This window comes from Neodiprion virginianus, chromosome 6 (genome assembly GCF_021901495.1).
Source record: "Neodiprion virginianus isolate iyNeoVirg1 chromosome 6, iyNeoVirg1.1, whole genome shotgun sequence".
NCBI lineage: Eukaryota > Metazoa > Arthropoda > Insecta > Hymenoptera > Diprionidae > Neodiprion > Neodiprion virginianus.
The window spans coordinates 18,202,448-18,346,626 of record NC_060882.1 but is presented as its reverse complement, the minus strand read 5'-3'; the positions used below and the strand labels follow the sequence as shown (position 1 = coordinate 18,346,626).

Here is a 144,179-nt window from a genome sequence, read left to right as displayed (position 1 = left end):
TAAACCAACGGGAAACTTTCACCGCGTTATGAAAATTCCCTCCCAACGGAACATCCGGGTAAAATATCTGAATTACTGCATCGAATCCTGCAGCTCTGAGTAAAGGATGTCGTTAGTCGAGCGATGCTGAAGAGTATCGCATGTCAGCTTTGTAGTTGAAATACAGCTGAAAGGCTTTGATCACTTTCAAGGAGTTAGACACGCGTAACTTTGCATGAAATTGCGAAGTAGTTCGCGGTATTACGTTTCACAATGCGTTAAGACGGTGGCGCGATGAAAGCTCTAGAAATATAGAACACATAGTGTACACATGTCGGATGGATGTTAAGACAACGAGTATGAACTACGGTCTGGTAGTAAAGAGGCGGGGTGAAACAACGCGATTGTTCAACCTTGTACGAAAATTGCATTGCCAGACTGCGCATTCCAAGTTTCAAACTGCAATGAGTTATTCCCCACTTCGTTCACGACGAGTGCGCTTCACTGCAGAAGTCATTGCGCACTGCAGTCGTGTGCTACGTACTACAGGTGTACCCGGAGCGATAAAGACTGATGCGAACGAATGGAAAGGGGGAAAATTTCCCAGTGGCTAAATCGAGAATACAACGTTCATTCGCTGGCGCCTTCGCGCCGTTTGGAATAAAATCTCAGCTGGCGGTGTTAACCTTTGTAAAAAATGTGGACCGTTAACTCTGCGCCGGAAGTTTAACTCGCGTTGTCAACCGTCTGGCCAGCTTATGAGTAACTGAAACTATGCCAAACACTGGTTTTGGCACTCGACGATACAGGAAACGCGTGAACAGTCACCGACTCGGGGTGGCAATTTTGCATTCTCTGGTATTAGGGTTGATATCCAAAGTGCACTTTGCATAACAGACGTAATCAGTGCAATAATGATTTTCCCGGCGCCTGTGAACAAAGCTTTTGCGCATACCGATGCAGAATTCTTCATTTCCCCGTTCATCCACTTTTTCAGTCACGAATTCCGCAGAGACTATTCAACCGAACAGATTTTACCTGAAGATAACGGAATGTAGAACATTATAGTCCAATGGGAAGCAGTTTGCAACGCGTTACATCGGCGATGGAGTTTCCATTTCTCAATGAGGTGGAAGATTATCATTTTTATTGGGTTTTCCGAGGATCAGCGTTTCGTTTGTAAAAAGTCTCTGCGTAGATCAGCGCCCCGAAGAATTGTGTAACGACGATCGAACCTGTCGAGACTCTTCACCCAGCTGCTGTGAGGTGCAACGGACGGTCGAAAAATTCAACGGGACGAAAAATAAAAGACGTCGGTACCGGAGGGATGGTTTTCTTTAACCAAAGTAAAGATTGCCGCTTTTGAAACGCAGGGCACTTATGACCGAGAATGTTACGTTCGGGATTTCTGTTCCATTGAAAAGACGCATCGGACGTGTAGCTGTAAACATGCGGCATCGAAGGACTGACATTTGGAGCTTTTTATCGGGGATAGAGAGGGGGAAGAAAAAAAAGAGATTGAAAAGCCCGTCGACGTCTGGCGGACAGCGATATCGAAACCCGCCCACATCGCCTCGAAGTTGTAGGTATCTGTCAATTTAACACTGACACGCGATCGGCGCCCGACCCCTTCAAACTTTTCAACGAACGAAGGATCCAACGAGTAAGCTACAAGGCTAAATAACGCCGAAATGAAAGGAGAATAAAAAACAAACGAGAGAAAAATTGTAGAAAAGTGTGAAGGTGAAAGAAAAGCTCGCGATGCTCGCCGAATTTTCAAACTCATATCAAGCGAACGCACGCTTGCAGGATTTACTTTTTTACGCTGCAGTCGAACTCGGGCCGTAGTTTTGTCCGTGAAACAGCAGTGAGAAATACGTGTATACAGAGAGAGTGAGAGGGAAACGAGGTGTAATCGATCGGATGTAACCGCAGCGACATCCAATGAACGGAAATCTCATCCGCCGAAGAGGTAGCCGATTTTTGCGTCGACTATTCTCTCGGAAATTCGCTTACAATCAGATCGCTGTGATGATATTACGGAAGCACTCAAGTCCGTTCAGCCGTTATCTGATAAAGAAGAACTGTGTCTCTTTGTCTTTGTCCCGCTTAATCAGCGAATCAAGATCTCGACTGATTTGTCATTAATTACGACGTGATACTCAAAGCGAGTTTCGCGAACTTTTTCGTTCGGTGCTTTCCAGCGAGAGCAAACCCTCAGCGACTCGTACCAGCACCAATTGTAATTCAACCACTCAGAACCAGTCGACGGATGCCTCTGAAGTTTGAAGTAACGTGATGTCGTTAAGCTGATCTCATTACGAAAAGAAATTACAAAAGCTCTATTCCTGTCGAATATAGAATACCCAATTAATCCGTAACAACGTGCAAGCACAGTATTGTGCAGCTGTACCTGACCGTAAACAAAATCCTAAAAGTTAGCGTAATTACAGTCCATTTGTAGAAGCAAACTTCGGATGAGTTATTTTTTTAAATGAAATACGAACAATTTGCGAGTACAATACGAAGCAAAGAAGAAACGAGTCTATACGTTGAGTGAACAAAACTTTTCCGGGCAGTTATAACGAATAATATTTAGGCACTTTTGCCATGTGAACCTTACGAGAATTAGCGGTATCTACATTTTTTGAAGACATGTGTTTTACCAGAGAGAACTTCCGGGCATTCGAGCAAAGCAAAAATTGTTTATAATAAAAAATGGCGCTTAGGCACTTTTGACGATTTACCCAATTCACGTATTTTTCACACGCGATAAAATTTAAAACGGTTTATAGGTTGCATCGCAGAAATCAAATGGGGGGGAGGACGAATCTGCAGAGTGACGGGGGAGGGTGACTTGTGTCCAGGGTTTCCTTTTTTGTTTTCCAAAGCTTCCGTTGTTCATCAGGAAATGCTGAGTTGGCCAATTTCGCTTGGCTGCCTCGCAGAGACACACGGAGAAAGATCGCGGCAGTTCCGGTCTTTGTGTTCGTTTCATCCCGGGTCTTCAGACGCGTTACCTTGCCCCGGGATTCTCGGGCTGAGCTTTTCCCCTATTGCTTGTCTCCCGTCAGTCCTCCCTTGCGCTCTCTTCACTCGTTTGTCGGTTGATCATTGATTTCCCCCCTCATTTCCTCTGTTTTCCCTATCGCCGAAGCGTCGCCCGCCAAAACGAAGCGATTGCCTCGATATAATCAAATTACGTTTCGAAATAAAGTGCCCGTTCCAGAGGCACCCCTCCACGTAGCACGAAAATTTCCTTCCAGATATTCCTGCAGGACCGGAACTCCGGGAACATTCGAGCGTGAAGATATCGATAAATTCGACAGGAGTGCGTCTGAGGATTTCCTTCGCGTTTTCACGCCGGCTCGGAAATGCAGTGGGAAAAAATCCCTTCACATGTGTGATAAAATCTCATGAATCTTAACTCATTTTTACCACAGCCACGATGCCGTGAGATTTATACGCGTCGTCCTCGACTTTCTCGAACAGGAAGAGAGGATCATCGCGGGATGTGAGAAAATAGAAAAGTATAACACGTATAGGGCCTACCCGTCCAGGGTATCTATCCCAGCGGGGCAATTCTGCCAGATTTATTTTGTCACTCGGGTTTATCGGGCACGCTTGTATCGGCGCCGGGAATAATCTTCTACATTATTATTATTGTTATTATTATTATGTTTTCGTTCTTCTCGGCCTTGCTTGGAAATAAAGGATTTACGCACTGCGAGTAAATTCACGTACAGTATTCCCAACCTGTGATAATTGCTTGTACATTGTGGGTCATTACCGTTAATCTCTGCTTCTACGATAAAAATGTCGTGATATTTTATTAGTATTGAGTCAGTAAAATCGTGTGTAAATATTTAGCTGACGGGTATATGGTGAAAATCGTCGTTTGACCAAGTTTGAATCTGTCAAAGAAATTGTTTACGTTTCTTTTCGTCTCCATTAGCGAGAAATTGATTCTAAATAAATAAATTAAATTGTAAACTAAACTACAAGAAAAACAAAAAAACAAAACTTCATCACTCAGGATTGTTTTTAACCTCCACTAACCGCTTCACTCGCCTCGCCCCCCCGCCCCGGTCGTTTCGTCTACTTTTTTGGTTTTTATTTTTCGTTTTTTCTTCCATTTCCTTTGATACAGTAATTGATTGTCCCCGGATCTGAAAGTCAACATCTGTTGTATCGTATTTCTCGAAAACCTTCTCCGCGACAAATCGCCAGGCATGAGATACGATTTCCATTATAAAGACTTCCCACTTCTTCTCAGCGAGACACCGAAGTGTTGAAAATCTTGCCTTTGTAAGTTATGTTACCTCTTTGTTGTCTACCCTCATTTTTATTGTCTCTCGCCTTGCGCTCCTTCGCCGTTTTCTTTTCTCACCTCTTTTACCTGATCTCCGACTATCGAGGGATAAGGCTGGGACAAATTACCACCACTTTCGGCAATAACCAGCTGTCCATTTTCTCGCCAATTTTTTCTTTGCCTTTTTCTTCTCTTCTTTCCCTTCTTTCGCCTCCTCACGATGACTGCATCCTCACGCACGCTGACTTCGATATCAATTCAAAAGCTCAAGGGACGTTTTTAACAGTTTTTATGTCAACATTTTAGTGCTGCATAAGTTTTTCGAGTGTCAAACGATTTTTCGTTTTCACATTTCACACACATGCATGTAGATACATTTGCTGTTTGCGTTACGCTTCGTAAGAGCGAGAAATACTTGCGTGAAAATTTGGCGTGTTCTTATCATCTTACCATCAGACATAAGTAAATTTGTACGTTTTGGAAATTCGCACATAAAGTAAGTCGAGTGTGAAAATCACTTGACAAGTTATCAACTCGAATCGTTTGCGATATGCGTAAAATATTTCAGAATATTAAATTTCATTTTTAATGCATCTTTATACACCCGTTCCGCGATTCTTCTGATCGAGCGGTGAAAAAATGTGAAAACGTGTTCAGTTCATTATTTTCATGTAGGATGGTTGAATTAGTGAATTAATAATATATCGCTTAATACAGGCGCTTGAGCAAACTTATCCGACTTAGTTTACTCTGCGAAGTCACAAGTTGTGGTATGACCTTGTTATCAGCGTCGTACGGTGAAACGGGAGGCAAAAATTTATACACCTGATATACAGCGATGCAGAAAAAATTGCTTCGAAGAATTAATCGCTGAAACTTAACGCAACCGCTTTTGAACCGTTACTAAACAAGAGAAAATTAAAAAGTTAAGCCGCATCAAAGTCGACCGATTGGGGTGTCGCCGCAAAAGCGTACCGAGAAGATCCCATGTAGACATTGAATTTAAAGTCATGAAAAACTCCCGCGGGCGGAGCGACGCCACGACGGAACTTGATTGAGCGGATCTAATGGATTTTGATAATTAAAAACAGAGAAAAAGGGAGAGAAAAAGTAGGCACTGAATCTAGAGAGAAATAAGGGCGGGGGAGGTCGAAGATACGATTGCGCGAAATAAAAATTAGGGGAAAGAAGAACTCGCGAAATGGGCTGACTTGTTTTGCGTGAGGATCGAGGCGCGGGTGTTGCCTGAAATTTATCGGCCTGCAGGACGTCCGTTCCAACCACTTGGCGGAAATTGGTTGCCCAATTATACCGCGCTTTGTCAAGACTCGTGCATCATTTTGTCATTCTAGCAGCAGCCGCCGTTAAGCGAATCAACTGTTTCCTGCGGCTTCAGCTTCTCGAGTACAGCATCTAGATTTTATGTTGAATAACCTGGAGCTGGATGCCAACGGGAAATAAACAAACCCTCGTTAAAGGGGTCCACGGAGAAAAATTTTGTTCGTTGGGATCACCAGGAAATTACAGTACATTGAGCATTATTGCAACAATGGTTTGGATATTATTGGAATCACAAGAACATGTACGAGTAACTGTTCAGTGTCATGTTATACTTGTCAGGAATAAACATAGCGGATAATATATACCAGTGAGTGACGATGCAATGCAAATTTCGACCACTTATAAATCTGGAAGAATTTATATCGCAAAAAATTTTAAAAATCTCTGAAGCTCATTTAGTTATATTAAAAAATGTCGGACTTGGTAGTTTCATCGGACGCTTCCCTTAGGTAAGTCGATCTTGAAATAGTTAACGATTATACGACTAGTACTGATATTTTTTATTCTAAGCATTAAAACTTGAAAAATTGATCTCTAATTCTCTAATAAAATTATTCAAGTACAAATTGATGTAACTTAAACGAATATGAGCCATTTTTCAAATTTGAAGACTTCAAATAAAGGTGAAACTAGTATCTTTCAGCTGTATAATCGTTGATTATTTGCGAAGCTCCTCGTATCAATGACAATTGTTAAAAATTAACTTAAAAATGAAACGCGGGACGGTGACCATCAGCTTTAAAACTGAAACCCACAACCACGCAACGTCGAATAAGCGGAAATCCCGCCCAGCAAAGTGACGCGATTTTTGTTCACCTCCGTTAGATTTACAAGTTACAAAAAATGAGTATAACATTCAGCCATCGTTAACGTCTGTTCATGACAGCAACATTTTCTGAGACAATTATTCCATTCACAAAATTTGACTTTTCAGGGCCAATAATTGTAGCGTGTGCGTAATATCGGATGCTGGCTCTCAAGATCCGAGGTACAATAATCACGTGACTCAACTGCCGAAGAAAATGATGATTATTTTTCAAATTGAAACCATCGACCGCACCCGGCCCTGTTACGTAATTTAATTAAGAGCTTTTCAACTCATAGTACGTATGAAATATGTATGCACAAGGAAAAATGTAAAAAAACTCAAGCATAAAACATGAAAAAAAAATTGAACGTTGACCATTGTCGATTTCAGTTTACCAAATTTGGTGAAAGAAATGTTTTCTTGAGTCAAAGAAGTTTCATTTGATGCGACAACAAAAAACTTTGAGTGATTGAGTAAAACCAAATTCAATTTGATCAACAACATTTGTCCTTTGTCATATTTGATAGATTCAACTGAAGAACTTGGGCATAAGTATAACTCATAAGTTTCGGTGTGGCCCAGCTTTCGAATCTTGAGGGGCAGAACAAAGATTTACGCAATTGCAGGATCACCGAGAAATTGTTGGTATTTTCCAACAATCTTACGCCGTATCATGACATTTGAAGTGGCTCGCAAAATGATTTCACTCGAATTACCAAATTTCGTGTTGTTTGACATTTTTTTACAAATTTCCAACAGACCACATTGTAATGTATATGGTATAACTCGAGTGTTCCATTGGAATGTCGAATATTCTAAGAGGGCAGATAGGCGGAAGCTGGTTCTATACATCGAAACGTTACAGCTCATCGCGCGTCCGATCCGATGACAATTATTATTGCAATGAAAGCAACCGCGTGCCTCGACACTTGACAACGAGACTCGAGGGTCCTCAACTCGGAAGGCCTTGAGGTTCGGTGGGTATCGAATATGGCGGGTGTTCCGGTATGTCAGTCGATATCAGAGGCGCATCGATGTGATTTCGCGAGGCGTCGCGACGCCGGTCGGGGTCAAGGACTGTGTTCGTCGACTGATCCGAAAGGGGATCCTAAGCGAGACGTTGACGAGCCGAGATTCCGCGAAACGAACCGATTTCGTTGGGAAGAGAGAGGAGGGAAAGCAAAAAAAGCAAAACATCGCGACGATCGAGACGGTGATTTTCTCTCCTCGGGCTATTTTGGAAAAAATAGTTCCTCCCGTTGTTTCCGAGATAAATCGAGCAGAAGGAACCTCGGCGCAACTGAAAAAGAGACTAGGAAAAAATTAGGACCGGGAAAATCTAGTTTACGGGGTGCCGTTACGAAGTTACGCTCACCCTGGTCATCCCTTTCTGTTCTGTTAACAGCGAGATATTTCCCGTGGCTCGCTGCTGCCTTTCCCTTAAATTCATAGCTTAAGAAACTTTTTCACCCTTATCCAACCGCCGCGCCATCTTTACACGCCCTTAGCTCTTAGCGCCCGAAACCTTTTTATCCCCGCAGTTTAGCCTACCGTCTGGCAGGGAGAAATTTTCCACCCGTGACCTCATCAGGGATTATCGATGGCCACTGACCCGTGGAAGTGTCGCGTCGATCTGCAAGGGGTGAGAAATGCGGTATTGTATCGACGGTATAAAGCTACGGAATGATTACGCTGTTGCGAGTTGTGTGCGACGGCGAAATATTTACTAGCCATAATGCTCGCGGGATTTTTTCACCCTCAAGGGAAATCGAATTGATTATTCGACGAAAGTGCGGAGTTGAAATAATTATACCGTTTTCAAGGATAAAATACTGTATTTTTATTCTGGAGATTTTGTGACATTGTAAGTGATTCGGACGAAACTTATAATGAGTTCGAGAAAATTGGAGATAAAAAATGGACGAGTGTTATATTGTTTAAAAAAATCCCGAACATTCGTAATTTCAGACTGAACTCACACACGTCTTGAATATTATTTAAATTGACAAATTTTGAAGCACCAAGATAACGTGAACGATGCTTAGCAATTTCGTTACTTATCTTCAAAAATTCGTTTGAAAATTATTCAATTGCATCAAAACTTGCAGTTATTTCAATTCTCGTAAAAATTCTGCATGATTCACGCAACATATCCCAAGCCTGTTTGAGATTATAAGTTTTTAAGAATTAGAATAGAACCTTTTATTTGCATTATTTCGTTCAAACTTTTGCATATGGAAAAGTATAACGGAGACCTTTAATATCAACAATTTCATTGAGATGCCTGCACCACAACACAACGAGATTTATACATTTCTCGTTGAAAATGATGAATAAATGAATAAATCTACGAGAGACACGTGTGTAAAAAAAAAACAAAAAAAAAAAAAAAAAAAAACCAGAACCAGGTGCAAAGATATAAATATACAAACGATATCCGATTTTTGTTTATTCTTTCGTAGCGATAAAAGCGTGAAAAATGTCGAAAGAGGTCAGTACATATTACATATTTAATGGTCGGTTTCGGGTGGAAAATGGCCTGCCGCCACACATGTCAGGGGTAGCAACGAGGGAATATCTGCAGCAGGGTAACAGATGTCGGCGAAGAGTTGAACCGGGATGAAAATACTTCGCGACACGCGAGCTGCTCTGGGGGGACTTTCTGCAAGAGATTAAGGATGCGGGGACGGATACGACCTTTTTCTGCAGTTGTTGTTCAACATGTAAATTTGTTGGTGAGTTCAGCCAACCGCGAACGGCACGACGTCGCGCCGCCCGGCACCTACGGCAGCTATGCAAATTCCCTTGAAGATAGAAAATCCCGCGAAAATGTCGGACGGCTACGGAAAGACCCTCTTGTATCCCCATTAAAGAACGATTGGAAATACATCCGGAACTTTTTCTTTGATATACGTATACCCCAAGGCGTGTAGATGTACCTGCCGCATCTATTCGCAAGACGGCGAAGCTTCTAGTGTTTCCTTCCTTCCTTCCTTCCTTCCTTCCTTCCTTTCTTTTACCCTCTTTTCTCTTTCATTTCCAATTTCACCCCTCCAGCCCAGACAAAGAGACAATTAACTAAATGGTCTCAGGATTACATTCAGCGGTTAGCCAAGAGGGACAGCATTGCCCTTTCTGCTTCTTTTTCGCCGAGCTGTATCTTCGGTTCATCAATTTTTTTCACCGTTCATTACACTGTAGAGTAATCACTATTATTGATTTCTAGAATTTTCAGAGTTGTGAAAATCTATTTCATAATATAGCATGGTCAAATTATGTGGAAAGGTCAACGTATCGAAATCACTTCAGCAAGTGTGATATATTTATATTAATTACTAGCATCGTAAACTTACATAGGATGAATATTTACTTAATTCATCGTATTGAAGTAAGTATACACAGCCAGTTCTAGTTACAGATTCTTATATCAACTGAAAACTACCGTCACTCAGCCAAGACACAAACCCTTTTCTAGAACGTACGAGAGTTGGGAATATCCCCACTTTGATTAACTCTATTGATCATTGGATCATTTACTTCCTGACGTTATCGATCATCCAATAAATTGGATAAAAGTGGGAATATCAATGCTAAAACGGTTCAATCGTTGTTGGGAGATTGACAAGGAGGTATTATATGCCAGCTGACGATTCGTCCGAGCAAATGATCGTCAAACGACTTTCGCAGAACGTTGTTATATCCCATAGAACCAGTGATGACGGCTACAAACAGACCGCATATATTGAAATTTTACTCCTTAATGAACACGGCAGTCAATTAAAGCTCGTCGCGATCGAGGCTGCACAGGTTCACCAAATCCAGGTGTAGAGCTGGAGCTTTAGTTGCCGGGGGAGAACGCGTTGTACGTAGCAACGTGGTTCGCACCCAACGCTCTCCGAACTTTGCATCGAACTCGGAGCTTTCGGTCGCATATGTATACTAGACTGTAATTCAACGTCCTGTTAACATTCGCTCATGGAACGGTTTGTACGCGTCGTTGATTTTACTCTCGAATACGTATGTGTCTCGCAGCCCGTTCATTAATGTTAACCCGTTGCATATACCGCTCGGATATAGGCGGTACCGAGTGTCGTACAAATTATAATATTGTTGAATATTATTTAAATGCAGCTTGCAGCGTAATTAATCGGGAAAATTTGTAAGCAAAAATATAGGGACGAATTTTAATATTCAAGGAAATAATACGACGATCTTTTTCAAATTCGTTCTAGTTTCTAGTTTCTAGCCAAAAATGCAGCTTTATTCGACAACCTTAGCTTCACATTCTGCTCAAATGCAGACGCATTTTAAGCAGTTGGTTATACAATAAATGGTATTTTTTATTAATTTTATTTCGAGATAATTGCACATCGGGTATTTGGGGAGTTATTATATTTGTAAACTACGAATCAGGTCTCTCTGAAAGTATAAAAAATATGAAATACTGAAATTAGAAAGCTTCAAATCGCTTCGGAACGATAAAAAATTTCGCGAATTCATCTCTTTTCACTTTTGATTTCATTCTATGATGGCACATTTTATTCGGAAGAATATTTTCTGCGAATTCACCAAAACACAGTTTTTTCATGATAAATTCGTTAACTACCCACTTAACTTCATAACATTACAAAAAGAAATCTATTCCACTGACTTTGTAGAAAATTGTATTCTGTGTAAAATGAGCCGAATCATAGAGTAAAATCAAAAGAATTTGCTATATTTTCAATTGTTTGGAAGCAATTTGAAAGGAAGCATGTCTCGATTGTTTATAATACGAATACAGTAATTTGACAGATATTCAATGTACGATTGTACAATGAAATTAATACAACGCATCGAATTCTGCCTAACAAATCCCCTGAAATAACTTTCATTTCATACAAATCTTAAGATAACGTAATCAAAAATTGTTCTCACTGAAAAAAGAAGCGCCTGTTCAATATTAAAATTATCTGCATGCAAAGGATTGAACATTTTTCATACTGTCATAATGATGTATGTAATTTTGATAACGAAAATTTGGCCTCGAGGGTGTAAGGGAAAAAGGTTATTCCAAAATGTAAGAAGTGAGATGAAAGTGATGAAACTGAAACTGAAATAGAAGACAAAACCGTATGTTGGTGGGAGAGCACGAGACGCCTCGCTGTCGGAACAAGGCTGAGGAAACTCTTTTCACGAAGACATATCGCTTGGTTCTGACAGTAAATTAGGGCGTACAGCAACCCACCCGCCTGAGAAGTTTGCGCGGAACATAGTAGAGGGGGGGGGGGGGGGGGAGAAAACCTGGGAGATTTGGAATTTCGTATGGGCGTAGCGCCGAGGCTGATATCGCAGATAACGAAGGTACGATCCAGGCGTAGAACTCGCCGACTGGTGTACAGACAATTAGATAATCAATGATAGTAATTGTGTGGGAGATAATTGACGGAATTTCAGGTGCCGTGTAGCCGCGTATTGCGATCCGCCCTGCATACGAGTCTGAGTATAATGTACCTATATTATACACAACGGGATACATTCAACTGGGGAATAACTTCGCGACCGAGATAGACGCGGGGCTGTCTGTTAATATGACGACAGCAATGTTCTCCGTAAATTAATTACTACCTACCCACCCTAAATATAGCTTCAATTTCACTTCGGATACTCCGAGTACAAGTATAAGACGTTACACTAAATACGAGATTCGTTTAACGTTGAAAAATATTTACAGTCCTGAATATGAACGCTCGGCTCTTTTTCATTGCGACGATAAAATGTAAGGCGTATCTGTCGATATGGATAAAATTTACCTGCGGGATGTGAAACGGAACGAGCTTGTCGGTACGTTGGCAATTTCACATCCGTATTACGAATCAAGTGACGGAAATCTTGACCCGTGTTTACTGAATAATAGTAATACTCAATGTTGTTAAGAGACAACTACCGATAATAATAATGCGACGCGAATTTTCTGACAGTTCGAAATTCGTCGGGTTACTCGCAATCATTGAAAACTTGTGCATGATGTTTTGCATTTTATTTTTTCAAATTACAATGAAATACCAACAAAGTTTAAAGAATTTCAAAAAAGGCACTTTTTCGATCATCCGTCAAACAGTTGATGACGTATTAAAATTTTTCGAATTTCTAGTTACCACAGGGATCTGAAAAATCCTGGCACGTACTTCAAAAGTGGCATACCAACACCAATAAACCATAAATATGTTTAAAAAATATCTTCAATTTTGTTCTCGAAGCGAGAAAAAAGAAAAAAGAATCGTAATCTTTTGACCCCCGTTGAATATGGAATTGATAAATACATATACTGGAAAGAATAACTTTGTCATAAAGTAAGCTGTGATTTTAGGATTATCGTAAAGACGGAATAAGACAGAGTTAGAAAATGTGAAAAAAATTTCACCAACCGATCTTCGTTAATAAACGTAAAAAACTTTTCATTTTAAGCGGACAAATCAAACGCTCCGGGCTTCGACGATGTGGAAAATAGAAGAGTATCCGACGATGATATCTGGTGTGAAATCTTCTGCGACTTGATGTGAAATGATTTCACATTAATATTGATGCGCCTCTCCATTGGGACGAAAATATAACTCTCGAAAATATTCCTGCTCCGAAACACCCGATGAGAAATAACCTCGGAGGGTGAAACTTGCGTGATTGAAAACAGCACAACTGATTTTGCTTTGAAAAATATCGCGAGTGCAGGGCAGGCACACAACCGGCGGCGAACTGTTGAACGGAGGAGAAAACGCGATAAACGTCGTTCAAACTACCGACAGCTGATTCATGCGAGGTGGGTGGTAAACGATCAAATTTATGACGACACATTTTCAAAGTTCAACACTACCTTCACTCTGTCAGCCACTAGGCACGTCCGGCCACTAACTAAAGCAATGACTCGTTGGATCACGTCTTGCTGTAACTTTTGGCGAAGAAAGAAAGAAGGAAAGTAAGCAACAACTGAAACTTAAATCACAACGACGAAAATTATACTAATCCTAAAACCCAAAGTAAACAATCGAATTCCGTGCAATTCTGCGGTTAAAATAAGGTTCAAACTCTCTTCAGGTTGAATTGATTCTGACCTACGTCTATGTTTTCTTTCATAACTCCAGTACGGTTATTCAAATATTCTAATGCCTGGGCTGCACGGGAGTCTGAATCGAATGGTAATAAAACGTGTTCAGTGGTTACATGAATGAAAATTGATTGCTTACCAATGATTTGAAATCCACTGTCTCGCCGGGGAGATTATTACCCTTTTAGTGACGTAGGGTAAAGGTTTTACCGACGAGACCAGCAAGAGGGTGAGTAAGAGGGGTAAGAAATAAGGGATGAGAAAGAAAGAGTGAAAGGAAAAGAGGAGATAGCGGCGGTTCAGCGACTCCGTAAAGGAACCAATATAATTCGCTAAGCTTCTCTTTTTTCTTCTTTTCTTCTTCCATTTGTAAGCCGTTGCGGTGTTTTTTTCAAACGCCTTTCCCCGGCCCCTGATTCACGTATAACGTCGAGCGATTGCTCCTGGAATTCCCCATTTTCGAACACTGCTATATCGTTGTGTGCCGTCTGTTTCGAGACACGCCGCGACGTAATCTATGGGGCGTGGCGAAATAGTTTTCGATTTCTTGGCTTTCGAAGCAGCGGCTAGGTATAAGCTTCCTAGGCGAGCGGGCGAGCGAAAATTTACGAGCCCGGTCGTTAACTTCAACTTTTCTCTTCCTACCCCTTTTCCTGTCCGGCGGCTCCGCGGCGACCTGAGAGAGCCGAGAAAGACTTGGCAAACTTGCCACCCGGAACTTGGTTCTCCGATTCTTCGCTACTTCCGCCCGAAACTTGTCCCCTTATTTTTTTCATCCCTCCTCCCAAGCCCCGAGGCCTCTTCGTATTCTGTAGCGTTTTCCGCACTTCGCTGATTGCCAAATTCACATGTATTATAACCGACGATTATATTTTCCCGTACGCAAAATTTTTGAAAGAATGTTGTCATTCGGATTTTACCGGAGGATATATCTAATGGAAAAACATAATTGAAATGTTTCTCAAAAACGTAACATCGAAAAACAAGGCTCACGTAATTGTGGGTATCGCTAGGATTTTAAACTTTATTGGCAAAACGTTTTGAAATCGAATGGTATAAAACAGTATTGAATTTTGAAGCTAAAAACTGGGATTTTTATATGTTTCGTGATTTGTAAAAAATTTCCATAACAATTGCAAGATACAGTTTTACGACTAATGTTTTCGGATACGTAACTAAATAAATAAGCAATGCTTACCTTTTTTTGACGGTCAAAAATGCATTCACTTGAATAATACGTGGGTCCGGATTTGGCTCCCACAAAATTAGCCCATAACATATTTTCCTTTCTGCGTGGCTCAAACCCCAACAAGTCCTTGCCTGAGAAGTGAGAAAATGAAACGGGGCAAAGCTACTCGAAGCCGTCGCTACCTGCAGGGCACAACTTGAATAGAAAAAGCAAAATACGAAAAGAACCAACAGTTAAAGTCGCAGCTCGCTAACTCGGGTCACCCTCCAGGATTTGCGAGATTTCCTATCGTAGTTCAGAGCGAGGGCCTGTCGTTCTGATCTGATTGTGCCCGAGAAAAAGGGGTCTTAAATTACCTGGAATCGGCCGCCCGTACGCTACGGGAAAAAGTTTCCTTCTCCTGTACGAATAGGGGTAAAAAATAAAAATAAACAGACAAATAAATAAAGGGAAAGAGAAGAAGGAAGTATAAATTAGAAATAGTTAAAGAAACCTTTCACCCCGGATACAGGCGGGAGGAAGAATATTTCTTCGTCGCAACTGCTTACAATTTATTTCACTGATCCGCGCAGTCCATATCTCTTTCAAAAATGAATAAAGAAAATGAAAGAAATGAAAATGAATCACAAGAGTAGAGGAACACGATTAAATCTATGCCTGCGATCTACAGCCAAAGTTCCGTAATTCACAACACTCGTCAAGATTTTCTTTAATAAATTATATAACGTTGTAGGCACTTAGACAAAGCTCGAGAGAAAAAGGAATCGCAGATATTAATATTTCTCCAAGAATAAGAGGACTGCCGGAAAGCGGGAGGCATTTTTATTTATGACGATCTCGATTTCGGGATGATGGTGATACTAACGAATCTCATTTCTCAGTTTCGTATCTTCTGTATATCTCGGGAAAAAAGAGGCAGGATTAGACCGACCCTAAATTACGCGGAGCGATGAATTTTTTCGAAATCAATCTCCACCGTTTCCTTCGATGCAAGGATTGAACGTCACGTGTATAAATAGGCGTCTAATATGTGTCGATTTTTAAAACACGTGACGTATGCAGAAAAATTATTTCAGTATTGATCATCCCACCAGCGAATTACGTTCGGATATGTATGATATTTTTTTATAAAAATTATTCGCCTTTAATATTTTTTATCCGAAACGTTTCCTCGGCGGATTTGTTTCATCTTCGTGCGTCACATGACGACGAAAACAAAGGCTTGCAGGCTATCAACGTTATCTTGATTCGATAAGAATATTATTGGTCATTTGACGAGCATATAACTTAACGGATTAATGCATGCAATAAAACTTGATCTTCGACGTCACTTTTATCATTCATAAAGAAAAATAACTTGAATCTATTGTCATATATCTATTCCATTCCTGGCGCCTAAGATCGTTAGTGTATTGAAATTATTTCTCCTACGATCGATCAGTGTCTAATCCTCATAGCGATATTTGACAGATGTTATTAATTTTAAATTCATACAAAGCGAATGTCATTGGGTGAACAAATCAACATTATGTTCGTACAATGTTTCAAACACTCAAAATCATAGTTGAATTATAATATCACTGTAGAGTGCAGGAATATTCTAGAATCGCTCAACCACATATCTCTGTCAACCTCGATTAATCTGTCGGCTGTCGCACGCTGACGAGTTAAGAATTTTACAACCTTATATATATATCCAGATACACGTACATGTTTTACTTTCAGGCAAAGTTCAGGGTTTTGTTTATCAGGATGGAATATTTTTAATCGCAAGTTAAACCGTAAATTTACGATTATTAGGTAATTTCACGTGCGTATTAAAAAATCTTTTCCTACAGACAAGCGGCGTCTATAGATTTTAAAAGTGATTATCCGACGTTCAAAATATGCGATATAAACATATATACAGAATTTTCTCTGCAACTCCAGCATGTTTATTATTTTGCTTGTCCAAACTTCCGCAAAAATCAACCAAATTTAAATAATACGCCACGATCTGCTCGGCTTAAATTGCTTGGCGATAAAAAAATGATCTCTCACGAACCTGTGAGAAAACGTTTCGAATCGGTTGACAATTATAGCTTAAACTTGTCAGAACACACAAGCCGCGTTCTTTGGAATTCGCGTAGATGCGATTACGCTGCAATTCCTCACTCAACGGAAAGCCCACAGCATCCGTAATGGCAAGTTCAAGATCAAGAAACAACAGAGCTTGCGGTACGGAGAAATTCTTGTTTGTCTTCTGCCACGGCTCGGGATTGAGATCACGCCGGTATCCAGCGAGTGGAGTAACCCGGGGATTTAGGTCTTAGTCCAACGCGATGTTGATACGGTCAGGATTCCGGGATTGCCTACCCTCACCCTCGGGATCTGCCCGCACGGTTAGTCCGGCGAAACTGAGTCTGATAACTTTTCTCATACGCGGCGGTCAAAAGTGAGCGGAAACACACCGTCAAAGCTTATATTATCGCGTCACTTTCGAGGCTCATTTTCAGTAGTAACTGCACGGTTAAATATATTTACTCGGCGTTTACCGGATAACAATAAGGGCGACATTTTCGCTGCTCTTGAATCTTCGCACCTAACTTTTGCTGCAATTTATTGCAATAACTGTGATTAATTGTTTATTCATTTCATGGCGAAGTAGTCGTACATTGGACATTTGTCTAATTATTAGATTCGGAGGTTGTAAGATGATCCTTTTTAAGATTACAAGAATAGAGAATACTGTTATTATAGAAAAAAATTCAAGCTTGGATATCGATGCCGATTTTCATATCGCTTTAGAATTGTTGAAGATCTAGTTTATCTGTAGTGGCTCAGCTTATTCGGAAAAGCATTTTGTGCAAGTTCACTTACCGTATTTGTTTCGATTACCTACATCATAATAGATATTAGTGCAGTATTACAAATTTAAATATTCAACGATACTAACACGCTAAAAACAAGCGTCTCGGTGACTTGCAGAGTCAACAGTTTTCTAAATAACACGAGCTGTCGTAGAATGAAATCGAGCGAATCCATGAAGTTTTTAAAAATTTTCGAGCGATTTGAAACAAAGTATCGATATGTAAGCTTTCGTTTAAATTTATCAGTACGTTCTACGGTCGTATTTTCAAAGGCTTTTTCGTAGCTTGCAAAAATAATACTTTGACAAATACTCAATCCGGGACTATCCCGAAATAAACTTGTAAAAACGTGTCATTTTTTCGTACAACCAGCCTCCTTCAAGCGGCTCTAACAAACGGTTCTCTGATAATTGAATAAAAGTGCAAGAGACGAGAGAATCGCATTAGCAGCAGCAGCCGTTGCAGAAATATGTGAAATTAATCTGCAGGGGTTGAAGCCAGTGGATGGAAAAATAGGTTCATTAGGTTTTCAGGAATTCCCGGAAGCCACGCATGAACGAAATACGCCAACTGAGGCCGGCATTGCATGCGACGTGAAAACGTAACGGCAGAGGAACCGCGAAAAGAATACTTGCCTCGTGTTTCGTTCGGGTGAGAGCCAATGGCATAAATGCCTGTTGGTAAATGGCGAACGTTAAAATGTCTCAAACTGAAAAGGGTCGCGATGAGGGTGTGTGAGCCGTGCGAGGGTCGGTAGAGGGAGAGAGAGAGAGAGAAAGAGAGAGAGAAACAGAGAGAGGGAGAGATAACGTTAGGCTGGCGGGCAGCCAGTGTTTGTTGACTGGAAATTTACCGAGCGCCGATTGTTTTGGCTACGTGCCATTATCTCGCCGATTCAACTGCGGAGGGCAAACCGTACCAGGGATATTCGCCTTCCGTTTATACGGGGTAGGGGAGAGGAGAGAGGATAGTATGGATAAAATTACGTTACCGTCAGCCGACTCATTATTCATCTGCAGAATTATTTTTCATCCCCGGAACGTTATACGCGTACCTTATATACATATACATAGGCATACCTATACGTGTGTGTGTGTATATATATATATATATATATATATATACATATATGTATGTACATCATATACGCATATGTATATATACGCCAATCCATACCCTCCGCTTTTCTTCGTTACACTTTCCATTGTTCAATTTTTTGGCGCGAAAGCGCACCGAGGAGGGATTAGAGATATAACGCGCCTGCACCTTGCAGATTTTCCCGGTCTGGTGAAAATTGGTGAGTTGTAAATAGAAAGGTAGAAAAAAGAAGAAACAAGCTACAGCGCAGGGGATTCTTTCATTATGCAAAAGCTCATAGCGAGCACTTTATTTTTATAAAGCACTTGCGTTAATAAAAAGCTGTATATATTTCAAAGGAATATAATATGATCCGCATCGCGTGTGATGAGGTGAGTTCTGTCCTACAGACTTCTTCGAGGTCGGATTTGTTTTAAAATGAAAAACAAAAAACGCATCAATATTTTATTCAAAACTCAAATATACTGTAACCTTTTAAGACGTTGCAAAATAAATATGGACTCGCGAGCTTTTTTAGTGAGTTAAATTAAAAGGCGCAAATAAAATGTTATGGAAAAGCTTTAACAGCAGAGAACGTGTTTCTAGTTTAAAGTCTCGAACAAGACTGTTTTTACAATAATGCTGGTTGACGCAGCGACCTTATTCTTTTTAAAGACATAAGCGGTTTGTAAACTTCTTTTATCCACGATGACTACTAGATCATTAAAAAGGGGGTAAGACAGCTGATTTCACCCTGTGTAACAATGTCAATTCAGATGCGTATGTTTGAAGGCAAAGCCTTGGCACTTCTTCGGCTGTGTAGGATTCGTCAAAAAATCGCTTGATGTGTAAGCGATTAGTGATTGACAATGAAGATAGCGTCAAAAATATCAAACTTCAAGCTTCGACAAGGGGATAATTGCCCGTTATCACGCATGTTTAAATTCCATTGATACCATGTGGTGTCAGAATAATAGATATGTCGCATTTCATCTATTAGATTAGAGCTACTGCACTGGTGACAGAGTAGCATTTTCTGAATAAGAATTTAAAGCGGGGTAAATGATTGAAAATTTTACCTACAACTGCAGTTTAACATGTGGAAAGATGATCGGTGGGGGAGTGATGGAGAACGAATGATCGGCAGCTGAACCGCTGAACGTGCCGTGATTATATCTCATTGTTTTAAATCTGGCCCTAATTGAAAGTGCGGTTTTGTATCCATAGAAATTTGTCAAACAATGGAAGGTAATTTACAACATCGCCAGATGTTAGTCATTCATTTGCATCATTGTTTTTCTCAGCTCTGTTCTCGCGTCTCTCTTATACCTAATTATTTAAGATTATCATGGTCGGATTTTCTTCGTGACAATCGAGTCGCCTCGACTCTATAATTGGATTCAACAGCGCAGTCTGTAAAACAAATTTTAAATAATTTATACGTAATTTCGAGCAGCTTGTACTATTCAATTTGTAACCATTATCCGGTATTGATTGTTTAAGATTCGTAGACAGGCTGCTTCACATCTTGCGAATCTTGTTCGAACTTCCGCAATTTCTTGAAAAACGAAGCACAATGTGTATTGCTATTGGAAATGCTGTTTTCTATCTAACCATTCATGAGTATTATATTCGATAGCAACTTTTGAGCAAATATTTCATAATAAAGATGTCGAACAATTGTATTTCCGAAAATCTTCGGTATCGTGCACGAAATAATGATGCCGCAAATTTCGTAACAAAGAAACAATTATCTCGGGTAATAGGGACGAATTGTAAAGTAGTTTGAGAAGCGCGAACGTATACTAGTCGCTTTTTACTCTATCTGCAATCTCATTATTTTGGGTATTTGGTTTTGAATTACTTACGTTCAATTAGCGTTACGATTGTTATTCTATTCCGTAATTTTACGGGTCCAATTTGTAAAAATACGCATATAACAGCTGCTGGCTCAACTACGGTGCAAGTATAGTTTTGGATTAACAATATGCTTCCTTACTTTAGATTCATAGTAAAAAAAAAAAAAAAATACTCTTCCTATCTAGTCTTTCGACTAAATGGTATATTCGATAGTTCTCTATCACGTTTCTCCCATTAATTGACCAAGTTACATTGCAGACATGCCGCGAATGAACGCGCTATCGTGGAAAATTCGGGGAAAAAGACGGAACGATGTGTTATTTACCTTGACACAGCTTATAGAAGGAAATGGGGACCGAGGGTGAAGTTTGCAGGTTCGAAGACTGCTGCAGCAACATTAGCAGCAAACAGAGGATCTTGGTTCGTGACAAGTTCACGTGAGTTAATCTTGAGCCCCAAGTGCAAAGAATCATTTGTAGGGGAAAGAAGAGAAAGGAGAAAATAAAAGTAGAGAAGAGAGAAATTGCGAGGGAGGAAAAAGAAGGTGTATCGGCGTCAAGGATTCAAAGTCAAGAAACGAGAAGCTTGCAGTATAAGTGGGTATGCGGATTGCCCACGGAGCGAAGAATGCGGAAGGCGGTTGCACCGCGTCTCGAAGGGGATGTAAAATCGTGTAATAACCGTTGGGAATGGGCGCAACGCGTTACTTCAGCTTTGTACACGCACGCAGACTCGAATCGCCGGGCGAATGTTGGTGCAGCAGCGATAAACTGCGGATAGTAGGTATAACATAAGTGTACGAGAATTACGAAGGCCGCCAACCAGGGATGGAAATATGTACCACGAATGCAAATTACGCCATATGCAGTATAAATGCATATGTGTGCGCGGAGCGAAACTGCAGCTTGCAGCTTGCGGCACGTGAATACATACGTAAGGAGGCCGTGTGGCACGTCACAACTTCTAGTTACCTCGTGCTCGCGGGGGTGCCTGAGTTGTACTCAGAGTGGAGCACGGAAGGCGAACTCGAGTGTCGGTTAAAATTTCCAGGATGATTGTAATTATCGCTTAAGTTTCTGGACCAAGTCTTCCTGTGACAAATGTCTCGGGCTAAGTTTTCATAATTGTCGACAAGAATCACTCGTGATGTCGAAACTTGTGTTGACGGTTTGAATCGTTCGAACTTAAGCATTTGCAACTAGATCGTTCACGAATCCAAGGAATAATGTGGGTATAAAAACCTCACGTTTGGCGACATGTTCAATTATAAACTCCAACTTTCCCGATCACTTTATTACACTCCGTACGTGAGTTTCCAGTTTTTCTTGGAATGAAAATATGGCAAATAACGAAAAATATCTACCTACATCTTCTCCGAATCCAAAACTTACAACAAACTGGTCACTGAATCTAAACCCCCCATCATCCCTCCTACATTTTCCTGAACAATCCAACTTATTAAACAGTTCTTCCACTTTTTATCCTCAACCAATCCGAATGTATGAACGAACTCCTACCCTTAGAAAAAATTCCATTTCGCTCCTTTTATCGCTAACAATCAAAATATGCGAAACCCAGTCTTTGGTCTATCAGGATCTTCTCGGTGGTATACTTTAGCATCGTCGTCCTGAACTTAAACTAAAGATCTTTGGCTCCGAGACTGTCTAACGCTGTTTAAACTTATATTCTCGTTGATATGTATCTATCTAAACATCATGCAACTTAACAAAACTAATTTGAAACCGATTTGTAAACCAAAACTATAACTCTATAACCGCACCGACTAATTTCATATTATATTTTTGTAAATACTATTCCTGTAAGTCAATCAATTATCTAACCCGTAAAGCACTTATAATACTTTAATTAGAATTATAGGAGTTCACGTTGTACAAGATTGGATTTTAATAACTGTGACGCGGAGCGTAAACATAATTATTGGTAACAGTTACGTGACTGTAAATTGCATTACGTAATACGCACGAAGGTCTCAATACACATTGGGGTGTCATTTTTAGCGCAAATAATGAACGTGTTTTTCATGGAAGCGATGTATGAAATGATGAAGAATCGATGAGTTATGTTGAATGAAGGGGGCGCCTTTCCTGCGCAAGATATGTCGTTATCTAAAACATCAGGTGTTTCCGAAAGAAACTGTTATAAATGAGGGTGATTTGCCACTAGGAGAATTAGGGACTATAAATGGGGTGATAAACTTTTGTTAAATTTGGACTAATAATGATGCGCTAATGTATCAATTAGAAGTCTGATTCTCATCCCGCTAAGAACAAGTGGCAATGATAATGGTAATAACCGTAATAACAATAACCATAATAATCATTTTCTCAATGCCGAGGCGTTTTAAAAGGAATAACGCTCGACTATACGTTACGCAGAAATCGATTTTCAAATATCTTGACGTTTCTGTAACATAATGAATGTGAATGTGTTTTAAGTAGCTTTCGCGGTATCGACTTGGCAGAAAGCAGTTTAGATAAATAGATACCTGTGAATTTTCTGGTATAAAACAGAAATCACTCAATAATTGGGAGGTTTAATCATTTAATTTTTCTGTAATATGATGAATGTGAATGTAATTTAAGTAGCTTTCGCGGTATCGAATTGGCAGAAAGCAGTTTACATAAATTAAATACATACTTGTGAATTTCTTGTTACAAAACAGAAATCACTCAATAATTGAGAGGGTTAATCGTGACGGCATTGCGCGAGGACGTACCTGACGCATTATATACGGTTCGAGGGTTCCTCCATCCGCGGGTATAATACAAAGTAAAACAAGGCTTGGGCGAGAATTCAGGACGTACATAGAGAGAAGGGTGTCATGCCTTATATATGCGGACGCAATAAGGCGGCAATTACGTAGATCCTTTATGCCAGAGCACGCAAGGCTTTGGTTTAATCCGACGTGTGTGCTGCGGAATACATCATGGCTAGACCAGCCGATGTACGTATAGCATACCTCCATCGACTGGCAACCCTCGAGTCCTTCACGTACAGGGTACGCACACAAGGTCCTTGAAGCCGCGCGATGTCGGCCGGACAGGATGGGACAGGATGGAACAGGATTCCCCCATCCTGCCGACTCCGCCGTCACGGCGCTGCGGTCGCTCCAACGAATCCATCCGGCTTACGAAGAAAAATTAATCCTGCCTTCTGCTCGCCGGGTTGAACCTCTGGTAGGGTTGCGGTGGTAAGACGATGGAACCGGAAACCGGCCTGCTAAGCGTCTGACCTCAAAATCAAAGAGATTCGAACCGCCGAATTCGACCACAGTGAGTCTTCGCATTCTTTCACCCCCTCGTCACTCGCGATGTCCAATCTTTTTTTACTTTTCGTCACCTGTGGTGAACCATGAGAGAAGACTTGGTTTCTGCTGACGATAATATTTTCTAGTTTTAACCAATTTTTGAGTTTTTGAAACTCTTGAATCCAAAAATATCTTATATCTTAGCTCGCGCTATTAGAATTTTCTCATAATCGTGTCTATCACCATAGTAGGAATATTGTTTCATTCATGTTTCCATTATATGATTTTTTCAAACTGTTTTTTATTTCAGACGGTACGGCTCATTGATCCTTAATACAGCGTAATTGAATGTAGAAACTTTCTGTAGTATAAAAAAAAACGAAGAGAGATCCCGGCTCGTATTCTATCCGCTTAATTTGTAGGTGAGTACTCCTAAGGATTGGGGAGTGGATGAAGCCTGAGCTGCGGTTGGCTGTCTAAGATCCCGACAAGCAGCGGATAAGTCGCTTTGATAATGAATCTGGACTCGGAGGCCATCGTAGTGAACCGAGGCCAATGGTCTGGGCTGCGGATCGCATGTCCACGGAGAAGTTATCGGCGAAGATAGTGAGCGGGGAGAGGTTGTCTCCCAAATTGCTATAACTCAGAGCCGGAGTTTGGGGTTTCGAAATGAAAAGATTGCGTTAGCGAGATTACATAATGTACCGTCTATACCCGAATGCCCGTATTCTCGAGGAATCAAATATATATTCGAACGGCCTAAGGAAGCCGAGTTGAATGCCGCGAAGTTATCGCCACATCAGCATCCTGGTTAGACAATTTTATTCAAACTCTTAAATTTATTTTTTCCATCGATTTTATATTACTTAAGTTAATTTATTGCTTATCTCGAAGCAAGATTCACTTTTGCCGATAAAAGCCGAACAATTTCACCGATAGAAAAGGTATCGGCTTGCTGTATTGAGGCTTATTTTAGCTGAGAGAAAGGATCTTAAAAAATTTTACACCGTGGATTGATGGAAAAGCTGCAATGACGAGGGTTTTACCTTTGTACGACAGAATGGGATTTCACCAGATGCCCGGGTGTCAGGTTATTCGGAACATGATCTTGAATAAACGTAGTCGTTCAGCATCCATTTATAATCCACCAATGTCCTGAATACTTGATAAAAATTTCAAGCTTATTCGAATACCCTGTTCTTGGATTATTTATATCGATATCTACCGAATGTCGCACTGAACTCGAGATATATACCAATATTATGCTTTCTTGAATAAAACTTGATTCGTGTGAGGTATTTTTATGAATAGATTGTCAAAAATGAATATAGGAATGCAGTTCTGAACTCTTTCGAACCGAAAATTCGATACAACATTCACGGTCTTAGATTCTTCGATCTCTCGTCTTCGATCTTCAGATTCATCCCCGAATTTCAATGTTTATAAGAAGTAAACTTATTTTGAAATATTGTTGCTAAAATTTGCATATCATAATATAATAATCTCTCTTCTGAGAAGCATCATTTTATCACAATTTGTCAAATTTTTCAAAAGCATTAGCAAACCTCCAAAAAGCACCTCTGGTGCAAAAGCCTTTCGTCAACCCCTAAAAATCTATAAACGTACAAAACTCGTCGAATATCAAATTTCATCGTAACAAGGGAGAAATATGTGATAATATTTTCTCCAGGTAGGCCAAATGCTTCTATTTGCGGTTAGAGATGGTGCGCAGGCATCGCACGCGTTCATGTTGTTTTTAATAAACTTGGCAGGATCAGCGACCACCGATCTTGATTTCTGCCATCGAGAATGATAATTTGTACAGTTCCATGGATAAATATTGTATATCCTGTCACACGGAGGCAATGCTCTTCATTAATTCAATATGATATTTCCCGACTCGCCTCCAGGCAAATACCGACGTATTTGCACATGCCGTGAGGTACGAACCTTTTAAATAACTCCATTTAAATAATAACAGAAAACTTTCCCTGACAGTGAGCGGAGGCTGTTCAGGATCGAAACCCACGCCGCTGGGCTTGAACACAGTAAATTATAACAACTATTTTACATTTACCTTCTAGTTGATGCATTTAGAAGACAGATTAGGGCACTTTAAAAGAGTTCTGACGTGTAGTTACAACTACGCCACTATTTGAAGCCCAAGATAATTGCTTTGGAAACTGCTTTGTGGAAAGAAATGAGGAATTTCGGTCAAAACTGGATCTGAAATTATCGTTTTTGGATGACTATTGCTTTCAGCTAAAGTCATCGCAGTTTAATCATCGACGAAAAGAAAATGAAGATCGCGTGATAATTATTCTTAGCGGTAATTGTTTTGCGCAATTCTGAATAGGTGACGTGTGCTGGATTAAAAAAAATATATATATTATATATAAACATCATAGAAAATATAATGCAGATGTTGCACCTTCCACTACGTTGTTCCATTCGCAGAATAATAGACCGCCTCGTTATATAAATTGCATGGACAGACATTCAAATTAGTCACAACGGTTCACTGGCACTAGACAGTAGACACTGTCTACTTTTATTTTATTTTTTTTTTTTTGTCAACAGAGTTCACTATGCGAGGTGATTTCATTGTTCACGAAAGTGTACCGTTCATTCTAGACGACAGAATCGATCGGAGAAGTTGGAAGGAAATGACGACGACAGTAGATGGAAGACAGGAGAGTTCTCTCTTGCACTGGGAATTGCTCCGGAAGATGATAACAAGGATATCAATTCTATCTCTCTGCGACAGCATCAAAATTCTCAACATATCAGGTACCAGCTCATTGTACCAGCAGAATACGATTTCGAATGAATACATCTTCTGCCTGAAATGTCATCATCAAATGATATTTGCCAATACCACGCTTGTTATATGTATCGGAGAAGGTAATTTGCCCAAAGTATTTACAAAAAATTTTACAAGAGATTATAAACAATAATCTTCGGATTGGAATTTTACATTTTTGCCAAGTTCGAAATGTTGAATAATCTATAATTTCAAACAATTTTCATGATCTAATCTTCGACCTTCATATATATTCATCCCCGGATTTTGGTGTTTATAAAACATAAACTTATCTCGTTGTCGATAATATTTACAGACCGTAATATATTAATCTCAAACTTCCTTCCATGTGGCTCTGGACTAATCTTTTAATCGTCGGTTTTCATTTATGATTTCGAGACAACGTATTTGATAATGGCATTTAATAACTTTTGATAAAAATCTGCAACACTGATAAATATTCTTACGTCATTTATTGAGCTTATTTAAAAAGATAGCAAAATTTTTTTCATCAAGAAGCGAAAAATAGTAACAGTGCAGAAGTGATGTGCAATCGATGGGATAAATATGTCCTGCCGGTACAGAAAAGTTCCAATCTCAACTAAAATCGAAAAAGGATTATTCAGCGCCAAATTTTGCCGGTGAGAAAGCTGATAGTTCTAATTTTTTACAAATCGGGACGCAGCATTGCACATTTATGTTATATCAACTGTTTTGGGAAATAACCGCGTCTACATGTATTTTTAAAAACATTCATTCTGCAACTGCAAACTTCTATACCGACGTTGCACGTATTTTCTCACTTCAATTTCAATTCAACGAAAAATGAGGTAAATTATGTATAATAGCAGACCGAAAATGTAGTTAAAACATGAAAGACCATCAAACCGTCATTTAAATTCCAAAAGTAAATAGCTTGCACTGCGAATGAACACTGAAGCGTATTTTACTGATCTCTTGATCATCTAAAAATTAATATTTAAATACATGTCAATAAATGTAGTTTCATTTAATACGTGAATTACCGATTTAGACAACTTTGGATCGTGCTAAAATGATAAATCGTAAAGCGAAAAATTGTCTTCGTATTTCACGTCGACGAGGTATTCTTTGTATAACCAAACAATCCCGTATCTCCGGCATCTGCTAGATGATACCGTGAGAATTTGATCGAGTATGTCTAGTCGAGACACCAAGATAACTGTGTTCGAACATAATAAGCCAAAGTGATTGGTTGAAACCCCCACGAATTACAGTGAACCAATGAGAAGACTTGACGGATCACCATCCCTTAACTCATTCCATAAAAACTACTGTAAAGGTAGATGATCGTAGTTGGTTGCAGTTTTTTTAAACAGTCAACACCTCCTCTGATATTACTCGATCATAGCAAACTTTGAAACTTTGTCGAATATTCTGTCAGTATTCGAATATACAGAAGTGCGATTTCAACGACTGAGTTAATAATCAGAATCAAACGTAAGAAACTTTTAAACGACAGCGATGATATTTCACCTGATAATTTCACTTACCATTTATAACTATTTTCAATATTTTCGCAAGCCTCGTTGTTCGCAATCACTTATTCACGGATTGATCAATCGTTATCATTACTTTTAATTGCACATTTTGAATTATCCACTTGCCAATCTAAATGCACTCATAGTTACTTACGATTGGGTACGTATTCAGCAGTCGGATTTTCTTATCTTTCGAACTCTGAACGGTAATAAACCGAAATAATTGAAATTATAAGACCAATTACGTAGTTTATTCTCCATACCTCGCCAAAACCGAACAATGGTATCGATCAACCGTCTGACGTGCCAGATATTGTTGTATGTATATAGTGTAATTTTGTGGGTCAGTGTAATTTTAGATTACATTAAAAACCACAATGAATTTATAAATCGCAGCAGGCAACAGTGTGTGTGTGTGTGTGTGTGTGTAATCAACGTTTCATCTAACATTTCGAGAGTAAATGAACGAAATTTCATGGCCTTGGCCTTAATCAACGGGATTTTGCCTATCTTAAAACCGATTAGATTTGAGAAATATCGTTCGCAAGAGTTATTCGCAAACATGAAAATTCATTATTGAACTTAAAAAAAAATTCATTCTGTGAAGCACCCGTGATTGCAATTTGTTGATAAGCCTTTACAGTAGCTTATAATTCGTTCTTGATTAAACTCTTTTGATCTATGTATTATATATTAACATATATTCAACAATTCATAAAAAAAAATCTGAGATAGTATATACCTAGATAACTTCTCCGTTTTTCCCGAACGTTTCTCATGCGATCTTAGACGTCCAAATAATCTGAAGCGGCTGTCTGTGCACAGTTGAAACTTTGTTTTCAAGGAAAAAATTCATTTATCCAGACACCGAAGATTTTATCAGTTCCGCGATAGCAGCTTGAGTGCGAATTGTCCGACAGATTTGTCAGAGCATTGCGAAATAAAATGGAGAAAAATAAATGCTATTCGAGACAAGTGAAATAATTATTTGTCTGTCGATAAATAAATGATACATGCAAGTTCAAAATCATTTAAGAAAATTGTGTGAGAAATGTTGATTGAATAAATTCAGAAGAAAGATGTAATTGATACTTGAATCAAGTAGTCAATTATTTCAATTGACAAACGAATGCCACCGACCAAAGCAATATATCTTTGCATTCGTAGAGATCACGTTTTCGCTTGAGTAAATGTTTTGGTTTGATTTAGCCAAGAAATCACAGCGATAGATTAAATTAAAACCGTATGTGCCAAAAAATTTGAATATTGGAATTGGAAAAACTGATTCAAGTAAACAAATTATTTGACTCAAGTAAACTAAATTTCTTGGACCGAATACATTTTTTCAGCTGGGTAGGTACGTGGAATCGTAATCAAATACAAGCCTGATTTTTTTTTAAACTTACAACCTACTTAACCGAAGAAAAATGTCTGCCAATTTTCTTGCAACCATGTTCAAAATTTGTCTAAACGTTGTTTATCGTTGTATTCATATTCATTATACTATAGAATAGTTCGGACAGCACGAGAAAATATGCGACACGGTATCGAAGTTTGGTAAAGACAATAATTCTTACATTAATAATGTACCTTACGTTAGCAACAGAGTGGCATTATCAGAATTGCTAATGATGTACAAATACGAAATCTCATTCATCAAGAATAAATTTCTTGCATCAATGGGAATGATCTGGCCTTAGCGGCGGACTTGACTGGTTGTAGTGTCTTAAATATTAACGAGATAATTACTTATCAGTACAATGTCATAATGCGTGTTTTAAATTTCCACTGCACCGAAGTAACGCATCAAATACTGTTTAATTCGTAATCTGAGGCATCTTCCATCCAATCAGGATGTTTTGAGATCTCATGGAAATCCAATACCTACTTTTGTAATATCTTAGGCGTTAAACATCATTACTTTATCCCATTCAAAAAAAGTTTTGCACGTTCGGAATATTTGGAATATATAGGTCCTAAACATTCCGTATTTCTCAGAAGTAAAGTAATTCAGTGATCCTTAAGTTCCGAATAATCGTGATGTAAGTAATTGTTTGAGAAGTAGGATGTTTGCTCTCACTGGAGTATGTCTGATCAGTTTGTTAGCGCAGCATGAAAATCGTCATTTTGGGAGCCGGAGCATATTTGTATCGGTTGATATACTTTTTTTAGAATTATGGTTCCAACCTATAGGACTAAGCGATGTTATTTTTTCGAAAAAATGGAACTTCGTAGAGATGAAAAGAAATTAATTCAACTTCGCGATTGCCAATCGCAAAGTTACCAATTGATGATTTTTTCCCAGGCCTGACAGCAACACGAATGTAAATCTTGGTTTCATTCAGGTAGAGGTTGCTAGTTTGATTGTTGATATCGATCCACTTGTTACTAAAGTTTCCCCGAATAATTTTACCCACGGTTTTGTTCCAGCAATTTTTAACCGCCGTTCAGCGCAGAGAACTGAAATTGTACCTGTGACCCACGCCTTCAAGTTATAACAATGGCCGTGCCCAAGTGGCTGGACTCGGATTACGTGCAAACGATCCTCCGGAAGGCAGAGAAGGATGATTCTATCAGGGTGTCCAGTTTGAGTGTAAAGCCAGCTATAGCCAAGGGTGAAAATTACGCGAGTGACTTGTATCGCTTGAACGTAGATTACTCGCGGATTCTCGAAGGGCGCCATGTAACGGAGTCGAAGTCTGTCATAACAAAAGTCGCCACTGATGGCGGTTGTCGGGATGAAATGGTAATGACGTAACAAATTGACCCTAAATTCAAAGAGGTCGAAATGACCTGCACGAATACGATTATACACTATTTCCTCTTTGAAATAGGCAAGAGAATCTCGATTTTTCGAGATAGAAATGTCTATGATGTCGGAAACTTTGCCGAGGATGCAAGAGATTCTGACGAGTCACGGTATGTCTGCTTCTTTATCAGCACAATGTCTACACATCCAGGAAGCAGACCCAAAGCATTTGTTCCTCGAGGATCTACTAGTCGCAGGATTTCGTCTCGCCGATCGCCGAAAGGGATTAGATCTGGATCATTGTCTAGTTGCAATGAGAAATCTTGCCAAGTTTCACGCGGCTTCTGTAGCGCTTGGGGAGAAGGTACGGATATGGCAATGTGCTAAAGTCTTGTTTGCAGTGCCATGAAATAGCATTTCTTACATTGAACGAATTCTTGGAATATTCATCTCGCCGCTCAGTCGACCGGTTTAAGAATTACAGCATTAAAATTTGTGCGTTATTTCTGAATTCAAGGACCTGCAAGCCGTGAAAAAGTACAACAAAGGAATGTTTGACAAGAATCAGTGTAACGCAGTCATTGAATTTTATCCAGGCAGAGCGAAAATGTTAGCGGAGGAAGTTGCTAATTGGCCCGAGTTGAGCCCACGGTAATTACAAAAAGCTGAGTTCTAAATTCCGCTCAGAAGACAATTCGGTATCTCCAAGAAAATGTTATTAGTAAATAAGGATGCATCACTGAAACAAATAACAGCTTCAAATCAACTAAAACTGGTTTACCTAAGTTCTTTCGTTATACATATAGTAGTTTCTTTAAACCAAACGTTCAATGAACTCCGTCAAATCATCGCATTCAATCAGTTAAATTATCTGTAAAAATATAAATATGTCACGTCAAGCAGCTTCTTTAAATTCGAGATTGAATGAATATTTGGTTAAACTCGACTTTCCTTTGATACACCAAATGAAAATTTTTTTACTTAGGATTCGTCAAAAACTCGCAAAGCTTCCTGAAGGTCTCTATGAGAGAGGATGTGAAGCTGCTCTTTTACGAGAAGACGATTTCAACGTTCTCACACACGGAGATGTCTGGACAAATAACATGATGTTCCGTTATGACGAAAATCACAAGCCCATCGATCATAGATTCGTAAGTATGAAATTGTGTACATACATGGTGCTCGGGGTGGTACCAAAAGTACCATTTAAGTAGAACTGCAATAACAGTTCTGAACACAGATTCTTTTACCGACACCTAGCCAAGACACAAACCTTTTTCTAGAATGTTTGAGAGTAGGGATATACCCCACTCTATGGTGGTTTGTGCCTCGGCCAAGTGTCGGTAACTATGTCGGTATAAGAGTCTGCGCCTGCAACTCTTATTGCTATTTTATTCATTTGCTCAATGGAAAAAGAATCTCATTCAAAATAATGAATCGCTTCTCCGTCTACGAATTGCAGTTAGACTTTCAAATCAGTAACTACGCTTCACCAGTGCTCGACCTTCTCTACTTTTTTGCAACAAGCCCAAACGACGATGTCCGTAAGCAACACCGTGAGTTAATTGTGCGCGAGTATCACGCCGCTTTGACAACTGCCATGGCCCAGCTGAAGTGCAGCACCGCAGGACCAAGTCTCGAATATATAATGGATTCGTTGAGAAAGCGTGCTCTGTTCGAAGTGATTCTAACGTTCTCGATATTACCGTTGGCTTTATTCGATCTAAAGAGTGTGATCAGTCCGGAGGAAGCGGAGGAGTACAACGTGGAACATGAAAGACTCTCGTACAAGGGTGAATTGTTCCGAAAGGTTATGACGAGGATTCTCCCATTGTACGACAGCATGGGATTGTTGGATACGCAAAACGGTCTCCGGTAGATTTCAACCCAGCATTCAGAAATCCATTATAACTGGCCTGAATACGTACAAGCGAGATTTATTTTGTCTACGGTTCTCAAGAATAACTGAAGCTATTTCAAAACTTCAAAGTCATCACCGTCGCACGTTAGGTAATCATTCCCATCATATCACTCATCTATATATATACTATAATACCAACGTCGTATATACTTTTTCAAGAGACCATCAAATCATCATCCAAGCTTAAACTGTTAATCGAAGTCCAGCTCTAACTTGCAATGCAAACGAACACGGGAGGCGCGTTCTTCCGATCTCCCGATCATTTCACTATCATGAGTGATACTAGCAACATGTTCAAAACTCTATGTAAATATTCATAAATAAATTTTATTTTGACGCATGATTTATTGATACTATCCACGCTGCAAGGGTAGCTGAAAAATTATTCTATTCGCAACTCTGTAAGGTATTCACTTATCGTACATATTAATTTCGTATTTTCGACGTCTACTCAATGTTACATAAGGATTCGCAAGTCCAGTACGTCACTTCGAGCCACTTAAAATATTCACGTGATATTTGAAGGCCAGAACATGGTGGCTGATAAATTTCTAAGATACGCAAGACACTTACGATAAGTATTCATATAATTAATCCGTCTAGTGATCATTTATCACTATCACTACCAGCTATTCACTATTTTAGTATCGTTGTCTATCGTTCTTGAAAATTAGAGTCCATCCATTCTGTTTCCTCCAGTTGGTAATCAGTCGAGTTGAGTTTAAGGTTCGTCCGAATGACGTTAGTCGAGTCAGTGTACTGGATGTCGCTTTATTAAGGTGAGCCTTTGATCGTTTACATCAAGTGTAAGTCACGAATTCACTTGTTCTCTGGAATCACCATGATTTATTTTGTCAGTCCAGTCGTCGACTTTAGATTCTTACGATTCTTGAGAAATCTTACGTAATTCAATATCTACCGGTGCATAGCGACACTCGGCACGAGGCGGGGGCGGCCAAGTGGTGAGCGTTCAATATCCATGGTCGCTGGATCGCTGGATTGAGTCCCGCTCATGTATTTTTTTTTTTTTTCTCCCATAACACTCGTTATATTCTTTTACATATATATATATATTACAATTCATAGGTAGTGTAATGAAAAAATACGTGTATTTGCACGAATCTTTATCGAATTTCCAATGTTATATTGCTATATTTATAATTATCGAAAAGTAAACGACCAAACGAATAAAGTTTTCCTCAAAGTGTATGCCTGGCGAGATTTGCGAAACAGTTTCGGGTACGTTACCCGCTTTCAGGTATAAGGGATGTACACGCAATTCACTTTATCAAGTAGTCTCGTGTCTATTTTTTTATAGTTCGTGAGTCCTATTATGAAGTTAATCGTGATTTGAGATCAACAGAGCAGCCCTTCCAAACGTAGAAGAACCGCTTTCACTCGCTGTCGGCGTCGGTCCACAACATATATCATTGCGCCGTACGATGCGTCACATATACGCCTATTTATTACCTCATTATGTAATTTCGCATCAACATCAAGCCTATTTATATGATTGAGTTTTATTGATTAGATTATATGAAGAATTCTGGGCCAGACTAGCCTAACCCACATCGTCGACAAGACTCATTTTAAATAGCTTTGGACAGTCTGTTAAAGTGAACTTTATCGACAAGGTGTGTTAACCTACTCTGGCACTGAACTCTTGATATACTCTTTTATCGGTTTCATACCACTCTGTGATTTTTATTCCAGTCAGTCAAACTCGTGCATAAGGGGCAACCCATATCATTTCGACCTGGGTTTGAGCCTCGACCTCTCGGATTGAGCCCGTGATTAATTATATGATTGTTCTCACTGTGAAAGGTATTCTGTTTTTCTTTTTTTTCTAATTTTGTGAACTCCGTTTGGATTTTCTACAATTTTTTTAAACGGTTTTATTTATCGACACAATTTAAAAATATGAAAAAATTTTGAAAATTCGCCTATCATATTCAACATTTTTAAGCTTAACGCCGGAATGGGGATATGTTAAAAATCTGAGAAATTTTCAAAAATCCGGTGTGACATTAGGGTGGTTCACCCAAAGAAACAATATTTTTTTTTCAGTGCTGCTCCCTCATAAAACAGTTGTTTATGATCAGTTATAGTTTTTAGATTAAAATAACATGTGAAAAAATGCTAAACTCAACTCACCGTCGATTTCACGTGAAAATATAGACGAAAATGACAAATATCAAGATACCTTTTTTTGTAGGCAACAATTTTTAGTTCGAAAGAGGTCTCCAAATACTTCATCTAACTTTTCATATTTTGAGAATTATTGACTCGAAACTGAAAAACTTTGAGAATCGAAAATAATTAAATTCAGAGAAAATTTGAGTCTTGCTTATTTTCAATTTTCCTCTGTATTTTCACGCGAAATCGACGGTGAGTTAAGTCAAGCATTTTTTACGTGTTATTTCAATGTAAATACAAAAACTCGAAATTGTATCCGATCGAGCTTAAATTTGTAGAGGATTCATTTTTCATTATAAATAACAGTTTTATAAGGGAGCAGCACTGATGAAAAATTTTTTTTCGAGTGAATCACCCAATGTGACATACGATAATTTTTCAGCAATCATGCAAGTCACCTAAAACATTCAAATTTGACTTTCTACAAATTTATTCTCGCGAATAATTGATATATCGTATCTATATATCATTTCCTGGACGCCCGAGCACCTTCTTAGGTCCAGTAGTGTACCGCAGCTTCACTCTACCTACAAATACATAACATCTCGGCGTGTAATAGCTGTACTCCATCTGCCTCCAGACAGTATGGTCTCCATTGTGCTATAGCGACTAAAGCATCCGTCATTAAATATCATGTATATCAATAATTAAAATCGGAGTCAGGTCACCAAGGACTTTTCACGTCAGCGATCCAATGAGTTCATAGTATAGAGAACCGTGGCTACATTCACAAACAGTTTGTAAACTTGTTCAAATACTTTTTTATTCTGTAGTTCATAATTCTTCACAGCCTGGCGTACATAATGGACACACATGTCAAACATAATCGTCATGATACACGGCAATGAATCGAAATGCCTTAATTCTTGATCAAGGAGTCAGAGATCGAAATATAGCGCATGTACACAGTGTGCCCCGAGACAGAGTTCCAACACGGTCGCATTATCATTTTTAAGTCCATCCCCCTATCAATCGGGCTTCAGGAGCTCCAGCACACACTCCTCAAGTTTAAGTCACGGAAACCGTCGATCCTTTCTTTCAACGATGCTAACAATCCGGAACAATGATCGATTCGATGTATTCAAATTCTCATAGTCGACACCGGGATCTCTACGCAGTCACATGAACACCTCAATGTCCATGCCGCGGAGAACCAGGCGCCTCTAACATGTATCTGCGCCTACTCGTATTCAACTTGAAATTAACGGATTCCTGCCCATGCCGCTTTTGCTCCGAAACTGATATCAACTTAACTGTCTCGAGCACTTCTCGTCTCTACCATGTCTGGAGCTCTACCGTCCTCGAAACCGGCACGCTAGCCCCGCTCGCGTCATTTCAGCCCAATTGTAGGGCTCGACTCCAATGGCCAATCTAGGAAACTTTTGACCGACAATAAGAGATCAGTTTCTCTTACATACCTTCGACGTAGTTCAACTCAAATCTCTATTCATAGGCGCAACAAGAAAAATATCTTTCTTTTTTTATCTTAACTGAACATTTCCTTTCCCTACTTCAACAATGCCCACTTTAATTAGTTGGCGACAATTATTGCTCTTCAACTTTTGAGTAACTGGTCCAATTGTTTTGGTCTGTTGAATTACGAGATTGCAGTTATTAAGGTTGACGTAACGAAAACTGAACAGAAGTCATTATTTTGCAGCTCCAGCGAAATGAGTTCGACGAAGCTGAGGTAGTCACACATCAGTATATTTTTTCTTCATTACTATGTCAGGGTTTTTCTTGCAGAGTTTTCTTGTGGCACCTCAACACCGCGGGTAACTGAATCTGTATCTGACACCCACGTTTCCGAGTTATCAAAATGGCCGTACCGATGTGGTTGAACTCGGATTACATAAAAGCCGTCTTACGGAAAGTCGAGAAAAATGATTCCATTGAAGTGTCAGATATGACCGTAAAGCCAGCCACGGCCAACGGTGACAATTACATGAGTGATATGCATCGCATCGGCGTCAAATTCTTGCGGGTTCTTGACGGACGGCAAGTGACGGAGACAAGGTCTTTCATAGCGAAGATCGCCATTGCAGAAGGTATTCAAGCAAAAATGGTAATGTCAAAAATTGATCTCCAGTTATGTAATAACTGTCAGAATCAACCTGTTTATTATCGTGGTTTTCTTTCATTCCCTGTTCCCTGTTCCATGCAATACAGACGGCGGATGGTAGATTTTTTGAAATAGAATCTTCAATGATGTCGGAAACTTTGCCGAGGATGCAAGAGATTTTGTCTAGACATGGTATGCCTGCCTCTTTATCGGCAAGATGTCTGCCGACTCAGGAAGAAGGACCGATTCATCTGTTGCTCGAGGATCTGGTAGCCGAAGGCTTTCGCCTCGCTGATCGTCAGGCTGGTTTGGATCTGGATCATTGTTTGGTAGCGATTCGCAATCTTGCTAATTTTCATGCGAGTTCAGTAGCTCTTGCAGAAAAGGTACGAGTATGGCAATTTGTAAAATAATATCGTATCCCGCGAAAAGGTAACGTATTTAACGGGTAATATTTTTCGCTTCATGGACCTCAACCTCAACATGACAACATATCAAAATTGCAACCAAATAAAAGTTTTTGAACGTTACAGTTTATCTATGAATTGGCTGATTCACCCTTACATTACAAGTCAGTACTTGACATTGATAATACCGCGACAATTCGTGCATTATTTCTGAATTTCAGGACCTTGCAGCTGTAACAAAGTACAACAAAGGAAATTTCCACAAGGATCACGTATTGATTGCCTTTTTCGAATCAACCATGAAATATTTTGCAGAAGAGGTTGCTAAATGGCCCGAATTGAATCCGCGGTAATAAAAACCATAAACGATGGTTCACCGAGAACGATTACAACTAAAAATTCATTTGAAGTGAAAACTTATTGCTGATTATTCAATTTATTTACGAACAATAACGTCACACCTGTTACGCAGGATTTATAACAAGATATTGAAGTTATCGGAAGTTGTCTGCGAAAAACTATGCGAGGCTGCTCTTTTTCGGGAAAACGATTTCAATGTCCTCAATCACGGAGATTTCTGGATAAATAATACAATGTTCCGTTACGATGACCAACAGAACCCTGTCGATTCTAGATTCGTAAGTGCAAAATTTTATATATAGTCGTCTTATAATACGTCCTCTCGTCAAACATGCCCCGGTTCAATTCGATCAGACACAAAAACCCAAGTAGATACGAGGAAACGAAGAGCTTCCATGCGCGCAGCCAATTGAAGTTTTGCGTCGCTAGAAACATACTTTCCTTCTGATTATAACGATTTACTCGTTAATCAAAATTGCAGGTGGACTTTCAATTGAGCAATTACGCTTCACCAGCAATAGACATTCTCTTCTTTTTTGGTACAAGCCTATCTGACGAAGTCCGTGAACAGCATCGTGAGCTAATTGTGCGCGAGTATCACGCCTCGCTGACAGCCACCATGGCTAAGCTTAAATGCAGCACGGTGGTACCGAGCCTCGATCAGCTACTGGATACATTGAAAAAGCGTGCTCTATGCGAGGTGGTTACATCGTTTACCCTATTCCCGATGATTCTAGTCGACAAAAGCAACTTCGTAAGCTTGGATGACGTGATGAAAGGTGGAGGAGGTGCGAACTCTATCTTCCAAGGTGAATTGTTCAGGAAGGTTATGAAAAGGATTCTACCATTGTACGACAGCATGGGACTACTGGATACGACAAGTACCGGCTAAAATGCAAAACGTGATGAATAGGTATCCATACACTATTGACACATCAATTATGCATCTATCAAATGTTTAAAAGGAGTGACATTTTCTTATACGAAATTTCAAAAATAACCGCAACTGTACGGGTATTCCAAAAGTTCAAAGTTGTTACTGCAAAATATGCGTGAAAACAATTTCCACTGCGTGTAGTCACTAGACTTTAAATTATGCTTAATACCGATGTTTCAAACCTTTTTTCAAATTGAATTGTAAATTCAAAAAATAAATCGTGTGAGGGATAGATCGTGAGATTTTCATAACATTTTCAAGTATCATCATCTCTAAATATTGTGTTTCTCGATTCATGTTTCGCGATAGTATTTACATCGAAAATCGATCGCCGAATGGGATCGATTGAGCTGTTTGTACGATGAGCACTAGTCTTCCAAAATTAGTGAGAACTCTTGAAACATTCGTTGTATCGCAATTATTCCAACGTTCGGGATATGAGAGACATGAAAAAAAATGTGATAATATATCGAGCGATGCACCGTATTTTTAATACAAACCGCTACGTACGATGCATATCGCGACTATTGCATGCAAGGTCCTACGGCCGTGCCGGGTATCATAATGTAACGACTATCGTACGAGTCCAGTCTAAAGCGGCAATAAAATTGGTGAAAGGATGTGGTAAAAAAATCTCGATAACCAGACAATTCGGAGCGGATGTAGGGAACGGAATCAAAAACTAGGGAGAGGCGAAACTTCGATTTGGCTCGAGGAAGAGCCGGGGGTGGAAGTGAAGCTGTATTAATGCGAGTACGGGCGTCAAAATCGCAAGGGAACTGCGTTGCTAACCGAACAGGAGAGTGAACAACTCCAATCGAATTTACATACTAATGGCAACCGGTTCGGGTAATTGTCAAACTTTCGTTTTAGCCAACGGGAATTCCTGTAAAAGTTTTTCGTGCCTCGACTACTAGAAACTCTCCACCACTCAGCTTCTACCCCCCGCGGCCCTTCCTCGCGTTGAGCATTTCCATCCGGTTTTCAGAGTTATTTAAATTTTCATCCTGGCGTGGCCCAAAAATTGAAAAACAAGAAGCAGAAGCGTTGGTACGAATAAAAAAATTATAAAAAACGGAACAACAAATTCTCTACGAACTTCACGCCTTTCTTCAAGTTGAACAAGTCTCCGTTAGGTACTCGCGGTTTCCTGGTTGAAAGCCTTAAAGAGCTTAGCGTTGCGCGTCGAACTAATTAGAGCACGTAAATCTGTCATTTCCTCAATAATTTCACACACAATTTCTGAGTTTCGATGCTGCTTTCAGATTGAATAAGGGGTCGGAAAAAAGGTAAGAGATTAAGATGCTCTTCCGCAAGAGTTTTCAGCGAAACTTCAACAGCGAACCGAGCATTTTCCGTGTAGAGGCTGCCAATAATTGCACTTGATTTTGTTCGAAGGATTAAAAATAAATTTCCCCCGCTGCCGTAGAAAAGTAAAAGGAATTTCAAAAGCTCTAGTGACGATGAGGGCCCTTATCTATCACAACGAGAATTAAAAAGATCGTATTAAAGAGTTAGGTTTGAGTTTTCAAGACAGCTGTTGAAATGAAATGACACTTGAACTGATAATCGCGGACTCGAAGAGTGGTAAGAATGGATTCCGTGCCTCAACTCGGCACTCGGAAGATCGAGATGCAAGTTATCCTTCGTAATTCCACTTAGTTTGCGGTCAACCTGCATCAGTTCAGTTCAGAAAATAGCAATTGTGCGTTCACTGTTCCCAAACCTGAACGTAGTGGGTTGTTAGACAGATCAAACTCCGATAAAACTGTAAGCTGGGACGTCCTACCTACAAAGTAAAAGCCAAGATAAACGAGATGCCATTGACAAGAGATCAATTCCCGTAACATAAAGTAGGAAACATAAACAATAGCGTACAAGAAGTGAAAAGCTTTGTAAAACCGGAGAAGCTCCCGCAGTAGCTGCCTCGTTATTGGCGTACACATCGCGTCTTATAGCTACGACAAGTAACAATAATCGGCCATGTTGAGTGGAAAAAGTGAGACGTCACGACGAAGCAGGCACAAAGACGGCGTTGTTCGCATTGAATCGAGTGAACGACGAACATCGTTCGAAATTAATCGCCCGATTGATTGAACGATCATTTTCGTGACACAATAATAATAATAAGACAATGATTAGTTTGAGGGTTCGAACAATTAACGAAGCAAGTATTCCGGGTATAGACGCGGAGCAAGTACCGCTCGAAGTAGTTTGCTTCGGAGCCTTGTGTGGGTGTAGATACACAATTCAAGGGGATGACATCTCAGCGCTGATCAAATCTTTAACTTCCACAGCTCAAAAGTATCGCGCTCCCTAGACGATATTTGGTGCTTCATTGTCAGAGCGATCGAGGCCTGGTGACGGCGCGACATTGAACATACACCAACACCCCTCGCTGTGTGGCAACACCAAAAACCACACCTGACAAGCTTCGATCCCTGAATATCAGAGAGTGTTGACCTTTTGATATTTACTACCTGCTTTCGCAGGGAAAAATATGTTAACAAGGTTACTTGGAAGGGTCTTGAGAGAGGGGTCGGAAGCGGAGAAAAACCCACCAGCGAGCGATGCGGAGTCCATAAACACAAATTTATTAATGGCAAGGCGCCGAAATGGACGGCTGCCTCGTTTCAGACTACCATGCCAGGGCGCATAGATCAAGATTAGGGCGAGTCGAATTTCCCTTGCCTACTATTTTACCCCCCCGGAAGTGGTGTCCGCGGACTTTACTCGGCCGAAGCATCGTGGCGTATCGCTGTTCCCTAACTGGTACGTCTTCTTATCCTGTGCCAAGCTGCCATGCCGCATAAAACATTCATCCAAAATGAGGGTGCAGCCATACTTCGGCAAAGTAACTCATTCGAAGATGTGCCAAATGAGTTTTACGTAACATAGACGTACCAGAAGATTATCGGTTAACGGTTGCATTCGGCTACGTCCAAAATTTAACACCACGATAATCACCGATCAATTTAAGAGTAAGGCGTGTACGTCTTTAGCTCTGCCATATTGATCGAAACCCTGGGTTCACAGATACGCGGATGATTTGCGTTTGCACCACTCGCCGCAGCGTTTAAGGTGCCTTTCAGACCGATCTATCAATACCAGGGTATCTACTTTGATCATCCCGGCAGCATTATATCTCGAACCCAACCTCTCTCTCTCTCTCTCTCTCTCTCTCTCTCTGTCTGTCTTTGACGACGCCACGATCGTCTACAGAAGAAGCGTGTAGCTCATTGACAAAGCGAAGGTTAAGTAAAACGTTACCAGGACAACACTGTCGTGTGCTGCAGATCCTGGCACAGATATACACGATCGCTTACACGCGTGCCTGAACCACATTGACGAAGACCGAGGGCAGGCAGTTATTTGCTCCAGTCTGATTGGAAACGGCGTTGAATTCCTTACACGACCGTTGCCACCAGAGGCCACGAGGAATATCTCAATTACGAGTGAACCCCACTTGTCGAATCATAAAGTTGCTCGGCCAACAGACGCAATTATCAGCGTTCTTATACTAGTCGTCGAATCGCCATGGCTGCTAGACCCGGATACGTACGCTGGGATAACCAAAGCTTTCGGTGATCTTGGTTCCCGGTTCAGTTTATCGGGGGATTCTCAGTCCGTGTGCAGGAACGGAAAGAGGATGGCCCGGCGAGGATAGATAGCCCCGAATAAACGCAGACTGCACCGTGTTCAACGGCTCACTTTGAGGTCAGGAAAGTTTCCCGGGCGCCGGTTGAGTCTCGGTGGATGGTATACCCAGGATGTAGTCCGGTTCTTCCTCGATAAAGAAGACGTGGAGGAGGATTCCTCGAGCCCACGGGTCAGGAAATAGTCGTACTTCTTCTGCGCTGCGCCCACGCGGCTTGCAGGATGCTACAAACATTTTGAAGGGAAGCTCGGAATTCTCTGTCCCAAGATGCCCCAGACAATTTCCATGCAAAACGCCCGGCGCCGCTCCGACACGAGCATATATTTTTATGGCAAATAGGCACCGGTGACCCGGATGGTTAGACTCGGAGATATGGGACAACGTAACGTTATATTAACGTATTAACATATATAAAAACACGCTGAAACACCCCCGGTGGTTATTTCTACGCGTCGTGCTCGTAACGCGATGAGACTGCAGTTTTCTCGCCACCCTAAGATAAGTCCGAAAACGTTATCGCACTTGACTTTGTTGATCCCAGAAAATGTAGTCTCAGTCACGTTGTCGTTAAATAGTTTTGAAAAATTTCGTTTCCCATGTATGTACACTGAGAAAAAATTCATTCGTTACAGTAACTAGAAAAATTGCGTAAAACAGGTATCGTTAAAAAAACTGTTTGAATATTGTTGGGATTACGAAAAACGAGGTACGCGTAACCGTTTTGCGCTATCGTCGATCCTTTTTTAGTAATTGCAACGCAAAATCAGTTTTTGTGGTTTACTCTACTTTTACAAGGCTTCAACGTCAATTTATTGTTGAACAAGCATTAAATTTTCGCAACAGTTACAAGAAAATATAGTAACAGAGATCGTAATGAGAAAAAATAGCAACGGATACTAGACTTTCCGGTAACAGCTAGAAAACTAATTTTCATTTTCTACCTAAACTGTATGTTCGAAAATAGTTAAGGACTGACCGGCAACCGGAACAAAAAAATTTCTCTCAGTGTACATGCAAGTCAATCGAAATGCAAGGTATGTGATAAAGCACTTTGTTTAAAGTTTCAAATTGATAGCTGGTACAAAACAAGGAAGAAAACAGAAAGAATGAGAAATTCTACCTACAGAGAGAAAATTAATACTCCACCGAACGCCGCAGATTTTGACGAGAAATTTAATTAAGCCCAGTGATAGGCCAAAGGGAATCTAGACAGGCGAAAGCAGGAAGGCCTTGTCGAGGCGTGGGATCGCGTGATGGAGATGCATGTGTGCGTGGGCGTCATTCGCCTTAAGAAAAGGTATAGAGACGACATCGGGGCTACGAGGTGAAGTGAGGAGGTTATAGCGGGACGAAAAGGCACCTCTGACAATCGATTGTAACCTGAGTCAGTCTGGCTGTTCTTATTCGAGCTATACTCAAGCAATGTCCGCATGTTCGCATATGTACGTATAATCGTATAGAGATACAGCAGCGTGGTAGCTGAAAGCACGTGTCTGTGGTTCAATTAAATGCATGCTTGAGTGTCTTCAAATCGATGCACGAGACTAAACGACAAAAAATTCCGAGAGTTTAATTTAATAGAAATACCCTGATCAGGTAATTAATCAAAAATCTATTTGGTTCGAAGCTCAACGTGATAAAAGGAAAGAGATTGAAAAATCATTTTAAACAGTCTAAGTTGCACATAATAATAATCATGATCAATCTCTCTGCGATACACGACGTCATTAAAACGCTCACTCTCTGATATATAGTTTAATTATCGCTGTTTTATTTTTTATAACGTTTTCTGGTTATAATACTTGTCGGTTGTTGTTTCAAATTCAATTACACTTTTATTTGTACACCCTGTGCTGACTATTTATATTTCATATTTAGAACTATCAAGGCAACTTTGTTGGCTTGCAAAGATTAGCAAGGATTCATTTTATGTTACAAAATAAACTTGACGGTATAACTTTGCAATAACCAGCTAAATAAATGAACACTCTGTTTTTCTTGACGCTATCCTAAACTAACTTGCGCATTTTTCTTACAGGTCTCTTTCATTTTATGTTAAATCGTTGTAAAAATGTCACACCATTTTATTGAATCAAATGGGGAACTCTACGCGTTATGAATATATATAAGATATATTCCAAAAATACAATAATTCTGAAAAAAAACAATAATAATAACAATATTCAGGAACAGTAAGTGAAAATAATATTTGTAAATGTAAATTAAATGTAAAATTGAATAGTTTGAAATGCTATGCTTGTATGCGTCACGAAATTAACGCAATTTCATAAAACAAAAAAATAAGTCGACACTTTCTTCCATCGGCGTTTCAATTCTGAGACACGATTAATTTTCCTAGGGTCTACACGCTGCGTGGATTATCCTTACACCATGTCTTTATGTACCGTACGCCTAAATCGGCTCGGAGTTTGGATTACATCAGACGAGGTAACTGGTGAGCAATATAGATCCGAAGTTAGACTTAATCCACTTTACCCACGTCCTGGAGGTAAGTTACACCCACTTACGAATGGGCTGGGTTGATGTTTCGTAGTACTTACGTTTAACCTATGCATACCAAATTACCTGCGAGTAACGGTCGACTTACATTAAAATAAGCAATCGAAGAGAAAACGAGCCCTGGATTAGAATTAGAAACAATATCGTAACCGGTGTAAGTCACGTAATTTCTCTTTTTTAACAAATTACAGCAAAGAAGAAAGTACGTATGGTATTGCAAAGACGTTGAAGGTTAAGCAAAATACGTCAAGTACGGAATATCGTGATTAAAAAACAAACCCTCCGACCATGGCCATTCATACCAACAATGTTTAATTTCATCTGGTCATTTATAAAATTGCATCGAGTATCGTGGAATAGCGAAAAACAATAAAACGTTGTAATTTAATCACCGCTACGACTTTTTCCATCAACGGTCGAATCTTTAAATTTTCATTTTTCAATTTATTTTCAACAAATATGATTACGAATAAATGATCAGTGATTTAAAAATTCGAGAAACTTATTCCTCGGGGAAATATTAATCGCGTTTCCACATGTCACGAAAATCTTGTCGATTCAAATCTCGAATTATAGAAATCTTCAAACGAACCAACGAATTACTTGTAGGAATCGCCGGAAAAACCTTCGCTATGAATTTTGCTCCTTCGGCGTTCGCTGTACGCGTATCGAAAGCCTGCGAGCGAATCACTTCGAGTAAACACAAATTGCCAAATAGTTAATGTAATCACTGGCCGTCGGCTGGGTTTAGGGCTGTAGCATATGTAGCGTCAGCCGCAGGACGAGTAACGTGACATGTGATGATGCGAAATGGTGAAACGGTGAAACGGTGAAATGGCGAAATTATTGCTCATTCGTAACAGCACGGGCAGACAAAGGTCGCGTGTCCAGAAACCGTCTGAATTACGGATGCAACAACACCGCGATGCAACGCGACGAGCCGTGCGAATCAAATACGCATGATACATCTCTGTATAACGAAGCAACGGTGCAGCAGCAGCAGCAACAGCAGAACTCGGAGAGGAGAAATGAAAATAGGCGTTCACCTCGTCCTCCGGTTATTTCCAGGCCTCCGAGTTTCACGTGCGAGGAAACATGAAAGCGGTATCAGGCCGGGAGAGGCGCACTTAAAAATCGTCCCTTGAGGTCGGGGAGAATGGGTCTGGATAAAATATATAAGACCCGGGTCTCCGGAATGGGCGGCAAGCTGCACCGGCAATCGGAAAACTGAGGATCGAGCACGGATACGGGATTCCTCGAGGATTTCAGGGACGTAAAAACCGGCGCTGATTCGAGGCTCAGGAATCGCGAGGGCGTAAATGGAAGCAGCGGGAAAGCGCCGGTAGGCTTCATTTCCTTTTCCAAATATTAACTTTTCTCAGAATTTCACAGACGGAACGATGTCAATGTTTCTACACTGCATCCGCGGAGTGTAGAAACATAATTAATTCACTTTTCTTTTTTCAAATTTGTAATGATAAGAAATTTTGAAACCGTTAAACAAGATACGGTCATTGAAATTTTTCCATAAACAATTATACGGACTCGAGTTTTCTTGACAAAATTGTGAATCTTTCACAAATTAATCATCGTAGAAAATTTCAGACGTAGTTGCACAATTAAAGTATCTCAACGATGTAACAATTATTCTGGTTCTATGAACAGATGCTTGCATCTCCATAGAATGTATGCCGGAATTAAAAAATAAAATTCAAATTCAAATTCAAATGTGGAAGGCAAGTTTTTGTTACAGTTGAATAACGCTTACTTGGATGAAATTTGTTACGCACTGCGTATTCAAAATTACAAAATAATGATAATCGTATCTGATTTATCAACATGTTTTTAGTGAATTAGTATACACAGAGTATTTCATAACAAAATCATCAATTTTCACCAGAACCAGTTTTAATTTTGTGGAACTTTAGCTGACCTGATACTAGTATCTCCATAATCGACAATTTTCATCGGTTCTTTTTTTTTGGAATCAGTTTCGAACTACACATATTTAAACATTGATTTCTGATATTCATCTGTTTTAAAACTGAAGAAGTCGATTATTTATTGCGAGCACTTTGAGATTGATCAAATGGTAGACGTATTTGAAAAACTGTTTTGTTGAAAGATCCAAAAAATTTTGGACTCACGAGCACCAATATTTAACGTTCGGCAAATTTCAAAAAACTTTCCCAACCTTCTTGACCCCATTAAAAAAAACGTTGAAATTATGGACGTGATACGAATTATTTTAAATATTTCTACAATTTTTACAAATTATTAACTAAACTGAATTCTTCTAATCGATAAAAAAAAATTTAAGTAGGTATTCAAAAAATACCACCATCATAACGATTGGATCACGGAAATAAATTTTTCAACCATTTTGAATAACGCTCAACTTTGAAAAATCTTCGATACTTAAAAATGATTTCGAAATAAACAGTCAAAAAGGAGAAAACTCAAAATTCTTTAGCGCTGCCACTATGGCCGAAAATATTTTCATCGCAACGAAGACTAAAGAGAATCAGAATTTTTAGATTCGAGAAGGAATATCCTTCGGCTTTTTAATTAAGAACCTAAGAGTAAAGAAAATATGAAGAAAAGAAATCACGTTGCATATTTGTAAAGTGTCCAAAACGTTTGGCCCGATTTTACGGCCGGAATGAAATCCTTTGACATATAACGGGGAACCGGATATTCCTAGGCATGTATGCGCATTATTGTACATACAAACCGCGGAAAAGCACCGAAGCCCGAGGCGCAGAGAACGCGGTCCCTGTACATATATATATTTCGTAATATATATATATATATATATATATATATGTACGCATATAGAGAAAGTAGCATGAACATAGAAACCGACCGTGGCACTCTTTTATTTTTCTACCGCGGTTATACGTGTAATGTTCTACAAGTCGCGATCAGGATCGCGATAGTCGCGCACTTGACTTTTCCGAGTAAACACTTTTGTTATTACCCTCGGTTGACAGAGCGACAAAACCGAGTGGCTTTACAAGACCTACGTCAGTCACTCTTGGCTCACACGAACTTTCCGTAGGCAAACAATGGGACACAGGTTTGTACGTTACTTATTGTTAAGCGTTATAAACACAAGGTGGAAATTCTACCCTGATTTGTAAGCTGTCGTCGGGAATAATGCCAGTAACTGATGTTGGCCGGCGTTGTTTGCATAGAGAAAAGAAAAACAGAAGTAGGTGTGCGTTCGTACAAAGCTTTAAATTCATGGAAAACACGGGGAACGCGAAAGCGATCAGGATAAACATCGAGACCGGAGGATGTGGAGAAATACTCGATACCGGCTGCGAGGAAAATAAATATTTTCATTTCACTGTTATTGATAATATTTCAAGTTCGAAGCTTGTGATACGTACGACATTTAGCGAACGATGCTTCAACTTTATGCGCTATTTATTGAAGCTTTATTTGGAAGTTCAGCATCGTACTATTACGACGCGACGTGTCTTGCGGTGCTGATTTGTTTCAATTTGAAAACATTATTCTTGGACAGTTTATACTCTTCTCCACGAGCCGAATATTTTTGTTTTTTTAATTATTTTTAGAAAAATGTCAGCCCATTAAAGTTGAAATTCGATATTTCGTCCGAAACGTACGACATTTTTAACGTAATTGTCAAGAAAAGAAGTTTGAATAACATAAGATTTATACACTTTGCAATAAAATGAACACCGATTGTTGGCGATGCATACCAATACAAAGACAGAAAAACAACAGCCGTAACTAGTGCTCTATGACCTATAATTTCGTAATCGGCCATTGCCACAGACTATTATTGCCTCGTGTGATTATAAAGTTATAATCCAATGTTTAACGCGATCTTAACCTGAGAATGTGCAAAAAATTAAGAAGTGTAATCAATAGCGCTACAGTTTGGACAAGCATTACTCGAAACCATATGTAATAACAGAGAGGTATGGTAAGGCAAGGGGGTGAACGACCGCTACAGATCAGCTAGAGATTAGTAAAGGGACAGAATGTATTATCATACTACGATGTGTGTGCGAATGAATCCAAGTACGCTAATCTCACGCACACTACGGCGAGTGGTCAACAAGTCAATACAGTCCAGAGTTCTCAAAATCTCCGCGAGAGGAAGCGAGACGAGAATATGGCGTAGAATCCAAAACCAGATCAGTATTAGTCGAAACTCGGAAGAGAAAACACGTGAGTCTTGTTGAAAGTAGCTCGTTATGTGTGCGAGAGTGATACAGTGAACCGCGTGAACATGGGGCTATCAACTCGGCGAATTGAGGCTCATAATGATCGATTTGATTACTAAATGACGTTGGATCGTGTTTCTGATGTACTTGTCATGGAGACTAGAGTAAAGGAGTGGACACAGCATAGGAGAATAAGTAGTAACGGCCTCCTCAAAAACGCGTCTTTCAATTAGTTCTCCGCTCTGCCACTAGCATCGCGTGGGTCGAAAAGATCGTAAATATAGTAATAAAATTAGTGACCGATCCGCGCTTACGCAGTAGAATGAAAAGTGACGCACCTAAATGATAGTATATTGGAGGTTGAGGAGACTATTTTTGTTTTATCAGTGCTTGTGTAAAGTATCTTGTGCCGTGGTTTTCGTGTAAGAACAGTTGTGATTTGTGTCACAATCTCTATCAACAATTCAATTTCGAGTTTTCATCGTACGATTCGACGTTTTCTTCTCTGAGCAAGGTAATTTCATTCACCAATGTTTCAGCTTATTTTTATTCAACGAAATTTGATACATCCATTTCAATAAACATAATAAATTAATTAACACCGCACATTAATAACAAAAAGTTTTACACATTTAAACATAAACACTGCACGAATTTTGCCACATTGACGTTAGGAAATAAGTAGTAACAGTGTGTCTGATCAAACTATATATATATATATATGACTACGATCTTTTTGATCGCAGCGCCGCTGTTTTAGGCCAAGATTTCGTGTACATTTCTGAAGCACGCTGTGTCCACTCCTTTACTCTAGTCTCCATGGTACTTGTGATCGAGTAATTAGATGCGAGAGCAGAACTGGGTAAATCCGGTTGGGGATTCTCGCGCTGGCCTTCCCGGGGCCTCATGATTGAGGTTTGGACCCAGGGTGGTTGACGCGTTGGGGAACCAACGTGGTTATTGCAGTCCGCGGATCGAAAAGACTTGAAAATAAATAACAAATCACACAAAATTGGTGTAGCCGCGTGGGCTGGCCTCGCCGGGGTAGCTGAGCTACCTCGGGGTGGTTTCCGTGTCGAGAAACCGGCGCGGCTTGCAGCCCCCGGTTAAAATAGTCCAGGTACTGACAGATGATTTCGGGTGAGATGGTACCTGTACGCGTCATCTCGGGGCCTACTCCGGTTCTGCTCGCGACGAGACCCGTGTTGAACGGATAACCGTTAGAAAGTTACCCAAGTTGACAGAAGCGTTGAATGATTACTGATTGAATGAATGTAAAGCCTGTACAATAAACCCTGAAGTACAGTTTCATATCTGATAGCGATATTATTAATCGTTAAATCGACCCCGAACCCACTATTATTGTTTTGAGTCTATCGAGAAGGGTGACTGTGAGACCTATAGCTAGTACAAAAGGAAATTTGGGTAATTGTAGGACCCGGCTGCGAGGTCTGTCAATAACACCGATCGAATCGAATAATTGTTTATCGAATGAGAAATTCCCAAAATTCGATAAACTTTTCAATCATCTACTCACACGCACGTAAGACAAGTGAAATAATACGTAGTACTGTAACATTTAATTAGTAGTTTCAAGTTCCTCAAATTCCAGTTCCACTTGCGCGCGTAATCATAATTTCGTTATTTCATAAATTCACACAAGCGACGCGTCACGTTGCAGGTCCCGCAAACGAATGAACATTTCGAGTCTCCCACTCCTCCCGAATCACCGACGACGCTCGCTACTTGCCGAGCTCGAAAGCTCCGTGCCACGACTGCCGGCAAGGAGCTCGGTGAAAGCTGCTTGTGCAAGCCTTCGACGCGAGTTGGTGTATCGGAATATTATGCATCACGTGTGTGAGTGTACCTCCCCAAAGTGGTGGGTGACCAAGGCCGCAGGAATTGATCGCCGTGACACGATAACCCGTGTTTCACTACGTCTATATCAGACGTTACTATTTACAGACGTGGCAGCTGTGGGCCGAAAAAAGCGCCTTACCGAGCTGCGGCAAAATTGGATTTTCGCCTGTCGATGATTATCCTTTACTCACGAACTATCACTGTTTGCCTGTTTTGACGGTGTAAAAATGGCTGTACGAATTTCAGAAATTTCAGGAAACTTGTTGTGTGAATTCGGCAAACTTACATTATCCGAAAATGAAATTATTGCAATGTTTTTGTTTCTTGTATTATATGTCGTAACGTAAATATCGATTTAAAGATTATGGACAATAACACGCTCACGCGACGTGCCAAGTTCAGTATTATCAAAGATTTAAACATCGTTGTGATATCTTGTGTAATAACGATTGCATTGAATTTTTATTTTTTTCATAAAAATTAGTGAGTTCATGTTTGCAAGAACGAACAAAAATATTTCATTTATTGCAGAAAATAGTCATTTCTTTCAATACTGCGTAATCTCTGTCAAATCGATTGCTTCATTCAACACTACGAAGTTTAATATAATCAGGTCAACAAACACGCTGAGCGGTACTTAACTTACAGTAAATTAATAACGTTAGTACCTGTAGTTTCTTACAATCGTCTATACATTACGTATTCAGACTTCTTTCTGGGAAAAGAATTAAGCAAAGAGAAAAAAAAACGGAAAATTCAGATATTACAACCATTAAAGAGATGGCTTTGACTCGGTTTTTATTTTTTTTGCGGTTTGCTATCGACCTCGTCGATTTTTGCATCGTACGTTGATATTGAAATCTGCGGTAGCGAAAATAGCGGCCGGCTGCAGCTGACGCGGGAGAAAATTCTTTCCGCAGCAGGACGTGGTAAAGTTCAAGCGAGTAAAAAAATTTAAGTAAAAGAAGATGGTGGAAAACAAGTCGGGAGTAATTTTTCCCCTTCGCCGCGCTTTCAAGACAACGTGACGACGCGATCCGCTCTGCAATTTGTAGGCACCTAAGACCCGCGAATGCTTCAGGGACGGGTGGGTATATATTCCGCAGACAATAAGCCGCGGACAAGTCGCAGATGGCGACAGGTTCCTCCTTATAAGCGTCAAGGACCCAAGACTCGACGCAAGCTCTCGTGGAATCGCGTGTCCGAGGTTGCAGGATCAGTCCGAGGGCAAAACCGGCGAGCCGGAACGCGCCAGGGACAAATTGCTCCCTTCGCTCACCTTAACAAGAGTAAACGGGCTCGTTTACCAAATCCTGGTAGGCCCGAACCATCAGCTATCGGGAGCGTAGGTTAGACAAGGAAGGTGCCTACGCGAGTTGAATAGCCTATTAGTATCACGGGAAAACTCTCTCTCTCTCTCTCTCTCTCTCTCTCTCTGTCTCTCCCTCGTCCCGTTTCGCGACTCGCCGAGCTCGCAGAAAATGGCTTTAGAATCGCCTCATTTCGCATCGATATTTTGTGTCGAAATTGGCAAGCGCCACTTGATGGCTGCATATGTACACCCGTGGAAAAATGAACACCCCCTTCTCTCCTTTTTTGATCCAAAAAAGATTCAAGTTTCAAACTCTGCAACTGCGTAAACTGCATGAAGTAGAACAACGGATCAGAAACGATTTTAAAGCTGAAAATATTGGCTATAAGCTGTATTTTCTAGATAATTTAGTAAGTACGGATTTTTTCTTGAGTAACCCTATTTTCAAGTCACTCGTGTCGTGTTTGTAAAGTGAACCAAAGATGAGCGAAATTTTTTTTTTTTCTTTTAGATTTTCAAAATAGATATTTTGTAGCTTAGCATTTCCGCTGTAAAATGCTTTTTTTAAGATTTGTCTGAGATTTTTTTTCGCCAAGTTATCGAACGTCAAAAGAAATAAAGCTTTGATCCTAGTATCCTGGAATTCTAAAAAAAAAACCTTTTCGGCTTGAAAATAGTTTTTCATTCAATGTTCTACTTGCAGTTTACACAAAGTTACAGTGTTTCAAATTTCGACGTATTTCCGCCAAAAACGGGGAGGCCTGTTAATTTTTTCCACGAATGTATATTTGCGGAAACGCACTACCGAACTTTCCCATTATGACAGGAAATTCGGAATCGACTCCCCTTCAATTCACGCGTGAGAAACGATTTGTCACGTTCGATGTTCTCGGTTTATGCCTCATTTTCTACACCGCTCGCTGCCCCGATACACGCTTTGTATGTTATACACGCGCCCCCGCAGTTCATTCCGCCAATTCGCAAAAATATTTCGCGTCGGGAATTTCCGTTATCAGAAAGACAGAGAGAGAGAGAGAGATTTTTTTTCACCCTCATACGTATCTCACAATCAACTGAAATTGCCATTGATATGCTTCGTTCTCGACGGTGAAAATGCGTAAGTTTTAGCAAATTGTAGCCGCGATCGAAAGTTTCCCGTCATTTACGGTTTTTTTTGGAAAATTACACGACATAGGTATACTAGAGCTGCTTAAGAACAAGGATAGTATACTGTTTGCTGAGATTTTTTAAAGGGTATATATTATTAGTAATAGAAACGAAAGCTTGAAGATGCATGAAGAAAAAAAATTTACACGTCATCAATTTACAATAAGCTTAATTATTACTCGCTGAAATATAATTTTTTATGAATAGCGATAAATAACCGGGAATTGAGGCTCGGACTCTCAGTCTGATCGAGTCTACGGTAACGATAACATCGCCGCGGATCATCTTAGGTATTCTCATTTTCCCATCCTCTCAGTTGAGTCTCTGTTCCTCTCCTCTCCAATTAAAAAACAGTATGTTCACGCCTTCAGGCCTCTGAATCTCACGGCAGCTCTCCACATGCGAGACAAAACCATTGATCGTACACTCACACCTCGTACACTCTTGACACGACTTTATTACTATATAATAAGGGGTTTTTATGCCTTAGCGGCTTTTCCCCTGCGAGTCAATTGCAAATAAATTGCAATAATTTTCTTGGCTCAATCGAGTGTTTTGATTACTTTATTTCAGCCGATATCTCATCCTCCAATCCTCATTTTTTTACTATACAATCACTTAAGCCTTCCTTGTTGGAAAGTTTTCCGACTCTACAGTAACAGTGATCGTAATGAGAGAGAATAGTAACGGATACTCGACTTTCCGGTAACAGCTAGAAAACTAATTTTCATTTTCTACCTAGAACTATTATTTTTCAATTGCGGTAAAAAATGAAAATAGTTAAGGAGTGAGCAGTAACCGGAACTAAAAATTTCTCTCAGTTTATAAAAAAAAAAAAACTGTCACCTATAAGTACACATATTGTTCTGTCATGGTAGAAAATGAAAATGTCGAAGTACTAAACGGTATAAACCGTGACTGGAAATTTCACTTACAAGAAGAGTATCGGACTTCGGATCACGGATTCTACTGAAACTTCTAGGGGTGTTTCTTTGGCTAAAAATATGGGGCTTTGTACGTGTAGTTTGATCGCATCCCGTAGGGAAATCATCTCCGATTGGCCGCGGATCGACCGATCGACGGTTTATTTTTTTTAGTGCTTGTCTCTATTTAGCGTACAAACGTTATTCCACGCAACAATTTCATTGATCCGTGAATTAATTTGTAGAACAAGGGCGGGAGAGGGGCCTCCGGTATAACACAGGGTTGTAATACAAAAGCCAGATTAATCTCTGCCACGCGTGTAACCACAAAAGTTTGACCGACGACGCACAAAACGCACCTGCGTATAGATATACTCGATCCGGGGTGTCGGAAAGCTCGAGCTTTCAGCTTTTAGCTCTGCGTAGATGTGCGATATTTTCCGAGGGTAAAAATTTCCCTTTCAAAGATCACACGATCGGCCGATACGCCCCGTCGTTTCGAGTGAGAATTTATAAAGGATCGGTGTGTGTTCGGGCATATTACGTGCAGGCAGAAATTGCACAGATCATCGAGTGATCGATCGCTGTTTGTATCCTCCTCTCAATCTTTCCTATCGTTGCTAACATTTTTCATTCTTATTGTTAATACGCACGCGAGGCACAATATAAGGAAAATTCCAACGATTTCCATGAAAATTTCTACCTACAAACCGTATTGTAATATACCTTGTACAGTATATATCTACGGTTTATAACCTGCGCTAAACGGATGGGATTAGGCTTCTCGTATTTTGGAAAATTCGCTATCCTCGAGGAGATCGTTGTCTCCTTTTCGCCCCCCGAGTTTCCGCACATCCTTTGCACCTAAGGATTTCACCTCGCTGATTGTATTCTCTGTACACGAAACGCCCTACTGCAGACCTCTTTTTGTTCAACGTACGGATACTGGTGAAGGATTCCATTCACTGACGAAAAAACGGAGGGCAAAAGCCAGTTTTCCCTGCTTCATTTAGCCCAAATGTAAGCTTATGTACCCTTTACATACATATTCGTATGTGTTACATGCTTGTTCGATATTGAAACATTTTCTTCAGAGCTGACGCTAATTGCTCGACGTAGGCCACGCGGATAAAAAACTGAGATATATAATCGGAGTAAGCGATCAAATTTAAGGGAGTGCCCTGATCAATTTTGATATTGACGTATATAATTTCAAATATCGAAGTACACGTACCTTAAAAGCAAAAAAGGGCTTAACAGTTCCATTCTATGCGCAATTCAGAGCAAAAACACTACAACAGCTTTTCATTCGAGGCAGAAATAAAGAAATGGCATGGACTTTACGGAATCGCAATAGTAAATTCCCTTTGAATATACGAGCGTCAGACTTTCTTTTAGTATTTTTAATTACAGCGCAGAATTGGACAGAAAGGAAAGGAAAAACCATAAATTGCCAAAATGTGATTGAATAGAGAATGAATAAAATATTATATTAAAAAAACTTGCAAAGATTTGTGCTTCCGCAGGGAATCAAAGAATTATTCAAAAGCGTCAAAAGATTTAATTTCCGAAATCAAAGGAAACCATGAGTTCTGTAAATATATTATTCGATATTGTTCGTTCATTTCAAACTTCGAAAACACGTTTCGGCAGCAATTATTGTTAAGGCTCGGAAATATGTTTGTGTGAAAAATTTCATTTCATTTGTTTTAATTTTTGTATTTCACCGACTGCAATTCTACCGAGCGGTTGGCTTTGCAAAATTCCAGTATTGAGTCAAGCATCTTGATTAAATAACTCCTGTTATAGTTCCGACGTAATTCTAAACAAGCACGTCAATTGCAATACACGAGTAATTAAGCCAGGATCGTTAAGCTTCTTCAGCTTCAACATTATTCAACTTTTCCAGATATCCCGGTATAAAAACGAGCATTCTTCTACAGTTATCTGTGAAAAGTAACAACGTTTCGTAAGTTATACTTAACTTCTGTGAAAACAAAAGTTCCCAACAAATTTCCGGAAACAGAATAATCGTAATTAGTCGTAATACACGATTCGAGATGAAAGAAGCGGCGGATGATTTAGTCGAGTTGAATTTCTCCAAAGAGACCAAACTTCCATAATTCACTTTTCCAAAAATTTTCCTTAATTCTTTTATATCTAGGTCAAAGTGAAAAACCTTAGTCGTGTTACTGCACAGTCCGTAACAGTTTTAATTTCTTAGAAAATAACCCAAAGATGCATAGATCCGGTTGGGTAAAATCCAAAGAGTGAAATTCTCCTGCGTGTATCAAATCGGAAAAGCTCAGTTTCCGGCGCAGGGCGAAAGGGGGAAAAGGCTGCGGCGCAAACGATCCGCTAAAACTGTGCAGGAACGCAGGGATGCTGCAACCGCGGGTTAAATCTCACCCCGAAAAAGAGGGTGCGGAACGCGAAGACGAGCGATCGGATGGCGGTGACGACGCACCGAATGACGCGTCCCGTGCACGGAGAAACGACCCTTGAAAAGTCCCCGAAGTAGAGGGCATGCGCAAAATCCCGGGTGCAGGTCGGCCGGAGGTTAGTCAGTGGCGAACCCCGCGGCAAGTAGCGCGTCTCTCGGAAAGAAACGAAGCAGCGAAAGTTGTTTCGAATACGCGAAACAATGCACCGCTTGTTTTATTTTTTAAACAAACCGCGAAGGCGATGCTTTCGATAATCGCGTTGAACATATACGTGTATGTATTATGTATAATTATAAATAGATAGATATTTTTTTTCGTTCAACTCTTACGTCTCGAGGAAATTTTCCTCGTGTAATATCCGTAGAAACGAGGAAAGAGTACTTTTAGTAATGAGTAACGGATCGAAAAGTGACTGACTGATTGACGAAAAATTGTGAATTATTTTCAGTGTACAATTTGGGTGCATGTGATATTATATTTTACGCTGCAGCGTGTGCAACGGGATTATTACCGTATGTTAATTTGTTGTTAACTGAGGGTGGAACGTTTTACGAAAAGTAGAATCTGTGGATGGCGGTGCGGAAAAGAGAGAGGGAGGAGAGGAAGTTTGCGAATGTTGAAAAGTTTTTTATTTCAATTTTTCTTTTATTTTCAAACCTTAAAAACTTTGCAGTTTTTCGAACGAGGAACAATCAACGTAATTGTGACGATCGTACAGCTTGCGCGAAGACTTAATCAACGCGACCTGTGTTAAGCTTAAAAGTTTTTCACACTTATTTATACATGTAACGTGTGTATAATGAACACACGCCTGTAAATTGTCGACGTGCCCGTGCAACACGAACATCGAGACTTACGCCTTGGGGAAAGCGTGTTTTTGCAGGTACATATCATTAATCATTTTAAAACGGCTTTATTATACCCGCGGCTGGGTGTATTTTTCACAAGCTGGATACACAATCTCTGCGGATTAAGAATATTCACCGTATCATAAGCTTTCCGCATGCTTTCTTGAAATATCAGGGTTTGAAGAGAACGGATACAGTAAGTAAGAGAATTTGACATCAAAAGTTTACACGAATCAAAATATATATCCGCGATCCAAGGATCTCAGAATTGCGGAATACAAATCTTGAAATTGCGAATCGTGTTCTGAAGCACGAAAATTTTTAGATTTTCGAGAAAATCGGTAATTTCAGACTAACGTTCGTCAGCAATTGATAATTTAACATTTGATAAAAAGTTTTTACGGGCATGAGCGAATTCTTTTAACCTTATTTGCCCGTTTGAATATCTAATTTATTAAAATCAGATTTTACGACGTGTGCCGAAAATAATTTAAATGTAAATTTTTTCATTAGAAAGATTCGAGAAGGTCATTTTTAATCTAAAAGAACTGCGTCACCTTTCCAGGATTAACCGTTTTTCGTTATACATATTACTACAGACACGTATAAAAATATCTGAACAAAAGCTGCGCACATTGATTGAAGAAAAAAAAAATAATGGTTAAAATGCAAATAATCCTTCCGCCTAATTCCGCCGAGTTCAAAGCTTGTTTGAAATTGAAGAATAGAAAGTGGGAGAGCTTTTCAATTCTTCATTAACCGATTATCTGCACACGATTGTTGAATACAGATACAATATTTTGGCACGCAACGAAAATAAAACTCTATTATTTAGTTCGGAAATACAACTACGGTGATCGTTGAAAACAGAAATCGATGAAAATTGAAACTTTCTATTAGCGAAATTTGTCATTTTCTCGGTTCGTTAATTACAGGGTAACTGGCGTGCGTTCATGCGAAAGTTCCTGGTTAATTAATTCGACTAATTAATGACCGGTTGACCACATCGACAGGAATTTAATACAAATTATAACATGTATACATCGCTGAATACGACATCATGCTTTACTGTGGGTTAACTAGCGAAATATAGGCAAACTCATGTGGAAATTATACAGTAATCATTACTTTGACATCAAACACTGTGAAGAGTTCGTTTCGAAGTATTAATATGTCGTCAAACGCAACGCGGTCAATAATTACCAGCCACTTGCAGTATTCCACAGAATTTCTGAGTAATCGATGCATAGAGATACGAAATGCTTCGCTGAAAATAAATGGCAGATTAATGTTACCAACGATACGATAGATAAATTTACAGACCTTGGGATTATCTTTAAACATCGACTTTTCACCGATCAGCATTAACTGAGTTAATGAAAAGAATTACTTTCCACGATATTTAAACTTAACTCCTTCATCTGCAGCGTCACTCTGATGCGACTTGCGAATTTTAAGCACGATAAAAACAAAATCCCAACAGACGAGGCGTTTCGAGATTGTAGCTTGAGAAATCATCAGTTTTATAAAATCTTCGGTAATTCTAACCGGGTCGATTAACCGTAATCCGAGCGTTTGGCTGCTCGGATTTGTTGCAATTATACCAGAAATCGCATTGCTTTGAAGAGCGTACATCCTGCCGTGAAAAAACGCATTCGCAGAAGGTGTAGGAAAAATATTAAAGAACGAAGATGGAACAACAGTGATGATAAAAGAGTCACAAAGACGCCTTTCATCACTGTCGAAGCTCAGGATAAACTAGGTTAAGCTTCCGCATCTCGAAAATTTTCTTCGTTTCTCCGTCCCGTCCGTTTACCTGCCGGAAACAGAGACCGCGGTACATTACCGAGACTTTCATCACTATCGAGAAATTGCCAAGCTTGCAACTTTGGCCCCCTGAAGCCCTGAAATCCCCTGTCAAACTCAGCTTCGAAATACACAACGCTTCAAAGTTTCAACTTTGAACACACGCTCGCTGCAGTAAGCATACCTCGACTACTACCACATGATACCCACCGTCCAACTCGTATGATCCTGTACTTTAGAAAGCCGTGAAAATATCGGCTAAATATCAACCAGTTGCATTACTTTCGAAACTCGGATTATTTCCACGTCATGTAACGCACAAGTATGTACATACATTGTATAATATACACGGTGCGTTATGTGCGCGGTTATGAGTTACGCAACAATTTCTTACGGCCGTTTTACCTCGGATCTCACATTTATTTTCCACGTGTCATTAAACGCAGCTTTTCTTTGACCCAAGAGTAAGAAGAAGAAACGTTTGAGCCACCGTACGTTGCGGACTCCTTTTTTGCTTCTGTAAACCTAATATCGAGTAAAGTGTTAGCTCCGTCGACTGTGACGTGAAATCTGTCAGCCCAACGACCCCAATGCACGATCCCCCGGTTTAAGCTAGGGTGCCAATCTAGGTGTCGTGTTCGGACCGAGTCAAGTACACTGTTTTGCTTTTCATAAATGCACACTTTCCCGCTGCTAGCGATTCTATTTATACAACGTCATCGGCGTACCAAAGTTGAGAATTTACTGTGATTTTCATCATCTTACATCAGAAGCCAAACTCTGTTGGAAAAATCTTTTCCAAAATCCGTGTCGACTAAGGATTATAGTTTTCAGCTCACTGACAGGAGTGAGCTTAAGGCGCCACTGAACTGGATTGTCATATATTTCCTCGTTGAAGTGTCCGATAACGGGGATACAAATCCGACTAAGAAAATCTTTAAATCGTAGCTTAAATAAAAGTGCACGTCCTTAACTCAGTCATTGCTAACGTACACGGAGAGAAAAATCTGAGAAAAATTACCCTGCTGTTACTATGATCGTGATGTAAAAGACACCTACCTGATGCAGTTTTTACGGTGCTGCATCAGAAAAATGCGTCGTCACATTTTAAATTTTGTGCTGCCGAAATACATAGTTTCTGAGCAAGGTAGCAATTTTTTTCATAAAAACCTATAATTTTTGTTAAATGCATCAATAAAAAATGCATTAGGTGTCTTTTACATCAGGATTATAGACAGCAGGGTAATTTTTCTCACATTTTTCGCTCCGTGTAGATCGCTGATAATGTTTATTGTTAATAATGATGAATAAATACTATACACTATATTTGAGTAATTTGCATAGACGACATGGGCCTGTACGAATGAATACATTGAATTCACATATGTAAAAGTATATAGCATATAAAAACATGTAAAAGTAGTCGAGTCACTTGAATATAAGAGTTCGCTTATCCAAGCTCAGTTGTGTGTATATATATATATATATATGTATATATATATACATATGATTTTTTAACGTGAAATCCCCTCTTAATTTTAATATTCGCCCGTGCCTTAAAGGCCCTTTCAAGGAGTTAAAATCGATTAGGAGTGTTTGTCAAGGTAAAAAATTAAAAAAAAATAAGTTTTGCATAGTTTTTCCTGCGAAAATCAATGCCGTTATCCGTATTTCGACAGCGTTACTTTTTTGACATGAAATAGATACGAGAAAATTGAAAAATAATCGCATCCAAAAACCACAACGCTAGATTGGCAATAATTATGTTCCGAGATGTTACATTGATTTCCAGCTGATTTTTGTAGAAGTTTCAACTTTTTCACATTATGATTTTTCTTAAAACATTCCTTATTTCTGCTTCTTAAATTCAAATCAAATAATCTCTCATTTTATTTGATTAAAAACGATTATTTTATACGTATTTATTAGCGATTAATAACATATCAAAATTTCAGCTTTTTATCTCATTGATCTGATGTCCGTATCACCTTAAGAAATTCAGACAAATGTGCGAAATGCTGTAAAATTACTTTTACATTAGTTTAAGTTGCCACACAATTTTATTTCATTGTTCATATGCGAATGATTAAAAAATTGATAAGAAAAAAATCGATTTTAACTCCTCTAAAGGACATTTGGGGCACGGATTAATATTAAAATTCAGAGTGGTTTTCACTTTTAAAAATAATTTTTTAATATTCCACGTCAATTTAAGGGATGAGAGAAGAAAAATGTTTTTTTTTAGCAATATTAAGGGTGACCCTAATGTACATACATAAGTTTCCGTATGTTATCAAAACATATCAGGGTATTAAGTGAGTGTACTGGCTATTGACCCTGTCCCAATTATCAAACTTTTTTAGTCGTATCTGTTCGATCCTTGGTTCTAAAATTATGAAAAAATAAAGTTGCAGTGTCTAGCCCTCTATTAATTGGGTTTAGTCATCGCACAATTCATACTTTGTGCCGTCAATTTATAATTTTTAAAATAAAAGGGTCAATAATTGGGTCTAAACGTGTCAATAACTGGTACACTTACCTTATAATTCAAGACTTGATGACGTATTAACCTTCCAGCGGGCGCGCTGTCGCAAAATTTACAACAAATGCGCTTTATCAGTTTCCCCACTTTTACCACTTATTGTTAGTCGCGAGCATCGAGCTCCGAGCTATTCGATGGTCATTGTCTTTTTAAACGTACAGACGTACCGGGAGTGCTTGGAAGTCTTTCATAGATTGGACAATAATTATATAAGTTAAGCATCCCTTACAACAAGTAGTTTGAATTTTGTTAATTTCGTCCAAACATCACAACCCCCAAATTTCAATTCCATAAAATAGAACACTTTCTACCAGAGACGTGAACAGTATTTCTTTCATGATTCCTAGCATCGAATTCACCGCAATTTTTGCCGAATAAGTCGCAGTTTTCATTGCGTGGAGAAATAGACTTGAGCTGGAAAATTTACACTAAAATATATGAATTCATTCGCTACTTCGAGGGGTTCATTATCGCGTACACATTGATTATAATTTCTGTTTAGCTATCATTTATGAAATATGAGTATCTTTGATTTGGCTCTGTTTATTTTGAGAGAGTTTATTTCCCAGTATTGTTCCAACATTTTGATCTTCTTTTTCATGTCTACTGGAGAATATAGTTGGAGTAAATGATTTTTATGGTCAATCGAGATTCCCTTCACCCCTCTGCCTTTGAAAACTCTCTCAAGGTCGTTTAAATACAGAGCGAACAGCAGCAGACTAAGGATTTCACCTTGTGACACCCCTTCGGTGACCTCGACTTTTTTGGCTACACTTTCATGGTTACGTACTGCTATCGACGCGTTTATCATATAGCCTCATTATTATTCTTATAAATTTTGAACTAATACCAATTTCGAACAAGTTTTTTCACAATAGCGAGTGCTTGATAGAGTCAAGTGCGCGAACAAGGTCAATGAAAAGCGATTACACTTCACGTTTTGGTCTACTGAAACGAATCTGAGAGATCGCGCGCAAAATAAAAATTTGTCAATGCAAGCTCTTTTCCTTCTAAATCTGGATTGGAATTCCGGCAGTGTTTCTGTAAGCTTCGTCCATTCGAATTAAAACTTAAGTATGGAATTGACATGAATCCATAATTGTTCTGAATCTTGGGATCTCTTTTTACGAATCATGGATGTATGCAGTTCTGTCCAGTCCGAGAATACTCGCTCCTCGTCAATAATTTTGTTAAAAAGACATTATACGTAGAGCATCCAATTGTCGAATAAGTTTTTATAAAAATCGTTATCGAGGGCATCCGTGCCGGGTGCTTTGCATTTTTTATACTGATTATAATTTCTTCACGTGTAACCGAAATGTCTAGTAAAGGACGTCTCGCGTCACTAATTTCATAATCAAAGGTTTGTCGAGTAGGGAAAAGAGTTTCGAAGTGTCGTTTTCAGTACCTTTTCCTTTGTAATTTAGGTCTAAATCCGTTAACAATTTACCAAATTTTTTTTCTGTCCCGGGTATTATTAACTGTTTCTGATAAATTATCTTAGAAAAGTTTTTTTTTTTTTTTAGTTTTCAATCATTTTAAGTAATCCCATTTATAATTTATGTACTGATTGAAAGTATTAGCTTAAGATCATTCTTTCGGGACTTTCGAAGACATCTCCTCACCTCTCGTCTTTTGTTTGTTTTTTTTTTCAAAAGGTTTATTGGTAAGGTTTTTTGTACCTTATATGTGTATTCCCTGTTTTCAGTGGCCAAACGCAATGGGTATATTTAAAATTTAAAAACCGGAAATTATTTTCAAATAAACCAATTACACGCAGCCAAGTTCACTACACTTAAGCCAAGCAGGCTATGATAAGTAAATTTTTCGGGTGTATCGCTCTCAGATCAACCGTTTGCAATGACTAGACCAGCATTTTCGAAATGTTCCAATATTTATTTATTTCCCCCTCGTCTTTATTTCCAAGTCGAGTGAGTCTCACCATCAGAGGCTACGTTCGGGTTAAGGGAATTTAAATTAAAAAATAAAATTAATTAATAAAATTAAGTCGAAGGCACCGCCTGCAAAACTTGGGAATTGGTAAAATTCCCAACGTACACGAGCATTGTAATGCATTCGAAGGTTCTTGATTTTATTTTGATCGCTATATGCTACTTGGATGTTTCAATTAATGCGTGAGACTGAATATTATTATTACAAGCAATACATAAGCCGTCTTTTGTTCGTCTCTTGGCTTTGACTTTGAAGCCGTCAGAGTGTACGACATTACAATTAGAAAGCCATGTGGGTGAGATGTCAGGCAGCATAGGTGGCCAGGTTTCGTACAGACAAAGAATATCGCTGTTATCGGTATGCTCCGCAAGATCTGTATTATTTTTCGAACCGTAAAAATTCCAAAATATCACATGCAAATATTTTTCATTGAGATCCTGGCTTTCTTTTTCGGTTCGTTGCCGTTGATTGTCTGCTTGCGGTGCTGAATTTTATCGATCAATCACATTTTTTCCTGCTGCAGAATGTTGCTATTTCTTACTTTCGACGGTCCTACTTCTGGTGGATCTGGGTGTGAAATAATTATCCATCGTGTTATCGGGCTGCAAGCTTGATCGAGGGTTTATGGAGTTTAGCCGTGAGTTCGTTTTTGTCTTGACTGTACTTGCTGCACCAGCAAACTACGATGCACGGTTATCAGTAGGTGAAAAGCCCACAATCGCTGTTGTATATAAGTCATTCGATCCAAATTGGTTTGCAAAATTCAAAATTCACTTCATTTCTTGGATAGTTGTTATTTCATTGTAATCCTGGAAAACCTATTCCATCAATTAGCTTTCCATAAACATAGCGCACTTTAACCAGGAAATTTTCAGGTGAAAGGAGCCCGTTCATAACAGCCACTTTCCTCTCGCGTCAATTTTACCAGAATCTGTAGTGCTTATGACGTCACAAAATATACATATACATGACAAGCCAGTTCCGCGGCATCTTAATTCATTCTTTTCCAATTGATTTGATCCGTAAAAATAATTGGAAAACCTCGAAATAAGGTTACTTCAATACCAAATTACAATATGATTACCATGATTTTTAAAGTACGATGAATTGTTCGTTGGTAACATTTTGACTGTTCGTAATCTCTACCTAAACACAGAAATTCTCTTCAAACTGTAGGTCCCCTGTAATACTCCGTGTGCAATCATCTTGCAAATACGTGCCAAACTTCGCTGGCTGTTTGAAATTCATGTGCAGTGCAGCAGAGTTACTCTACCTAAATTCCCGTTGCCAATAAACCGGATGAACAGTGCGAATGAGAAGACAATAGATTTTTGTCGTGCAAAAAGAAGGCGAACAACTGCAACGCCTGGTTTATTCCTGCACACGTCGAGTGGCCGGGATTGAACAAAAGGCGACTCAATCGGCATGGCAGGGAAACGTATGTCGGATAAATCGATCGAGAGGATTCTATAGGCATAACGAGGATTTTTCTTTCCGTTTTTTCCTCTTCTATCAGTGTCCGTACCTATCCGCTACCGGTGACCGGACGCGGGGGTTTAATTTGTGATTGCGGTGCATCGAGAGATGCATTCGAACGTCCAATTACAGCTCGATGGTTACGGCCGAGCAGCACGTGGACCTGAATACCTACGGACATTTTCCACTACCGATGGGAAGAGAAAGAGAAATTTGTCCGATCAAACCGTCAAGTTTGATTGGAAAAAACCGTTTCAGTTCAGCTTGTTGAGTTCGTAAAGTTTCACTTGTGCAGTTTAACCAGTCTCAGTGAAACATAAGACCGTGTTTGATGATGAGAGTCAGTTTGTAGCCTATTTTTTTATAGATATAAATTCAAGGCAGCAAAACGAAGGTACGATTAATTGCAGGAATTTTTCTGCGCCTTGTAACTCGTGCTATTAAGTGAAAACTGAGATCAGCTGATTGCTTTTGCCGGCGCCATGTTGGATCGCAATAAGCTACTTCGGAAAATCTTTGATAACTAAGTTCAGACACACGAAGACGAGCAAGATAATTGAAACTGCGAAAATAGTCACTTATAATTCTTGCGTTCAACGTAACTTTTTTTTCCAATGATGTTTTGTTGTTTCTCTCGGTTTATTATAGGTAAATATATTGCCTGGCAACAAAGCGTTTGATAAGTAACCAGAACGTTCCCGTGAACCGTAAAAAAGATCTCGTCAAATCGGCAAACATATTTTCTCTCCATTTCCGTCTCGAGGAAAAGTTCCTTGCGACCGAAGTTTGTGTTATTCAGAACGAAGGAAAAGAAGAAAAGTATAAAAATATTCCGCAGTTTCGAGGTATATATAATACTTATATAAATGGCGAATAAACTTTTTTCACATAACTGCACTTATATTTTTCTTTTGATAGAGTGAGAACTACCCAAAGTCCGACGCCATATTTAGAGCGCGGATGTATAGGAGTTACAGCTCGCAAGCTTTCGAGGCGAAGAACAATGAAAGTTTCTATCTAGGTCTCGTCACAACTACCGTTTCCCGGTCTGGAGTTTATACATCTACCGCCGAGTTTCACCTGGAGTGAAAAGTAATTTCAGATCGTACCGCGACCAGTGAATAAAAATTCGATTCGATTATCCGGCATCGACGAGGATCGTAGAGAAAGAGAAACAAGTTATATATACAAAAGTCCTCGTTGAAAAAATTACCATTCCATCCGCAGGAATTGTGTGACAGTGGAATTTACGATCGCGAGACGTCGAGTCATTTCGTTGAAAATTAATACAAAATAAACGTTTATTTTATCTTCGCCGTTGCTTTATAGATAACCGAATATTAAACCGACTCGAGAAACGCTTGCCTAGGTTGATTTCGTCGACGAAAAACTTACACGCGAGGATACTGAGATCGGTTATAAAACCAAGCGCAGAACAGACTTGCGAAATATATTTTTGCGCATACTTTTTGCGGAAAAAACGCGTGGCTTCTAATCCTGCTGTTTTCGAGCAGGGAGCTTTTCCTACCCTCGGCACAAAGTTTCGTGTTCATTCCAACGTCTCCGTTAAATCTGGGGATGCGAATAACGGAAACAAGGTTTACCGTTATGATTAGAGGAAGCTTATAATGTTCCTAACAACCTGCTAGATATATCTCGGGAGATACAAATTGCTTCTTGGAATTACGGAACAAGGTGGGGAAATTTCTCCAAATAACAAGACAAAGCGAACAAACCACGTCGCAATAAATATAAAGTGCGAAAAAACCATTGCTTGGACGATCGGAACAATTGGATAGAAATAATTGATATGAAGGAAAAACGGTAACGATCACTTGATTGGTGGTCGTTTTTACAGTAAAGGATATTGTTTTCGCGTGGAATTGTGCCGAATTACTAAAACACGAACGCGTTGAACGCGATGTCGTACCTGCCAACTTATCGATGAATCTGGTTCAACAATTTCAGTCTTGTTTTACGGTAATTACGAATTCCCCTCTCGAGATGACTATTTGCATATTTAAGCTTCCGCGAAAATGCAAACGTCAGTTTATTTTAAAAGGATCAGAGTCTACCGCGCCTCCTTCACCTCGCTGCAGGAACGGGAAGGCATCGCGGCCTTCGAGAGTGCAATTTTCAGACAATTTAAGGTAATAACTTTTGCATGCAAAATTGCAGTAATCCATTTTCGCACCGAGTAGAGGTATATAATGCGGCACAAGACTCTGGGATTGCCGTTTTCCTCTCTCCCCATCGCGCCCAGGTCTGTCCATCTACCTCTTATAATCCAAACGGGTCAATAGCAATTGCTAAAATTGCCCGATCGGAGCCCGCCTGAACATATGTGCAAAACTTTCTTACACATCGTACGAATCGTTCGATGATTACTTACACCTGATTTTACTAGACGATAGCTATAGTACATATAACGATTTCAGTATCCGCGTAGCTACTTGATTTATATCATACGATTACTCGCATAGAAAAACTGATGAACGTCTCTACGTATTCGTAATCAGACTATTTATCAATCGTCGAAGTTACGTATTTTATTCTCATCGTGTTATAGATCTACATATTTTTTTTTGGATGCTTGGTCAACCGCACGGTATTAACACGCATGGTTTTTACATCCATTTTTTTGTACAAAATAAAACCCACCTACCGTTTAGGATAAGTAAATTATAAATGAAAGAAGGGTAGAACAACTAGGAAAGGAGATGCAAGATATTTGGAATATTTAGTAACACGCGAAAGGAAAATCGTACGAGACTCTCGACTTTTTAAAAACAAATAACGTTGGTGCCTATTTGATGTTAAAAATTATGAACGCTGTACTAAATCTATCACCCCTCCATCAGCTATGTACCGTACGTGATACGCGTTCCTTAAAGATATCAATACCTACTCACAGCGTTATCTGTACGTAAGTTGAGGTATTCAGGAATCGATCTTTTCTTACTTTTATGTGGTATCTTTTCATATTGTTGACAACTAAGTATTCCTGCGGGATAAACTCTGCCAAGTGAAGTTTGTATCATGCATATATGTATAATAATCGTTGATAGATCAGCATATTTATAATACCATAAGGGTTTGATCTCCGGTTTGGGCTGATTTTTGCGTTCATTTCCTTTTTTCACTTAAATATTAAATATTAATATTACTTAAGCACATTCGTGTGAAGAGTACAGACTACAAGCATGATCGTCAATGAATCTTACACCCCTCAAAATGTACAAGATTTAGGAAATAATATAATATTCTTACGACTTTCTTTCTTTCTTTTTCGATAGGTGAAAAGTACAGTTATAACTTCCGCGCATCCGAAAATACGATTTTTGATTGAAACGAAGATTTGGACTAATATCCCGAGGTAAATCCTGCGAAGTTGATAGAAGGGTGAAGAATGAACGCGCTGCACGTGCAGACAACGCGTTACATCGGCGTTACGCGTATTCTCTACCTACGAATATTGGCGTAACGCAATTTCGAACACATCTGCCAGGCTCATAAAATATTCCCTTTCTCGTGTTCCCGAAGGGCCGGGGGGATCCTGCAATGCATCGATTCGATCCCCGGGCGGTAACCTCAAAGTGCGGTTAGTCACGCGGGGAGAAATAAGGAAGCTAAACCGATTACACGCTGATTGGCTAATCTATGCACCCTCTCGGCCGCATATATGGCCCGAGGCGAATCGCATGTATAAAACGGAGGCAGATGTCGCCGGGGATATATCGCGGAAAGAGCTCGGGATGCGTCTAACGACGTCGAAGAGGCGAAGAGAGGAGAGGAGAGGAGAGGAGAGCGGAGAAAATGCGAGACCCGAAGTCCGTTGAGGGGGTGGCGGTTAGGCAGATGAGAGGGCGGAAAGGGGGCGTGGAGAGAAAAACGCGGTGGATTACGCGGGTCATTTGCTTTATCTTTTTAAGCCATTCGCAGGGGAATAGACGCGGGGATAGGAAATAAGCCGCGGATCCGGGGGCTAATAATGAATAATTGCGAATTATTGACCCTCGGCCAATTCGCGAAGAACCGACGAGTTCAGGGTGTGCTTCAGACAGCCATGGGGTGATTTCGCTTCCACCATCCCCCTGCATTCTTCTGCACTCGGAAAAATATCGGTCGTGGCGACCAGAATTCGATCCCGGAAACGAAATTTCAGGGTTAACGTACATCGGATCAAACATTATTTTCGTTTGGTTGATTTTATAGCGCGCGGAAAACAAAATGGTTTTGTAATGACTAAGCAAAGGTTTGGCACCGCAGTCCCATAGATTTTGTCGCAGTTGCGAAATGAGATTTACAAAGTGAAATGATTTTATGAAGATTGAAAAATGATTGTGCAATTGTTGTGACTGGAAAATTATCGTTTCATTGTAATTTATGCCATGTGAACTAAGCTACACATCAAACAACGACGGAGAAATATGCCATTGTGAATTGACTAGCTGATTCAACGGTACTAGACCATTCATGATTTAGTTCTGCTGATTATACCAGACAGATGCCTGGTATCCCTCTTAATAACTCCCTCTTATAAAAGGCGTCGACAAATTGACCTTTTTAAAAAAGTAAAAAATTTTCTCAGTTCCTGTTCCGACTTATTCCGCGAAAATATTGTACGACCAATGTTGAAATATTCCATTTTCTTCTCAGGTCTTACGAATCTTACAGGTTTTCAAAAAGACAGAGTTGCCGTTTACCGTTTCAACATCGAAAACTCCGTTTTACACTGTTAAGTCATCTAGGAAGCAATCTCAACGGAGTTGAAAAATTTCGAAAGTTGGTCCCTAGGATTTGTCGAACAAAAGCAAGTAACGGAAACTGATAAATAGCAGGTTCGATTTTCGCTCCTGATCTGAACCCGGCTAGCAAACTGCTCTCCCGATAGATAGCCGCGTGGCTTTAGCGAGAGTAAATTTCGAGACGCGTGACACGGCCGGGGAACGAGGAACAAGGATCTAGGAGTCGGGAATACGGATGTTTCTCCATTAGACTCCCACGTCGCTCGGGCGAAGATTCTTATTGAAAATCGACTGATCTGAGCCACTATTCTCCCGCTATTTATCGGCGTGTGAGCGTCGGATGAAAAGGAGAGAATGGGAGGGTTCGCGGAGAGTGGAAAGGAGCGGCGAGCAAACGTCGTCCGCAGGGCCTCTGACAGCTATGGAACTCAAGAATTATCTTGATCCTTGGCGAACTCCTTCCGGGCCAGGACGCGCGTCCTTTCAGAACTAGGAAGCCAACTGCTTTCAGAATCTGATACCATTTCAACGGAGGGGGGGGGGGTTGTTTTCCTTTTTATTGAATTCTAATAATATGAGCACAGTGAATTCCCGATGTACTTCAAGCGTTAGTTTCATTTTTCGCTAAATCGAAATACTTTTTATTACAACAACACTGCTTAATCTTCGGCGTTACGTTCCATGGCAATCAGACTCTCTCCGATACGTTATAAACGATTTATATCTGACCTGCATTACTCACCAAATACGGACGAAAATAAAGCCTGGGTGATCGATAAATGAGGCACGGTATAAAAATATCGTTTCTTCGCCGTCGATTCATGCTCATAGGTCGAATTTTTGGAATTAGCTTCAACATCGGTTTGTTCTATTTTGCACGTCACGATAAATATGTTCTAGTATTTTTTGGATTACAGAAAATTTCTTACGAAATTAAAACTGTATTATACACCTTCGAATCTGAACCTCCAAAGTTAAGATCGTTCGAAATTGGAGCTTCGATCAATCTCAGACACTCGTAATTCATTCGAAACTCTGAAACAGTGAATGAAATGGACGATAACGAGATTCCTCGAATCCCAGTCGATGAGTTTGCGCAGAAAACGAACCGATCGATTCCTCCTTGTTAATGGGTGAAGGATTTAATTACGGGGTACAACATATAGGCTAGTTGCACTGCGAGCGTGATAAGCTCTGGTGAAACTAGGAATCGGGGCTAAATCCATACAGGCTCACCCCTTTACAACCCTGTCGCTGTTCTCCCCGCGCTTGTAGGATTATCGATTAGATATCAGGATTAAGGTAATCCTGTTCTACTAGGTAGATGTAGGTACCCAGAAGGCAGGCTTATCTCGTTTTTGTGCGGTTTCCACTCGGGTCCCGTGCCACCCTTCAATCCGTCAATAACCGATCGGGTAAAACGGTTAATTACTCAATTCTTTCGCCGCGTTGCACCGAATAAACTTTATCCTTTCCGATCCTCCGTTCAGGAAATTTAGGGCGGATTCGAGATTCAGTTTCACCATTCAAATGGAATGTCATTTTTTAATTTCAGAAGTTGTTTGTCTTGTATTGTCAGGCTTACGTACGCCCATAAATTGTACGTAATTGCGGTGATAAATTCTGTGGAAAATACTTTTTTCGGAAATATATCATCCCACCGCTGCCACCCAATTTACGTCTACTTTAGAACGGTTCAAATTGAGAATTGATAGGTAAATAGGTGATGAAAGGTCGATTTCTCAACGTCAATATCGGATTTTATGAGGAACTAATGTGTCTTTATTATCGCATAATATGTCTCGGCAAGGTTTTAAAATATTAAATTCTGAAAAAATTGAGAATTGATTCATCTGATTTTCCGCCCCGCGAAAAATAAGAATTCAGTCAGTTCTATAAATGCGAAAACCATGCAGGTATAACGAATGAAATTTTAATTAGCTGCAACGATGTTTCTGTTTCATTGGGAAGAATTTCCCCGTAGGAGATTACATTTTTTTCCACGAAGCTCAGAATTTAATAAATAATTTTTCACGACTGTTCTTTCTCGACTCTCGTGTAGCCAGTTGAAGACTGCATAAACGCACATCCGTGTCACCCGGAGCTGAGAGGGAGAAGGCGAACACCAACCATTCACCTCTGTCACCCGATTCCTGTCTCCGTCTGACGTCGGAATTTCTTTCATTAAATTAACACTGCAAGGCTTGGTCCGCTTATTATTTTTTGTGTGTTGCAACACTTTTCATAGGACGTTTTGAACACTGTGGAGATGATTTACGTGCGCGAAAAATTCCCTGTATTGATTACAACGCGTTTCTGAAGTTGATCACTTTGAAGTAAACCAAAATTTGCTAGGCTCCTTTATGGAATCAAATTAACGTTGACGGAATTTTACGTGCTGGGAATTTTTGAGTTTATGATTTTAACCGTGCGACTGTTTATTGACATTCGTCAAAGTGTAAATATTCATGCCTGAAATATAGATTCATTTCCATTGTATTGAAAATTGTACTTGACTTGTTCACTTTACTTGATTGATCCTTGAGTGGACACGTTTAAAATCCCAAGCTTCGATAAAGTTTCACGAAACAAGTATGTTCCTGTCTGTTATTATTGATCGAACTCGATATGTTTGCAGATATCAGTTTTGAAAACACGTCAATAATTGGTGTTCTGTAAAAATTTCCTAGAGTCACATTTATACTTTCAACAAAATATAAAACAATTCCGCAGCTTTTTTTACAGCACGAAGGACAAAAGCTGCTACACAATTCACGATTATATAATGGACCGTCACTTTATACTATTAGTTTACAAAAATTAGTTGATTGGAAAACAGTGATAAATATGTTGAAACCTCCTGTACAATTTGTAAAATTGAATTTCTATACAATTGAAAATTCATCTGAACCATTAAATTGCGTTTTCTATGGCACCAAAGAACAGGTGTGAAATTATTTCCGATTATTGTGAGAGGACTCGTGAATGATGAACCTTTTCGAAGAACGCCAATTTTTCATGACATCGAATACAATCGATCAAAACCGATAGTAAAACGTTTGCCTCGTGAAGCTTGATTTGTGGTTGAAAATTTCACATTGATCAAAAAAAAAAAAATATATAACATGCGTATCGCGCTTGAAGTTTCCATCGGATCGCTGCCCACGTGAAAATGCGAAAAACGATTAAATGAAATGTTGAAAGCTGCGTCAACATTCAACTAAAGATATATTTTCTCCAAACGAGATGAATTTCTAAGCAAACCTTTGGTGATATTGAAAAGTAAATGTAAGGAGAGTGTGTCGTGTAGCTACGTAGGTGAAAACAACGAGGAAAATTTCAACATTTCAGGCCCGCGACAAAAATCCGGCAATCACTTTGAGTCGGAATCCGCGTCCTTTGAGGGAAGACGAACGACGGTTTGTTCCGTCGATCGTCGAGGGAAGAGCACCGCGAACTGAGCCGCCAATCAAAACATCGGTGCAAAAGGAGGAGCGTCCATTTGTTACGTTAAGCTCTAACCGCGTCGGGAGTGACAATGAGTAAGTCAGAAACCTGACACTGCATAATGTACGCGGCAGTCTATTTCCCATGGGCTTAAGGGGTCCCGGAAACACGTCATATCGCCGTAAGACTTTCTCGTGTTCACAGGACCCGGGTAACCAGCCCGACTAGCAGGACTACCAAGCGAACGGAAGTCCTGCTCCTCGCCTCGCCCAGTTTCGGGCTAATCCCATAGCGGTCCCCTCGACTGGTTGAAGCGCGTCTGTCTATTTCTACATTTGTCAGCGTCGGATGGTCGCCGGAGAATTTGCACGAATTCTCGTTACAGTTTCGCCGTTCCGCAATCAGCGTTTCCCAGCCGTCATACACGTGTAGGCGGTAACGTACACGGAGGTCCGACGTACCCCGCCGGATTACCTCCGGCAGCTTAAAAACCTGCTGCGTGGTGGGCGTTGCTGTTTCCTGACTAGCGAGAAAAAAACGTACGTAGAAAAATACTGGAGGATTGAAAAAGCGGAGAGAACGGGACGGAAAAAGAGAGAGAGAGAGAGAAAAAAAGGGAGGTAAAAAAAAAACAGAACGGGGCAACCGTCGCTCAGCTTTCGAATCGTTGCAACAATTGAAAATCCCGTAGAGCTTTCAGCCGCCCCGCGTTTCGCGGCAACCCCTCCACCCCCTCTGCCCGCCTATCCCATCCATTGTGCGATATGGACGTGCTTCGATGAAAGAGAATCCGCGAATCGTTAGCATTGTTTACAATAAAGCCATCGCGAACGACGCAACGGCTGCAGGTACACTCCCTGATATGGTGTATACGTGTTGAAACCCTCCCCCCATCCCTCAGTTTAGCGTACGTGCGTAAATTTTGCGAGTTTCCCGCGGTAAAGCCACCGGCTCAGAGAGATCGATTGATGCGATGCAATTCAACAATTTGTCCTTCCCCATCCGTCTTCCGGCCTCACTCGAAAGCTCCGCACCGTTTTACTGTTCGCCATTAATTGTTGATCACCCGGGGAGCCTGCACCGGACGTCAAACTGTTCTCGTTCACCTCCTCGTTACGCTTGCAGGTAGACATTTATCGATGGATGGATTCGCAATTTGCCCTTTATCATCAAGTTAATTGATTCGCATTTTAGATTGGGTTTCAGTTTTTCAATGCTATTCATGCTACTTGTTGTTACAGGGGAACAAAGTATGTCTTAAGGGAAAGCATTTGGAACTTTTAATTCTCTCTTAAACTAATTGTAAGAAGATTATTTTGATATCATTCGTCGAAGCGAAGTTCACAAAACTAAGAGAGAATATAACTATATCGGCTACTAGTTTCATTCGGTAAACGTTACTGATATGTGTATAATTCACGATCGTCAGGGGAAATATTATTTGGGACTGATTTGACAACGTGAATAACACAGGCGGCTGAATGGGGTTGAAAATTTGTTATACCGCGAGAATTTCGAACGGTCGGCAACGTCTGGCGGCAATCCGAGAAACTTGTAATATATTTTTGTTTCATTTCAACCGAATAACAAAATCTTAATATTTTCCAGTATTAAATAACTCCGACGACACTTTGCAATTAACATGAAAACCTTCGAATTTATGTTAAATTTACCCTTTAACATACGTAATCAGACTCTAAATAAAATCGCAACAAGTGCGAATCCTGTCAATATTGAAAACGTGTCAGTTATTTTAACACTTCAAGAAGTATAATAACATTCTCAAGTCATAAATGATTTGAAACGGTATTGAAATGGTCTGATCGTTCCGCTTGGTGACCCAACTCACAATCAGCCTATCCAGACGGTACTGGTTCGATCGTCAAAGCATAGCGTGCGTGTGTCATTGTCCAATAGAATCAGCATGCATTCTATTGGAAATTATCACCCGGCTACATCGTTTCCCATCAATTCCTGTAGTCAGCCATTCGTCGGTCGTCATCCGGTATTATTGCCAATAGCGGAAAATACAGCCTGTAACAACGCCGCTGCTGTGACTGCAGAATAATCACACGTGAAGCCACCTGAATAAGGGCAGAAAAATGAAATATTTTGTTCGCCCTCGCAGTGTCGCTACACACGGTATTGAAATTTTCGTATTTATTTAACGATATCCACCAGACATTCGCGAATTTTCCAGCTGCTGGTCGTTCGTGTGCAATTCAACTTTTTCGTCAGAACAGATGAAAAAAAAATAAACAATACGCTTCCGTGGAGAGAATATTTTGAGATTCAACTTTTTAAAAACATTTTTTACATTTCAATCAACTTGACACTTTGTGCCAACGATGAGTATTTATGTTACAAATAAATCAAATATAACGCGAACGTGATCATGGATGAATAAAAAATGATTCAGGTATCTTTTGTTGTTAGAAGTAAGTCTGAAATAATCGAGTATTTCAACAATACGTACGACACAGACGCTCACACACGTACGTTCTTAGATTAGAGGTATGCTACTGGAACCGAGCTTTTTTGACGAAGGATCACAAAGCCGGCCGAGTTTTCAAACAATTACTTATCGATCCGCTGACGCAATACACGAAGAATGAAATTGCCCCGTGGGAAGTGGACCGGTATAAAAATAGCCAGACGAAAGCTTGCAAAGAGAAAAAAATAAATAAATAAAAGAAGAACGTCCTACACTTGCCAAAATTAGATACTTTTTATTAATTTTGTTACGAGATGCAGGTACATCAAGTATTTCTCAAATTATTATATTTGTAAACTACGAAGATATCTTTAAAAATGTAAACGAAAAGCTCAGATATGGATGTTTTGGTATAAGTCGCATCAAAAGATGAAGTTTAAAATCTAATGCATTCGTTCGATTTCACTTTACGACGACGCATTTTATTCAGAAGACTACTTTTCATGAATTCATTGAAATTCTTTTTTCTATTTTTTCTATGGCATTGTTAATCATTTATTTCATAACATTATACCAGTATTGATCGTAAACAACGTAAATGGTAATATCGAATACTGCAAACTGAAAAATTAAGAGGAAAAGCCATTTTAGTGATTTCGTAGAAAACTAACGAATCTAATAGTTTTTTTTTAACAATTTTAGAGTGATATTTGAAACAAACCTCTAAGCTTCTGTTCAACATTCCAGTATTTTCTATTCTTCTATTTTCAAAAAGATCTCTGAAGGATACGAGTACAATAATTTATTATAATAACATAAATAAAAAGTATCAATTACTGGCCAACCAACCTCCGTAAATCGCCGGATTGAAAAATATATTGCACGTCCAAATCCGCGTACCTAAGCTCATCAACTTTTCCATAATGAACTCTGTACACTTCCAAAACAACCTGTCAATTTTCCTGGGTGTAAGCTAGCGCCATAATTCCTCCGGAGACAAGTCACCCCGTATTTCACCCCCTCGCAACCCTCGAATTTCAGGCGTCGCGTCAAATAGGGGGTGAGAATGCGGACCCTCCCAGTCCCTGTTGTACGAGAGGCAAAGAATGTTAGCAGGGTTGCCGTTGTAAATGAATCGCGGGGAGAATTCCGGGGCGTGTACACATGAACACCGCTGACATTCACCGTAAACGGGACGCAGCCGGGCTGCAGAAGCTGTCTAACGAATTCTTTTCTCCGCGGAATAAGAGCCAATCCGGTCGACTGTACAGGGTGTACCTAGTAAACGCCACAGTATGTTGGGTTGCCTACCACAGAGGGGAACATATATCGGTAAAACAGACCCACTGAGTCATATAATCACTTCAACTTGACTCCGGAATTCGGTCGCTGGACGCTTCAGCGTTGGTAATAAACAACGAAACAACTGCTTGACCAAATCTAAACAACTAGCCAACAGGGGCGGTTCGAGCTCGCTCGTGAGAACTTCAACTGCGCTACCTGCCGATAACTCGGTAGGTCTGTATTACCGATATTTGGTCCCCTGAGTGGTAGGCAGCCCAACATACAGCGACCTTTACTCAGAAACAGCCCGTATATTTTACCGCGTAGCGGCTGCAAAGTGGAGGACTGACGCCGAGGCCTCACTGCCATCCACATTCCGTGCACCGTGAAATTGAAAGAATTTTGATCATGATGAAGATCAAGGCGACTTGAGGCGGATGCAGAAGAAACTTGCTAGTGGAAAGCGGAAAATGTATGGGCGGAACCGTGAATCATTCACATTATGCAGCGGTTGATGCAGCCTGCAAGTTTAACGTTTGTACTTTATACCAAGGATTTTAGCGGAGATCGGATCGCGGGGCTTTGCGAGGGGAGAAAATGATTAATAACGTCAGCTTCCCATTGTATGACGTCATCATCCACCCCTCGCCTCCCCCCAACGCCCAACGGCCATGGTTATACCTTCTTTGTGCCGCAGCGGTAATAAAACACATTCAGGTCGCCCTGCAGGTCTCCAGCGGATGACGAGGGACGGTCCACACAGGATGGACGACCGGCTCTTGTCTAGGGGATCTCGAAGAGACTCGTTAATTTCAACGTGCCCGTGCAACCTGCGTGTTATTTCAGGAACGATGCCAAGGCGCTCTGACGTGATTGCGATAAATTTACGAGGTGAAAAACAACCGTTCACATTTCGCAGATCGGAATCGCGGGAAAGAAAAGGTACTCAGAATACTAAAAGTCGGCTGATTGCTGTTCTTGATCGAATCAAATGGTCTGAGAGGGATTTGGTCAGGTTGAACACTCGTTGAACATTGTTTACTCAGAAATCGCTGTCAAAGTTCGTTTGCTCACATTCTGATTTCTGATCAAGATTAGGAAGGATCGTCAGACCTGAAATTCAGTCGGCTTATCAGACAAATCCAATTGTAACACGCCTATAGATCTTTTCAACCAAAGAAGTCAATATTTTTATTCGAGGAAATGAATTCAAAATTCGCAAAAAAAAAATCACAGCAAGTATGACAAGCTTCACAAAGTCACTATGAAGATATCAGAAAATTTAAGACATTTTTGTAGGAATAATGAAATTTTTAAAACACTGCATATTTTTATGAGGGAGGATTCATCTTTTTTGATTTTTTCAAACAATGAGTATCGAATTGGATTTGCTCGCAAACTTACTCCCTATATAACTTCATAAAACTTGAACATCAACTTAAACTCATTTGAACTCTTCAACGAGAATATTTTGAGAATTTAGTACCACACTATTGACTCATCTTGAAAGATTTTTGCACACTTTTCATTTTAAGACAAGAACCTATGAAAAATCGTTGAAGTTGAAAAACGTTCTCTTTACATCAAAAGGTAGCCAATTCTGCATGCTTAGAGTTGAACTCACATTATTGGTTCCATTCAGCGATGGAAGATTCGTATAAATACGTGCACACAGATGTGATTTGACATCTTACGCGTGTGTGACGATATCGTGTCCGCTTAATGGAAGGAAGATACGTTCACTCAATGTACGTATATACCTATAATATATCATGTAAAGCCAGGAACGAGTGGTGAAATAAAGGAGGTACAAATCCGTTTTCGGGGGGCTGCTTTGCATGAAACCTTTATACATGCGTGCTCCCGTTATTACTTCTTTACAGGGCGCTTTTGTTGTCAACCTCATCCTGTTGTGTTGCAGGTATAACAAAGCGTATCCGTTACCCACATTTTTAGATCATTATAACCCTGCGTATTCGCGTAGTAGCATGACCAACGAGAAGGGAAAAAATGCCTCAATTCCACTGCAGTCAACGAGCATGCATATTTTCGAAGCCTCGCATCTTTCGGACCTCATGATGCCTGATTTTTTTGAAACGTCAGGCTGCTTAATTGATTAATCCCTGGTGATTGGCTTATCAATTTCAAAATTTGTCAAACCTGCTTTGAAAATGATCTACTTTTTACTGCGAGTGAGACTCTAATAACTATCACAAAATTTTCGAGTAGGTGAAACGTGTGAAAAAACTCTGAAATTCGCAACTGAAATATTAACGACTTGTTTAGTACTCGCAAAATAAGGGGTTGAAAAGACTTTAATAACAAAAAGAAACTCTTCTTTCGAAGATTCGTGTATTTCGGTTTCAAAATAGGCACTTTTGTCGAATATTTCGTTCCATTTATCAATTAATCTCTAAAAATAAACGCCTTACATATACACGCATGCGTTCCTGAAAATGCAAACGTGACATTTTACCGACGCTTAGCCAAGATGTAAAACTTTTCTAGAATGTCGGTATAGGAATCTGTGTCCAGAGCCGGCTTTGCTGTTCTACTACCTTATGTTTAAAATTCCATTAATTTAAAAGAAGCAAACAAACTGGAAAAAGTCAGTACCGCCTTCAAAGCGATCGTTGCGCACCGTCTATATACCTATGCATATGTATCGCGTATACGTAAATCAACGCACATTTCCAGATTTACAAGGGTACAGTTTTAATCGTGCAATTCATTTTAATTTTACTATCAATCCCCTCTTGGAATTTCTACGCTCGTTTTTAGGCCCTTGCTTTTCTCGTGGCAAACACCTCACTCTCTCGGCTTCAATGACCGATCATTTCCCCCGTCGTTAAAAGCTCCGCGAGTGCTCGCGAGGACCCTTCTTCCATATTTACGCTCATCGTTGTTTGAGTACCAGTCGAGGGTTGCTGCGTAGGTGGCTCATATCATTTTGCACCATCGGTAGGTTCACGTTGATAAAAATAAAACGGGGCAAATCGATTAATCAAATACTAAACGAAGAACAAATCAGCGGGAAATCAATGATTTGAAATGCGCACTGTACCCGAAGGGCCAAATGCTACATTTATTTAGAGACAGACATTTCAGCTGAATGAAATTCAGCGGGGAATGAAATTTCCCGAATTACACACTTTGCTCACGGTATGTACATACCTACTGGCCCGTACCTAATGGGAAGAGATCTCGTTGAATCCGCAAACGTACGAGCGCGTATCCGGGATTAAGAAATCAACGTCAAATTACACGCACCAGGATAAAGTGGCGGTTACGGTTTCAGGAGATCCCGCGTGGCTAGTTCTTATCTCGAATAATAATCGGGCTGCTATACTTTGCTTCGAAACAAGACATTAGGTGGATTGAGTGAGCTTTTCTTATCAGAAAATACCCCGGCCCTTTCCTTGCGTCAAGGTTATACCCTGGCCGCGATTACTTTTTATGTTGAACACTATAAAGATACGAAAGTCAATTTTTTTTCGTCGAATATATACGTTTTCTCGGCGACGATTTCTTGCCCGATTAATTCGGTTCCAATCAAGTCTGTGTGTAATTGATATAAAATTGTGCTATCAGCAAATTTTTACACACGCATAATTTTTAGAAATTCATTTTACTTTCGAAGCGCGGATCTCTCAGTTTAATACTGGTGACAAAACTATAGCGTCGAAAAATATTTGCATAAAAACGAACGATAATAGAGAAAGCTGGAAGGTTAAAACAAATAAGAAAATTCCTGAAAGAATATAATAATTACAAAAAGGACTGCAATTGTCCTCGACGTCGCCTCATTAACTTCAAGTACTTTATACAGTGTATTTACCTTCAATTAGAGTCTTGAAAGTATGTATGTGCAGTTGAAACAGGCCTGATGAGCTGGATACCCTCGTTTTAAGGGCGAGCTTACCGAGTCCCTTTCTTTATTTCGCCCGTTTCCTTCTCCTCGCTCTGCCTGCGGTCCTTGGGTGAGTATGAAAACGAGTTTGGCGCAAAATGATTCGATAATAGCCCGACCCTCCGTCTGGCCGCCCGGTAATCTCGCCCAGGATACGGTGCAGACCCTCGCCAAGCTCGTCTTTTACAGGGGTCGGGGTGTATTTTCCGCTATACAGCTTTCATTCCTCGAGTGCCTTCTCTAATAAAATTAGAATACAAAAAAAAAAAGTTAAAAGAAAAAGCGAAAGGTTTGCGGGGTGGGGAGGGGGGGGGGGGGGGGGGATGAAAAAAGAGAAAAAGTAATGGACAAAAATAAAGTTAAGATTCCCTCGCGACCGCGAATTTCCTCCCGAGATACCGGAAAAACAACGACCGTTGTAAATTTAAATCCAACTGTAGGGAATTGTCGGCAGGACATTTATTCTCTTCGAAATGATCATCCTAGACGAAATGGCTTGAAGGGATAAAAAAAAAAAATGTTCGATCAATTTCGCAGATTTTCAGTATTGCGGCAACTCTCGCAAAACTCTTATCGAGCCAAAGGTGCGTCCTTGACTTGGAATGTCGATGGGTCATAAAAGAACGTGGTTGCAGATCTTAATCCGGGACGTGCCTGAAAGAAAGTCGATCGAGTCCGTCAGACGACGCCAAGGTTATAAGGGTTCCTCGAACTTTCTTATGCACGGATAGTTCATTTGTGGAAAAATTTCAGAAAACCTGAAACGTGTACTCGATTGCTGCGCTGAGAAAAATTTCATTTGTCGTAGTAACTAGAAAAAATTCAGTAAAATAGGTATCGTTAAAAAAACTGTTTAAATTACGGAAAACGAGGTACACGTAACCATTTTGCGCTATTGTCGATCCTTTTTTGGTAATTGCAACGCAAAATTAGTTTCTGAGGTTTACTCTACTTTTTTAGTTAAATAAGGCTTTATCGTCAATTTATCGTTGCACAAGCATTAAATTGTCGCAACAGTTACAAGAAAATATAGTAACAGCGATCGCAATGAGAAAGAATAGTAAGGGATACTAGACTTTCTGGTAACAGCTACAAAACTAATTTTCATTTTGTACCTATATTTTTCAATTGTGGTAAAAACTGAAAATAGTTAAAGAATGAACGGTAACCAGAACCAAAAATTTATCTCAGTGTGTAGCGAATTGTTTTCTGATAAAAACCTCACATTACTGATCAAATTTGATGATACGTTCGCTTCGACGTTGTAAGAATGAAAATGAAGGTCATAAAATACACACCTTCTATAGTCATTCGTGTCTTCAAATTTGATTAGCTTCCATTCAAATTTTTTTGGAATTTCTTGCGGAAATTGACAGGCTTCATTAATTATTTCATTCAACATTTTCACTTCATACCCATACATAGTTTTCAACTGAATGTCATTTAGCTTTTGTTGAACATTCAAACGGTAAAAAAGAAATAGAATAGAATAAAATGGTGAGATTGCGCGAGCCTGAAAAGTTACTTGCACTGTTAAAAACCTCGATATCTTTAAATAAAATTTGTCGCGCATCTTCCGCTGATATACATAGCTATATTGAATACAACAAGTTTGAATAGAATTAAAGAAATTTTCAACCATTTTCTTTTTTTCTAAATTCGAATTTTGTTAAAAAAAAAACTGTTTCCTATTCACCCCATCGCAAGAGGTTTCATCAGACATAGATGCGAAGGCGATTGAGTGAATCCGATTGCGTGCATTAATTTTCTTTTCTTTTTTTTGACACAATTACGGCCTGGCAGCAGGAAATCGTACCGAACCCCGAAGCAGTTCGGCAAAACGAAGCCGCCAGTGCCAGGATCGCGAAACACAGATTGGGCGTTACTAGTCACAGCTCGGCGATGGCTGGAAATGACTTTACTATACTTGAATCACAGCCACGAAATCTCAACGCTGCGCTCCGAGTTTCTTCGAGGTTAAAAACTCCGAGGATTTACTAGCCTTTTATGAAACACTCTTAAATCGATCGCACCCCCGCAGCCGAATACGATTACAGATGGAAATATTAAATAGAATCACGGGAAGATATCGGGTGGGCGAGAAATTTAAATATCATTGTTTTGATAAAAACGACGTTGCATTAAGACAAATCTTTCCACTCCATTAAAAATTAAAAATTATTGTCTGAAAATATTGTAGCAGTACCGATCAGTTCTTGAAGCAGTTTCTTGAACATTTATAGAAGCTGCAGGTTGTTTCGATCCTCGGAAATTTGAAGGAATATACGTATTTTTTCCTAGTATTTATACCGATTGAATGGTACCTTTCATAATCGGTTGGAAATAATTCTTTTGAATGTTATGTTTAAAATTATACCATTTTATGAAAAATCGTTTTTAAAGAAAACCATTTTAAACGCTCTGCTTTGATTATACATTCTTAAAAGCATTTTTTACTCATTGTCAGTCCTGGTTAACGTGGAATTAGGGACTCTATAACATCAAGTATAAATTTGGCAAAAGTAAAACTGGGATAACGGAGAAACGAGCGGTAAATATAAATAAAAACTTGCGGCTAACCGTGACTTTGGTTAACAGCGGGGTAATTTGTCTTCGTTTAAAAATCATAAAACACGGTGCAGACGTTCCAAAATCGCCCGTCAAGCTAATTCCACCGAAATCCTTGTTGCACGTACGTATAATAATCTCCGTATATATTCGAATACAAGGTTTATACCTACACAGAATATATGAATAAATGTATGGGACGTGCGTTTTTTAGAAATGAACGCCGATTAAGTCATACCCTCAGGATACGAACACAAATATAGGTATGGTACACACAATGCATACATTCCAGACGTCGTTCACCTGGTTAAAATTGCGGCAAAAAATTCTGCCGGCACAAGCCCGAGGCGATTTCCTTAGATCCGCATCTATGCATGTTTTTCAACCCTTTCGGAGAAAAAAGTCAACGGAGTGCAAGTCGAGCGTGAATCGCGACGGCACGTGCCTTATCATATGGTATACAGATTCGAAGCAGGCTGGGGATACGGTTACATGTGAGGCATTCCATGCCAAATCGATCAGGGTCTGGCCCTTCACCTCTCTGATTTGGCTCGCGATTTTTTTGTATGATTGTTTCGACTCTCGAGGGCACTCGGTTTTTTTTATTTTTTTAGTTTCCTAAATCTTCCGAATCGATTTGAATTATCTACAATTTTTAAAAACGAAATTATTAATCGATACAATTTAAAAATCTGAAATATCATTTATCAAGTATCAAAATTTTTAAGCCTTGAGTCAAAGTGGACTGGCTCTTCCTTTTAATTTGACAAAAAGTAAAGAAAAGTTTTTTGATATATTTTCTTCGACCTTTATTCGAAATTTTTTTATCAAATTAGAAAGAAAATTCAGTCCACTCCAGCTCAAAGCTTAAAAATTTTGATACACGACACATGATTTTTCAAATTTTCAAATTGTGCCGATCAATATGATCGTTTCTAAAAATTCTAAATGGTTAAAATCGGTTCGAAAATACTTGAAGAAAAAAAAACTGCGTGTTTTCGAGAGTCGAAACAATCGTATAAAAAATCGAACACCAAATCGGAGATATCAAGGGTCAGACTCAGGTCGAGTTAGCATGGAATGCCCCGTATCTGTATTCGCACGTAAACAGAGACAGACATACAACACGGGTATAAAGTTGGCCATGCACCATGAGATAATTCAAACGGTTTTAAAGCGAACAAGTCGACACGCCACACTTCCGGTTATCGGATGAAAACCGAACAGCTGCCACCAAGAACGTCATTCCGCCGTCGCCGCAATCGCAGTTTTAATGACCGTGCGGTATAATCACTTAATTACAATATAATGCAAGATGAATGAATGCCGCACGCCTTTCGGTCGTTACGCTCTCTAATATCGGGGTCGTATTCGGGGAGAAAGCCTGTTCCGAAAATGATACCACGTCACGTCTCTTCGAGTTTAGTTATTCGCACATGAATGTCGCAGTAATATCGAACTAATATCGAAAGGCTTTCCATGCCCATCTTTTTATCTCGGATCTAGAAATGGAAGTCGTTGAAATTCATTATTTTGATTGTACGTTTTTTTCACAGTTGAAACGTTATTTCTACCAAGTACGAAGTATGAATTGACGTTAAAATAAATTTGCAATATGTCGTGATATGTTGTACGGTTAAATTGATTAAATGTGACTCAATTTCGATATTCTGAAACTGAACACATATAACACAACTCAACGGAAAGAAGGATTTTTTGGTAGACTATACATATTTAAAAAAAAAATTGAATTTTTTATCGAAATATTACTTTTTTGGGTTATATATGAAAATTTCGATAAAATAAATAACTAAGGCCAATTTCTAAAAACTACGCTTACTCCTAGGGTTTTTGACATCGAATCTCAAATATGAAGGATAACAAAACAAGTGTTGAACAGTGTAATTCTTAAGAGACAATTTCTTAATCATCAACATTTATAGAAATACTTTATATACAATATATAAATACACTTAAAATGTGCAAATTTTTAGTTACACCTCGCATTCGGTACGTTGAGAAAAGGATGTGAAAATTGATGCACTACTTTTAGAAAATTGCGAAAAATTTAGACCTATCCATCTAGCTTTCTCGCTGACGTTAGATTTCGTTACGTTAAATGCTTGAACGGCAGTGAATTCGAACATTAAAATATGAAAGAATTACATGAAAGAAAAAAGGACGCTTCTGAATACGTGCGAGTACGTATTTTTTTTATATCTCCTTCTATTATTATTGTGTACTGAAATTAAAAGAACAATAATAAAAATTTAAGAAAGAAAGAGAAAAAAGGCAAACAACGGAGGCACGGGAGGAAATTTGTTTTTCCTGCTAATTTTTTTCTCTTTGCGCGTGTATACATATAGAAATACACGTATAAAAAGCCACGCGTACGAATTCACGCACCCGTAACGCCGGTCTGTATATAATACCATGTATTATACGTACATATGTATGTATATAGGCTAATTATTTGGCCCTGTAAAGTACCAAGGCGTATGAATTACCATTCGCAACGTCCGAGATCCCTTCTCGGAATATACATGTATGCGTCTGTATATTTTCGTTTCTGCCAGGGTGAAATATAAAAGTACAGGAACGAAATAAATGAATGGGAAAGATATAATCACAACAATGATCGCGAGTAAAAAATCCGCCGAAATTGTCGCGCCGCGTGAGAATTATATTGTATACACAAAGTCCGTTTCACCATCCGTTTGGTTGCCCGGTATAGGTATCTACCTATTTTGTTATACTTTTGTGTTACGTCACATTTCCCTCGTTCGCGCCACCCTTTGCCTCGCATTAAAATATTTCTAATGGGATCAACCCTCGGGTGAAAAAGTAAAAGAAAAGAGAAAAAATGTGATAGAAATGAAAATTCTGCTATGCTTATGTTTGTAAAGCCACTTAAATTGTCGAGGAGCACGTTTACTTCATTAATTTCGATCATTTTCACAAAATGTTGATAATGATAGCGGCAGTTTTTGTCTAATCAGTTGAATAACCCGAACATTAATGTTAAAACGATTTATGATGGAGAAAAAACTGCAACCGAGGTATCGCATATCATCCGATTTGCAAAGAACCTCCACCGCGTCGTTGACCTAGATTTTCGCAAAGTTCTGTTTTATTGCGGATAATTAAGCGGTCGGAAACTGCGGTCAGGAGCCTCGTGTGTCACGATAAGAAGAACTTTCCTAATCCTGGGCGAAGTAATTTGTTCGACAAATGAAATAAGAGTAACGATGATCAAGTGGCGACATCCTAAAAGCAGGAAAAATCACGCCAATTTGCAAAACGTGAACTGGTATTAGTTGTAATAATGGCGTGAGAGTGACGCGCGAAACCGGATTGAAAATCAGTGACAACCGCGATGCCGAGCTTTTTTGAAAGGGAAAAATCGCGACTCCGGATCGATAGACGACGTTAATTCCGTCTGTCCGCACCCTGCGTGATGGCAATAACCCCATCGGGGTGGTAAAGGCTGAACAAGATGTCATTGAGGAGAAACCACACAAAAACTATCCAACAGGGGAGATTAGGGTAAGCCCATCCGGGGCGAAGCGATGATGGTCGTTTCAAAGGTTTCACCTGATTAATCGACGATCGACCCGCGGCGAAGGCGAATCCTCCATAAACCAAAATTGAGCTTTGATCGCGGCTCGTATTCGTATTTGGACTGATTGCCGATAATCGATGGATTAAACGCCCAAGGGGAGGATTAGGTGCGATGCTTTAGAAACTGATTATTGTTGAACTCGGATATCTATTTTCCTTTTCAATGGGATTGAAAGATCTTCAGAATTGTGTCAATTCAGAAGAATTCGTGGCCGATGTTTGCTGTCCGCTTAAGGAGACGCGTTATTTTGTTTTTCAGCTTTCAGCTCTTCTGAGAATTCAATTAGTTGTCTCAAATACCCTGGAAATGATAGGTTCAGCTTTCGCTGGATTTCCACGTTTTGAGATCTCTTGAAAATCATCTGAAGTCATTCGGACCTGATTGGATTTTGATCGAAATCGGTTGTATCTCGTTTCAAAGTGATTTACGAAAATGAACATTTTTCTACCCAAGTCTCTTGTTTTCCCAAATATCTCTTGTTCGGGTGTGCAGTGAATTGTTTCTGAAAAACATTACATACGCCCTAACGTCTGCGAAGAATCCCGTTTCTCAGAGTGCTTTTTTCCACAATGAATATGTGATCAGTGTTTCCGACGCTTTGAGGGCTATAAACCGGTAAAACAGTGCCCTGTAAAATCCGTTTTCAGGTTTTCGCAAAGCTTATATACTTGAACTCTCGGTGATTCGCATTAGGAATGAAATGGGATTATCCCTCAGGATTTTTCCCGCAATTCCGAAACTCGCTCTCCAACATCCCCAATTTAAAAACTCTTGTGAAACTCGGCCTGCGTCTGCGCGAACCTTACCTTGCGTTAATACTATCCCGGATTTATGTGTGTGCATAGAAAGTTGACGGCAGTGAAGACCGAAAAGGCTGGCATGAGCCGCTCACCGACCCAACGTCTCCTCCTCACCTATCGATCCCTGGTTATACGTATAGAGAACAGTTCCTCTCCGGAGCTCATTAACCTCTTCAAATACCTCAGCACGTGCGGACTTCAGCCCTTAATGCGTTATTGTTTAACGAGAAAATATTGTTTCAGCGCTGTTCGACAGCGGCGAGCAACTCCGGACGCATCGTAGTAAAAAGTTGGTATTTTTTATTCCCCAAGGCTGCGTTACTATAGACCGACAAAACTGAATCCTGCAACTCAGTTTTACTCGTTCAATATGAAAAAACGTTGAATAGTCTGGGATTTTTTTTCTACATGGAAAAATAGCAGAATGCAAGTTTTAACGAGTTTTTGGAAAAATCGATAACTTGAAGCTCGATTATTAATGGGTTTTTTCCGACCTTATACAATATATGTGAATTTCGGTTCTCGGTATCTTAGATCAAAATCAAACACTGTCAATTGCTCGACGTTTCAGCCCTTTGATGTAGGCCCTCCGCAAAAGCTAATAATATATTAATACATATATAAGTTATACAAAAAAATTAATCAATCGAAGCTCAAACTTTGATGTATTTCCAAGTATTGTACAGTCTTTGCGAAACACTTGTTCCACAAGCATACCTCAATATAGGTGATCGAATTTTAAATGAAAAACTTTGAGATTAAGTAAAGCACAAAGGCTTTGAAATAAATAGAATACAATATGTAAAGATTTGTTGTATTTTTTTTTTCTTTCGTTTATTATTTTAATTTTATCAAACGCAAGACGTATCTGAAAAATCGTAATTTTGGATCTAGAAGACTTGTAACATTTTGTCACGAGAATTTTAAATTTTATGGCAACTTCATTTTGATTATAATATTTACTCGACGTGCCTGGTCAATTTTAACCGAAACTTTTACTTCATCTTGTCGTATTTTTAAAACTTTTAACAACTCTCAGTCATTGTTTTTAATGATAAGGAAGACAACGTCGACTGGCAGGTATATAAAGTGTGAGAATGACAGTAAATGGAGGTGAATAGGCGTAGCGGAAGGAGAGAAGAACAGTAACGACGAAATTCCACCCAAATACCTTACAGTATACGCCTTGCTACGTATTCACAACCCCGCAAGCTTTCCGCGCGAAAAGCTCCAAGAATCGCAGCTGTCACAGGAACACGGCAATTCAACTGTCGCGATGCGTATTAGGACTCGTTCAGTGAAACTAATTGTACGTTAGAAAAACGAAGACGAAACCAAAATATAATTTTAAAAAAGTTTCGAAGGTTATACGAGTAATAATTAATTTGTAGATTCGAATCGTGAGACAATCTTGAGATAAAACGTTTATTGTACTATTTCGGTAATTTCCAAAGTGTGTACTTCGTCAGTCTAATATTAAACAATTTCATTCGTCATCTATAACGATTTTTTGATTGAATTCAAAACCTGTGAAGAAACTTACACGTCTCAGTCAATTTCGTTAAAAAAATTTGACCAAACAGCGTGCGTTAAAAGTTGAACGTTTCTGTTGAGCACATGACAAATTGAAAATTTCCTATAAAACCGTGAAAATCAAGTTTAAAGAAAAAAAACCATTCATATGAAAGAATGCAAGTTTGTAATAAGAGTCGAATTTCAAAATAAAGCTAACGCTGTCGATGGTCCATAAAAAAGAGCATTGAACTCGTCGCGTTTGCGATACGTGTAAGCTTACATTGCCAATCTGTAAAGCGAATGAATTCCGAGCGTAAAGCTCATACGAGTTGAACGTGTAGAAACAAGGTTACCGGGAAAAAAGAAAAGTGTGGACCAGTAATAAAAGAATGAAATCTCATGCGGCATGGCGCAGTGTAAGTACGAGAGGAGAATGTTTAAAGAACATAGTAAAAAGTATTGCAGAGAGCTGAATGCCGTGTGTTACGGTTGCAATATAAGACGTTAACTGAAGAACTACCGGGCGCTCCGTACCTGCGGGAAACTCGGTTATGTGTACTTATCTGTCTTCCATTTTCCGTTGCGACATTCGTGCAACTTATTAGCGCAATATCTTATTCGCGTAAACCTGCGGATAGAATTAAAGGGGGGTTTAGTGTGGGCGCTTATTTTTCTACCTCTTTTTTTCTAGAAAACTGTGAGAAATTTTTAGTTTCGGTTACCGCTCAGTTATTAACTATTTTCATTTTTTACCACAATCTAAAAATATGGTTCCAGATAGCAAATGAAAATGAAAATTAGTTTTGTAGCTGTTACCAGAAAGTCTAGTATCCGTTATTATTCTTTATTTAATGCTTCTGCAACAATAAATTGACGTTGAAGCCTTATTTGAATGAAAAAGTAGAGTAAATCGAGCAAAGTGATTTTGGGTTTCAATTACCAAAAAAGGATCGGCGATAGCGCAAAATGGTTACGTGTACCTCGTTTTTCGTAATTGCAACAATATTCAAACAGTTTTTTAACGATACCTATTTTACTGAATTTTTCTAGTTACTGTAACAAATAAAATTTTTCTCAGGGTAGTCATACTCATATATTTTAATAGTCCTGTTGGCGATGCATACAAATACATAGACAGAAAACAACAGCTGAAACTAGTGCTCTATGACCTATAATTTCGTAATCAGCCGTTGCCACAGACCATTGTTGCCCCATGTCATTATTAAGTTATAATCCGATGTTTAACGCGATATCAACCTGAGAATGTATAAAAAATTAAGAAGTTTACTCAATAACGCTACAGTTTGGACGAGCATTAGTAGTGGAAACCATATGTAGTAACAGAGAGGTATGGTAAGGCGAGGGAGTGAACGACCGCTACAGATCAGCTAGAGATTAGTAAAGGGACAGAATGTATTATCATACTACGATGTGTGTGTGAATGAATCCAAGTACGCTAATCTCACGCACACTACGGCGAGTGGTCAACAAGTCAATACAGTCCAGAGTTCTCAAAATCTCCGCGAGAGGAAGCGAGACGAGAATATGGCGTAGAATCCAAAACCAGATCAGTATTAGTCGAAACTCGGAAGAGAAAACACGCGAGTCTTGTTGAAAGTAGCTCGTTATGTGTGCGAGAGTGACACAGTGAACTGCGTGAACATGGGGCTATCAACTCGGCGAATCGAGGCTCATAACGATCGATTTGATTATTAAATGAAGTTGGATCGTGTTTCTAACGTACTTGTGATCGAGTAATTAGATGCGAGAGCAGAACTAGGTAAAGCCGGTTGGGGATTCTCGCGATGGCCTTCCCGGGGCCTCATGATTGAGGTTTGGACCCAGGGTGGTTGACGCGTTGGGGAACCAACGTGGTTATTGCAGTCCGCGGATCAAAAAGACTTGAAAACAAATAACAAATCACACAAAATTGGTGTAGCCGCGTGAGCTGGCCTTGCCGGGGTAGCTGAGCTATCTCGGGGTGGTTTCCGTGTCGGGAAACCGGCGCGGCTTGCAGCCCCCGGTTAAAATAGTCCAGGTACTGAAAGATGATTTCCGGTGAGATGGTACCTGTACGCGTCATCCCGGGGCATACTCCGGTTCTGCTCGCGACGAGACCCGTGTTGAACGGAAAACCGTTAGAAAGTTACCCAAGTTGACACAAGCGTTGAGTGATTACTGATTGAATGAATGTAAAGCCTGTACAATAAACCCTGACGTACAGTTTCATATCTGATGGCCATATTATTAATCGTTAAATCGACCCCGAACCCACTATTATTGTTTTGAGTCTATCGAGAAGGGTGACTGTGAGACCTATAGCTAGTACAAAAGGAAATTTGGGTTAGTACCCGGCTGTGAGGTCTGTCACTAACAAGTCTTTTTGAATTTTCTGTTTACGATAACTCAAATTTCAAATATCACGTTAGACGATAAAAAATACACATTTTACGCTATTATGCCGCATACAGCGGCTATTTCATAATATTTTGCAGTAAAAAAATTCCGTAAGATAGTCCAAATTCTACATTATTAAGCAAAAAAAACTCAAATCCCAAAATTCTTAATAGACTTTTAGAAAGAAATTCTAGAAAATGCGATAAATCACAAACGTTCACGCCAAGTCCCCCCTTAAAGTGGGAAGAAAATAAACTGTGGGTCAGCGTGCAGCCGTATATACTCCATAAAAATGCGGTTGGGAAATATCAAGAAGCACATGGCACGTGTCTTCGGAAGTTGATCATTTCGGATGGCGATTCGCCAAAGTTAATATTCCGAAGCCGCCAGCATGTACTCGGATATTTACGCCTTCCCACAGGAACGCGAGCTTTTCCTACCCGTCTGACGAAAGCTTCTTACAACTGGGGAATTCCTCCAGGATACCCTGTATGCGGAACTCTGGGAGTTGGGGTCAGCTTTTTTCCCATCCTCCCCCCCTTATCGGTTTTTTTCCCTTCGCGTTTTGCCGCTTGTCTTACCCCTCAGGGCTTCGGTCGCTGCTCTCGCTCCGTGCGAAAAGCTTTGACAAAGACACGCTCCGTGAGGAAATCAGACGTGTTCTCGGCAAACACGGATTCTTCCGGTGTACCTAACCTTTGACCCCGTCGTATTTGATCCGACTAATTTTTTTTTTATTTTTCTATTTTTTTTTATTTTCCACTTCCTGGAAATGGAGAATATTGAAATACCGCCAGTATATGAGTCTAATTTAGATATACTGAGTTAATCTCAAAGTTTGTGCTGTTACTGAAGATCTCTAAAAGGCGCGAATTACGCGAGCTACACTTTTTATACTTATCTAGACATTTTTTTTCTCTTACAACAAATAGGTGGAAAATTATTCGACAGCTTGAGAGTCTTTACGAATTTCGAAACATTCACCTGGTATGTATTTCTACAGTCATGTAATCATACAGCAACTGTAGAAGAAAGTAAAAAAATTACTACGGAATCAGTACAAATAAACATCCGGGCCGTTGAATGAGTAAAAATTATTTAAACGTTTATTTTTTTGAACCACAATTCCTAAGCGATAGACTAAAACGAACATTAATCAATACATCCTAACAATTCCGTTAGAATAATCGATCGGTCGACGATGTCCGAGTCACAATGCGGAATGATTCGATAAAAAGGAAACGGAAAACAGTGAAAAACAGACAAGAGAGAGAGAGGAAAAAATGTAAGTAAAAAGAGACTTGACCAGGGTGATAGAAACCCTCTTTCCTCTGGGTTTTGCTGGTTTTACTGAAAAGGTTGGTTAATGTCGTGTTACCTCCACTTCTCCCATGCAGCTCTGCCAAAAGCGGCTATTCAACCGCCTTACACTCGAGTATCCTTACACTCTTTTCTTACTCAATTCCTCGTCTCCCTCTCAATTTTTTTTCACTCCCTTTTTATCCCTCTTCTCGCTGACACAGGGCAGCCTTTCTTACCGCCGTACTTATAATACCGCCTATAAACTCGGGAGGATTATTTTCTGACAAACTTTACGCGGCTGATGAACTCGTCGGAAGGATCTACATTTATACAAGTATCGCGCATACAAGTAACTTGAATTTTTAAACCTTGGATTAGCCACGTTTTCGCTTCGACGTATTTTCGATCTAACTCTACGTTACGTGAAAAAAAATCATACAGTGGCAGCAATGAAGCATGACGAGCTCACTTTGTGTTTTTCATTTCAGATTGAAGGTATAAAGAAGTGGTAAGAAGACACACGCACCGGCACCAATCAAACGCCATGAAGAGACACTTCGTTCTCATTGCCCTCGCGATTGAAATCAACCTCTACTTCGCAGGTGAGTTATTACGAATACCACAAAATTCCATTGGTGAGGTTCGACTCAAGTTCGCCTCAAATCCTCTCTTGTCTTTCGTTTCATGAAGCAACTACAGAGCGATGAATATTCCATTCCTTCGAATCAACTTTTTTCCCCACCCTTGCCGTTTCTCCGTGTTCACGGAGAAGAAAATAAACGATACCAATTTACGTTCGAGCCAATTTCAACCCCGCATTTCATAACCACTTTGGCAATCAGCGGCGCAAAGATTAGGTCTGAAAACGACTTTATCATCGGCTGTTTAACAACGTTACTCCGACGTTTCATCATTGCAATGTTCTCCAGGATAGCTGGAGGCGCGGTTACGCTGCAGGGAATTCTGATTACTCGGAACTATACGTAACCCTAGGTCGAACGGAATGACGAGCAGTTGAAACCGAACACAGTGGACCATAACGAGATGAAAATTGGACGATATTTGAGCTGCGCGGAAATTCCAGGCTGTTGTATCGGGGCCAAACTGTACATGCAGTTTGGACGAGATATCAACGCGAGCTAATAAGCTCGTTGCTTCCAATTAGCGTTCGATCAATCTCGATAATGCGAGATCTAAGTTTGACGGACGTAAACTTGGGGAGTGAAAACAGTATTCCTACTTCGGAGAAATTTTCACAGTTAACGTTTCCTGGATAAAACAAACCAGGGCTTTGCGGAAGGTTCCCTTGGAGGTTTTGAAGATGGTACGGACAGCCGGTGTAATTTGAATCAAAAAGTTTCATCTTCGGGTTTCGGAGTGATTCTCGTGCCAGACATGAAACACTCGATTCGCGACGAGTTAATGACTTTAAAACCAATTTCCGCGGAATTGTAACGGCTCGTAGAGCTTCGCAGAGTCGAGCGGTTTTCAAACTTCAGCAGCCTGTCAGCTTCACCGGACTTTTTGGCAATGCCATTTCATCGTTTGTCCATTCGTTTTTACAAATCCTCGATCATGCTTGTTCACGCAACATTTGAGCGACGTTAAGGGAGAATTTCGGAAATTTGTATCGCGACAACAAGATATTCAATTCAATTGGTGTTTGTTTTATTGAAAATTATGTAGATTGAGCTTCGTTTGCACAACTTTTACGACAATATCTATTCACATGGAGCATTGTTATTGACAACAATGTCAAACATCTCGCTCGGCGATATCTTTTCCGGTGCCTACGATACCTCGAAAACAGCTCAACCAGCTTACTTCAAATTTTGAGACCATATTTACCATAAATGAAATTTTTTTCCTCATCAAAATGGTTCTTGTTCGAAGTTGAATTTCGATTTTCCGTCCAGAGGTTACGCCTTTTTCATTTAATGTAAAAAATGGTACGACAGTAAAAAAGAAAACACGATAATGAAAAAGAAAGTGAAATCGTGACATAGAGCAGACTGTCCAAGAATACAATCTCCAACTTTGACTTAAAGCACACTTAAACCAATTTGCAAATCGAGATACGGATTTCCAACTTTCACCCTATTTTAACAATTAAAATCCGCTAAATCCACCCTCCCAGTCAGTTTCTGACGCAGGTCTCCTCGATGACCTACTAAAATTTGCCAAGAAGAGCCGCGTCTGAGTTTGGACAGGTAAACGTTGCGGCACAAAGAAAACAAGTCATCAGCTAGCGCAGAGCCGTGATATAATTGCGTGAACTAACTTATATGTATATATATATAGTATAGACTCAACTATCCAGACGACTCGGCAAGTTACAGTAATATACTCTCTCTCTCCCTCCCTTTCTCTCTCTCTCTCTGTCCCTCTCCCTCAGTTGCTGGGGCGCAACGTCTTAAACGCGAACTTTCTCGGTGGTCGCATTAATCTCGCGAGCAGGTTTCGCCGTCCCGTTTCTAATGGTCCAACAGTTGACCGAAATGTTGCCAGGGTGAAACTTGTCGATGATCAAGCGGTTTCCGGACTTCCGAGTTTCCCAGACCCCGGTGCTCGAAGTTTCACCCAATGTTTTTCGCCTTTGCGTTCCCATGCAATTGAACAATCACCCCGTGTATACCCCCCAAAAACGCCGCTGGCTACTTTCTGCACGCTCGATTTCTGCAACTACAAAAAGAGCTTGGGGGATAAAACGATAAAATTCACCTTTCCGCATGTCGAAGGGTAATCAATATTCCTGTCGTATATTCCGCGACGGTTTACACAGGAGTTCGGAAGACTCCTCGGGTAAATATAAAAGCTGCGCGTACCGGAATACACGTTTCGCAATACTTGGGTGTAATCGATTTTCTACCCTTCAGCTCTGCGTCTCGTCTCCATCGTCAGGATTTCAAAAAATTGAGACTTTGGATAATTTAGATCCTTTTTTCGCAGAGGGCGATGCGAGGCACCAGCAGAACTCCATTTCCAACAACCTACCGTCACCTCTTAACGGACCCAGTGGTAAAAATGAGGAGATTCCAGACGGGCCGATCAGAGAAGTCCTCGCTCAGACTGGAAGCACTGCTACCCTTCCCTGCAAGCTCACGGATCCAGGAGCCGGCATTGTGAGTAAATTTAAACTTTAAATATGTAATTTCGGACGACGTTGAATCACTGAATTTGGTTAGAGATGATTGGACTTGCAGCATAATCATCAGATTTGCACATTGGATAGCAACTTTTATATTTTATGGTACAAGAATGGCTGTGAAATCACTTGATATTATACATGAAAAAAAATGTCGACGCAAAAAGTTTTTTTTGAATCTTACCAATTTCCCACGTCGTCTGAACCAATATCTTGGAACGTAGCTGAATATAATAAATCCAAACTGAAAGGGAAATCATTATTTTTTTCACGAAACCTTATGGATAATTGAAATTTCTTGTCAATCGAAAAAGTTTGAATCTTCGCTGACATGCCCTTTCGAAAAGTATCAATCAACATCTTGATAACGGGATTTCAATAATCGAATCAGCCTGTCGAATACAACGAGAATTAGCTATAAGTTTTAAACCGGTCAATTGAGACGCGTTAAAACCAATTTTTTATAAATACGACGAGTAAAAGGAAGCAATAAAGGAAGAATTGAAAGACGAGAGCTGAGAATACAATTGGAAATAAAAGATCTCTTTAAATATTGGCCAACTCGAAAGCGAGGAGAGACACTTTGCGGTAGAGATGGAGAAGCGCGAAGCTATTCTCTGAGGGCTTGCAGTGGCTTGAGACGAATACAAAACAGAATTTCCCGACAAGATAAAGCCGGGACTATCAGCAATCGTTGAAAAGATTGAACCACATTCGGACAGGAACAGAGAAATCGGCATTTGCTTCTTTAAGGAGTTTGGCTGACCGGAAGTTGATACTTTTCAATAATTTTGTAACGAAATAGTCGTTCACTGAGTACTTAACAAATAATTATCTCCATCAGCTGAGAAGATCTTTCTAAAAATACAAAGATCTAAAATACTAAAATTAGAAACGAACCCTTGGATATCGATGCTAATTCGTTTCAAATTTCTTCAAAATGGTCATAAATGTATTATATTCGTTCGACTTCACTCTGCGATGGTTCATTTTATCAGGTACCAGTTTCCACAAATTCATTGGAACAAATTTGGTTCTTAGCACTTTGCGCAATTTACTGCTATTTACTGATCGTAATCAATATCGGTACAATGTTGTGAAATTAAATAATTCACGATTCCAACATGATGAGGAAAAGTTTTTCAGCGAATTTGTGGAAAACAGTTATCTGGATAAAATTTTTTAACAAGGAGTCAGTAAAATTTTCAATCATTTTGAAGCGATTTGAAATGAAACATAAATGACTAAACTTCTGCTCAGAATTCCACTATTTTATGCTGCTACATCATTTATTTTTTCTATCGACTCAAATTTTGATCGACCTTCAAAATGTTTGCTTCCAATTTAGTGCCAATATCATTGTTGGTATATCACTGCTGGTGCTATTTGGGAGTTGAAAAGTGTAGCGACCCCCGAAAAAAACAACCAACGACCTACAAAATATCTCATTTATATGCCCATTCGGAGAGGCAGCACTCTGGCACCCTTCATTGTCGTTTTACTCCTTGAAATTCGTTTTCACCATTCGAGCTCCACGATCCCCACGAATGTTTGGTAGTCCAAAAGTTATTTCGAGCCAAAGTCACTTCCTCACAAGTTTTGATACAAATCGCACAGCTATTCCTTTCCTGAATCTGTACGTATTTTCAACGTACCTGAAGGAAGAAAGCACATTTGTTGCCGTGCATCAAATCAGCAAACATTTCACATACATCTGAAACTCAGAAGTTGATTCAGAAACAAGTTAAGAATTCAATTAAAGCCTTTAGACAGATATCAAATCAGGCAAGTAAGAAGTGCGAAAAAAATACGCTAATTCTCTTTTCAACGTTAAAACGAAAAACAGAAATCCCCCGCAGAGATTTCAAAGAGATAGCGAAAGGCTGCAGCACGCGATCAGAGTGGCCACGTGAGCTTGCGAGGATTCCGATTAGAGGTTTTATGCTGATGTGTTTTTTATGATATTTTCAACACCGAAAGGAAATTCGTGCGTTTTCACGAAATATTCCAACACTTCAGCAGTGTTCGATAAATTGATCCTAATTTCTAATCGGCTTTTGAAAATCGCTCGTTAATGTGAACGTATATCTTATTCATCCTGGGAAAAATCTTGGAATATATTTTATATCATACCTCAGCTGGTTGCGCAGGACGTGCAATTTTGCCCTCGAGCTTCTGAAGACATTAGAATAAGCGTCGACGATATGCAATCACATAATTTTTATGTATGAGTGTACGTATATATATATATATCCTATAGAATAAATTATACAAACGCAGAGCTGTATACCATAGCTTATTTGCACAAGGAATTTCCGCAAGCTTTATACATATGTAGCACGAAAAGGATTCGCAAATTATTCTCGCTGACTCAAACACGCGAGAGTATTAGTCCGAGAGTTTGTTTTTATTTATTTTATTTTCCTTTCAAATACATTTTCACATCGCATGAACAAAACAATTATATTATCTTATCATTTTGCATCTGCAAAATATACAATGGGAAAATGACAATGTGTTCGTCCCTATTGTCTATACTATAAGTACAAAAATAAATAACTGGTGCATTAATTAACCACAGAGAGTGATGGAAAAGTGATATCAAATATTAAAAACTGCATGCATAGTAATTTAAGAATAAAATATCGTGCGTTCGAAGATGTTGAAAATAAGAGCAACCTGTATTTCCAATGAATAAATTGCGAACGAGATTCTTTTATCTCAACTTCAGCGACGATGAAACCACGCAAAAAAATAATTGTGGAACGATGTCTTGGTCCGAAGTGACCGTTGAACAAAAAATGAGAAAAGTAAAGGATGAGGAAATAATGAAGCCAAATTGTTTATACAATAGAGATGGAGAGGGGAAAAAAAGAACGATAGAGAACATACAAGGCGACCCTGAGCAGTCTGTAATTCGGTGAAACGAGTTGAAGCGTTTGCGTACCGGTTCAACGAAACATGAATAAAAGATGAATTCATCTGGTTGAGGAAAGGTGGAAAGGAGCTTTCGTCCGTCGGAGTCTGCACGGTGTGTAGGTAAGAGCTTCGGGCGAGGCTGGTATTGATTCCGGAAAAATTCCGTAACAAAACGTCGCTCTGCGGCTCGGCAGCAGGTATCGCGTGAAATATAATAGGGGGCCAAGATTTTGTAGGTCATGCCACCTCCTCTCACCTTAACCTCCGGCCCTCGACTTGACCTGGCGCAATCCAGAGGCCCAGACGAGAGTCGAGGGCCAGCAACTACCTCCCGTCGGCGCCGAGTAATTCGCTCCGAGATTTCGCCCCTCACGCTCCTGGGCAGTAATTCCTTTCCCTTGAATTTTATCGCCGTTTGAGCATCGGGAAAAGTGGACTTGATCCGAATTTGACGGGGCGAAGAGGAGGAAGAGACAGCTTTCGTTCTCACCGCAAGCAATTCGGTCCAGCGTTCAAATGAAATCTTGGCTATTTCGACAAATTTCAATTACACCATTCACTCCAATCGACTGGATCCGGATCAAGGAAAAATGTGTGCTCACCGTTGACCGTCGTAAAGATTTTACATCGTGTACTTTTCACTGCAGAGTTGTACGATACGAGTCGATACGTTGTAGCGTGGAACTGCTGGGATACGTGTCGTATCGCCTGTTTCAAGAAATTTACAATCATATGTCCCAAGTGAGTTGTAACACTTTTATGCCGAACGAATGTGTGTAATCATGCATACGCAATTAACTCGACTGTTTATGAATTTATTCGTCGATCGTATCAACTCGGTGCACCAGGAATTTACCAATTATAACACTGAGGTGAAATAAAGATCGCGTTGATATTTCAACCGTCATTTCGAATCCCAAGCCTCCCGGGTAATATACATATAATTACTTTGCGGTTTAACGTTGACGTAAATATTTCATAGAATACAATTACTTTGAATTACTCTGTAGTTTTTAGGGTCTGGATGTTTCGTTTTATCTAGGATTTCAAATAGGAAGCCTTCAATTCTGTTGACTGTGCGTAATTTGCGGAATGAAAAAAACTTCGCCAATAGCAATATTGCATGCGAGTACCTTATACTCTCGTTTTGTGCAAAATAAGATCGTCAGTTTGACTTCAAACTATGTAGCATTGGCGTAACTTATACACGAAGAAAATTCACTGGTAAACGATATTAAATACGGGTTGTGGAATCAGTTGCAATCAGTTCCATTGTAACGTGACCTTTCGGTGTACAAAGACAGAGAAGTACGAATAAACGAGACGGAAAAAAACCGAGCAATTAATTCTATCTGCTTGATTATTTAATCAGATGCCAGAAGGCGAAACGAGATGGAAGACGTTTTGTATGAGAATAAGAAACGCAAAGCAGCGTGAAAACGTTGAAATTAATCAATTCCTCTTTTTACAACAATCTACGTCGAGGAACGTTTATTTCTTAGCGATGAAAAAAAAAAAAACAGACCATCCAAAAAAAAAAGGAAGCAAAAAGTCGGAGCAGCATTCCTCGAGCTCCGCCTTCGTTCCTTGATTAACGGATAGACGAGACTTTGGAAAGACTCGATTCAAAGCATAATGTACACCATTAGTTAAAATCAAATAACTTGATTACACCTCGCGACGTTGCTCGAATTAATTTCATCTCAATCTGGATGCGAATCACGCCTCTCGCTTCCTATTTTCTCGAAAGGATTTTTCCTCCGTCCTTCTTTCCTCGGACCAAAGATAAGAAGAAAAAGGAGCAAAACTCGCGCATGAACGAGCCATCTCACAACGGTCCTTTGTTCCCGCGACGCGTCAATCCTTAGAAACTAGAACAGCGTCTCCCCGAGACATTGTCGGATGACGAGAACCGCGAGGTGCAGAAAATTTACGAGCTTACGTCACAACACCGGGAGTAAACGGCCCCCAGGTACGAATAAAGATATAGAAAACGATATTGCGTCCTCCGTAAGCAGCTTTCCACGGACCCAAAAGACCCGGCTGCTCGATGCCTGTGTGACCAAAGCCAAGAGCGTATGTTTGCTACTTCTTACGATTAGCAACATTTTTCCCAACGTTGGAGTAGTTTTTCGGTATGGAAACCGGCTCGAGCGATTGAAATTTGCGAATACTTATTACGGTATGATTATCCAGTGTGTAAACGTACACCGATCGTTAACCGTCGCGTTATTCGTATGCGCAAGCATATCTGGCTGGATTCCACGAGTCGTAAGAAGTCTTAACTAAAGACGTCTGTATTCGGGCTGGCTAAACTTTTTCCGACAAGACGATCGTACAGATACCTAGGAAAGTTCGCGTGAACTACGCAACCGAATAACTCCGAGTCACGAGCTAGGCACGCCCTATAGATGTAATACCCACTGGGAGTGTTAGCTCAAGGGGAGGCATCAATTGGATAAATTAATTACGCCACGGTGCGAACCGTAGCAACCCGTTTGCACGATCAGGTACAAGGTGCGCTTAGGCGTATAAACGTACATTATGTATACGCAGATGTATTTATCGACGTTGAATATTGAGGTGGGATTATTCCGTCATCCGGGGACATTTCACGAGCAGCTTTAGCGGCTTGAGGCACTCGAACATTAGAGCTAAATTTACGCACGACCTTTCCGCAGTTACTTTGAGAGAACGTTATGAGTACTGAGTTACCAAAGGGAACCGTCTTCGTCTTAGACTCTGCAACGCCGGATTGTATAAAACTTTTTAATTAACGCTATTTGCTGCTTTATTCAAAAGAACAGAAGAGAACGAGCAACGGCAATTTAGTCATCTCAAAACAAGTCTTGTAAATCCTAAACTCCTGTACTTATAATTACATCCAGCTGGACGTAGTACGAAACGAAATATACAGGGTGTCCCTAAATTGGGGGACACGGACCAGCGAGCGTGATACCTGACTGAAATGCAACCGAGAATTTCTTTACCGGAAGCTCGTCCGACGCATAGTTTTTGAATTATAAGCGATAGCGTTAGGCCAATCAGAGTGCACCATTTCATCTGGATTTGCCGCCACGGAAATTGCTGTTTTGTTCGTCTGGGTGAATTATTATTATTCGGTTACAAAGTAAATATCGGCACCTCCCCTCACTCGCTGTTGTACCCCTTCTCGAGCGCTGACCTCGGTATTGTTGCCGCGGCACACGCTGCCGGCCGCACACCCACGGACGCACACTCGTGTGTGTGAAAATAAGCGAATGCCCAGCTCCACAATACTACGAAACACACATACACGAGTGAAAATAAAAATAAATCTCGAAATAAATCAGCGGATTCAAGATTTAATGTTATAAAACACTTCCAATCATCGATGTATGCATAAAACTAGAGATTTTAGATGATTGATATGCCGTTAGGGTTCATAATTAGTCATTCAATCAATCTGAATTATGCTTTCCGAACATTTTTTGTGTCTTTGCAACATAACTTTTCCACTAGTTTGAAATTCATCATTGACATCCGATTTTTCAATAATGCGAGGGAACAACAACTCGCTGAATTGACGTGTCAATAGGTTTGTAAATCAATAACAATTCACCTGAGTTAACACAAAATAACTGAATAAATGAGAATTCACTGAATCACTGAAAATGATAACTGAAATCATGAGAATTATTTGAGATATAACTGAATTAGGAAGAGTTGTAATAAGTCAAGTTACTTTGAATAACTTTAGATTCGTGCCAAAATTTTATGTTTAGAGAGAAAAATAATCAAATTCAATTAAAAAAGTAATTTTAAATCAAGAAGAAGAAAATTTCCAAATACCTGAATTCAAATGAAGCAATTTGAATTTAATAAATCTATCCGAATTTGAGGAGAAATAATAATTATTATTTGGACCAGAAAAATGAAGTCGAATTACATGAATAAATTCAATTAATTCAACTCAAAAAAATATGGTGTCATTCAAATTCCCAGTTATTTCCTCGTCGATTCAATGTGGGTCTGGAGCCGCTTGTTTACTCACACGAACGATGCAATACAGTATCGATGTATGTGGTTCAAGTATTAATTACTCAAAGTTTATCAAACTTAAAAATATTTTGAATAAGACTATGAATTATCAAAATATCTCTTCTGATATTAAGACCACACGCAGAAATTTACCAAATCGATTACCCTTTTACCGATCTTTACCAATTCAATCGAGCCGTGTCCGATTATTTTGTTGAAATCGATTAATCAATACATCGATTATTCTCAGATGAGTGGCCATCACTAGCATTGATCTCAACAATTTCAACGTTACTTGCCACTCCAGACCCACATTGAATCGAGGAGGAAATAACTGGGAATTTGAATGACACCATATTTTTTTGAGTTGAATTAATTGAATTTATTCATGTGATTCGACTTGATTTTTCTGGTCCAGATAATAATTATTATTTCTCCTCAAATTCGCATAGATTTATTAAATTCAAATTGCTTCATTTGAATTCAGGTATTTGGAAATTTTCTTCTTCTTGATTTAAAATTACTTTTTTAATTGAATTTGATTATTTTTCTCTAAACATAAAATTTTGGCACGAATCTAAAGTTATTCAAAGTAACTTGACTTATTACAACTCTTCCTAATTCAGTTATATCTCAAATAATTCTCATGATTTCAGTTATCATTTTCAGTGATTCAGTGAATTCTCATTTATTCAGTTATTTTGTGTTAACTCAGGTGAATTGTTATTGATTTACAAACCTATTGACACGTCAATTCAGCGAGTTGTTGTTCCCTCGCATTATTGAAAAATCGGATGTCAATGATGAATTTCAAACTAGTGGAAAAGTTATGTTGCAAAGACACAAAAAATGTTCGGAAAGCATAATTCAGATTGATTGAATGACTAATTATGAACCCTAACGGCATATCAATCATCTAAAATCTCTAGTGTTATGCATACATCGATGATTGGAAGTGTTTTATAACATTAAATCTTGAATCCGCTGATTTATTTCGAGATTTATTTTTATTTTCACTCGTGTATGTGTGTTTCGTAGTATTGTGGAGCTGGGCATTCGCTTATTTTCACACACACGAGTGTGCGTCCGTGGGTGTGCGGCCGGCAGCGTGTGCCGCGGCAACAATACCGAGGTCAGCGCTCGAGAAGGGGTACAACAGCGAGTGAGGGGAGGTGCCGATATTTACTTTGTAACCGAATAATAATAATTCACCCAGACGAACAAAACAGCAATTTCCGTGGCGGCAAATCCAGATGAAATGGTGCACTCTGATTGGCCTAACGCTATCGCTTATAATTCAAAAACTATGCGTCGGACGAGCTTCCGGTAAAGAAATTCTCGGTTGCATTTCAGTCAGGTATCACGCTCGCTGGTCCGTGTCCCTCAATTTAGGGACACCCTGTATAATGCAGAGGAGGGCAAACAATTAAGTAGGTTAAAATAAGGCACTTTGTATCAAGACTTCGGTTGTTTTATATATATATATATATGTATATATATATGTACAGGAATATGTCGATTTTCATTTTGATGTAAAACGACGAGAGCCGTAAGCGAACTTCAAAACATTTATTAAAATTATTTTAAACAGCATGTATAATAGCACCCTGCGTTGAACTATTTTAAAAAGTTTTTAGAGACTGATCTTTCCTTACATTATGCGATACGTTGTATTTTAAGTTTATTTGACTAAAGTTCACTTTGAGATTTAACAAATTTCACCTAATCGTTTACGACCTTATTGGAAGAGAATTTGAAATTGGAACAAAGTTTTAACGGGATTTCAGAAGAATGGGGAAGCTTGTAGGTAAAATGACTAGGTAAGGCGAATTTGAAGTTTGAAAAGAGGTAGCAGACCACTATCGAACAAGGAACTTATCAACGACTTGACATTCCCCTATCCCCCGAAGTCACCCGGTACACTTCTCTTGAACGAGTAGGCACTAAAAGGAAGAACTCAAAGAAGAGTGTTTTCCAAGTCTCGCGGAGAGCATGGATCAATCGAACGAACCAAGTGTTCCGGGTTCGGATCCATCCAAGAGAGAGAGAGAGAGACAGAGAGACAGGTTAAAATCGCGAGGATAAAGTATATACAGGTATAGACGATATTGACCCTTGCTGTACAAGGACAAGCGAAATTGGTTTCCAGTTTACAATAGGCCGAACTTGATTCCGGTGGATTTTCCAAAGGATTTTCCACTCGGCAGTTTTTTTTTCCCCTGACGCAGAAGAGAAAGTCGCTTCACGACTCGCGTGGTTCACTCGGATGGACCCATCCCTGTATTATACCGAGTTTTTCACTCTTCGAAAAGTCAGAGCTGGGAACTCTAGTCCAAGACAACTAAACCCCGATTAATCGATTTCCCGAAATGGACTTCTCCAATGCGAAATGGGATTCTTTGTTTGAGAAGGAGTGTTTTACAAGCACAGAGTTGTGCCGGCCGAATTCTACGCGAAAAAAGAAGAAGAGACACTTTATTACAATACAGCATCGATCTTCCCAATACATTCATCCAAACCTCTGGGTCTAGAGTTTTCCGAGTCTTAAATCGTTCAAGCCCTAAATTTTTCGCGACGTCGATTTCGACGGTAAAATAAACTCGTTGAAAATACGCCACGAATTCTGTCAACGTCGGCGTGTATAAACTTTTGCGGAAATGGATGCCTTTACTCATACCGTATCAAAGCGTAAATGGAACTGAGGCGAGAGTATGGATTCTTTGCAAAAGTACGACAACGTTTTGTCATTTTTCGTAAACCGCTACAGCTGAGACTCTCTCTTTCTCTCTATCACCGCGCCTGCATCGTATAATACAAAAGTGTGTATTATAGAGGGTTACGTATTGTTATGTATACAGGGAGGGCTTCGCCGCAATATCTCGTTACAACGACGCTGTACTGTGAGCGAGTATCCTGAAAAGATAAGGCTTACGCAGCTGATGAAAATACGAGACAATGTGGTTCATGGAAGAGTTGCAGCATTACGTCTAAGAGCGAGCGAGCTAGGAGGGCTCGTCGAGCGAATATACGAGGGGCTGATTACATTTTGTTTGTCAAAGAAAAGTCGTTATGCTAGGAAGTAGATGATGGATATAAATTGCCAATAAAACGTGAGAAGATAATGACAGTGAACGATTACGAAGCTTACGCTAACTTGAAAAGTGAATCCAACAATCGATCGAATCGTTTCGATTTACGGATACCGACGACTAGTGGTCACCTTTGTTACGATACGGATAAAGTTCACTGACTTTTACCAGAAATTGAAACTGATTCTTCCGTTAAATTTGACGGAATACGATTTCGGCACGAAGCGGCACCATGGTTAACAATAATACCGTTACCTACTTTCAACTTGGAGATAACAGTATAATTCAAAGGAGTGGCGAACAGTTTGAAAAGCTGCAATTTAAAAGCTTAACTAAGCTGACGGAACTAGCCCGAAGTTCGCCACAGGTCTGAGGCCAGGACCTTTGCATCGGCGGGGAAACAAGGATCGTATGTATAAATAGTCGTCCGCACGAAAATTGGGAAAGACGGGGAAAGTAGGGATTAGCGGCTTCCCGTGTCCCGGTACGGCCTGGAGACAACGAACTCTGTTGTCCATCCGAACCGGGAGTTGGACGGGAAGCAAGAAAAAGGAAACGCAAAAAAAGATCCCTTCCTAGCTCTCGCTATCTCTGTTTTCAATCCATCGTAATGAGAACGAATGTCTCCTTCTCTTCATCGTTTCGGAACGAATGTCGTTCCTGCAATCCCATTTTAATCTCTCACCTGGAGTTGGAACGACGAAAAAAGTAAAATAACAAAATAAAAATACTTCGAAACCGTTCAACAATTGTATGCATATACATATTCTCATTGCATACATACAGACATACATGTTATGTATCGAAGTCTAAAAATGACAGAATATACATTTCGAAATTAAACCCAGGGTTCAACGATATGCAAACCCTTCGGATACATGATATATTAAGGATGAATTCTAGCGTTCTACTCTAGAAATAACTATTTGTGAAAATATTTTTATACTTTATCTCTAAAAATCTTTCTGGTTAATAAAATCAGCCGAAAAACATGAGAATTGGATTGAAAACAGTATAGTTCAATAATATTATCATACTTTCTGCTTATAAAAACCTTTTCGTAAGGTCGTTGATACATTAAGTAATCGTGTTACTCAAATTTTATCAGACTCGCTTTCAATACATTATAGTACAGATACGTTATTTTATTCGCGTTGATCATTATTAGCACAAACAAAACTACCTACTGGAGACTTTTAAACAGTTTTCTTTCTGACTCTAATACTTGATTCAGACCGTAAAACCAATCCATCCTTAACCGAACGTTAAGGAGGCAAAACCTGACCAGACTAACGAAGTATGAGGAAGTATTACCGATAAATTCTAAAGTAGTAAGAGTAAGTAAGTGTAAAACGTACGTCCTGTTTAGCGAGAAAAGCCAGGCGAAGGTAAAACGTGTAGAAGGAACGTCCTTGAACTAGTTTTTGGTCCGTCCCATCTGATAACGGGGCAAGTTAGCTCGTTACTTTACGAGGTAAGTTTCAGGAGAGATCGCGTATAAACGCGCAGTATTGGATGCGAAAATCCTTGCGGCAGGACGAAGAGAGAGAGATACGGTGGAGGACATCTTCAGGAAGGATAGGGATTACGGCAACCCTAGATTACGAGGCAGTGACTCGGATATTATATTGCCGGAGAATTGCTTTCCTGGGAGGCATTAGCTGTGTGCGATGTTCTAATTACGCGTGTAATAAGGCCTTGTGTAGCGGCGACGAACGCCGCCCCAGAATCCACGGTCCAGAATATTGATTGGGCAATCTGAATCCAATCACTGCAGGCCGAGACGCGCTTGCAGCCGGCTCAAACAGCTTCTCTGCATCTCTTTGCGGGGCACCGACACTTACATTAATCGAGCCGCTGGACGGATTCCGACTATAAAGGACTTCGATCAAAATCTGAGGCAGTCAATCAGCTTGGCGAATAGAACCGAAAACTATACCCTGTGATTCGATATTACAGGCGGAATTAAAACGCGAGCAAGTTCACGTTCAGTCTTTTTTTACTCACTATGATCGTGTTTCGGCGAAATTTCAACGCAATTGGGGATCCCAGGGTTAGTTTAGATTTTGAAAATACAAATCGTTATACCTTCTCCGATTTGATTATTTTCCGTAAAACGAATGAAAGTGCTGTGTAAATACGCGTTGAAAATATCAGTTTTCGTCTAATCATGCCGATGTATTCTAAAATTCAAATATTCGCACTAGATTCACAGGTCTGGTTTAAAAGTAATTTTAAAATGTAGGTATTTGAATTTATTCCATTAAAGAGGAATCGATAATTTCTTAATAATTTTATCGCGTCATCATAGCCACAGGTTAAATTACTGATCAATTATGTGGTCGTTAACGTTACGACGATTTTCGTGCAAATAGAAAAAACAAAAATACCGATATCACCAACAATATCTCGAACATGGATTCTTTATTTCAAACTATTTTAAAATTCATTTGATTTCACTCGGCAATGATTCATTTCCTTCAAAATACTAAGTAAAACATGTTTTTATCACGTTGGTACCATTGCATACGTTAATTTTTGCAAAGTTACACTGCTTTTGTTTTTGATCGATCGACAAACAGCAATGTTGAATTTGCTGCTAAGGAAAACCTGTTTCAGTGAATTTGAGAGAAAAAAATGATCTCCGCGATGTAAGTGGAATTCCATCGAACGAATTTCCTAAATTTTCCACCATTTTTGAGCGATTTGAAATCAAGAATTTTAGAATCTTTTTCTTGCATTTCAAGCAAAATCCTCATAGCTCTTACGAATAAATAAATTTGATGAATTACTTTGAACACGCGACAATCTCGCGAACAAATCGACGAAAGTGATTAATTCCCAACTGTCCAACCTCCTCGACAGTCAATTTCCGAATTTTCCGAACCATAAATGACCGTAACAGTCGCGTATATTCCCGCAATCAATAAATCAATAAGATGCAAACTGAATTCCCGTTTGATTCGATGGGCTAACCTGAGACCCTTTGCTGTTTCAGGTAACGTGGATCCGGCGCAGGGATCGCCAACTTTTGACCGTAGGAGCAGCGACGCATTCGGTGGACAGTCGCTTTGTGATACGACCCTCGAGCTCGGACTGGGCTCTCCTAATCAGAGGAGTCACTTTTCAGGACGCCGGGGTCTACGAGTGTCAGGTGATGCCATCAACGGCTATTTGCCCTCCCTGCATACCAATTACGATATATCCGAAAGCCGCCCCGCCGGACCGCATAAGCTGTCCGCCCGAATTAAACGCGCGTTTAAATATCAGTTAAAAAGAGATTAGCCTAGCGGGGAACAATTAGCGAAGGGTCATTAGAGCTGACATATCGGTCAGCCTGGCCTTAGATTCCAAAGGTCCGCCCCGTGGAAATGTCAGATTCGTGCACGAAGGGAAGTCAAGAACTCAAGGATGGCTAGTCCGGGGTCAAAGATCTTCCGTATATATTCCGTAGATCTCAATTTGGTGATTTTCACATGCTCCTTAGTACCAGCTCTGACGTGAAACGTCCTTCTCACACTTTGTTTTTCCTTCAATCGTTCTCTACTCAGAATGCCGAATGGAACAAAACAAGGAACCACCAGAGAAGTCTATTAGCATAGAAGTATTAGTCACGGAACTATACGCCATTTCCAAATTGTTTACGGAAATGGAGAGATTGGATAGAAAACTTTTTATTTACACGGATAACTCAGCGATGGTTTGGCTCCGTTTTTTTTTTTTTCTTTTGAAACCCCTATCAGTTCGAAGTTTAGGAAAGTCAATCGCCTGAATTCCATTTATATTCGTTTATCCGTTTTCGAGTTTTATCGGACAAAAAAATGTTCATTTTCGCAATAGCCTATGGATTGAGTTCGACAAGTTTTGATCAAAATGTAAACAGTTTTCAGTTAGAAATAATCGCGTTAATTGAGACCAAGATATTAAAAATACGTTTAGTCATTTTCGAGATATTGATTGGCACGAAAGAATCGATCTCTGCACTCAGGTGTCCGTTACAGGAATTAGTGGTTAAAAAAACCTTTATCTACATACGTAAACGTGGATACCCAATGAGAACTCGACTTGTCATTGACGGGGTCATCATAATAATAACTTCCTGGATCTCTTGGAAAAGCGGAAAGTTACAAAACACAGTATACATTATTGCCCTAATTTGAATTTTTTCGTGATAAATGGGGGATTTAGGTCCTGTTTGCAGACTCTTCTTCGAGAGTTTATATCCCGTCGAAACACCAGCGGGTGTACGTTTGAGTCCGGCCAATGGACAATAAAACAGTCGTTAAAACAGTCGTAGAGCTAACTTCAGAAGACATAGACACACACAGTCGCATATATGTTACGAGAAGGAGGGCGATGTAAATTACGGCTAACTTCCTGCGGCCAAAACCTGAAAATATCAAGTTTGCAGTTCTGTGTGAAAAAAGTCGCGATAAAAGTGGCTGGTGTGAATTACACTCTGGAACTATTTTTGCGGTCACTTCGAAGATTTAGACATCATATGTCGTTAGATCGACAGCAAATTACAGTCTACAGAAGTCCGCGCCAACATTTTTCCTTGGTACACGTAAAGTTTTTGCATCATTTTGTTTCCTCCATCAGGTCGGTTGATTTTCGATCATTACTTCGGTTCCGGGATCATATAATTTCACCGTACGCTTGCACGACGCGAACCTCCTAGCAAAAAACAATGACCAGAAAAAGGTGGTTACAAAAGTTCTTTCCAGGTCGCCACGCACCCGGTCCAGCAGAATTTCGCCCGACTGAAGGTAACCGAGGCATATGCCATAATACCTGGAGCACCAGACCTCCATGTCAAGCAAGGCTCGAGCCTACGTTTGGAGTGCCAGCTGATGTCGTCGACGGAGCCGCCGGTCTATTTATTCTGGTATCGCCAGGGCAGGATGATCAACTACGACGTGGAGCCTGGTGTCAGGGTGGAGGCGACGACGACGGGCTCCATATTGGTCGTTGATAAGGCGAAACCATCCCACGGTGGCAACTACACTTGTGTCCCGAGCAACGCGAGGCCAGCATACGTCATAGTTCACGTTATCGAAGGTCAGTAGACAGGCCAGAAGGCTTCGAGACCACCGAAATTTTTCCAAGCCCCCAAAATCGACCTACCGCGCATTCTGACTGTACAGATTTCATATTTCCCGCCTTCGCGCATGAGCAGTAGATAGATCGAGGTTCACCGAATGGTTTCAGTAGTCCGGAAGCCCTAAAACTTATCGACTAAGATGCGCTTGGGCCGGAGTAGCCAAGTGCAGTTCACGTACGTGAATTTTCACCCATATGAAACGGGGTTAAATTATTCACAGATATTTCGCCTCGCTGAACAGAGATGAAAAATTTATTGCCTGTCTTGAGGAATACGCCGACGGATGGATACATGCCTCGTCACCCGTAACCGTATATCTGATGGAATATGAAACATTTCAAAATACCTCGCTACCACCCAGCAGCAGCCATGCAACATTGAATTAGAGTAAAAAGGGTCTCGCCCGAAGCGAAATTGTTATTCCTCTCGCGCCTCACCGATCGCACTCGACGTTCTTGAGAATGATGATACATACCTATATGTAAATTGTGACGATTTATTTTAACTACTTGCGTATATCTAACGGATCATTTATTTTGTCAAAATCCGGAGCAAGAGTGAAAAAATATATTGTAAATCATGATTTTGCTTAATTGCACGGACGAGGTGAAAATTAAAAACACGTTCATTTCTTTAAAAAATAAATAAATCAGGGGTGTATAATTGTATAAATAAAGTTGCAAAAATTACTCACGTTGAATCATTCATCCGTCCATCAATTAATTCGCAAGATTAAAATACGCGTTTCATGCATAGAATGCTTTTTCATATCAATGCATCTATAACTAGTCTTTTTTTTTCAAATCATCGTTACTTTTGTTGACCCTTTTTATTTCACTTAACTTTGATTTCGTTTATCGTTGTCGAAGTCGGTTCCGCAGTTTTCATTTTCCCAGACGGCTTTTCACTTTTCGTTGCTAATACACTTTATAAATTTTCTTAATTTAAAATGATTGTAAAGTTATTTTTAAACACCGAAGACATCGAAGCGGGTCCGAGGATTAACGATTCGATGTTGAAAATCCGTCTCTGGCGAAGCGGCTCGAACCGTTATTCAAATTCGCGTTATTTTCAATCGGATATTTATTGCTTGAACTGGGTAAGTATCGAACCTATAACCGTACAACAGGCGATAGCGTGGAAACGACCCAGGCAACGCTCCCTCAGGGCAACGCGATGAAACCGAGATGAAATATCTCTGGTAATTTGAATACACCAAGTTAGCTGCAACAAGGGGATGAGAGCTCGCCCAGCCGCATACACACATAAAACAATTCCCCGTTCATTGGTCATTCGGCGAGGGTTGTTACATGTACGTGTATAGATAATATGTATACACCTGTGTACCGTAGAAAATTGTAGGCAAGTCATAATCAGGAATGAAGCTTCCAATGGACTCCCGAGTAGGGAAAAAACGAGACGGTGGGTGCAGCACTGAGATAAAATTTTTAGTTCCGGTTAACGCCCGGTCCTTAACTATTTTCATTTTTTACCATAATCGAAAAATGTAGTTCCAGGTAGAAAATGAAAATTAGTTTTCTAGCTGTTACCGGAAAATCTAGTATCCGTTACCATTCTTTCTCATTGCGATCACTGTTACGATATTTTCTTGTAACTGTTGCGAAAATTTAATGCTTGTGCAACAATAATTTCATGTCAAAGCCTTATCTAACTAAAAAAGTAGAGTAAATCGAAGAAACTGATTTTGCATTGCAATTACCAAAAAAGGATCGACAATAGCGCAAAACGTGTATCTCGTGTTTCGTAATTCCAACAATATTCAAACAGTTGACGATACCTGTTTTACTGAATTTTTCTAGTCACTGTGACAACTATAATGTTTCTCACTGAGGTTACCAGGTTTTCGAATTAGCATCCCGCAGGCGAAAAACGTGTCTGCTTCACCCCCTCGGTGTGATATTCGAAGTTTGGCACAGCGATGCCGCCGGTTATGTATCTGATCCATAAACACCCCGGGAACACGAGGGTTCTTCGTATCTGAGGAAAACGCTGTTAGAACCGTTCAACAGCGCGACGGGTTTAAACTTTTGGGATTCAGATTAGCCCTGTGCACCGCAATCTGCCCGATGCCAATTACAAGTAGAGGGAAAACAATTTTCCACTCCACGCGTTACTAATCCGTTCATAGATTTTCCTCCGCGCAACCGCGTTCATTTCAAAGACACGGAACGCGCTCGGGGTGGAATCTTGCCGAGGAAGGGCTTGCATTAAGTATTCATTAAATCGGCCCGGGTCAGGCGATACTCCCGGGTCATCAGATTAGCAATGCGTTCATCGAAAAGACGCGGCTGAGCGGAAAACGGCTCGGCAAATACTCGCCGCTTTGCAGGGATCAAAGAAACCTCCCCGTCAACCCCGTCGATATCACGAATTATAAGCGTGAGGGGGGTCAGCTGATCTCATTTTCGTCAATGAAAACAGGCTAATCCGTCCGAACGAATCGAACCTCTGTACATCCGTATTTCGATATGGCGGTGAAAAATCACGTCCGAGAACGACTCGAGCCGCACCCTCACCTTTGCTTTATTCTTCTATTTTCAGAGGAGGAAAAACCGGCGGCAATGCACGGGGGCGATCGGCGAAATCTGAGCCCCGCCATTCTCGCGAGTAACTTCCTCGTCTCCCTGCTGGCGACGGTCAGCTGGAGGATACCGAGTTTTACGAGCCTCTATCCCACGTGAGAGGGAAGCATCGGTTTAGGGAGGGCCACGCGTTTCTGACCGAATCCCCGACGGCCACTCGGAGAAAGAAACTTGACCGAAGGTAACGAACAGTCTTGTTGTATGTGGGACGGTTGTTACCTCCGCAGAGAAGGAGGATCAGGAGGAAGAGGTCCGAGGTCAACGATCGTTCTCCGGAAGGCGTCACGGGCGATTCAACGCCGCAGTTTCTAGGTCCGTATGTATACATATATATTTATTGCTGCAAGGAAGAGGAAAGAAGAGCCGGAGACTCGCCGATCTCCGCAAGATGAGTGCCGATCTACCCTAAATTCGTCTGCTCGTCTCAACTATCCAGATACCTATACCAAAAACCCGAAAGGAGAGGAGAAAAAAAAAAAGAAGTACCGAAACCCATGTAAATAACTGACGTATGCTATGAAAATATGATTATATTATTAAGAATAAAAAAGTATTTAATAAACGGAATGCCAAAGCAAGCTTCGAGCAAGCTTCTCCTCTCGTACCTCGACCCAGCCCGAATTCAATAATATGTAAACATTGACGTTTAATTAATCGACAGGTCCTAATTCGATTCGGTGATAGCTCTTACCTGCAACCTGAATTAAAATTATCGACTCGTTCGAGGACTTATGATAATTCTGTACCAATACACAGATAATTTATTCCCGTCACGAACGAAGCGATCGAATGATTAATTAATTATGTTTATATACGTGCGAAAGCTTCCTTTCACCTTGCGTGTTTGCCAATAAAATGCATGGAATTGTAACAGAATAATACATACCTACATGCTCTAATTGCATACGTATAAACCGGAGATCGCCTTTTACCTTAAACGCGTCTCTTTCGCCCGATTACTCTGATGGATTAATTTCATGCGACTAATTGCCGAGACCGACGATCAATTGCTCATTTTATGTTTTGACCTCTGTGTCAAGGGGGGCGTTTTTGTATCGTATCATCGAATTATTCCGCATCGCACTCTTTGATCCGTTCCACATTTCAACAACGTTTCGCCATTCGGTTTTATAAACCATTAATAATTGAGTAAAGAGTAATACCCGGAGGAGAACTTAGTTTTTCATACACACTCGGATATTTTTCAATTAAATAAATCAATCTCCTGAAAATTAGAGTTCAAAGATGGAACGGCTAAAGTGAATTCGGCCTCAGCAGATCGATACACGCCATGATTGTAGCAGACGTTGATATAAAACTTTGGCAGAATTGACTTATACGCGTAGTTCGCTCTCGGTTCGGAAAGAGAACAAGGTTAGATGGGAAGAGGAGAGCTAGTCTGGTCAGGAGATATTTCCCCCTGAAACGTAGTTAGTTCGAGAGTACTTGAGGCCTATCGATGCTTTATATTCCCATGGCCACGGTGCCTCGGTTGGTCGTTCGCTTCCCTTATTTCCCGTCTTGAAAACGGAGGATGAGTATGAGAATGAGGAAGAGGAGGTGGAGAAAAACTTTCACGATAAAAGCACGAAACTCTTTTACGGGTGGTAAATTGAAACAGGAATGAAATAAAGTTATATATTACCTCGTTCTCACATCTTTTTCCACAACAGGAATTGCAACCCTTGCGCAGAACACGGCTGTAACGGAGTAAAAAAAAAAACGAGTCCTAAAACGAAAAATCCTGCAAATGGACACCGACCTACAGAGCTTCTAATAACGACCTTCGCACTCGATTTTACAAGTGCGAACTTCGAGCGACCGAGATCGCAAAATTTACGATGAGGAGGGCGCCGCTCGTCAGTAAAGAAAAGCCCGCGGCCTAAAGGCTTTGAAATCAAAGTTTTTGGGATCAATTACAACGCGGGTAACGAGCTTTGCGGTTGAAGAGACGACTAAAGGCGAGGGCGAAACGTCAGACGCCCTCGCACACCGCGCTGATGATGTACACCGTGGCTGAATGAAAAAAAGAAGAAGTAAAAGAATAAGAGGAGACTGGGCCAGGATACATTTTTTATCACCCAGACAGGGCGGACAACTAACGCGGTTACAAAGAGCAGGAGTGAAGAGGAAAATAGAGGAAGGAGGGAGGGGGGGAGGGAGAGAGAGAGAGAGAGAGCTGCTTCAGCAGAAGCGAGCGAAGGTATCCCGAAACTGAATTCACGAGCCTCGAAAAGCCAAGCCAAGCTAAGCAGAGCCAAGCCCTCGGCAAATCTGACTTCTTCCCTCCCATTCGACTGCTTTTCTGCTTTTTACCTTTTCCTCTATATAATGTATCTGTAGATTCAAGCCGGGCGTTCGCGCTTGGAAAATCGCGTCAAATGCGAGCTGGCTTATACCGAGAGGTTTTTTTTTTTTTGACAGAACCTGCTCGTAGCGTGCGAGATTCAACTCGCTTAATTTTGATTGGCTGACATCCTGCATGCTCGTAACCTGAAAGCAAACTTTCACTAGCAAGAACAAATTCTCTAGAATCGACCGGCTGACAAGTGACAGTTAACCTTAACTTCTCGCCCATCAACAATGGCGTCGGTTACTCTTGTAGGGATATTAAGATAGAGGAGGTGAGGCTGCGCTGAAAATCTCCGGTGAATGAAGAGAGAATAAACATCGGAGAGCCATTTCTTTCTCTGTCGCGGATACGTCGTAAAAGAGAGACGGCTATGGCGCCCTGATCTTTCTTCGCTCTCGATTCACCGGACGTGCCCAGTTCCCACTGGGATGAGAGCCCATGTCTCACATCCTCGGTCTTAATATCTCTATGACCACTCTGCTTACCGTGCTGGTGAAATTCTGACGAAGTTGGCTGCGCGTATAAACTAGATGACTTCGAAAGTCGGGCAGGTCCTTTCAAGGAAACCTCTTGGTAGACAGCTACCACTCTCACGAATTTACTGCCGTATAATATAAATGATCCGAAGAACCAGTCACGTACATATATAGAGAGGAACGTGCATCGCTCTAAAGTAAAACAAATATCTAACGTGGGAGCACACGCACACGTAATTCGGACCGTAAATACCAACAGGTTTTACCCGTTTCAAGGGGCACCCGAGTGGCAGACAATTTCATTAGCAGATATCAAACCTTCTGGCTTTACCCTACAGCCAAGCTGGTTAGCCTCGGAGAGATGGGCCGCGGCTTTATACCACCGCGTCAATCGCATTCCGGAAATTGTTTCCTCTCCCCCTCCCCCCTCTCACTAGCACTCTCTCTCTCTCTCACTCTATCTCTGTTTCTCGAATCGCACTAGCGTTTCGTTCTCACCTTCCCACCCCTGTTTCCGTGGAACGCTTTTCACCTCCGTGGTACGAAGAATCTTCTCATGCATGTACTTTTGAACGATTGAGGCCGTGTATGTATCTACGCGTGGACAGCTAAGAGTACGGGATTTTGAATGTTCACAACTCGACGACCAATTATTGGTTCGGTATAAATTTACGAGAGACAATTGTTATCGACGAAAACATCGTCCGCTTTTGACAGGTAAAGTACATTACATTGGCGACGATATTTCAGAAACGGTTCAACCGACTTACTCCAAATTCGGAAATAATATTCTTCGATAATTTATTCAGTATTAGAGTAACCTTTTTGCCATGATCCACTTTTTTTATTTGGCATGCTTTTCATTGATAGTTTAATAAAGAACTTGTAAATACTGGACGAACAATCGAATATCAATTTTGAGCAGTAGTCATTTAGAAGAATGAAGAAGGTTTAGTCGAAATCCGGTCATGTATATAAATTTGTTTAATTGTCAGGCAAACGAACCATGTTCATCTACCTCCTGGTCACTAATTATTCACAAAACTAGTCATTTAGTTGAAAAAAAAATAAATTCGGGTCGTGACAAGTAGAATAATCTATCCAAAAATATTTTCTCAAAATTTGAGTAAATCGTTTATCTGATTCGTTTTTGAGATATCGCAAAACGTCCGCGTTATTACCAATAGCAATACTTATCCTATCAATTGATTATAGTGAAAAATAATTTGTAAATAACGTTCAATCCGCATACTTGTGAATAAAATAAGCCTCAATCAATATTAATTACCTTTTCTTGAGATATTTAGACCCCTAAAATTCATCCACTTTTCAACCGTCTACTGATACATATACCTCATTAAAAATTCTAATCTCCTCCACGCGCTATTCGACGCAATTCGTGACGAATACACGGCCGTAACTTTTTCTCTACTACCTCTCATCTTTCCCTATCGTCGGTTGACCTCGGCGCCGTTGACCCGCCATCGATAATGTTCAGAACGCCTTGCAGAGAGTTAGCCAGGTTGTCCGTTAGCGTCTGGAGGGACCAAAGCATGGGCGTATAAGGGGGGTTGGAGTCGAGTATGCGTTTGACGGAAACGTCCCGCAGTCAAGGGATATATGTGACGCGTGTGATATCGGCCGGTAGAATTGCGGTCGGAATAGCCATAATCTGGAACCTCCAGATTTGCTGAGCTTTCACTTTTCCAGGCTACAACGCTGCTGGACGGTCGGCTATCGAGTTAGTTTTACGCGGAGTGCGTCCCGCCCGCTCTATGTAGTTTATTACTCCCTTGGGAATCGTTCGCTAAAAGCAGTCGTCCGATCGACAAACTCGACTTCGCCAGTTTCGCCGTGAAGAATCTAAATCCCGTTCACCATTTTGAGAAAACAATTATTTTTCAGCTCAACTTTACATTCGGAGGCACTGAATTGATTTTGAATGTCTGAAACATTGAAACCCTTGCACGCATATATTTTCTCTTCTTCTTCTTCGTCTCTTCTTCACTTCATACCTGTACAGGATATTGTTTACGCATAAACACCTCAGTATGCTGGATTGCCTACCACTGAGGGGAACTAATATCGGTAAAACAAACCAACCGAGTCATAAACACGCCAATTAGTCAAGTCAAGTAATATGATCACTGTAACGTGACTCCGGAACGCGATCGCTGAACGCAAATCCACACAACTTGGCAATACCGGCAGTTCCAGCTCATTCGCGAGGATTTTAAACGACAACTCGGTAAGTCTGTTTTACCGATATTAAACAAATATTGTTTCCCTCGGCAGTAGGCAACCCAACATACAGCCAGTTTATTCGAAAACACCCTGTATACCATAATACCGTTGACGAGATTCGACTAGAAAACACAACCAGAAGACCAATGTAGCAGCTGGGTAACATACTGCAAATAAGATCCGAGCAGTTGAAATTTCCTGGTCCAAACCTAGCAACAAATCACCTCAGCCAGAGGTACAAGGTACGAGTGTAGGTACGCAGAGAGATGTATAAGCATCTGTACGCCGGAACTACAGTTACGGGATGGAGGAAGCAGTGCGGCAATGCAGCACAGTGTGTACACCAGAGCAATTCGGTGTGAAGAATGAGACAGATTATTTCCCCAGATGGTTTTACAGTGGAAAATAGGGATTTATCTCGGCGAAGAGTGATATAAGCTGTATCCTTGCACGGGATGTACATATGTGTATACGCGTAGTATAGGTAATATACACTTGTGCCGGATTATTTTCCTCGTTTCAATTCACTGCAACAATCCCGGAACATAAGTAGGATAAAGGGCACTTTATATGCAAGAGTTGTATACTTGCATGGATATATGATATGCATTCCCGACAAAGTCATTACGCTAATTGTAAATCTGATGTACAGAAAGCTGCCGCTCTATATGAAAATATACTAAATGCGCTCGTCTGCAGTAACGAGCTATAGCGGAGTTAGTTGAGCGAGAAATGAAAATGCAGCCACCGCGTAGGGATATGCTTTTGGAAATATCATGAAAAACTGAGCCTCTCCCGGCTTGCAAATTCACTGACCATTTGGAGAACTTGAAAAATTATAGCTTACACATTTAGACCTGCGGTATTCAATCACATCTTAAACGTAAGTGCAGCAACCTCAATTCATGGGAAACGGCAAATCAATCGAGCGTGGCTCGGTACATTTTCAAGCTGGAATAAAAAGGTTTGTTTCATTTTACCCGGATGGAGAATTCTTACCGCTTAGTCAAAAATGATCAAAATTGATAGACAAAATTGGACATTGTTAATTGTTTGCCTTTTTTCAACATTTCCAACCTTTTCCAACGACATTCGTACGCCTTATACGTACCAAAGTGAACTCGCTGCCTGAAGATGCGGCGATTAAGCCGCGGCTTAACGTCACGTCATCTGTTGGAAATCGAAAAAAAATCGATAGGTAGAAGGAAAAATCCTGAGACGCGTTGAAAAGCTTTCACAGTAAATTTAATTAAAGTCGTCCTACGGTTGCAGGTCGAGTTAGTACAGCCACGCTAATCGAATCGGCTCTCGACGTAATTGAAGAATTCTCGGATATTGAACGAATATTTTTCAACCATCGGTAAAAGGCGATGCGCCGAGGGATTCCAACCAAATTCAGGCTCGTATCTGCACACTCATTTCATATTGCCAATATCAAACTATAGCTGCAGAAGCCTAACAACTTTACGCCTTCACGGCTAATCAAACCAGATGCTTTAGGTGTTTCCTATAAGTCGATGCATCCGATGAACGTAATACCATGTCATTTGGTACACACCTTGCACTGACAGGCCGAAACAATTGCCACGTTCACTAACCACACGGAGAAAATTGTAGAATAAAAATTTCGACAACGGTGTTAAGTATTTCACGATCACACTGTGCAATATACCTAGATTGAAAGTTATAAGTACTCAGTGAGTCATATAGATATAGCGAGCGACTCATAATGGGTACCGTAACTCGGTAATTTACATCTGCAAGATACATCTCCAGAATAAATGGGTAAGTAGGTGTACAAGGATTCTGTGTCTACTTTAAGGGCCACATAACAAAAGTGTCTGGATGTTAAGGAAACTAATATATGGTGAGAGCGAAAAAGCATTCGGATTTAACAAATGTCCTGCGCTGAAAACGTCGAAAAAAATAGTGTTTGTAATACTCTATGAAACAAATCATATTCCGTAAATAAAAATTGGAAAAAGTCAATTCAGCACTGACGAAAAATTCTCAAAAATTTATCGATTTCCGTAAACTGCAGCCAAAGTTAAGACGTTTCTTTCGTTCGGTCCTTTAGTTAGGTAAAATCACACCCGACATACAGAGATGATTGTGTATTGAAATGATCGGATGACTAGCGGACGAAAGATTATTCTCACTTTCGTATGGAGCGATTGAATAACACGATGGCTAATCTGATACATATATATATATATATATATATATATATATATATATATATATATATATATATATATGTATGTAAGCAAAAAACAGCCAAACCAGCTGAGATCGAGGGAAGATATCCACCTTCGGGTACGAAGACACAAGTTGCGAGGGTTTTGAGGTTTAATATTCATGATATCTTTGCGCAAAGTGGGCTTCCTTGGGTAATATGAATGATAATTGTGCTTTATTACCTTCCCTAAGATGCCTCCCTTGCATCCTCGTCCCGTCGCCGACTCGTTCAACGCGTCAACCACGAAGAAGCGGTGAGCGACCAAACCACGGTCGGTTTATATATGCGGTTCTCACGACTGTTGCCTACCAGCTACTCACCTTACTTACGTAGGCGCAGAGGCGGATTAATGCCGCAGAAACTTGCGGCCATCCCTTCCCAAAAGTTGTAATGCAAATTTGAAGACGACGCCGCATGCTGGGACCAACGATCGAGGGGAAACACGTTTCGTTCCTCAAATCCTGCAGAGCTAATTACCAATCGGCTGTTTCACTGTATTAGATTGTAACTAAAAAAGTATCGTTGAATATGTTCAATATGTAAAGTATATATTATCTGGTATTCACTTTATATCTTGCAAAAATGTATTTTGGAGTTGTAGTGAAAAAGGGAAATAATCAGAACCTGCGTAGTGATAATAACAAATTAAAATTTATCACAGTGTAGAATTGAACAATTATGATACATATTTGCGACGCAATATGCGCCGGGATTTAGTCACCGCATTGAAAGTGGAAAACAGTTAAAGACCTTTCAAACTCGAACGTAAAAGATGAAACAATCATATCATATCATATCGTATCATAAATATCATACATCATACATCATACATCGTACATCAGCCATAGTATTAAAGTTCGAAACCAAAGTTTGGATATTCGCAAGTTCGGGTGATCAGAAAGTGACGTCATCCACAATTTTTTTTTCTCTTGACGTCATCGATCTATAGTAATCGTTGGCGATGAAAATCAGCTACCAAATTTCTCAGTCTGGAAACAACCGCGCAGTGGAGCGGACGGATGAGAATCGCGCTCCGCAAATTTCGAGTACCGGGTTCTCTACCTCCTGGATCCTGCGCTCCGGGTCCGCTTCCCGGTGCAACTCGAGTTCCAGGACAAGCGCTCCGTAGTTCTGGCTGTCCAGGTCCTTGACCTGATGACTTTAGACCTTCCGGACTAATTTTCAAGTTTCAATACTATCAAACCAATATGCATGCTTCAGATGACATTTTGAATTGGAAAAAAAAACCGGACGACCAGGATCAACAAATTGCAATTGGTGAGTGGTTGGCATTGTATACATAGTAATACATGACAATAACGTCATTCAATTAGAGCTAAAATTGCTGTGCGAAGTGTTTCAAATCTATCAGCAATTAGCTGATTTTTCTGTGGTATTTTTTAACGAAACTTATTGTGATAAAATCACAATTGGTTATACTTACATGCATATGTAAACGTGATTTGTAGCATTATATAGAAAAACTCTTACGGTCAAATTCGGTTTGTGTCACATGCACAAAGACAGTGTTCATTTTGTATACTGTGAAGCAAATACCAGAATTTTTTTGGGGAGTCATCGTGCCCCAGTCTCCCCTAGAATTATGTCATCCGGTAAAACGCTGACAACGAGTAAGCGAGCGCACGAGCACAAAAACCAGTTACACTAGGCATCCGACCCCGAGCCAGCTTTAGCGAGCGAGTGTTTTAAAACTAGTCGATATTAAATATAAATGTGGCACAGACTTTTTTGAGCCGAATGTGGAACCAGCGTCAACAATTTTCTAAGAATTGCAGAGGTTCTGTTGTGATTATTTGTTTCAATAGGTTGTGTGTAAAGAAAGTTTATCGAGATAAACTTTTCTTCGAGAAGTGGCGTTTGTTGGATCCTTTGCAGAATGAATTTATAGCAGTAAATATCTTTACTGAAAAGCTCCGAATTTATCTAGCGAGTCCTTAAATTTCCCAAGTGGGATTGGAGAGGTTTCATGAATTATGTGCGGGCGGCCTGCGCGAAGATGGTTCGAAACAAAGTTCAGGAGTTTGAACATCAGCAAACTGAAGATTCTGTACGAACAAAAATCCAAATCATTTTATTCAAGCAATTCTGACAAATGTATAATTTTTTAATCGGAATTCAAAATAAAATCCTGCTCCAACTTTTACTCGAAATCAATTGACCAAAAATGGGCCACTTCATGGATACAAATAATTTGGGTTATTGGTCAATAAAACAATTTTTGTCTCTCAAGATATATTGGACATAATTATTAGCTGCCCTGACTGGAAAAAATTTAACTCTCTTTCGCTAAATATGCGTCCACACAATTCATCAATGATAACGATATCAAGGTGACTTTGAACCGGAACTACAACCTAGATCGAATGTAAGCACTCCATGCGTTTAGAGGGTTGGGTTGAATTTTTTATTCCAATCTCGTCCGAAACTGATCGAATTGCGAATCGATACCCTGCTCCCGGAATGTTGGTACATTCGTTAATCAAGTCGAAGCGTCGACGATTGCTAGCTGCCCGAACAATTTGGGGTAAAGTTAATCCCAAGGATCATATCTCGCCGGCTATGGATCCCCGGGAGACGAAACTCCCATAGAATTTCATGTGGGGTGGGGGGATCCTCGCAGATTATGCGCGTGATTGTAGGTACCTCGGTGTCCTCACGGGTTGTGGCATTGTTCCAAAGGTAATATACGAGCCCCAACGTGATCCCCAAATTATGCCTCCTCTCTTTCTATCGCTCCGGCCTCTCGCCTTGGTTCCGTTCGTCGGCACGTCCATCACACGGCTTCCCGGTACATGATAATAGTTTCCGGCATAATAGTTTACTAATGATACCTGCTCCCCTCATTTGCATATCGTGTACAATCCACCCCGGTTATACGTGTACCTTGTGCGTGCATCAATACAACTCCAAGCATTCCGCTGTGGGATACCTGCCATGCCGTCGACAAGCCCGAAATGATTTAACAATTGATATTATGTACGTCTATAATATTGCAGGGTGGCACTTGGCCTGGAGAGTAAAACCCACTATACAAACCGCACCGCGTGCCGTGTCAGTAACGTGCGATGTGAAAAGAAGATTGACGAATAGTCAGAGGAACCTAAATTACTGGAAATTTGATACTTCATTATACATTCCACTTATTGTGAGTCAGACGTTTTTTTTCTTGATTGATGAACTAATTCTGAAATTAAATTTTCAGAACGAATTGGAGGCATATTATTCGATTTAATAAGAAATTCTTCAAATGTATCCTAAAATATTCAACTACTTTTCAGTGACAACGAATGGTTGAAGCAACTTATCACTATTCAGATAATTGATCGAAGTAAACACATTCAACACATTTTCGTCTAGGTAATAGTTAATTCACTAAGGAAATATTTGACCTGGAGATTGTAACTAACTTATCTGTGGAGTCAGCGAAACTTGAGAGTCTCTGTAGCTCAGGAACCAAATCTGATGTATATTCCCCAAGATCACCAACAACAACCAAGACTTTGCATGACTATCCAACCAAAGTTCACACGAACGATCGATTGGATAAGTCGCACGAGGGTGAATCTACAGTAATTTTATATCTACTCCGTTTCGTGACCGCGAAGTCTGATAACTTTGCCATTAAATAGCCCGAAATTTGAAGGGTCGTTAAAGTGCCGATGGATCTGCGAAGGAGCAGAGCTAAGGACACTTTGATTGGACCAACGAGAGCGAAGAAAGGATATACGAGTGGAAGAAGGGTCAAGGGTTAAGGTATCAGCCTCGCAGGAGGAATGGGTGAGCGGATGAACCGAGGCCTGGCACCCCATCGTCCCGAATTGCTTCGTGGCCGATCTTCGCCGACAGAGAAGCATCAATTCGTTTGACTTTGCCGGTTACCCGATTAATCGACCTTGGATCCGGCGGAAAATTAGCTCCATCTTATACCTATACGAGTATGTTATCAACCTTCGAAGACAACGGCCGACAAACTCTTAAGGGGCCCTGCAAGTTTCTTGCAGACTTGTTTCGAGTCTTGCCACGAGTTAGCCGAGTTATCCGGTTGCTCGAGTACCGCAAACCACGACGAAGGGCGAAAGGATACTCAGGAATCGCAGAGCGGACGTCATTTCTAATTCATGGTGAGTATTGGTGCCCTTATACGTCTGTCGTCACGTGTTCGTCGCTTAACCGCCCCTAAAAGAGAACTCTTGTCCCGTGGTACGCGGGTCCTCGACTAACGATGCCTAACGAGGTTTAAGCCGGGGATCCAGGCCGCTGGGGAGGAAACGCGTAAATTTAAGGCCGGGCTTGGGGTAGGTAACGGTAGTCGAGATTCCCGAGTCGAGACGTGAGTAAGGTGAAGAAACAATATCTCGATCGTTACCCTTATGAAGGGGAAGAGCGGACTTTCCCCTGTAAATTTGCACTCTTAAGCGCTGAGGTCTTTTTGCAAGTAAGTACGGCAAGGTCATCGTGTGAAAATGAAGAAGTACAATTAAAAGCGTGAATTGTCAACGTCTGCACGTCTTTGAGGCCAACATGTCGGAAGAAGCAAGACAATTTATTGTTTTGATAAGTATTCGGTTAGGTAATGGTGTGCCTGCATATAAGATAGAATGCAAAGTGTTTCACTGGCACTTTGCACTATTATGGACAAGGTGTTCGATGCAACAATTGAAATGTGCAAATTATCATTTCGAAGGTGAAATTTTCACATGTATTTGAACAGCATCTTACACAGTAAACAATTGGTATACTCTTTCAATTTTACGGGTTGATGATTCAGGATAACAAGGAAAGCTTTGATCGGGTCGGGTCTCTTGTGGGCTGCTTAGCGTTTTGTCAGGATCGATGGTTATTAACCTAAGTATAACAAACGTAAGTGAAGGGGGAGTGTGGTTAGGAAATCTTGAGATCTCTCATTACCGATGTTGTACGTCTTGCAAAACCATTGCAGCAGTCGCTTGCGATGCTGTGCAACGTAGCGATGCCGCGAAACGAGGTAAACTAACAACGACGATAGAGAAGTGGGTAAGAGAGAAATCTAGTTCGAGAGAGAAAGAGAGAGACAGAGAGAGAGAGAGAGAGAGAGAGATAAAGCGGCAGTAGAAGACGCCATGATGGTGGAAGCTAAACTTTGAAACTACGCGACTAGCATTTCCGACCGCCAACTGAAAACCACTTCCAGCAATGCCTCTGCGAATGAGGTTACGAGGATATTTATCTATCTGCCATTCTCGAGTTCTTTGCTTAGGAGTTTAGGGCAGGTACAGCAGCGGCTGAATTTTTACTAATTACTGGAAGCGCCTCAGGATAGGGTAGGAAATTTTTGTTTAGCTAACCACAGAATTTCCGATTAGTCTGACTGGTTCGTCGCTTGGAAATCGAATTGAACGTTAACGAAAATTTCGGTATTTAGAAGAGCCAATGTCTAAGTAAATTGCAACAAACTTCACGTTGCGTTCTGAAATTTTCAATACAACTGTTTTTAACATAACTCTCAGAGTTTGCTGATCGAAATATTCAAAACTGTAACAAATCTTTCTTTACATCATATCTGGGAAGACTGTTTAAGAAAATAAAGAAATTATAGATTTTTATACATGACACTTTTATAGATGAAATTTTTCATGCAAGTATTTTTCCATCACCATAGAATATCAACAAAATCCAAGCGATAAAAACCAATTGCAGAGATCTGAAAAACTTCTACGGCGGTTCTCGTGTTTTTCTCACTGGCTCCAAACTTGACCAAAACCATTACCTTATATTATAGTTTCCTTTGACAGCTCAGCGTCGTTTCGTTTTTGTTTTGCGTACTCCTGCCCGATATACTCAAATTTTTCATTTCCTAAGATTCCGAAATTAGAAAATAAAAAAATACGAAAAATGAAGTAATGTCAAAATAAATTTTTTTTCTAAGTAATACTAAACGAACACTTTGGAAAATGTGTGTAAAGTTTGAAGGCGTGATGGAGCAAAGTTAGAAATAAATCATAATTAAAAGGGAGTGTCAAAGAATTATTTAGATTCTGGATTATCTCAATCAGCGTTCATGCGATGCATGCGAGGTAAAACGCGCGGTTAGCACACGCCTGTTAATCGTAAAGAGTACCATAACTATATTGATACGAATTATACGATTAAACTTGAGTAGGTATAATTTGTTCAAAGTTACGTAGATGGATAATTTTCAATAATCGCTAATTAATATGTCAAAGCGCGACGTTGCAATTGCAGTATGAAGATCTGGTAACTATGTATAATTGATGCGTCGCATTCTGTGCAATGAAGTAACGACAAACCATTTCTTACGAAGTTAAAAAACAAAGGGCGCACATAGGTGAAAATATGCAATCAGCAATTTGTCACAGTTAATTTGATAATTTCATAGCAAAACGCCTTGAGTACGTGATCTCTTTTAATAACTCTAAACGGAAATGTTGATCCTATTTCAGAGTAATCGAATTTTTCTAAGCCCCATCAAAGTCACGAGCAATCACAAAAAAGCGTTTGGATACGATCATAAAGATTAGAAACGTATAAGCGACGGCTGGTAATTCGTGTAAAAAAGTTTCTCTGCAATCTACTCTTAATTTATTCCATTGTTCTCCCCTGTGGCCTTAACTTCGTGGCTCGAATCGTCAGGGTGATAACGATTAGGGAAAAGACAGGACAGGTGGTACTACAGTTGCTATTCTACACCGGCTTCCTGATGACCGATAAAATTACTGTGTGCACATACCAACTGATGTGAAAATCGCAAGTTACCAGCGGTCGGTCAGACAGGCCGCCTAGCAACCATACTATGGTAAGTAACATAGTTGCACATAGTTCGCGTTGACTGAAGATATATAAAAACTCACAGCCCCGGGTTATTTTTCGTAACAGTTCGGCGGGTTTTGGCAGGTTTTGGGGTATTAGCAGTTTCACGTATTATCAACCAAATAATTGATGAAGCCGGTAAAAGAAGTTCTTTATAACCAAAGCCTACCGCGTGCAAAACGTTGGTAAGAAAAATTTTGAACTACTTCATTTTTAGTTTCGATCCTTTTAAGGATATGCATATGAAGAACATTCTTTCTCTTTTTCTTTGGATTTGTTTAGCACATTTAAACTTACAAATTGAAAAAATTCCATGTCAATAAATAAAAATGAATAATGAGAATGAATCTATCGTGAGGTTCGTTGTAAATTAACTGGAATGAAGAATAAAAGTCTTGTGATTTTCTTTCAAACTTTGATAAGGTGTTAACATTCGCTTTCGGCAATGCATCTTTTTGGAAATTTATTTCACCTTCTGCATAATATTTAGATTCTTATCAAACCATATTTTTCTTCTCAATTGTTAAAATGCTAAATATTGATTATTGTCAATTCATGCACTGAGAGAAATTTATAGAAACCGCTACTCAAAAAATATAGTAAAGATTGCCATAAAGTGTTGTAATCAGAGGACATTCTGGCAATATGGTATTTTGTACAATACTGTATGCGACATATCAACAGTGATTCAATTGAAGTATGGGTACCCGAGAGAAGAGTGTATAAATAGATCAAACATAATAATAGATCAGATATAATAATGATGCAGAGACCGAAAAGTATATAGTTATATGCGGTCGACGTACGATATTAATATATATGATCCATTTACGATGAATACGTGATGCATACTGTAAATATTGTACTTTTCCAGAACACAAACTAGATTCCCTACAATAATACGTCTATGATATGAAAAATAGAAGAATTATTCATTTCGAAATGAGATTCTATTCGACAGGCGCTCGATGTATTCCGTAACATCGATATTCATAATTATTCCAACAACTTTTCTTTTGCTCTCTCGATCTTGAAATTTCGTAAGCACAGAATCGAAACGCTGTTTCAGCTAGTCGCAAGTGAAGTATCTACGTTGGGTACAGAAGCAGAATTGTTTTTCGAAAAGTGTCCGTCTGGAAAAAAATTCAGAGTAACTGTAATACATCAGGGATGCGCTAATTTTGATCGAGATGAAATGGATGCTCCGTATATGAGAGTGTTCAACGCAGTGTCCTGATTTACAGACCTGAAAAGGTGATTGTCGGCGACTCTTTTTTTTTTAATGGGAAGAGATGAAACGAAGCTTCTTGAAACCTAGAGTGTATTTTAAAACACAATTGCAAAGTACAAGCAAAATTTTTTATCATCCAACTGTCGCAGAACGGCGGCGTTATTAGCTGACCCGTTAAGTGAAGAATATACCCTTTAGTCAGCGGCTGACCATCGAAGGGCCTAGCCGCTTGAGTATGGAATCGGCAAGGAAGATAAAGTGCGTATTTCTTGTCTGGAATGTAAAGACATATCATACAATCATACATCATACATCATACATCGTACATCACACATCATATCATACATAGTATTGAAGTTCGAACCAAAGTTTGGATGTTCGGATGTTCAGAAAGTGACGTCATCCCAAATTTTTTTTCGTCTTGACGTCATCGATCTGAAATCAGCTAGCCGAATTCCTCAGTCTGGAGACAAACGCGCAGTAGAGCGGACGTAAGAGAATCGCGCTTCGCAGATTTCGAGTACCGTGTTCTTTACCTCCTAGATCCTGCGCTCCGAGTCCGCTTTCTCGTGCAACTCGAGTTCCAGGACAAGCGTTGCGTAGTTTCTATGCTCCAGGTCCGCTACCTGGTGGAACTCGACATCAGGGACATGCGGTCCAAAGTTCTGGCTGTCCACGTCCTTGACCTAGTGACTTTTGACCTTCAGGACTAATTTTTCGTAGTTCTGACTGTCCTGGTTCTCCACCTGGTAGATTTTGACATCCAGGAAAAAGGAGGTATGACCCGAGGTGGACAAGGAGGAGGACGCGAAGGACGAGGAGAACCAGGTGGACGAGGAAGACGAGGATTTGTGCTCGGTGAGTTCACGATTTTGACAATATTTAATGGCAATTGTAATTGTATTGTATTTGAAATTTTTCAAACTTGTCATGTTTACAATAAATTATTTCAATTCAGTTTTCGCGCAAGCACAAATTCAATAACTATAAATGTACTAATAAAATTTACTATATCCTTAATTAATCAATTAATTATACTCATCCTTACACAATATTTTTGATGTGTTCTTATACTGAAAATATTTATTACTATTCAAGGTATAACCCAAGGTGGTTGGCGGTGGTTGGAGGTGGCCGGAGGTGGACGAGGAGGAGGACGAGGAAGACGAGGATTTTTGCTCGGTGAGTTTATCATTTACATAATATTTAATGGCAATTGTAATATATTTCATCTAAAATTTTTCAAAATTGTCATGTTTGCAATAAATTATTTCGATCCATTTTTTGCGCAAGCACAAATTCAGTAGCTATAAATGCGCTGATAAAATTTATTATATTATTAATTAATTAATTATTTATACTCATCCGTACACAATATTTTTGATGTGTTCCTATACTGAGAATATTCATTACTATTCCAGGTATAACCCGTGGTGGTTATCGGTGGTTGTTGGAGGTGGGCGGCGGTGGTTGAAGGTGGTCGGAGGCGGACGAGGAGGAGGACGAGGAAGACAAGGAGATGAAGGTGAACGAGGATTTGTGCTCGGTGAGTAAAACACTTTTATAATACTTGATGGCGATTGTAATTATATTTTATCTAAAATATCTCAAACTTGTCATGTTTATATTAAATTATTTCAATTCTTTTTGCGCGCAAGCACATATTCAGCTATTAATGTAGCTATCAATGCGCTAATAAAATTTATTAGAGTATTAATTAATTAATTGATTATATTAATCCTTACACAATATTTTTAATGTGTTCCTATACTAAGAATATTTATTACTATTCCAGGTATAACCCGAGGTGGTTGACGGTGGTTGGAGGTGGTCGAGCTGGACGAGGTGGAGGACGAGGATTCGTGCTGAGTGAGTTTAACATTTTTATAATATCTGATGAAGTAAGATCAGCATCAGGAGTAGGAATAGGATTAGGGCCAGTAGGCGGAGTAGGAGTACGATCAGGAATAGGATCAGGAGTGGGAGTAGGAGTAGGATCAGAAGTGGGATCAGGAGTAGGAGTAGGATCATGGGAAGATGTAGAAATAGGAGTAGAAGTAGGAGTAGTAGTAGGAATAGGACTCGGAGTGGGAATAGGAGTAGAAGTAGGAATAGTAGGAGTTAGAGTAGGATTAGGAGTAGGAGTAGCTGGAGTAGGAATAGGAATAGTCGTCGTAGTAGGAGTTGAAGTTGGAGTAGGAGTAGGAGTAGGCGGGGCGGGGGCATGGATGGGTGGGGAGGGGCGGGAAGGGGATATTATCATATCAAGTTATCAGTAATAAGCAATTGCGGGTAAAATATTAGCTTACTTTTGTAAGTATTTATGAATGTACCTCTATGAATATTCATTGTTGGTATATAAGGTCTGGCAACGTACCTACTTTCTGTAAGAGATGTTGAAGATTTTCAACATAATTATGTTTCAGTTCTGTGCCCCACCTAGTGATCCACTAGTACATATCCTCCGACGTGACATCGCTGTGCTACCTATAAAGAAGAAAAGATTTATTAAGATGCAGATTGCTCCTCTCTTCTTGCCATTGTGCTTTCAGCCATTGTTGTGCTGTGTGTTTAAAATTAAGGACAGTATATGTATAATATAGAATAACAGGTACAGCTACGAATATAGCACTACAATAAATTTTATAGAAATGAGCTCTCATTGAGATTTCTCTGTATTTATAACTCGACGCGAGAAGGCAAAAATCAATGTAATGCCATCCGTAAGGTAATTGGACTCGTATTTGCACTACGAGAACTCGTTGGGCATTTTGCGGTGAAATTTGAAAAATTGTTGTACAAGAAATTGAATAACTATAAAAATGGGTAAAAAATATTATCTCTAATAGTGAATGTAGCTAATACAGCCTTAACCGTATATTGATTATGTTAATGATCTATTGTGACAAGATCGGAATTAGATAAGCTCTCTAAATACCCTTTTCTAGTCTATTAATTTATATCATGTGTATGTAAATGTATAGTTCTTCAGTTTATACAATCACTGCACTAGGATTACCCTTGCCACGTTTTATGGTGCGCTTGTGTAATTTGTATATTATTAACCTTACGTTTTACTCTATTTGCGACAAGTTGTGAGTGTTTCTAATTTCTTGGCAATTATTTATGTACATGTATGTGTACATATGTATATGTATACTTACGCATGTGTATATACATATATATACACATGTTTAAAACTAGATTTTGACAATAAACACAGAGGTTTTAGTATATTCGCATACGGATTTCTGTGTATAGGTATACTTGAACTAAAATATCCTTATCTCTAATACGGAGTTCTTCGTAATTCGCATTTGTTTTTGTAACCCAATGTCCTACATACGATGGCAAAAATCTAGATCCAACTTAACTGAGTCTCAAAGCCCTGTTGACATAAAAGCAGCTGTTTGATAGAAATTATAGTTTATAGTTTACACAGCCCATTGCATGATATTTCATTACAAATACATATGTTTCAATGTATTTAGGAATAATTTATCAAATATACAGAGATCATGTGCAAATAATAAATGAATTCGACCGCATTTTAATGTATTCATTAAAGCTTTAACAATAAATTTAAGCTTTGTTACTTCTGTTATTTTATTATGGATAATCAAAAACATTTCCGACTATTCGTGCTGTGGAAGCATGGGGATTAAACCAAATGTAGCAACAGATTAGAAACAGTGTATGTAGAGTACGGGTACTTTTCTAACAATGCAAACACGTGCCGCTAGCTTAGTTTTGACATATCTAGAATACCACGCCTTGCGAATCAGCTTTCCAGACAGAGATGAATGATGAATTTTAAGGACTGCATTATCGTTGTTGAATACTCTATGCCTCATGGGAAACGAAAATCTGTAACGATAAAATTGATGCACCGGATCATCATCGACTTTAACTTATGAAATGTCCTACCATTTCCGAACACCTCCAACCATCCTATTTACCTATATTACTAGATTAGCTATGATATGAAATAAGAAGAATTATTCATTTCGAAATGGGATTCTATTCGACGCGCGCTCGATGTATTCCATAACATTAATATTCATAATTATTCCAACAACTTTTCATTTGCTCTCTCGATCTTGAATTTTCATAGGCATAGAATCGAAACGCTGTTTTAGCTGGTCGCAAGTGAAGTATCTGCGTTGGATGGAGGAGCAGAATTTATTTTTCGAAAAGTATTCGGATGCAAAAAAATTCGGAGTAACTGTAATACATCACGGATGCGCTAATTTTGAACGAGATGAAATGGATGCTTCGTATATGAGACAGTATTTAACGCTGCGTAGTGATTTAAAGACCTAAAAAGGTGATAGGGAAAGAAAGAACGAAGCTTCTTAACACTTTGAGTGTATTTTAACACACATTTGAAAGATACGAGCAAAATTTTTCATCATCCAACTGTCGCAGAACGGCAGCGTTATCAGCTGACCCGTTAACCGAAGGATATATCTTCAGTCAACGGCTGACCATCGAAGGGCCTGGCCGCTTGTGTTTGGAATCGGCAGGAGAGATAAAGTGTGTATTTCTTGTATGAAATGTGAAAACTAAAATCATCATACATCATATCATATCATCATACATCATACATCATACATCATACATCATACATCATCATACCTAGTATTACAGTTCGAAACTAAAGTTTGAATTTTCGGATGTTCGGAAAGTGACGTCACCAATCTAAAATCGGCTAGCCGAGTTCCTCAGTCTGGTAACAACCGCGCAGTAGAGCGGACGGTTGAGAGTCGCGCTCCGCAAACTTCGAGTACCGGGTTCTCAACCTCCCGGATCCCGCGCTTCGGGTCCGCTACGTATTTCAAGTACCGGGTTCTCAACCTTCTGGATCTCGCGCTTCGGGTCCGCTACGCGGTGAAACTCGACTTCCAGGATAAGCGCTCCGTGGTTCCTCGTTCATGTTTACAATAAATTATTTCAATTCGTTTTTCGCGCAATCCCAAATTCAGCAGCTGTCCATGCGCTAATAAAATTTCTCGACTTCCAGGACAAGCGCTCCGTGGTTCCTCGTTCATGTTTACAATAAATTATTTCAATTCGTTTTTCGCGCAATCCCAAATTCAGCAGCTGTCCATGCGCTAATAAAATTTCTCGACTTCCAGGATAAGCGCTCCGTGGTTCCTCGTTCATGTTTACAATAAATTATTTCAATTCGTTTTTCGCGCAATCCCAAATTCAGTAGCTGTCGGTGCGCTAATAAAATTTCTCGACTTCCAGGATAAGAGCTCCGTGGTTCCTCGTTCATGTTTACAATAAATTATTTCAATTCGTTTTCCGCGCAATCCCAAATTCAGTAGCTGTCGGTGCGCTAGTAAAATTTCTCGACTTCCAGGATAAGCGCTCCGTGGTTCCTCGTTCATGTTTACAATAAATTGTTTCAATTCGTTTTTCGCGCAATTCCAAATTCAGTAGCTGTCGGTGCGCTAATAAAATTTCTCGACTTCCAGGATAAGCGCTCCGTGGTTCCTGATTCACGTTTACAATAAATTATTTCAATTCGTTTTCCGCGCAACCCCGAATTCGGTAGCTGTCAGTCCGCTAATAAAATTTCTCGACTTCCAGGACAAGCGCTCCGTGGTTCCTGATTCACGTTTACAATAAATTATTTCAATTCGTTTTCCGCGCAACCCCAAATTCGGTAGCTGTCAGTCCGCTAATAAAATTTCTCGACTTCCAGGATAAGCGCTCCGTGGTTCCTGATTCACGTTTACAATAAATTATTTCAATTCGTTTTCCGCGCAACCCCAAATTCGGTAGCTGTCAGTCCGCTAATAAGATTTCTCGACTTCCAGGATAAGCGCTCCGTGGTTCCTGATTCACGTTTACAATAAATTATTTCAATTCGTTTTCCGCGCAACCCCAAATTCGGTACCTGTCAGTCCGCTAATAAAATTTCTCGACTTCCAGGATAAGCGCTCCGTGGTTCCTGATTCACGTTTACAATAAATTATTTCAATTCGTTTTCCGCGCAACCCCAAATTCGGTACCTGTCAGTCCGCTAATAAAATTTCTCGACTTCCAGGATAAGCGCTCCGTGGTTCCTGATTCACGTTTACAATAAATTATTTCAATTCGTTTTCCGCGCAACCCCAAATTCGGTACCTGTCAGTCCGCTAATAAAATTTCTCGACTTCCAGGACAAGCGCTCCGTGGTTCCTGATTCACGTTTACAATAAATTATTTCAATTCGTTTTCCGCGCAACCCCAAATTCGGTACCTGTCAGTCCGCTAATAAAATTTCTCGACTTCCAGGACAAGCGCTCCGTGGTTCCTGATTCACGTTTACAATAAATTATTTCAATTCGTTTTCCGCGCAACCCCAAATTCGGTAGCTGTCAGTCCGCTAATAAAATTTCTCGACTTCCAGGATAAGCGCTCCGTGGTTCCTGATTCACGTTTACAATTAATTATTTCAATTCGTTTTCCGCGCAACCCCAAATTCGGTACCTGTCAGTCCGCTAATAAAATTTCTCGACTTCCAGGATAAGCGCTCCGTGGTTCCTGATTCACGTTTACAATAAATTATTTCAATTCGTTTTCCGCGCAACCCCAAATTCGGTACCTGTCAGTCCGCTAATAAAATTTCTCGACTTCCAGGACAAGCGCTCCGTGGTTCCTGATTCACGTTTACAATAAATTATTTCAATTCGTTTTCCGCGCAACCCCAAATTCGGTAGCTGTCAGTCCGCTAATAAGATTTCTCGACTTCCAGGATAAGCGCTCCGTGGTTCCTGATTCACGTTTACAATAAATTATTTCAATTCGTTTTCCGCGCAACCCCAAATTCGGTACCTGTCAGTCCGCTAATAAAATTTCTATAACTTTACAATCTTCTCATAATCTTTTTGGTAAAATATATCGATAAAAAAATTATATTCAATCTTACACGGTATTTTTGATTTGTTCTCACGCTGAAAATATTTATTAGCATTCGAGGTATAACCTGAGGTGGTTGAAGGTGGTCAGAGGTGGACGAGGAGGAGGACGAGGAGGACGAGGATTTGTGCTGGGTGAGTAAAACACTTTTATAATATTTGATGGCAATTGTAATTATATTTCATCTGAAATATTACAAACTTGTCACGTTTACAATAAATTATTCTAATTCATTTTTCGTGCAAGCACATATTCAGTAGCTATGAATAATCTTATACAATTTATTATGTTATTAATTAATTAATTAATATTCTTATAATATTTAATGGCAATTGTAATTATATTTCATCTGAAATATTACAAACTTGTCACGTTTACAATAAATTATTTCAATTCATTTTTCGTGCAAGCACATATTCAGTAGCTATGAATAATCTTATACAATTTATTACATTATTAATTAATTGATTAATTACATTAATCCTTACACAATATTTTTGATGTGTTCCTATACTAAAAATATTCATTACTATTCCAGGTGTTACCCGAGGTGGTCGGAGGTGGACGAGAAGGAGGACGAGCTGGACGAGGAGGAGGACCAGGTGGACGAGGAGGAGGCGGGGTGGGTCGTGGGAGAGGACCTCTCCTCTCCTCAGAGGAGAGGAGGGGGAGGCGCAGGGAAGGGGGAGAGGTGGGCGGGGAAGGGGAAGGGAAGGGAAGGGACGGGAAGGGAAGGGAAGGGAAGGGAAGGGAAGGGATGGGGCGGGAAGGGGAGGGGATGGGAGGGCGGGAGGGCGGGAGGGAGGGCGGGAGGGAGGGAGGGAGGGAGGGAGGGCGGGCGGGTGGGCGCAAGAGGGGGGGGGTGTACTGCTTTATTAACTCTAACGGCTCGCATCGACATCCGTCCTCCACTCTCTCCCTCCCTCCCGCCCTCCCTCCCTCCCTCCCTCCCGCCCACCCGCCCTCCCGCCCTCCCACCCCCTCCCCTTCCCGCCCCATCCCTTCCCTTCCCTTTCCTTCCCTTCCCTTCCCGTCCCTTCCCTTCCCTTCCCCTTCCCCGCCCACCTCTCCCCCTTCCCTGCCCCTCCCCCTCCTCTCCTCTGAGGAGAGGAGATGTCCTCTCCCACGACCCACCCCTCTCCCTCCTCTTCTCTCCTCTGAGGAGAGGAGAGGTCCTCTCCCACGACCCACCCCGCCTCCTCCTCGTCCACCTGGTCCTCCTCCTCGTCCAGCTCGTCCTCCTTCTCGTCCACCTCCGACCACCTCGGGTAACACCTGGAATAGTAATGAATATTTTTAGTATAGGAACACATCAAAAATATTGTGTAAGGATTAATGTAATTAATCAATTAATTAATAATGTAATAAATTGTATAAGATTATTCATAGCTACTGAATATGTGCTTGCACGAAAAATGAATTGAAATAATTTATTGTAAACGTGACAAGTTTGTAATATTTCAGATGAAATATAATTACAATTGCCATCAAATATTATAAAAGTGTTTTACTCACCCAGCACAAATCCTCGTCCTCCTCGTCCTCCTCCTCGTCCACCTCTGACCACCTTCAACCACCTCAGGTTATACCTCGAATGCTAATAAATATTTTCAGCGTGAGAACAAATCAAAAATACCGTGTAAGATTGAATATAATTTTTTTATCGATATATTTTACCAAAAAGATTATGAGAAGATTGTAAAGTTATAGAAATTTTATTAGCGGACTGACAGGTACCGAATTTGGGGTTGCGCGGAAAACGAATTGAAATAATTTATTGTAAACGTGAATCAGGAACCACGGAGCGCTTATCCTGGAAGTCGAGAAATTTTATTAGCGGACTGACAGGTACCGAATTTGGGGTTGCGCGGAAAACGAATTGAAATAATTTATTGTAAACGTGAATCAGGAACCACGGAGCGCTTATCCTGGAAGTCGAGAAATTTTATTAGCGGACTGACAGGTACCGAATTTGGGGTTGCGCGGAAAACGAATTGAAATAATTTATTGTAAACGTGAATCAGGAACCACGGAGCGCTTATCCTGGAAGTCGAGAAATTTTATTAGCGGACTGACAGGTACCGAATTTGGGGTTGCGCGGAAAACGAATTGAAATAATTTATTGTAAACGTGAATCAGGAACCACGGAGCGCTTATCCTGGAAGTCGAGAAATTTTATTAGCGGACTGACAGCTACCGAATTTGGGGTTGCGCGGAAAACGAATTGAAATAATTTATTGTAAACGTGAATCAGGAACCACGGAGCGCTTGTCCTGGAAGTCGAGAAATTTTATTAGCGGACTGACAGCTACCGAATTCGGGGTTGCGCGGAAAACGAATTGAAATAATTTATTGTAAACGTGAATCAGGAACCACGGAGCGCTTATCCTGGAAGTCGAGAAATTTTATTAGCGCACCGACAGCTACTGAATTTGGAATTGCGCGAAAAACGAATTGAAACAATTTATTGTAAACATGAACGAGGAACCACGGAGCGCTTATCCTGGAAGTCGAGAAATTTTACTAGCGCACCGACAGCTACTGAATTTGGGATTGCGCGGAAAACGAATTGAAATAATTTATTGTAAACATGAACGAGGAACCACGGAGCTCTTATCCTGGAAGTCGAGAAATTTTATTAGCGCACCGACAGCTACTGAATTTGGGATTGCGCGAAAAACGAATTGAAATAATTTATTGTAAACATGAACGAGGAACCACGGAGCGCTTATCCTGGAAGTCGAGAAATTTTATTAGCGCATGGACAGCTGCTGAATTTGGGATTGCGCGAAAAACGAATTGAAATAATTTATTGTAAACATGAACGAGGAACCACGGAGCGCTTGTCCTGGAAGTCGAGAAATTTTATTAGCGCATGGACAGCTGCTGAATTTGGGATTGCGCGAAAAACGAATTGAAATAATTTATTGTAAACATGAACGAGGAACCACGGAGCGCTTATCCTGGAAGTCGAGTTTCACCGCGTAGCGGACCCGAAGCGCGAGATCCAGAAGGTTGAGAACCCGGTACTTGAAATACGTAGCGGACCCGAAGCGCGGGATCCGGGAGGTTGAGAACCCGGTACTCGAAGTTTGCGGAGCGCGACTCTCAACCGTCCGCTCTACTGCGCGGTTGTTACCAGACTGAGGAACTCGGCTAGCCGATTTTAGATTGGTGACGTCACTTTCCGAACATCCGAAAATTCAAACTTTAGTTTCGAACTGTAATACTAGGTATGATGATGTATGATGTATGATGTATGATGTATGATGTATGATGATATGATATGATGTATGATGATTTTAGTTTTCACATTTCATACAAGAAATACACACTTTATCTCTCCTGCCGATTCCAAACACAAGCGGCCAGGCCCTTCGATGGTCAGCCGTTGACTGAAGATATATCCTTCGGTTAACGGGTCAGCTGATAACGCTGCCGTTCTGCGACAGTTGGATGATGAAAAATTTTGCTCGTATCTTTCAAATGTGTGTTAAAATACACTCAAAGTGTTAAGAAGCTTCGTTCTTTCTTTCCCTATCACCTTTTTAGGTCTTTAAATCACTACGCAGCGTTAAATACTGTCTCATATACGAAGCATCCATTTCATCTCGTTCAAAATTAGCGCATCCGTGATGTATTACAGTTACTCCGAATTTTTTTGCATCCGAATACTTTTCGAAAAATAAATTCTGCTCCTCCATCCAACGCAGATACTTCACTTGCGACCAGCTAAAACAGCGTTTCGATTCTATGCCTATGAAAATTCAAGATCGAGAGAGCAAATGAAAAGTTGTTGGAATAATTATGAATATTAATGTTATGGAATACATCGAGCGCGCGTCGAATAGAATCCCATTTCGAAATGAATAATTCTTCTTATTTCATATCATAGCTAATCTAGTAATATAGGTAAATAGGATGGTTGGAGGTGTTCGGAAATGGTAGGACATTTCATAAGTTAAAGTCGATGATGATCCGGTGCATCAATTTTATCGTTACAGATTTTCGTTTCCCATGAGGCATAGAGTATTCAACAACGATAATGCAGTCCTTAAAATTCATCATTCATCTCTGTCTGGAAAGCTGATTCGCAAGGCGTGGTATTCTAGATATGTCAAAACTAAGCTAGCGGCACGTGTTTGCATTGTTAGAAAAGTACCCGTACTCTACATACACTGTTTCTAATCTGTTGCTACATTTGGTTTAATCCCCATGCTTCCACAGCACGAATAGTCGGAAATGTTTTTGATTATCCATAATAAAATAACAGAAGTAACAAAGCTTAAATTTATTGTTAAAGCTTTAATGAATACATTAAAATGCGGTCGAATTCATTTATTATTTGCACATGATCTCTGTATATTTGATAAATTATTCCTAAATACATTGAAACATATGTATTTGTAATGAAATATCATGCAATGGGCTGTGTAAACTATAAACTATAATTTCTATCAAACAGCTGCTTTTATGTCAACAGGGCTTTGAGACTCAGTTAAGTTGGATCTAGATTTTTGCCATCGTATGTAGGACATTGGGTTACAAAAACAAATGCGAATTACGAAGAACTCCGTATTAGAGATAAGGATATTTTAGTTCAAGTATACCTATACACAGAAATCCGTATGCGAATATACTAAAACCTCTGTGTTTATTGTCAAAATCTAGTTTTAAACATGTGTATATATATGTATATACACATGCGTAAGTATACATATACATATGTACACATACATGTACATAAATAATTGCCAAGAAATTAGAAACACTCACAACTTGTCGCAAATAGAGTAAAACGTAAGGTTAATAATATACAAATTACACAAGCGCACCATAAAACGTGGCAAGGGTAATCCTAGTGCAGTGATTGTATAAACTGAAGAACTATACATTTACATACACATGATATAAATTAATAGACTAGAAAAGGGTATTTAGAGAGCTTATCTAATTCCGATCTTGTCACAATAGATCATTAACATAATCAATATACGGTTAAGGCTGTATTAGCTACATTCACTATTAGAGATAATATTTTTTACCCATTTTTATAGTTATTCAATTTCTTGTACAACAATTTTTCAAATTTCACCGCAAAATGCCCAACGAGTTCTCGTAGTGCAAATACGAGTCCAATTACCTTACGGATGGCATTACATTGATTTTTGCCTTCTCGCGTCGAGTTATAAATACAGAGAAATCTCAATGAGAGCTCATTTCTATAAAATTTATTGTAGTGCTATATTCGTAGCTGTACCTGTTATTCTATATTATACATATACTGTCCTTAATTTTAAACACACAGCACAACAATGGCTGAAAGCACAATGGCAAGAAGAGAGGAGCAATCTGCATCTTAATAAATCTTTTCTTCTTTATAGGTAGCACAGCGATGTCACGTCGGAGGATATGTACTAGTGGATCACTAGGTGGGGCACAGAACTGAAACATAATTATGTTGAAAATCTTCAACATCTCTTACAGAAAGTAGGTACGTTGCCAGACCTTATATACCAACAATGAATATTCATAGAGGTACATTCATAAATACTTACAAAAGTAAGCTAATATTTTACCCGCAATTGCTTATTACTGATAACTTGATATGATAATATCCCCTTCCCGCCCCTCCCCACCCATCCATGCCCCCGCCCCGCCTACTCCTACTCCTACTCCAACTTCAACTCCTACTACGACGACTATTCCTATTCCTACTCCAGCTACTCCTACTCCTAATCCTACTCTAACTCCTACTATTCCTACTTCTACTCCTATTCCCACTCCGAGTCCTATTCCTACTACTACTCCTACTTCTACTCCTATTTCTACATCTTCCCATGATCCTACTCCTACTCCTGATCCCACTTCTGATCCTACTCCTACTCCCACTCCTGATCCTATTCCTGATCGTACTCCTACTCCGCCTACTGGCCCTAATCCTATTCCTACTCCTGATGCTGATCTTACTTCATCAGATATTATAAAAATGTTAAACTCACTCAGCACGAATCCTCGTCCTCCACCTCGTCCAGCTCGACCACCTCCAACCACCGTCAACCACCTCGGGTTATACCTGGAATAGTAATAAATATTCTTAGTATAGGAACACATTAAAAATATTGTGTAAGGATTAATATAATCAATTAATTAATTAATACTCTAATAAATTTTATTAGCGCATTGATAGCTACATTAATAGCTGAATATGTGCTTGCGCGCAAAAAGAATTGAAATAATTTAATATAAACATGACAAGTTTGAGATATTTTAGATAAAATATAATTACAATCGCCATCAAGTATTATAAAAGTGTTTTACTCACCGAGCACAAATCCTCGTTCACCTTCATCTCCTTGTCTTCCTCGTCCTCCTCCTCGTCCGCCTCCGACCACCTTCAACCACCGCCGCCCACCTCCAACAACCACCGATAACCACCACGGGTTATACCTGGAATAGTAATGAATATTCTCAGTATAGGAACACATCAAAAATATTGTGTACGGATGAGTATAAATAATTAATTAATTAATAATATAATAAATTTTATCAGCGCATTTATAGCTACTGAATTTGTGCTTGCGCAAAAAATGGATCGAAATAATTTATTGCAAACATGACAATTTTGAAAAATTTTAGATGAAATATATTACAATTGCCATTAAATATTATGTAAATGATAAACTCACCGAGCAAAAATCCTCGTCTTCCTCGTCCTCCTCCTCGTCCACCTCCGGCCACCTCCAACCACCGCCAACCACCTTGGGTTATACCTTGAATAGTAATAAATATTTTCAGTATAAGAACACATCAAAAATATTGTGTAAGGATGAGTATAATTAATTGATTAATTAAGGATATAGTAAATTTTATTAGTACATTTATAGTTATTGAATTTGTGCTTGCGCGAAAACTGAATTGAAATAATTTATTGTAAACATGACAAGTTTGAAAAATTTCAAATACAATACAATTACAATTGCCATTAAATATTGTCAAAATCGTGAACTCACCGAGCACAAATCCTCGTCTTCCTCGTCCACCTGGTTCTCCTCGTCCTTCGCGTCCTCCTCCTTGTCCACCTCGGGTCATACCTCCTTTTTCCTGGATGTCAAAATCTACCAGGTGGAGAACCAGGACAGTCAGAACTACGAAAAATTAGTCCTGAAGGTCAAAAGTCACTAGGTCAAGGACGTGGACAGCCAGAACTTTGGACCGCATGTCCCTGATGTCGAGTTCCACCAGGTAGCGGACCTGGAGCATAGAAACTACGCAACGCTTGTCCTGGAACTCGAGTTGCACGAGAAAGCGGACTCGGAGCGCAGGATCTAGGAGGTAAAGAACACGGTACTCGAAATCTGCGAAGCGCGATTCTCTTACGTCCGCTCTACTGCGCGTTTGTCTCCAGACTGAGGAATTCGGCTAGCTGATTTCAGATCGATGACGTCAAGACGAAAAAAAATTTGGGATGACGTCACTTTCTGAACATCCGAACATCCAAACTTTGGTTCGAACTTCAATACTATGTATGATATGATGTGTGATGTACGATGTATGAT

The 144,179-nt window shown here is 40.0% G+C and overlaps 3 protein-coding genes across 14 annotated transcripts; all 3 read left to right on the top strand.

Moving 5' to 3' along the window:
* The first annotated feature begins 26,408 nt into the window (after positions 1–26,408).
* On the top strand, positions 26,409–33,100 carry LOC124307241 (uncharacterized). 4 transcript variants are annotated; one of them, XM_046768753.1, is made up of 6 exons: positions 26,409–26,554; positions 30,518–30,833; positions 30,922–31,200; positions 31,354–31,487; positions 31,822–31,987; positions 32,299–33,100. In XM_046768753.1, the coding sequence occupies exons 2-6, from the start codon at positions 30,588–30,590 to the stop codon at positions 32,713–32,715; spliced, it is 1,242 nt and encodes a 413-aa protein (XP_046624709.1). In that variant the 5' UTR covers positions 26,409–26,554; positions 30,518–30,587; the 3' UTR covers positions 32,716–33,100. The 4 variants fall into 4 exon arrangements, with proteins under 4 accessions (XP_046624709.1, XP_046624712.1, XP_046624710.1 ...); XM_046768756.1 differs by lacking the exon at positions 26,409–26,554 and adding an exon at positions 27,103–27,208; XM_046768754.1 differs by lacking the exon at positions 26,409–26,554 and adding an exon at positions 27,908–28,046.
* Positions 33,101–33,391: 291 nt separating this feature from the next.
* Positions 33,392–38,703, top strand: LOC124306711 (uncharacterized). 5 transcript variants are annotated; one of them, XM_046767635.1, is made up of 7 exons: positions 33,392–33,536; positions 34,471–34,581; positions 36,700–37,018; positions 37,123–37,401; positions 37,644–37,771; positions 37,895–38,060; positions 38,520–38,703. In XM_046767635.1, exons 3-7 carry the CDS (start codon positions 36,773–36,775, stop codon positions 38,538–38,540), a joined length of 840 nt encoding a protein of 279 aa, XP_046623591.1. In that variant the 5' UTR covers positions 33,392–33,536; positions 34,471–34,581; positions 36,700–36,772; the 3' UTR covers positions 38,541–38,703. The 5 variants fall into 5 exon arrangements, with proteins under 5 accessions (XP_046623591.1, XP_046623592.1, XP_046623588.1 ...); XM_046767636.1 differs by having other exon boundaries at positions 38,329–38,703; XM_046767632.1 differs by having other exon boundaries at positions 37,895–38,703.
* Positions 38,704–56,942: 18,239 nt separating this feature from the next.
* On the top strand, positions 56,943–134,049 carry LOC124308220 (limbic system-associated membrane protein-like). Of its 5 annotated transcripts, XR_006908946.1 has the most exons (8): positions 56,943–57,688; positions 93,946–94,059; positions 96,407–96,579; positions 109,629–109,784; positions 111,358–111,691; positions 114,297–114,587; positions 127,447–127,450; positions 134,036–134,049. XR_006908946.1 is itself a non-coding variant. In XM_046770722.1 (7 exons), the coding sequence occupies exons 3-7, from the start codon at positions 94,002–94,004 to the stop codon at positions 114,434–114,436; spliced, it is 861 nt and encodes a 286-aa protein (XP_046626678.1). In that variant the 5' UTR covers positions 56,943–57,078; positions 57,479–57,688; positions 93,946–94,001; the 3' UTR covers positions 114,437–114,865. The 5 variants fall into 5 exon arrangements, 4 of the variants coding, with proteins under 4 accessions (XP_046626678.1, XP_046626679.1, XP_046626677.1 ...); XM_046770722.1 differs by lacking the exons at positions 127,447–127,450; positions 134,036–134,049 and having other exon boundaries at positions 56,943–57,078; positions 57,479–57,688; positions 114,297–114,865; XM_046770723.1 differs by lacking the exons at positions 127,447–127,450; positions 134,036–134,049 and adding an exon at positions 64,478–64,591 and having other exon boundaries at positions 114,297–114,865.
* The last annotated feature ends 10,130 nt before the right edge of the window (positions 134,050–144,179 follow it).

What these genes read in the sequence shown, in the direction of transcription:
- LOC124307241 (XM_046768753.1), top strand. Translation starts at nt 30,588, where the DNA reads ATGGCCGTGCCCAAGTGGCTGGACTCGGATTACGTGCAAACGATCCTC. An exon ending in GCGGTTGTCGGGATGAAATG is followed by an intron (nt 30,834 to 30,921) that starts GTAATGACGTAA and finishes TCTTTGAAATAG; the next exon opens with GCAAGAGAATCTCGATTTTT. An exon ending in AGCCCATCGATCATAGATTC is followed by an intron (nt 31,988 to 32,298) that starts GTAAGTATGAAA and finishes TACGAATTGCAG; the next exon opens with TTAGACTTTCAAATCAGTAA.
- LOC124306711 (XM_046767634.1), top strand. Translation starts at nt 36,773, where the DNA reads ATGGCCGTACCGATGTGGTTGAACTCGGATTACATAAAAGCCGTCTTA. An exon ending in AAGGTATTCAAGCAAAAATG is followed by an intron (nt 37,019 to 37,122) that starts GTAATGTCAAAA and finishes CATGCAATACAG; the next exon opens with ACGGCGGATGGTAGATTTTT. An exon ending in TGGCCCGAATTGAATCCGCG is followed by an intron (nt 37,772 to 37,894) that starts GTAATAAAAACC and finishes CCTGTTACGCAG; the next exon opens with GATTTATAACAAGATATTGA.
- LOC124308220 (XM_046770722.1), top strand. Translation starts at nt 94,002, where the DNA reads ATGAAGAGACACTTCGTTCTCATTGCCCTCGCGATTGAAATCAACCTC. An exon ending in AATCAACCTCTACTTCGCAG is followed by an intron (nt 94,060 to 96,406) that starts GTGAGTTATTAC and finishes CTTTTTTCGCAG; the next exon opens with AGGGCGATGCGAGGCACCAG. An exon ending in CGGATCCAGGAGCCGGCATT is followed by an intron (nt 96,580 to 109,628) that starts GTGAGTAAATTT and finishes TTGCTGTTTCAG; the next exon opens with GTAACGTGGATCCGGCGCAG.